At 37.8% G+C, this 144179-nt stretch overlaps 1 protein-coding gene and 1 pseudogene across 1 annotated transcript; both read right to left on the bottom strand.

Annotated features, from left to right (window-relative positions):
* Positions 1-16510: 16510 nt before the first annotated feature.
* On the bottom strand, positions 16511-16628 carry LOC114454606 (uncharacterized; annotated as a pseudogene).
* Positions 16629-44269: 27641 nt separating this feature from the next.
* On the bottom strand, positions 44270-88839 carry LOC114454148 (cadherin-10-like). Its single transcript, XM_028434384.1, has 12 exons — positions 88637-88839; positions 79265-79601; positions 69807-70101; positions 64660-64779; positions 62239-62406; positions 61977-62158; positions 61050-61303; positions 54712-54848; positions 54512-54633; positions 54196-54304; positions 49991-50242; positions 44270-45510 (listed from the first exon to the last, which is right to left on the bottom strand). The coding sequence occupies exons 2-12, from the start codon at positions 79466-79468 to the stop codon at positions 45020-45022; spliced, it is 2334 nt and encodes a 777-aa protein (XP_028290185.1). The 5' UTR covers positions 79469-79601; positions 88637-88839; the 3' UTR covers positions 44270-45019.
* Between the last annotated feature and the right edge of the window lie 55340 nt (positions 88840-144179).

Raw genomic sequence — 144179 nt, 5'->3', positions numbered from 1 at the left:
TGATATGCATAAATGCATGAATGGAGAATGATGTGACGCTGTAGTGAATGGAGTAAATAACATTGTGCCTAAGGGTGTTTGACTTATGTGCATAAATTTACATGTGAGTAAAATACTGTTTTATAAGAGAAAACTAAAAACTCCTGAAGGTTGATGTGTGATATCCCACATCACACAGTGATAACATTTGGTGTTTCTCGACAATAAAAGTCAGGACGTTTCACTTTTGGCACCTTGAGGAGCTTGGGTGAAGGCGCCACATCTGCTGCTTTCTGTGAGATTTCAGATTGGTCTCATCTTAGTTTTTGCTCTTCTGCCTGGAGCCGAATGCCGACGTTGACATTCAGTACCGTGGTAGCGTGGAAGTGAATGTTAAACAGATATGACATGAAGCTTTTATTGTAAATAATTTGGCTCGGGCTCCGGGGTCAGCCGACCGCAGAGCGTCCGCTTTCAACTCATATCGGAGCCGTCTGCTCCTCCAGCTGCTGAACGGCCTGTGTTTCAGACAGCTGTCATCACTGCTCTGTGGAACACCTTCAGTCTTAATGCAGTTAGCCCCCCCCCCCCTACTATGGGAGGCCGTCCATGGTTGGCACTTGCAGCTTTTAGCCACTACATTATCAGAGCACACCACAGAAGCTGTTATTAAGCCAGTGATACTCAACATGTGGCTCTTTATGTCCTATTTTTAAGTATTGTTCACCCAGAAAACCTTAAAAGGGGGAAACGTTTGAACCCGTTTTTACCTATTTCCACTTTGCAACTCCCTTTGTCAACATTTTGCGCCTTTTCAGACTATAACTACCTTTTACCAATAAATATCCCCTTTGTTTCCCGACTTTAATCCATTTTTGCAAGTTCTTTTTGATGCTTTTATCTCATTTTTTTGCCACTTTTCATCCAAATAAGCTACCTTTACCCAATAAATACCACTTGTTTCATTTTTCCCCACTTTTTGTTCCACGTTTGCCCTGATCTTCACTATTGTTTTCCACATTTTGCCCAATTAAGCCACTCTTTGCCACTACATACCACCTGCTTCCCCTTTATTTGCCCATTTTGTGGCCACTCTTGACTGGCCCAATTTTAGTCACTTTCCACACTTTTTTTTGCCACTTTTGGCCACATGTTACCATGTCTACCTCCACTCACTGGTCAAAAAAATATAGCAAACCGGACCGGCCCACTATTTGTCAACAGCCCACCACTGCCAGATCTCCAGTAGCTTTACCGTCTAGTTTCACAATGTCCGTTGATCATTTTAAAACAAAAAAAATAATAATTTACTCAGTAACGGTTGAACGTAGAAATGTAATAAATTACTTTACTTCTTTTAAAACAAACTTAACTGCAAAAAAAATTACTGATTTAGAAATACAGTATACTGAAAAAAGTACCCATAAAAGCAATTACAGTGATCTGTTACTTTCACCTCTGAGTTTTCATGAAACTATTGGTGAAACTTTGCTTCTGATATGTGATATCCTCTCTTTGGTCAAAGCCACTCAACTTTGATTTTACTCGTATCAACTGAACTAAGTCAATAAAAAACTCAATGTTAGAAAAATGCTTTTGTACATAATCAATAACCAGCCCAGATCGTGTATTGTCCCAAAGAAATAAGAGAAACCACAACATGAGAACAGGTTCTCCGGTGTTGTTTTGACATCTTAACAAGATGAAATTCTGGTAAACTTTAGAGATAAAAAAAGCACGCCATTAAAATAACATTTGGTCTGGCAATTGGAAGTATTATTTATTATTAGGATTTATTTTTAAAGATTTTAGTTCTGAGCGACTCAAAATAACACTATTAAAAAATAAAAAAAAAATCAACAAAAATACATAAAACTATTCCTGTCATGCATAAAAACTATAAAAAAACGACATAGACCAATCATCAATTAAAGTGATAAAAATGACAAGAATAGACACACAGACATTGTCTAAAAAACACACAAAATGACAATAAAACATAACAAAAATACACAAAATTACTCCTAAAACACACAAACTGACCGAAAAATACATAAAATCATTCCTGTACCAGTGTTGAGTAAATATGAATATGTTGATCTGTACATTCCTGAGTGTGATTGCAATGCTATGCTAATCTGTGTTTTTTTAAACTCTGCAGTGTGAATGTTTTGGACAGTGCTCAATAGGTTACTTCCAGATGAATAAGGACCTGTTGTTGATGGAATCAAAGCATGGGAATAACTCATGGGCAAACATCTGCTCACACATCTGTCCACAAAGTGACGAGGCTAGCTGCTTTGTTTTTGCTTTCAGAAACAATCTGAGAATGTGTCCCATACTGTGAAATATCTCTGTTTCAAAGGTAAACGATGACAGGTTGACAGAAAGTATGTTTCATTAATCAGTTTATTTATCGTCTGTATACACTGTGGACAGGAATCCAAGGGAAGCTCCATCTAATGGTGATCACTTTAGATTTAATCAAAAACAAATGGTTTATTTGGAGTAATGGGGGGACATGCTGTTAGCATTAGCACTGATGAGTGTAAAGACTCTTTTTCATGATATTGATTATCAGCTTCAGCAAGGAGGTAATATTTTCACTGGCGTTCGTTTACCAAACCAAATATATACTTTATGCCATGGAAGATTTCTTTACATTTTGGAAAAGGGTCAGAATCAAAATACTGATTCTAGATTAATTAAAGAATGGAATAATTCCAATCTCTTATCATTGGCAAAAAACAAAAAAAAAAAAAACATAAAGTTCGTGTAAAGCAGGAATAAATGCAAGTGAGTTTGTCACACCACAGAAACATGTGTCATTGACCACTGAGCCAAATTTGAAAGATGAAAAAAATTGCTAAGTATATAAAATTAGGTCTCAAAATCATGGAAATACAAGCACTTCTCTCTGCTCTGAGATGCTGGGGGTGTGTCAGTTAGAGGCACTGGAGCCACGCCCACGGGCAGGAAGGGCACCGCCTCCTTACTTTGTCTATGGGAGAGAGCAGTGTGAAAGCGACTTCCAAAAGCGATCGGATAGGAAACCAGGCGTCAGCGGAAAAGTCTGCTCCGCCCGAGTCTGAGTATGTGCATCTTTCCCGGGTAGAGTCAAAACTGCGCCCACTAGAGGCAAAAAAAATTACGGTGGATAAACGTGCTATTTTAATGGAAAATGTGGCACCAGCGGACGCGTTTTATTCCCCTGAGTCCGAATATGTGGTTTGTTTTCGGCTAGTGGCCGTTTGGTGTGCTTCAGCAGCACGGTCGTGTTTATGCTAATGATGGTCGCGTTACGTAACACAGCTATGATTTCTGACCCACCCATTAAATACTGAACACAGACAATGGAAATACAGTTTGTGAAGCCGAGCTCCAAAATGACTTTCTAAATGGTTGAATGGCTTTTTACATGTTTTAAAGAATACATTTATGACCTATTTAATATGTTTATAAATAAATGTAAATTTGCTTTACACAGTCTTTAACATCCAATCTTTGTAAAGTTTGTTAATTTCAAACTTAACAAAAAGTCCAGATCGGATCCAGATTGTTCATTCGATTACATTTTTTCTCAGAAAAAAACAATGATGGTTTCAATACATATTGGGAATAGAAATGTGTTCCAAGCCTTTAAAATGTGAATGATCATGGTTTTATGATCAGGATTATTGATCCAGATAACTGAAAATATCTGGCAAAGAGGAGATTTGGTGCTTCGTGGAGGTTTTTGTTCTGATCAGTTTTTTTCACCTTAATTCTTTCTTTCTCTTGCTGTTATTGTGTGTATTAACAACCCAATGCTTTTTATAAACATGGGGATTTATCAATGGTTATAAAATGTCCCAATGACTAAAACTTTCATTGTACGTGGGATGTTTTTTCCTCTAAGTTTTTGGGTCGTTTTTTGTTATCGGCAGAAAATCCAATTTAAAAGTGAGACTTCAAATCTTGATTTTCCAATTCATATAACTGTCAATTTCTGTTTATTCTGGTTGTTGTCTACTGGATTGTAAAATAAATACTAGTCTCAATGAGACTGGCTGTTGAATTAATGACTACATAAAATTAGTCCATAAATATCAAAGTAAATGTTTCTGGATGGTATGAACTCTCAGCATTGATGGATTAGAGGAAAATGGATTGATCAGAGGGGAAATTGCTCATTCGACTATTGACACTAAATGGAGAGATGGAATACTTGACATTAATAAAGTGATAAATTGCTTGAGGTTATGCCGTAATCCGAAATTACTAATGCACCTGAATTAGCTAAATCGTCAAAAAACAAATAAAATAAAGAGAGAGAGATAACCCAGTTAACATTATGCATCCAAAGCCACGACTTTTGTATACCTGCTGATAAGAATAGGTGAATAGATTACCTACCTAATATAGTCTTTCATTTTGGAAACAAAAGTACGTTGAGATTGAGTTTAACACTTTTCCCCCAAAAAAGTCACTTTCGATATATGCTCAAGAAGAGTTCCCCATGAGGGGAAAACACGTGTCTTTGTGGCCCCCGAGGGGGTTTGCTAAATGTGAAAAATGTCCTGCAGCTATTGTCAACAAGTTTGAGAAAACCCAGGGCTGTTGGTAAGAATGAAGCCAGCCAACTGCACCTCTGTAACTTTCCCTAACTCTGCTCAAGGCTTCTGCCTTCAGGCATCATTAGCTAACATCTACATTAGCATAACTCCAGAATCACCGTCGACCGCTATCATTTTAGACTACATGCATCACGAGCATAGAATACTATTGAGTCCGATGCAGTTGAAAGTCTTAAAAACTGTACAGGACAGAATAAATGTGGTTCCCCACACTGTGGACAGCACCCGGTCAACTATGACAGATTGCAGTCAAAAAGCTGCGTAGGTCGGATCATAAATATTACAGAAAGCAGAGACAGTGGCTCCCGGACCGGTCCGTTCCCTCCTTCCCCAAAGTCAGATAGGAACATGTGTTTTACAGTTAATTAAAACGAGGACTGGACCCGAGTTGCATGATTAATTACCTCATACCTCACAGTTACCCACAAACATTGACGACTCTCTGCTCGCGTGTCACGGCTAATACTTGCATCATTCATCACCTCTTGTAAGGTCAAGCTCAAAGCTACACAGCAGCGTGTAATTGCCAGTGCGTTGTTGCTCGCACCATGTTGTCTCATTGCTTTTGATTTTGAGGAATACATTTAGGACTGTGTCTCACCCCTGAAAGTCGATCCATGTTCACGCTACACCAAATCAATGTTAGCATCGGGCACAGATCTGTAGGTATGAATATGTAAACTCACATTCTTCTGATTCAGGGATTCTGAAGATTTTCAGAAAACTTTCATCTCTCTCTCACCCAATAATAAAATGACCTCAATGGCCACATTTACATGGGAGCTTTAATTCCTAAGGCTAATTTAATTCCGAATTAAACGTAGTTGCCAATTAGGTGGCTGGTTTATTCCGTTTTTATTTCCGAATTAAATAATTCCTCTTTCTTGAAAACAGTTAACAACAATTATTCCAGTCATTTTGCGCATATGTGACTTGCGGCGATGATGCATTTGGTAACTACATAATCCAACATGCCGGCCCAGAATAGAGCCGACACTATTTATTAAGAGCCTTAAAAGACATGGATATAATGAAAAAAGGGGATGGACGGAGGCATAAACATGCAGACATTCACGCTTTATTTAGCTCCTATCCCCCTTCCTATCTGTGGACCAAAGTGTGTTATTGTCGAGCTGCTGCTTCAAAACTACAATTTTGAAAACAGTCCTCATGTGGTCTTCTGTGTTACAGCCGACAATAAATGTTTGTTGTGTGTTTCTCCCGATAGATGTGATAGGTCACGTTCTCCCCCTGTCCAATCAGAGCCTTCTCCACCCCAGACCTAAAGCGGAATTAACTAAAGCGGAATAAAACGGCTTTCCGTGTAAACCTCAATTCGGGAATTACTATTTCCAAGTAAACACAAAGCAGAACACGTTCATTCCGAATGAATTAATTTGGACTAACTAATTCCAAAATAAATAAAAAAAAACATCATGTAACCGTGGCCACTATGTGCTCTTTAACTCGTTTCTTTTAATTTGCACAAGATCTGGGTATAACTTTGTTCGGCAGAAGTCTAAAGAAATCTGTTGTGGGAGTGGTTTATAATCTTCCTCGATGAGACTCCATTTCTGTTCTAGTTTGTTCCCAGTATTCCCAGCGATATCACCTCAATCCACCAAACATTCAATTTTAGTCGGATTTGGAACTTTCTGTGTAAACACCAAAATAAGTGTTAGCCTTTGTTTTGCTGCAACTTTCAGTGAAAAAACAAAAACATCAGAAATGCGTTTTGATTTTCACGGTTTTTAGGGAAAACACAAGAAATGACAAGAAGAATGAAGCAAAAACCTTGCTCTGATGAAATCCATGTTGGCTGAAACGTGAAGGACAACTTTTTAACGTTTCTGTTGCCCAAACTTTAATAAAAGCTTTTATAAGATTACCTCAGAAATCTTTGGAATGAAGTCAAAACACTTCTATGCATTAGTCTAAGGGATTCAACCGCCCACAATGCAATGCATCATACTTCTAAAAATTATAATAAACCGAGTGTTCAGAGTAGAGATCAAAACAAACTTTCAAGCTACAATTTGAACCTTTTATTCCTTTTACTTTTGGACGAAATACCGTAATCTTTGATTCATTGATTTGTGAGGCCTACATTCTGATTTTATCTGATAAATAATCATAGACGTAAAGAGTACTGACTTGTCCTATTCAATTAGAAGTGCTGTTACTTGATTTAAATTGTAGTCAGGTACAACTACAAGTCAGTCATATATAAAATACTCGAGTACAAGTAAAAAGTAGCTCAATTAAATAGTACTCAAAGTAAAAGTTACGAGTTACTTTCACCCCCCACGTTGATTTTTGGTAATAAATCTTGCCACGTTCCCTTGCATACAGTAAACATCTCATGTATAAACTTAAAAAGGAAGAGACCAAATATTGCACAATTGGAACCTAATTTAATTTCCACTAAGGCATCTGTATAAAATAAAAGGTTTGTCAAAATGTACAATTATTTTTATATTAAAAAACAATGAATTCAATTCAAAATAAGTATAGAAAAAGTATAATAATAATAATAATAATAATAATAAATTAACGACATTACATTTAATCTGGTTGGTCGGCTATGATGTGATGCATTTGATTGTTGTCTGATCATTTCATTTTTTTGTAGTTTCACAATGTCCGTTGATCATTTTCAAACAAAAAAATAATAATTTACTCAGTAACGGTTGGATGTAGAAATGTAATTCAAGATTGACTTCACTTTTTTCAAAAAACGTACTTAAGTACAAGTCAAGTTTACTGATTCAGAAATATACTCAAAGTACAAGTACCCATAAAAGCAACTCAATTAAACTAACATGAGTGCTTGTAATCAATTTCTTTCACCTTTGTAAATAATTATCGTTGCGAGCAGCTTTCATGCGAGGCTGCATGTACTGTAAGTTGTTCCACCTCTGCTTGTTCTTTTAAAACATATTTAACCTTTCAAAAGTGACTTCTTTTCTGCAGAAGCGACTGTATTTCAAGTCGAAATGTGAAATCAGGTAGAGACGGCGAGGAGCTCGTAGTGAAATTAACCGAGGAAGAAAGCGGGGGAAAACAAACCCAGAGAGCTTTTGATGAAAGTGCAGAGCTCCTGTTATTCATTCAAGTACCATTTGTTCAGAACTGAACAGACGTAAAATTAGAGGGAAGGGAATACAGATGAATGCTGTTGAGGTGAAACTAGATTCAGGATGTTATTGCGGGGGGGGGGTGGGGGCATCCGCGTCCCCTTTCGGCTTTGGAGAATACCACTGAGCAAACGTGCGTCTCCTGACACCTTGAGTTAACGATCAGCCCGGCTCCAGCACAACCAATGTATTTTGAGTCACCAGTGGAGCGCGACAATAACCTTTAACATTATCATTTACACACACATTATAGCACAGGACAGATTGTCCATCGGCCGCCTCGCTGCCATAAGTCACCCTCTGCTGATAGGGAGCTATTCTCATTCTCATTTTTTCACGTTCAGCTCTGTGACTTTGAGGCGGTTCTCCATTTCATTTTTTTATTTATTTTATTTTTTTCTGGTGTAGAAAGGGTAAACATTGTGATACGGCCTTAGGCGCCATGCCTGAGCTGAAAGTCAAGAAGGGAAATTAAATAAACTTAATTTTATCATCTGGCTTGTCAAACAACATCAGTTTATACACAGTTATGAATTACTGCCTGTTTCCTGACTGCAGGAGGGGGTAGGGGTAGGGGGATTGGGGGGTGGGGGGTTGCATTTTAAGGCCAAGTCGCTCTGCTACTGTGAGAGGGATGAAATATATTGGAGGAAATCCAGATTGACGGGGAGCGTGGGAATCAAAGCAGTAGGAGAACAATGATTTACCGTGAATCATACAGGAGAGATTAAGCACTACACAGATACAGAGTTGGCTGCCTTGGGATGATACTAACGTACTAACGGATGGAGGCTCAGTTTGAGAGTTTTTTTTAGGTGTTGTTCTGTATTGGCTGCTGTCCCTGCAGGGCTTTAGAGCATCGTGGTTTTCATGTTGCAACAACAGATTTTTCTGATGTCAAAGCAGAGTTTTTAACTGCATTGTTTTCTCATTTTCATAAAGGATGCCGGGAAATCCTAAAATCATATAAATAGTGAATAAAGCTACTGGAGACGACTTTTTGTGCCAGTTAAATCCGTAATATAGGCCGACAATGACTTTATTATCATAGTTTATTGACAATGTCAAACCGAGAGTGTTTACAGTGGAGATTAAAAAACGTTCAAGCAACAATTTCAACCTTTTACAGCAAATTGTCTTTGATTTATTGATCCATGAGGCCTAAACTGTCTTTATCTGATGAAAAAAAAATGTCTCCAGCAGCTTTAATGTTGTTTCAAATCTGCTGTTTCAACTCTACCTTAAAGTCTTTAACTATGTATGACTTTCCTAGCATTTCTGATCCAAGTACCCCCTTTGTGTGACTGTAACATTTTGCTTATTTAAAAACAACTTTACACCATAATGATAGAATTAATGAGCGATAACACACGTTCTGTAAATAAATGGAATGAAACAGTATTTTATATAGTTTTTAACATTACTGGTCATCTCCTTTCTAACCTTTGTATTTTCAGTTCATGTTCAAATGAAGATAATTTCTATCATAATTTTGTTTTTTTTGGTTTTTTTTGTGTCATTTTGTCTACTTTGTTGTTGTTTGTCTTTTTTTTATTATTCAGTATATTTTTTATCTTATTTTGTGTGTTTTTGTCGTCGTTTTTTTGTGTGTTAGTATTATTTAAATTGTTCAATCTCAGTGTGTGTGTTTTTGGTTGTTATATTTGTGTTTTTTGTAGTGATCTTGTGTTTTTTTCTCTCATTTCGTGCGCCTTTGTTGTCGTTTTGTGTGTTGCCGATAATGGTAAGTATTTTACTCTCTAAGTCCGTCCGTGTTTTTTGTGTTACTTTGCGTATTTTGTTGTTGTTTGTCTGTTCTTTTTAATTATTATTATTATTATTATTATTCTGTATGTTGTTGTTGTTTTATGAGTTGCTGGTTATATTTAGTAAAATTATCATTTTTAACTAAATATAAACATTATAAACCCCATATTTTTAATACTTTCATTTGTTAATTTTCCTCTCTCTATCTCTCCCTGTTTTTCAAGTACCCCCTGTTCACTACAGGGGGTACTTTTAAAAACAGAGGCCAGTGAGTCTGACTTTTATTTTGAAGCCTGAGGGTGTTTTATTTGACGACGTTTGGTTTGACAAGTGACCCCGTTTCATTTGACGCAGGTTTTGCTGAGACATTAGTGCATTTGGTCCGATAAATGACGGAGGTTTTCCTGGTATCTCACTCTGAGACATGACGATGTCCTAAAAAGGACACCGTACCAGCCAATTAGAAGCCAGAGTTAGAATAGAATCCTTTTATTGTCATTGCACAAAGTACAACAAAATAACACATGCCCCTCCCAACAACATTCAAGTACACTTCAGTACCACAGGTGACAGTCGCTCAGTGGTAAACTGGGTTGTCCAGTAACCCGAAGGGTTGGGCGTTCGAATCCCACTCTATCCAAGTCATTGTGGTTGTGTCCTTGGGCAAGTCACTTTACCCATATTGCCTCTTATGAATGGGTATGAATTGTGCATAAATGTTGATGGTGGTCAGAGGGGACGTAGGCGCAAAATTATTATTATTATTATTATTATTATTATTATTATTAATTCAAAGATTCAAGCCAAACAGACGCAGTTATCATAAAAACAACATAAGGTACGGTAAAAGTCTGTCGGAATAAAAGGTTCATCAGTATAAAAGTGTATGAGGTGCATAGATGAGGTATATAGTTAGTTAGACATGGTTGTTTTACTCAAATAAATGAAACATACTGAACAAAGGAATATATAGTGATGTGTGAGTGGATTATTTTCTGCTGTTCTGTATGAACATTGACTCTAATGCCACCACCTTTCCTCCCCCATTCAGACCCATCACCTATAATCACAGATTTACCCACTACACTCACAGTCTGTTGATGCACTTTAATGAAACCCTTTCCATCCAACACGCAGCGAATCCAGAGAAGTTTGTCTTTGTGCACGATTAACGACACGCTCCTCGATCAATGGCTCAGGTGGACAGGCTGGACAAGTTTTAGAAAAGCTACAAACTGCAACTATTGGACGACCTTCAGGCTCCTTTGGGGGCTCCATGGCTTGGCCTGCCGATTAGAGATAGGATCCATCACCCTCTATTGGCTTCAACAAATTAGAAAGCTTCATCAGATTACTAGAACATTCACAAAAAGACCCTGAACATGCGGTAGATCATTTCTTCCTCCCACTGTTATCATAAGAGCAGTGACTGACAAATATATTATCAGAGTAATGACTCCCCGTCTAGCCTTGCTAATAATGCTGTATCAAACTGAAGTGCTTGTGTTACCTTAATGGATTTGATTATTACACTACTGTCTTCCCAGAGGTGAAAGTAATTGATTATAATTACTCACATTACTGTAATTGAGTTGCTTTTAATGGGTACTTGTACTTTTTTGAGTATGTTTCTAAATCAGTAATTGTACTTGTACTTAAGTACAATTTAAAATGTTGTTATATTTCTACACCCAATGTATAGACAACAATGAAATGCATCACATCATAAGCAACCAAACAGATTAAACTCCATCAAGGTATTGATACCCTGATGCCACACACCGAATTTGGTTATTGTATTTTAAACGGTTTCTGAGAAAAGCTGTCCCCTTTGAAGATACCTTAAACAGAGTAAAAAAAAAAATGGAAAAAGGGCAATAACTTTGGAAAAAAATAATTATGCACTTCTAATTTTCAAACTCCATCAAGGTGCTGATACCCTGAAGCCACACACCAAATTTAGTTATCGTATCTTAAAGGGTTTCTGAGAAAAGCTGTGCCCTTTAACTCGGACGGAAGCACGCACGGACGGAGCTCAAACCTAAATCCCCCTTTTTCCACTTTGTTCACTTTGTGGCGGAGGATAATAATAAATGATTAGTTAGTTAGTCGACAACCAACTATCAAGTAAGCACCCAAACAAAAAGACTGACAAAATACTGACTCTTTCACTCTGTCATTTATTGCCAAAAATGTTTATTTCACACGAGGTTATCCATCGATACATGATACAGAGGTTTGCATACTTGCTGTAATACTAATGAGGCAGTTTAGTGGTAAACAAAAGCAACACCAGCCGCTTTATAATTGCATTTGTTCAATTTGCAAACAAAGTTAGAGAAAAAACGTCAACGTCTGATCTGTGGAAGTATTTAAAAGAGAGTGAGGGAAGCAGAAATCCTGCAGCACACTGAGGAGTAACCCGTGGGGACCAACACAGTCTCAGCTCTGGGTGACTTGCTATTGACTGATATTGGTAGCAAAAAAAGTTTGGAAAACTTCTCCTGGTGCTGAGATCCTAGCTGGTGACCATTTTATCTGGCAGCTTACTTCATTAGCATAGCGAGTAGACTGGGGCGTACGCATCCCTGTAACACAGTGTAGTGTGTGACGCGCCCCCCTGGTGGGGAATGGAGACATGACAGGTGGGACGCCACAAACAGGAGGATATTTTCAATTTCATGTGACTCCATTTTTCCCTCTTACTTCCTTGTGGCTAAATGTTGAGTTTTTTCCTTTTCTTCTCGGCGCCGTCAGCTGCTGATCCTCGGCACATCCTCCCGTCAATGAACAGATATCCTTGCACGCAGCTCTCATCACAGTTGCTCGCCATATTTGTGCACTTCAACACCTAACTACACAGCCTGTTACCCTGTTAATTAATTTTATATGTGCACTGAATTTCCTTTTTTTTTTTTTGCACATATTGCAAAAACTATTTTTGACTACTGCACTTTTAATTTTGTTTTCGTGCAGCAGATAACTTTTATTTCGTGCTTGATTTTCTATGAATTATGTTGCTACTTGTTCCCTGTAAATTTGAAAGTGTATTATTTAGCAGGATTTTTGGGGGTCAGTGCTCGCTGGTAGGGCTTGAAAGTTCACCTTTGTTCAAAGTGTGGAATACCCCAAAAGGTTTGAAAACCACTACTGTAAGGTATGAGACATAAAGAAAATGCTGTTTAGCAGATTGACATGAGCGTGTGTATCTAAATATACACACTGTACGAGCAGTGACAAACACATTTAACTAAAATAATAGAACAATGTGAAGAAGAATTGTCGATTTTCCAAACAGCAGCTGTATTTGCACCGAAGTTTGAGGTTTAAGGTCCAGTATGATGCTTTTTTTTCACCCATCTCCATTTGTTCTAAAAACCACAACAACATAGTATTTGAGTTTTTTTTTTTTTCCTCAAACTTGCCTGTTTTCTGGAGTTTTAGCCTCTGAAAAGCCACTTTCAGAGCAATTCTCAAAACATCTGTAGACGCTGACTCCACACAACAGCGATCACTCGCGATTATTTTTTGCTATGCACACACTCTCAAAGTAGTGCAGTTTGGGCGTTTCAGTAGTCGAGTTTGCATTTATATGTATGGGAAAAAAGTATAAAATATATTCTATATTGAACCGCAGTGTTTGTTTTAGCTTTTAGATGTTGGAGAGGGAGGAGCTTGCATTCTGGAGAGACGTGTATTATGTCCATGTTAGGAGGAGAGATGATTGTCAGAAGGAGGAGTTTCAGCGTGTGACGTCAACTGCTGGGCAAAATCGAACTTGCCCGTGTTGAGCTGACTTTTGACAAAATGTGGAATAACAAGGGAGGGAGGAAACTTAGGCCCTCTGAATGAGGCTGAAGGGATGTTTATCACTGAAGCAAAATCATTAGAAAGTTATTCTGTCATATACCTCCCCTTTTAACAGTTTACAAGCTGAGAAGCAGCTCCAATACTTTTTCTTAATCCAAAGAACAAAGATCGCAAAAGTGATGCTAAAGCTGTTTGTCTTCAATCTGCTGTTGGACGGACTGACATACAGACAGGATGGTGGCAGATATTAAGATACATTCCAATAAAATGATATGGAGGTGCATTGAGGTGTCACCTGCAGCCTTCATTTCTCTACAATAAGATATGCACTCCCTGTATTTTTCTGTTGCTCAAAGGTACACACACACACACACACACACACACATACACACACACTGTGAGTATGGCTGCACAGAACTGGGACACATTAAACTATTTCCCCTTCGCACAGACTGAAATCGCACAGGAAAAGTAAACATCAAGTTTGGTAAATATTGCAACCGAGGTGATGGATGTATCGACCGCTCTATAAATGTATTCCGGCATTTTAGCTTTTTTTCTGACAGGATGAGCTAAAACATCAACGATCTCGGACCGACTGAGTGCAGAAAAGATCCGATGAGACTTCCATTCTTAGAAGATTGTATGACCATATGTGTGCAGTAGTTCTATTGTGGGATGGACTAATCTCCAAACTGTGGATCTATTTAACTTAACTGTTTGCCTTCAGCTTGTTCATTGCAATCATGGTGAATCTTCATTGAGTTTAAGATTAGTGGTTCCGAAACAGTACATTGCAAGGGGGTACTCGGAAAGATTTAGCAATTATTTTAAAAATAGTTCCAGCGACTTAATTTTGTCTTCCTTTTGAACAGTGTTATGTTGAGGTTTTGTTTACTCAGACAAGGTTTTTTGGGAAATAGTTATCTCCTGACATGTTTTGTCTGTCAACTGCTAGTCTTCCTCAGAGGACTTCTGCTGATCACCTTTGAAGTTTCAATTGACTTCCATGTAATTGTTCCAGTAAGATTAATTTTGCTGCTTTTTGAACAGTGTGTTAATTTTAAGTTTTGTTTATTCAGACAAGGTTTTTTAGGAATTCTTTATCTCCCGAAATGTTTCGACTGTCAACTGCCAGTTTCTTCAGAGTTCTGCTGATCGCCTTTGATGTTTACTTTGAAGTTTCACTTTGAATTCCATGTAATAGTTCCAGCGAGAACATAGTTCTACTCGAAACATGTCGGGAGATAAAAAATTTCCTGAAAAACCTTGTCTATTTTAGAAATAATCAGGAAATGTTCCTAGAGGCCATTTTATCACACTTCTGACAATACGAGACATGAATTAGCTACATTATACAAAGGAGACTGTATTTACTACTGTTGAATAAATCACATAAAAGTTGTAATTTAACTAAATTCCACTTTAAATTCCACTCGTTGTTTTGAATTTGTAGATTAAGCCTCAGGGAACCAATTTTCAAGACACATTTAGGCCGCTGCTCTACAAATGAAAAAACATCTTAAATTATTGAGAGGCTACTTATGATATGAAAAGGGGGTAGAAATGATATCACAAGGGGTGAAAGGAGTACACAGGACTGATTTTGATGTTTCAGATGGTGTTTTGTTTCATCCAGGCAAGACGGGAATCCTGGAGTGATCACAACAAAACAATTACATGCATACAACTTTAAAGCATCAGAGAACCAGAACTATATGAAACATCAGAACTAGTATAGAAAAACAGATATTAGTCATTAGTCAATCGGCTCACGGGCCTCTACTCTACAGTTTCCTCTGACCTTCTCTAATACCACATTACTTTTCTTCTGACCTGATCTTCAATAATTCATCCAAGAGCACAAAACTGAGAAAAGAAAAGGTGCAACTTGGTAATTTGCTGCAGACATACTGAATATAGTTATTTAAGGATTCAATGTACTTTTATCTGAATAATTAAAAATATATGTTTTTGCATCAGATTTTGATGTAGAATTAGTGGATGAAGGACAAACCATTGTTGACGTACTGATCCCCTAAAGTGCTGATCGACATTAGGAGAACCTAGAAGTATTTTTGCATGGATGTAAGCAATTGAAATATAAACATTATACTTTACTTGTGTGCATGTCTCAAATGTAGTTATTTTCAATATTTTTGTGATATTCAGAGCCCAACTTCCACAGAAATACATGTAAAAATGCTGCCAATAAAAGCAAGGTTTGGCTGTCTTCTTCTTATCGAGGAAAAGCAGCAGCCCCTTGGATTTCAGCTTCGCCATACAAAATGTCAAAACTGCAAAAAGCCGCCACACTTTCTCCCACTTTTATCCAAAGTGCTTCACCATCTCCCTCCCATTGGCGCCGCCTCACCCGGTCTGGTGCGAGAGACGTCCTCCAAACTGCCCCACTCATCGCCGCCAGCAATTTCTCGTCGTGCAACGTACCAGAAAGCATTTTGACACATGAACAACAGGAAGGATGTGACCATCCAGCCTGTGATTACAGGATGACTCGCTTCCATTTAAACATTCCATTTGGTTGTCAAATACCCAAGCAAAGAAAAACGCTCTGACTGATTAATAAAACCATCACGTAGCCGGTTTTCCATGTTATTGCCACAGAAAGAATTAGACCCGCTGATCAACACGGGAGCCACAGAGCTGGGATCACCTTCAAATAAATGTCTAATTACTTACCGTCATGAGGGACGGCTGTTCCTACTGAATGCTCATCTCCACATGTTAAAGAAGGGTCAGCTTTTGTTTGAATCCAAAGTAGCATCTTTAAACTTACTATCAGAGCAATCTCTGTATATTACTCTATAAATCTGTATTTTTCTCGTAGAATCTTTACATTACTAGCTTTCTCTCCCTCTTCCTGAGATCCAAATAATCTCTTCCACTCTTTTACAAAAGCACTAATAATAACAATAATGCATCAATTTTATATCGCGCTTTATCATAGACGCTTTACAGAATTAAGGCATTATTCTTTCACTCCACACTTAGTGGTGGTAAACTACTATTGTAGCCACAGCTGCCCTGGGGCAGACTGACGGAAGCGAGGCTGCCATAGTGCGCCATCGGCCCCTCCGACCACCACCAACACTCACTCACACACTACATTCATACTAGGCAATGTAGGTGAAGTGCCTTGCCCAAGGGCACAATGACAGATACCACTGGGTGACTGCCACCCCACTGTGGCACCTGGAATTCTCAGTGGTCTCCCATCCAACTACTAACCAGGCCCAGACCTGCTTAGCTTCCAAGATCTAACGGGATCGGGCAATGACAGGCTGGTGTGGCCACATAATCATGTTGTAGCACACAAACTGTCATATATTACTTGTGTGACTTCTCTATAGTTGGGTTCAAAGGACTGACCAGTTAAACTCTAATGTTGTGGGAAGGCATAAAAATGGAGAAAGTTGCAAAGGATTGCTCAAAACTGTAAACTTCCCCTGCATCATGAATAACATTTAACACCTAAACTTTATTTTATGTCTGATGATTAAATATTGATTGCATCTTTAAAAAGGACAACTGCTTTGGAAACAAAACGTGCAATCGTTTCCAAAGGAGGTAAAACAAAATAATAAAAAAAATCTCACGAGCAAAATAAAAAGTAAAACAGGAAAACAAAAAAACCAAACAAAAAAAAAAAAAAAATAAATAAAAAATAAACAGCAACAAAGGGGCAAACTGTAGCTATTCCCACTCAACGTTCTTGAAGCCAAAATACTGGCACTTCCAACTTGCAAATTTGATTTGGAGCCAGAGTCTGCGCAGTCCAACAGGAGGAGCCCTGGTAACCTGCCCCGCCCATTTAGCATATTGCCCTGATGACTTCCGCAGCCCAGCTACGCCAAGAACATAAGTATTTTTCCCCCTGGAAATTCTACTACCAACGGCTTGTTCAGATTATAGAGGTTAGTACAAAACCACGATATACAGTAATCCCTCGTTTATTGCGGGGTTACGTTCTAAAAATAACCCGCAATAGGCAAAATTCGCGAAGTAGTCAGCTTTATTTTTTACAATTATTATACATGTTTTAAGGCTGTAAAACCCCTCACCACACACTTTATACACTTTTCTCAGACAAGAATTAACATTTCTCTCTTGTTTAAACTCTCAAAGTTTGAACATTTGTAGATTTTAAAACATAAACCTGTTTTCAAACATACAGCACTTCAGAGTCACACTGCTAGTGATCAGACATTGATGCCGAACGCAATCTGAGCCAAATCTCTCCCCCATTGCGCACATACACAGAATCCTAGAACCATAATCATGATAATCAATATAAACTAAAAAAAAACAAGATACAAATACAGTAAGTAGCCAGACTTAGTAGCCAATTTCATCATATGTGACCTGCAAAATATATACACAAAATGACACAAAAGTGAATCCAGACATACAAAATATGACAACACGAATACACAAAAAGACTACAAAACTGCACAAAACAACTCAAATCACTAAACGCACTAAATGGCAACAAAAACACACCTGACAGGGATACACACAAGATGACAAAAACACATCAAATTACACAAAATGATAAGCGTATTACACAAAATGTCAGCAAAAATTTGCAAAATGAGCCAAAAATAGAAAAAACATCTACAAAAGTGCTGAAAAAGACAAAACAACTCCTGAAACACAAAAACTGACAACAGAAAAAACACAAAATGAGAACTTAAACACACAAGATGACCACTAAAATGCACAAAACTATAAGAAAGACACAAAAACCACAACATTTTGTTCTTTTATCATTAATCTACGGATGTTTTCTGTTTTGCCAAAAAAAGAGCTTTGGTCTGAACCCTCTATTAGATAAAATGAAAAAGCTTGAGTATCAATACAATATTTATTTAACATGAAAAACAATAACTCTGTTTACTTCAAAATGTTGGAGCTAATTTGTTAGAAATGACTCCACTATTTTGCTGAAGTTATAAACGGACTTTCAGAAACACAAACCCTCAGTTCTTCTTTATTGGATTGAAAAAACTCTACATTATTGCTTTCCATTAGACAACTCATTTTAATTATGATGACTTTCTTTCATTGTGAGCCAATCCAATCAGAGCTTAGATATGTCGCTGGCTTTGTGGATGTTTTAAATCCATCAAATAATACGGTCGTTTTGGTGTTGTAGGAAATCCTAAATTAGCTTGCCTTATCTTTCCTGCAGCTGATGGTTGCCTCCATCATCTTCAATGGGATTCTGTCATGCAGCCAAACTCATATACAGTATATATATATATATATATATATATATATATATATATATATATATATATATATATATATATATATATATATACAGTATACTGTGACTTTAGCTTTGGCAGCATGGTTTATATCCGAGTATGAGAAAACTAATCTGTGATGTTGGGCTCTCGTAGAATTTGACAAACATTAAATGTGGTGTGGTTGCGACATCCTGCAGTTTCTCACAAACTCCTTATCATACATTAAGTTTCCCCTTTGTCTTTATTGAGCTGTGTAACTGTGTACCGGGTGTTATCTCATAAAACAAAGACATAAAGGCAGACTTTGACGCACTCGCACCTTTATTACTCCTGTTTGGTAGCCGATAATAAAAACAAATTATTCTCCCACGTCTGGCATCCCGCTGGGGGCAGCGCATATATCTACACATCAGTAGGTTCACAACAAAAGAGCTGCAGTCCCACAAGAGCTTTTCATTAGCATAATTACTATGTCTGTCCATCACACGCGGACTCCCATTAGGACATTATCTCATTTCTCTACAACTATGGAAGACAAAACTTTAGGAAACTGCACAGCATCATTTCAAACATGCGTCATGTTTTGTTGGGAATTCACTCGGCTGCAATTTATTCTTCACGCTGGTTTAGCTGATTGAGAAGGATGGTTTGGTGCTTGGACAGTAGGAGGTGAATGAATTTAAAAATACAATCAGAAACTTAATCATCCATTTTTTTTTTTACAGGAAATATCCAGGTTTTATATTGACCCTAAACAAAGAACATACTCCTTTAAAGCTGTTCAACGATTATTATCTGATGAATCCATAGTTTAGGCCTCATTGATTAATAAATTCATATCAAGATGTAAAAAGGTTCAAACTGCCGCTCGAAAAGTTTGTTTTCATCTCCACTTCGTTTATTGATATGTGAAATCCCGTAGACTGATGCAATCATGGAGAGGGTACATGATATGAAGAGGGGGTACACATGATTTGACAAAAATGCAAAGGGGGTACACGGCATAGGTGGAGTTTGAGATTCTTGCCTTATTAGAATTAACTATATATTCTCGAGGTTCGCACCAACAACAATGTGTGCAACATTTACAGTAATGCAAAAAAATATTAGTAACATTAGTAACATGATTAGAATTGTGCAACAGAAGAAAAACCAACCTAAAGTCTCAAAAGTTTTGAACCATTTCATTGAAAACGTATGCTACACACCTGAGGTAGAAGTAACATCTGTAACATCTGTGACATGAAACTGTCAGTAATATGTTATTAATTTAGGAAAATTAATAAAAATGTATGCCCCCCTGCTAACTCCGGTTATGGTACACGGGACAAAAACGATTGGGAACCACTGCATTATAGGAATGTTCCGAATTAAACTTTTGCCGATGATGTCCTACAATACATTTCCTCATCAATCGCTACCCATACACAATTTCCCTTTCCACCAACCTAATTTTAATTGACATTATATACATATCTCCATGTAAATAACAGGTTCAGCCTACTTTTAATGTGAGGCCCAAATATGTCTTTGCTGTATATAATGGCCATCAGGTGGTATGAACACCATGCATATTTAATGAGTAATTGTGGACATACACCACTGTAATTTATGCTCCTGCTCCACCTTAGATCTGGAAAAGCTAATTTTTTCCAAGTGCACTCCTTTGAATCGCACAAACAAACAAGACGGCTCTTATTTCACAGCAGTGCAATGACAGTGGTATCTCATCAATGAAGAGTAACCCCTTTCTCCTTGATGTGGTGGTCCAATTAATGGCAAGGATAATTAACCGAGTCCCATTTCATTGGACACAAAGTGCACGGCAGCAGCCCCCATTATCCTGTTGATAACTAAAGCGTCCTTCCTTTCATCTGCTCTCCTAATGCCATCAAATACCATTACTGATTGTCCAATTTATGGAGTGCTCTGGGATCGGCTGCTTATTGAGGCACGGAAGTGCATCACAAATAAGGTGCAGACTGACAGCAGCAGGCATCCTCCCTTTGTTATTCAGAGGTTAGATGTAGCAGAAAGCTCTTATATAGGGGCCGTGGCTGATATCACAGGGACTTTATCAGGTTTGAGCTGTGCAGCCATCCTCCAGGACCACATTAAAGTTCTTTAGTGTTTGGCCATTGATAACAATAGAGTTCAAGAATGTGAGGTCAGAGTGAAATAACCTCTGCGTTTCAGGTCAGTGAACCTGTAGCTTCCAGATAAACAACACACACACACACACACACACACACACACACGTATAGGAAGTCAGAACCCAAACTCAGCTACAAGTGCGTGTGTGTATTACTCTGACAGTAATAATAATGAATTGGTAAAATAATAATAATAATAACCATAATGACAAAAAAATACAATATTTAAAATATGGGTTTCCTTTCTTTCTTTCTTTCTTTCTTTCTTTCTTTCTTTCTTTCTTTCTTTCTTTCTTTCTTTCTTTCTTTCTTTCTTTCTTTCTTTCTTTCTTTCTTTCTTTCTTTCTTTCTTTCTTTCTTTCTTACAATTTGAAAACACAGAGCATTACTAAAGTACTGAAGACTGAAATTATGATTATGAATATAATACAGTGGGGCAAAAAAAGAAGTCTTTGGCAGCCACCGATAGTGCAAGTTGTGTCACTTAAAAAGATGTGACGTCTGCCATTTTCATCATAGGTTCAATTTTCGATTTCCCCAAACGTGTCCCACAAATTTGGCCTCTGGGTAAATACTTTTGTCTATTTAAAGTATTTTCTTTCTCTTTACACTAACTCTGTCTTTTGGAAGGAAATGAGCTTTTTTTTTTTTTTGCTTTAACTTTCTTTTTAGGCTCAACTTTTCCCTCCTGCAGCTGCATTTTAAACTTAAAATAGTACGTCACAGCAATAATTCTTAGTTGTTGTTTTTGGCAATGTCAATATGACTGATTGAATGTGTTTCCCTCCTGCACTTAGGAGCCACTTTTGTGTTTCTACTCCCTGCCAGGAAGGTTTGGTGACAGTTATCTGGGCCATTATGTGTGCAAATAGATCACCTCCTGCTATTCTTGGCAGATGAGCTTTCTTTCATTAAATATTCCAATATCCTTTCAGGGGGGCTCGACACATTCAATATTTTATCTCCTATGACCTGGAAAAACAAAGCAAAACAGAACAAATGGCTCCATAACTGTCGCTGAGAGAAAAATGTCAGACGTGGACTCATTTGAGTCCTGCAAAGTATAAGAGCAGAAGCAAAAGGTGCAGAAGTAAAGATTGGATTTGAGGCATTTCTTCTAGAATGAAACAGGAAGTAACGCGTTGCTGTTAATTGCCTGATTATGAACCAGCTGGATGAAATGCTTCTGAATGTCCAGGGAGCACTGGTTAGGGCAAGGGTGCCCTAATATGGTCAAAAATGAATCGCAGTGGAGGTCCGCGGGCCAAAACTAAACTTTTATGTTCCAGTACATGAAACTAAATATACCAATAACACAACTGAGCAAAATAAACACTCAGGGACAGATTCACTAAATCCTCACTTAAAGGGTGCTTCCCCAAATCCTTTAGTGATGCAGCAATGATTAGTGTACGTGTGTAAATGAGGGTTTTGTACATTTTGTGTTGAACATGGAGGGTGAACATGAGTGCATGGAAGTAAAAATAAAAATGTGAAGCAGCAGAATTGGAGGTGTAAGTAAAGGAAACAAATAAATACAATAGATGAATTACAAGCAGATAGATAGATAGATCATCTTTATTCCTCCCGCAGTGGAGAAATGTTTGTGGATGTGCCTACGCGCGGCTAATCGCACGCGTGTGTGTGTGTCCAGACGAACGCACATCCAGCTTTTTTTCTCTCTCACACAAACAACTGGAGCCTTTTTTTTTGTCCACATTTACTGCAGCAATGATCTCCACGTGTGTGTTTGCACCTTCTTCTCAGTCGTACTATTTTCTGGTACTAAAATTATCACCGCAAACAGTTTGAGATTTCATGAATCTTTCCTGTTTCCCTCCAGCTCCGACGACACGGCTCTATTACTGCACCATTTTTCCGAGGTACAGTACTGAAACACAGTATTGATTCTCATTTATAATCATCATTACTGGAGAACTAATTAAAGGTACTGCCTGGATGATAATTAAATTAGCCGATCCTACGCTAATTGTCCAGCGAGGAAGCAATTAGCATTGTTTCCTCACGACAAGAAATGCTCTTAGCGACTCTATAACCTTTAGCAACGGCAATAACGCAAAAAAAAAGCTCCTAGTTATTATTTGTTACTCAATTAAGTTTCTGAGTCACTCATTGAAAAAGATCTAATTTATTTGAGTCATCTGTGTCACTTAAATTAGTTTTAATTCTCAATATTTTCTAATATATTTTTACATTACATACTCTGTATTTTCTTGATATATTGAATTTATTATTAATTTTTCATTATTACTGTATACTGAATTATTTCTGTGACAATATCATTCAAAGGTGAAATTCAGCAAGTACATGTTTGAAGGCGGTGTGGTATTAATGTACAGTATGTGCTGATTGTAATCAGTCATTTTTATTGGTTGATTGTAAATGTATTCTTTACTCCACATTGACTGTGTTGTTGTGGAGACTCCTGATTGATTTCCTGTTTTGCAGGAACTTATGTATGGCTCCATGCTGCATGTTGAATTAAATAATGGCTCATGCTGTTTGGAAATGGTCACAATCAAGGTGATTAAAAAACAATCATTTTCAATGATTTATTGACGTATGATGCCGACACTATATGTACCTGATATAATAAAAAGATATTTCATATACTTTCACTTTGTAGTTAACAATAATAATAATGATAATGATAAAATGCAGTTGAAAAAAAATGCTGGCACAAATTTTCACTAATCCTGGCTACCCAGTATTTGGTCAATGATGTATACGAATTTAATCTTACGATATTTCATAAAACCGGGCAAGGTTTGCATGATTATTATGATGGAATTAAAAATAGAAATACTTTGAAATGGCATGCAGGACTATAATATAACTAAAATATGGCATATATTAATTTTAGTTGATTTAGAGTAATTTTAAAGTTTTTTTTTCAAAACAATATAATATTTTGACACTTTGAATAACAGAATAAATTACATAAATAATTTAGTAAGTAACATTAACAAAAAAAAAAAAAAGTCTAATTGAGCACATACTATGTTACTACATATTTGGTGTATTTTTATGAATTTAACCCTTTTTTAACTAAAATAAATATAGTTGGACAGAATGTTTAGGCGTCACAACATTGACCCAAGACAGTATAACCAACAAATACTGAGAAAAAATGTCTTTAGGGTCGCCAGAAAATCTTGATATAAAAACGGTGTCATAATTTAGCAGCCTTCGTGACACCTTATTAATGCTAATGACAGCGTAGCGTCACCCTTATGTGTAAAACATCAAGTAAAGTGTGACCAAGGGTTTTCAGGTAGAATAAACCATGTACATGTGGTTTGTTGTTGTTGTAAAAGCCAGCAACAGATTGATGGTTTCATCACTAAACACATACAACACATTACTGAGACTTTGACTGCAAGGCCATTAGCGTTCAATGGATACTGCTTCATCGTGGCTACATCTCATATTTATGAATATGAAGGTGAGCAGACTGAATACTGGAACTGATAAGCATGCGTTAAAGGAATACACTGAAACTCCACCAAGGTCACACATCAAACATAGAGCGCTAGGCAGCGTCAACATATAACCAACAAGCGATTGAAGGCGTGATGATGTATAGCATGTGCCAAAGAGCATCATTGCACGTATTTGCTGCACAACCTTTTCTATTCCGTTTCCAATAAATCTTCAATTGACACGTTCTTATCACGGCCGGCCCGACAGTCGGAGAGGCGTCGGATTAGAGGACGTTAGAAGACAAGGTGCTGCTTGTAAACACACGGAGGCAGGCGCGTCGCACCCGTGGGGGAGGCGACACCCGCACTTTCATGAAAACCAAAATGAATCCCCCTCATTTTTTACAAAGGGGTTCATTGTTGAAAACATATTGGTCCAGTTAGATTGAATCACATTCAGCCATTTGACGAAGAAGGTAAACAAAGAGTTAACAGTGAGTAAAGTAACAAAAAAAATGAGTAACAGGTCCAAAAGTGGCAAAAACTGGGCAAGAAAAGAATGAAAAATGACTAAAATGGGCTATAAGCAGTCAAGAATGGCAAAAAAATAAATAAATAAATATGATAAAAAGAAGAGGAAATAGATGGTATGAAATGGCTAAAGGTTGCTTTAATGAGCAAAATGTAAATAATAGTGACAAAGGGCCAAAATGTGGAACAAATATAGACAAAATGTATAGAAAAAAGGAAACAAGTGTTATTAAGTGGGCAAAAGGTAGCTTATTTGGATGAAAAGTTGCAAAAAAAATGGTAAAGCACTGACAAAAATTGGATAATAAAAAAAAATAAAATAAATAAAAGAGATATTTTTTGGCAAAGGGTAGCAAAAATAAAGTTTTTGGGAAAAGGGACAAAAAAGGGACAAAGGAAGTTGCAAAATGGCCAAATAAAAAGGTAAAATGGGGTTAAAAAGTTCTCCCATTTTAAGATTTTTTGGGGGAATAATAATTAAAATCAAGACACAAAGAGCCGCATGTTGAGTATCACTGACGTAATAACAGATTGATCATGGTTTTAGTAAATAATTGAATAAACTAAATTGGGAGTTGCCCTAACCTTAGAACACCCTCACTTTTAAAATCACTGCTCCACCCTTACGCGGCGGAACGGGCTCAGCCTCATGCTGTGCACGTGCATGTGCATGTGAAAAGGCTCGACGATTGCTTCCAAAGTGCTGATCCTGACATTACATTGACAGGTGCTGAGCCAGGAAAGGTGTGACACGGTAAGGTCATATTACCTTCCTGAGCAAAGAGCTAAATATAGCTCTGTTTCCTATACATGAGTCCAAATGTTGGCATGTTGATGATCAATAAGTTATGCACTTTAATGTTAGACATGCTAGAGGACAAGGAGGAGGGCTATCCAAACAATTAAAGGAATTGTACTTCTGCTAAGACGGGGAGGATTTGTTGCATCTAAATATAAGAAGCTCTAAAGTATAATGTAATATCGTATTGAAGTGTTGGGGAAAAATTCAATATGTCTTCTTTGCAGCATAAATAATGCAGTACTGGCTCTTAGGTAAAAAGGAGAGCAGGTTATAAATAAGAAACATATGAGTTGTATTGACACGGCCTAGCCAGGCTGGCACCCGTCACCATAGGAGCCCTTCACACTAAGAGCAGACAATAGTGTCCTCTATCAGCCCCAGCCTTTAGTTACCGCACACTGGACCTCTGCCAGACAACATGTGTCTGTAATTATTGTGTTGGTTGTTTGTTAATGTCCTAATGTGTCCAAAAACAACAGGGGAACAACCAACATCTGGCGCCCTAAAGCAACTGCACATAGTGACTCCACAAACACACACAAAACAAAAAAAAGACAAAAAATGACACAAAAAAGTCGAAAAACAAAAAAAAAAAAAAAAACCAAAAAAAAAAAAAAAAAAAAAAAAAGAAAAAAAAAAAAACTGCAGCAAATACACACAAAATGAAAAAGACACATTGACTCCAAAAACACACAAAACAACAACAAAAAACCCACAAAATTTGGACAGAACATGAAAAACACCAATGTACTAAAAAAACAGACAATTATGACAAAACATGAAAAAAACACAAAATGACTCTAAGAACGCACAAAACAGTTAATAAAAAACGCACAAAATTATTACTTAACACACACAAAACATGAAAAAGACACAAATTGAATCCAAAAACAAGCAAAACAGGAAACAAAAAAACAAAACAAACAACCACAAAACGGCAGCAAATACACACAAAATGACAAGAAAAACACAAAACGGCATCAAAAAATAAAACATGAAAAAGACACATTAACTCCAAAAACACACAAAACATGAAAAAAAACACAATTACTACAGAATACACACAAAACTTGAAAGACACAATTTGACTCCAAACAGGAACAAAAAAAATAAAAATAAATCACAAAAGAGCAGCAAATACACACAAATTGACTAGAAAAACACACAAAACTGTGACAAAAAACACAAAATTTCAAAAAATACACACAAAACATGAATAAACACACAAAGCAGCAAAAAAAACACAAAGCAGCAAAAAAACACAAAACAGATACAAACATGAAAAAGTCACAAATTGACAAATACACAAAAAAAGCAACAAATACACAACAGCAAAAAAAAAAAAAAAAAACATTCAAAACAACAAGACAAAGACAAAATACATTGAAACAAAACAAAAACACTGAAAATAACTGAAAAACAAACAAAAAAATGAAAAAATATGCAAAATGACTTCAGAACACACACAAAAATACACGAAACGGACCTGAAAAAACACATGGGGTGCCCATACATTGTGACCTACTCTATGGTTATTATAAGGCAAAAAAAATGTCTTCCAAGCCTTTACAGTGTGAATGATCACGGTACCAAGATAGGATCACTGGTATAACTGACAATATGTGGAAAGGTTAGGTGTTTGACGCAGGTTTTACGCTCTCGGAGTGCTTTTGTTGTATTTCTTTAAACTAGTTTGATCTTTTTTTTCATTTACACATAATTTGTCTCTGTATGTGGGGGCGACATGACCTACTTTACCTTCTGAAATGGAAATATCGATATGACACGGACTAAACCCTCACCCACATATCATACATATCCACCATATTATTCACTGTATAACAGGCAGTCTGATGTCGAGCTTGAACAAGTGTAGAAAACGACTGGATGTCAAATCTCAGCAAGTATAAATATGAAATTAATGGCAATAGTTCACTCCATTAAGCATGTTTAATAGCCTGTAATCACGTCTGATTAGGGAAAGAAGATGAGATGGAAACAAAACTAAATAGTGTAAACTAAAACTATACGACATTTATCATAACCCAATTGGCTGATGATTATGTCATGTATGTCAGTGACGACTGCAACAGGAAAGTATCACGAGAACCTCTGTGGTGCGTTCCAGGGTTGGCGTCAATTACATTTTCCAGTTACAATTACATTTTCTAATACCCATGTTCAATTACAATTCAATTACAGTTACAGTGACCGGCATTTTTCTCAATCACCATTAAATTACAATTATTATTTATTCTCAGAGAGTCAATTACGCAATTACGTTCTCAATTAATAAGGGTGAAATTGAAATAATTAACCTAATAAAAGTTAACCTTCCTGTTGTGTTAGCTTTCTGTTAGCATCTCCTACAGGTCCTAAATCAGCTGTAAAATACACTAAAAACATTTATCTATCATCTAATTTATTTTCTTTCTCTTGCGTACCTTGTTAGTCTTCCTAATCAATGAAAATTTAGTTTTAAATATTTTCGGTGTGGGCGTCTGAGGCTTTTTTCTGTCAGTGTACCTCTCAATTTCAATTTGGTTAAATGGTAAAATGTGGGAAAACTTGTTAAGAAACATATTTTATTAAATATTAACTACATATGTGTAGAAGTTGAACTGTACATTAAACTATAAACATGGTTCCCTTGTTTTGCGTAAAATTATAGTTGACAATTTTTATAGAATTTTCACGGCAATTACACAGTCCACAGTCAATTATTTAAACTCAATTACAATTTAAATCACGATTATGCCAGTAACAGACTTTTAAAATTACAGTTACAATTATAATTACGCCACAATTGTAATTAATTATCAAGTACGCACTTGCAATAATAATTCACCCCAACCCTGGTGTGTTCAGGTGACTTTTAAAAAAGAAGGAAATTGAATAAATGGCTACTTCTTTAATAACTTGACCCTGAATTGTTGCTAATGAGTATCTGTTTAACAGAATGAGGGATTTAGATATTTTGCAGAATTGGAAATGCGATTATTCTCTTTTTGGTTTATTCCCGTCAGGTCGAATCAACATTTACATAATCATTTATTTAGGTTAGCTAAATGTGAACCAAATCCCAACCAACTTTAACGAACAACTGGAATGTTAGCCCTGGGCTTTGTTTCTAAAAATGAATCAAGGCTTTGAGAATTATTTCCCCTTTTTTAAAATGCTTTAGATGAATAGCGTTTCGATGGCTTGCTCCCAGAAATACTATAGTCGTATGTGGAGTTTGCGGGGGAATGGTGAGCACTGCCCTCCCTAGTGGTCAAAAGTTTTCATTACACTTTTCACAGATTTATTTAAAAAAATATAGTTCTTAATATAATAAACACAATATACACGTATTTTAAGTGCCATAAAACACAGTGGTTTTTGGTGCTCGAGTCATGTGACTTGGTTCTTCTTCTGTTGCCCAATTCTTCTTCACTGGTGAAGCAACACTGCGCCCAGCAGTTCATGTATGGTACTGCAGCAAAAACGAAGTAGAAAGAGGTCGCCGGCCTGATTTTATCATAAATTTACAACATTAAACTAAAAATAATGATTTTTAATGACAGGGTCAGCCTGTCAGAGAGCTAAAAAAGTAAGAAGAAATCAGGGCGGAGCTGCTGTATTTATGTAAATAGGACGTCACATTTTATTTATTTTTTTTTACAGCATTTTTATTGCTTTCGACTAAATGCAAGTATTCGTTATATTTTTCATGTCTTAAGAAGATTTTGAAAAATGGCATTGCTTTAAAGGCGAGCGGTGCTGGCTCGTTTATGTTGCCATTTTTTTTTCCAAGTTTGACAAAATAATTGACTGTGTGTGCTGTGATGGGTGTGTCTTCTTCAAATGGTTTAAATGGTTAAAACACAAAAGATTCTAAACTTTCAAACGGTGTATGATACTTGTGACACGCTGCTGTATATTTGAGAAATATACGGAATGGTGGACGTTAAGGAGTTTTAAAACAACGCATATATTTGTAGTCAATGTTATCATGTTACTAATCTTTTTTTGCATTATTGTATATGTTACACACATTGTGGTTGGTACAAATCTCGAGATGGACCCCCCCCCCCGGCAACAATCCCAGTGTCCACCTATGACTTTATTTCCTCCTCACAGATTGCAACAAATGTGGAAACCTTAGAGTGTGTGATGGTAGTTAATGTGGATGGTCTTGGGGTGACCCAAAGAGCTTTTATCTTGATGTGCAAGCTGGCTGGATGGCGTCCTATTGGCATGTCGTGTTACTGACTGGCCACTTGGCTTCAGGCCCGGGCTGAGAAATCACCACTCGCCCACTAACTCTCCTCTTTAAGCCCCTCCCGCCCCACTCTGCACTCACTGGCCATTTGCCTAAGGACGACTGCGGTGCTTTGTGGCTCTCTTTATGGGGCTCTCATGGCCATGGCTGGTAAGACGACCGAGCCATGATAGCTACAATGAACCTCAGCGTTATAATGCAGTCAGTCCGTCACTGTAAGGTGGCTTTTTGCAATCCATGAGGTCCTATCAGCTGTGACTTCTCAAGGCACCGATGTAATTCAATTGTAGCGTTGGCCTTGGTGGGTGGGGGGGGGGTGGGGGGGGCATGCATACTCCAGCTTATTATCCCCTCCTCTAACTGTCTATCAAAATGATAGCTCACTCTTTTTGGCATCTCATTGACATTGTGTTGAATGTCCTGTGTCTGGCCTGCCTAATTGAACACAGAATTAGCCCATTTGGACATGCTTAGCCGAATGGAGCCGCACGTGGGAGGGAAATGAGAGATGAGATGGGAGCTGACCTCTGGAACCAAGTCCATACACAAAAGCTGCAGGCAGCAGTCAGAATTATTACGGGATGAATTTCATCATCTGTCACACAGTTGTGATGAGAAAATGTGAGGAAAACTAGAGCTGTAGCATCATCGAGACCATAAATATGAATTATAAAAACCATGACAAGGTTGAACACTTAGAGCTCTCTTTCTTTGCTTGTAGTCACAAGTTGTCTGCATCAAGCAAAATCCTTAGAATTTTTGAGTTTCAACATCTGATCTTCAAAGCATTCCAAATGTCTGAATATCTGAAAAACCTGAGCACCCGGTTCCTGTAGGAAGTAACAAGAGTGTTGCAAGAAGAGAAAGTCAGCCTTTGATTAATAAAAAAAAAAAAAAAAAGCAAATATGACCAGCAATGATGGCAATTTAGAATTTTTAGCCATAAAAACAAAACAATGTGATGTGCACGGATGTGTGACATCACACCAACAAACCCTAGAGCGTTAAAAACGCTGTTTAATTCATTTGCTTGGATAGTCCGCTTTGTTTGTTGGTGTGAACATGCAAACTAAGTCTAGAGCAGATCAAACAGGCGAATTCTGGAGCTATTGTTTCTGTCGGTCTCTGAGAGTTTCCAATCAAAATCTACAGCAATTAGCTAGGCTCACTTTGAACGCAAGCACGCTCGTTGCACGCTAAAAACATTAAGTATGAGTGGGTGGTCAGGAAAACTGGCAACAGCGCGAAACAGGGCATTAAAAACACCAAAAGCATGACAATTTGTTGTTGCTCCTTTGATGAATGTTGTCAAAGAACAAACAGAGAAAGAATAATTTTCTGCGCACACATAAAAGCTCTTTTTGACCCATAGGTGAGAGCCTCTTCTTCAGGTTTCTGATTTTCTGCCTAGAGAAGTCTCTATTCTAGTAACGCCCCCCTCAAGTGGTTAGTTCATTTAACTGCACCAGAGGCTGTTTGGAGCAGATCAGAAGTCGCGTTTTGAACGCAAACCAAGCCAAAGCAAGGTGATAATTTTTACCTATCCTGCGCCCATTTGGACCGAGTCTTGCACAAAACCGCTCTGAATACACACCGATTCTTTAAGAAGTCGGGCGAGAGTTTTTAGGTCTTTACCAAGTGAGAGCTCCGACATCAGGTGGCTGTTCCATGCACTTTTCCAAGTAGAAAGTTGGAAATCCCAAATAGTCTGGAATGCAGCAATTTTTCTGGTCTTCTTGTACCAGTGTGCACCACAAGGTGGTACAATGAGCCGACGATTGCATTTCTTGGTAGCGTGGTAGTACCTCCCAGTTAGAAGGCCTGGGTTTTTGGAGTTTGCATGTTCTCCCTGTACGAGCATGGGTTCTCTCCAGGTGCTTTCGTCTCACAAAACAAAACAAAAGATGTATTTTAGATTTATTTATATGTATGGACATGCATACACTTTGGAGAAATTGCTTTGCAGCTTTGTACCAGAAGGAGGTGTAGTGAGCAGATTAGAGCACACATGAGTGATTATGTTTGATATTTCAAACATAATAATTAGAAAACTTCCATCAGCTTCAAAGCAAACTTTTCTCCCGTCATTCAAACACTGGTCTCTCTCTCTTCTCTCTCTGTCATTATTTTGGCCACGACTTTGCAAAGCCTGGAGCTGTGGGGCAAAAACTGGATGAAACTAAAATGCAGTGTATCACTTTTCAGTCCAAGTGTACCTGACAAAGATCTATCATCCATTAAAGGAATGGGATACGTGCGGGTTTGCCCACTTGCAAAGAGAAAGATAATCAATAACACTTTCAAGTTTGCTCGCCAAAGGACTGTTAGCTTAGCTCAACAAAAAGGCAGCAATGGCCAATCGGCTTCGTTCCAAGCAAACAAAAAGCTGCATATGTGCACAATAAAAGTTGGCCAATGCACCTGTTAAATGTGGGCTGTTTTTTTCGGGTTTTACCCAGAATGTATTAAAAACAACAGCAACTAAAAAAAAAAAAAAAAAAAAAAAATGCATGTACAATTTAATGTATGGCATTATTTGAGCCCATCTCCGGTTGTTGGAAGTGCTGGTGTAAGCACATTAAATGTGTTCCCTAAACACATGAATGTGTGAAATGATCTGTGTGCTTTGCTTTGCTACATCAGAGATCAGCAACATTGGATCACAGTGTCCCCAGAAATTAGATCGTCTGACCCGAGGGCCACATTATCAACATTCATTTGATTCAACTTTATTTATATAGCACAACGTCAGCATTATGGATTTTTGTGTCATTTTATTATTTTTGTGAGTTTTTGTGCTATCTTTTTTTTTTTTGTGTGCGTGTTATTAATTTTTTTGTGTTATTTTTTTTGTATTTTGTGTATTTAATTGGTCTTTTAGGTGTTATTGTTGTCTTTTTGCGTGTTTTTGGATTGATTTTGTGTATTTCTCTGTCTTTTGTATGTTGTTACATTTATTTTGTGTAATTCTGTTGTCCTTTGGAGCATTTTTGGAGTTGTTTTGTGTATTTTACTTGTTGTTTTGTGTTTTTTCTCATATTTACTTTGTGTGTTTCTGCAACCATATCAGTGTGTGCTTTTTTTTAAATGTATTTTCTAATTTTGGTGTTTAAAATTGTGTAAAATATGTGTGTTTTTTATTTATTTTGTGTCATTTTGTTCTCTTTTGTGTGTTAATTTATGCATTTTGCAGTCGTGGATTTCTGACGTCCTGTTTTGTGTGTGTGTGTGTTTTTTTTGTTGTTGTTGTTTTTTTGTCATTTGGTGTATTCTTGACATTATATTCTCTATGTTTTTTCATTTAGTGTGTTTTTGAGTCATTTTGTATTTTTGTTGTCATTTTGCACATATTTTGTTTTTGTGTTGTCATTTGTTGTATTATTGAAGACAATTTGTCTATTTTTCCATCGATTTGTGTGTTTTGTTTTCTTTCTGCAAGTTCTTTGATTCATTTTGTCCAATTTTTTTTTTGTTTTCTTGTGTATTTTTTGGGTCAAATATGTATATTTTTATTGTACTTATGTCCATTTGGGCAACACATAATTACACATTTCCTATGTCAGGCTTGCATTAACAAGATGTGGCTCAAAACGTACTTTTTTTTGTTTTCATGTCAACGATTGTCAAAGTTTCTTATTTTGTGTTTTATTTAGATTTATAGCTGCAGTATCTGAGCTCATGCATGACACTTTTCTGCACTGATGCATTTTATAGATCTCTGCTGCCCTCTGCTGGCAAATTGCCTTCATATCGAGGTCAAACTATACTAACAAATTATCAGACAGAAAAGTGAACACTGAGGATCTCTTTACTGTTGCACTATTGTTTTTTGCACGCTTCAATCCAAGCATTTGTTAAACAATGATACTATTTTAAACCAGGGTAGATACTTTTAGCATTTGTGCACAAGATCTGCTGGAAAAACTAGTGTTCTGCATCTTTACTTAGATATGTGGCAGACAATGGTTTATATACAAGTACAAAAATAGAGATTGTGTCATTTTTAGTCCCCTGGCCGACATGCAGCTCCATAACGCACAGCAAATAGACATAAAAGCAGAGGGATATTTAAATATGAAGCCCAACAAAAACACACAAAACTAACTTTAAAAAACATACAGAATGACTGCAAAATGCATGAAAGGTCAACAAAAGTACACAAACTATCAACAAAACACACAAATATATCCTAGACGTTCACAAAATCTGCTCATAAAACCCACAAAAAGAAAACAGACTTTAAAACAGAGAATAGTTCCAAAAACTCACAAAACACCAACAAAATGATCCTCCACTGTTTTTACAAATGTGGCCTAAAACCTTTGAAATGTCTTTATTAGAATATCTATCTATAACAAAATGCATTATTTTGCTTCATCTTCGTTTTATTCACTTTTAAAACTGGGACTACTTTACCCTGTGCGCCGCCATGTTGAAATGACGTGATTGATGACGTGTTTAGCTCCTGTTAGCCCATTGAATCTATCGGAGTGAAGCATACATGATCATTAAGCAGCTTTCTCAGTCAAAATGACAACTTGTGCTGCTTTGGGTTGCTCTAAAAATCAGTAAAAGTTACTGTCACCCCATGTGGCCACAGATTTTTTTGGGCCACGGTTTTAATTTTTCATCTCTCAGTATACAAGAGGTTTACATTGAATTTTTTTTTTTTACTTTTTCTGAGTGTTAGAGCAACCCAAAGCAGCACAAGTTGTCATTTTGACTGGAAACACTGCTAAATGATCTTGTATGCTTCACTCCAATAGAACACAATAGGCTAACAGGGGCTAACCACGTCATCGATCATGTGATTTCAAGATGGCCGCGCACAGGTTGTAAAACGTTATAGTCCCATTTTTAAAAGTTAATCAAACAAATATGGTGCAAAAATAATGCATTTTGTTCGGCACAGATTTTTTAATAAGGACATTTCAAAGGTTTAACGCCACATTTGTAAAAACAGTGGAGAGTGTCCTTATTTTAATCTGGGTGTCTGTGTGCGGTGGACAGGGTTTGTACGGGGTGGATGTTTTATTTATTTTTTATCTTTGTAAAAGCACTTTGAGCTGTATTTTATTGTATAAAAAGTGCTTTTTATAAATAAAGATTGATTTGATTTGATAAAATGCTGACAAGAACACACAAAATAATCACAAAAAACACACATGACTCAGAACAAAATACACAAAATCACTCTAAACACACACAAAAGAACTAAAAATCATGAAATATTTTTTGATTTGAGAAAAAAAAAACGAGTATAGCCAGGATGCTAAGACAGATCAGTGCATTATCAAATTAATTAATTCATTTTTAAATGCAAAATCTGGCAAGCAGAATTAATTTGAAATGGGTTTTGCAAATAAGTGTTGGATAATAGACTTCCTGTGAAGGTTTTAACCACCCAAACATTGCTTATCGAAGCACCTCCTGCTTTAACTTATTGTTAAATAAATAAATAAATAAAATAAAAAAAAAATAAAAAACGTTATGGTCCATACATTGTGACCTAAAGTATGGTTATTAATAGGGTTACAAATCTCTTCCAAGCCTTTAAAGTATGAATGATCATGGCACCATGATCAGAAACAATGATCCAGAAAACTAACAATATCTGGAAAAGAGTTTTGGAGCTTGGTGGAGGTTTGCGCTCTCTGAGTGCTTTTGATTAAACTAATTTGCAGTATAAAGTCGTTTAAAACACATGTATTCCATAGAAGCTATATATTATTTTAATTCAATTCAACTTTATTTACATAGCGCAATTTACAACAAAGTCATCTCAAAGCGCTTAAGAAAAAAAAAAAAAAGGAATGTGTGTATTCATGTGGAATTGTTGCGTGTTGTTTTCTGAACAATTTTACATTTTGTGATGAGCGCTATGAGAAAACTATTATTGTCATTGGATAGATAAATATATAGATTGTTTGTTTTTTTTTGTCAATGGTTAAAAAAATGTCACACAAGGTTCAACTTTAGGCTTCTAAAATAAAAGCATAAAAAACACAGTAAAAAGGTATAAAAACACACATTTAAAACAGTGATAAAGTGCAGACGATTGTCTGGCGCCATTTGAATAAAGTTGAATGGAATTGTGTGTAATTTATCATTATTATGTTTATATATTTTTGGGGGTGAGATAAAAATTCCAGTATTTAGTTGATTGTAATTTGGTGTGCTAAATTTGATTAAAATGTATGTGAATATGGTGTAATTTTGTGAATTAAGTTCTCCAGCAGAGGGCGACAAACACCTACTTATAGGGTTTCATTCTCCAGCTAAAGGTTTTTCTCTGAGCTGTTATGGACAAGCATCATTATATATCAAACCTGACATGTTTCACGCACAGAGGAAATAGTGTGTGTGCGTGTGTGTTTGTGAGAGAGAGACAGAACAAAGACAACACCCCTTATTTCTGAACAGCAATTCCATTTCCCTGTAGAAAATCATCCAGATGGGTTTGAAATAAGCAACAATTTGTTTGGTCATTAGGATGTTTTTTTCAGAGCCTTAGCTTCTAATTACACCCAACCAGGCTGTCGTTGAATTTATTTTAATGTTTGACAACTGATGGCATCAGTAAGAGTCGTCCTTGTCTGCTGTATTTATTAGAGAAGTGTGTGTTTTTGTGCTTCAGATGAAGCAGGTGTGATATCACGGCCGGACGGCGGGAGTCAGCTAAGCTTCACAGAGCTCGGCCATGCTGTGGCGTCCCTGGCTCACAGAAATGTGACAGTCTGTCCTAAAAACTGGAAGTGTGTTCCTCAGATTTTCACCTTTTTTGAGCTCTCTGAATGAGAGTTTACACTGATGATTTCAACCAACATGAACCCACCTATTAACCTTGTGGTCAATTTGACCCCATTCATTGTTTAAATAGTAGTTGACTTTATTTTTTTATTTATTTTTCCTATTTTGATGGGTACAATTGATTAGGCATGAAATTATCACAGTGATATTTTTGTAATGTGCTGAACTCGTATTTCACGCATTGGTGTTTCTCTGGGGTCAGTTTGACCCCAAGCTGTTTTAGCTGTGCGTGACCCATGTGTGACTTTACGTCCCTACACCTGCAGGTGCAGAGTTAATACTTTTGAGTTGATATATGACATAAGTGGGGGCGGGGGCCAATATTCTCATAAGAACTTTTGCACACCATAGGCGTTGATGTGTGTGTGTGTATGTTTGACCTACTAGAACTGATATTTCCTGCACTGTTGAGGCTGGGCTATCCCCGCAAGAACATTGGTAGTTCATGCTAACTAAGGGGGGAGCAAACATATAAAAGCTTGCACGCTCTTTCTCTCTCTTAAAAATGTTCTCTCATATAAGGTTTACTGTAAATGAGGTTTTGGAACAGCTCTTTCACAGTGAAAGTGACATAGAGGAGAATGTTTCAGAGACAGAGGATTGTGTTGAGGTGGATTCATGTTACAAAAAGGAGATAAATAAAGGAAAAAACATAAATTTACAGAGGAAAGAGGGGTTACCAATATTAATGAATATGGTTCATTGTGTGGGAGTCCTGAATGTGCACCCCAAATTAGAAAATATTTGGATGAAAGATTTCCAAGATTCACTAACTCTAAAACTGAAAGTTAGGATTCATACTCTTGTGGTCATTACTGATGTCAGTAAATTCGAGAAGATGTGGATGAAAACTATTCAAGATACATTGATTCCAATTGAAAAGTTTAGCCTGATGGTGGCGCTATAGAACATGTCAATGTTTCATTATCAAGTCGTTATTTATGTATTCAACGAATAAATTAAGTACTTGACAAAAAACTTGGTCTTGGTCTGAAGGCAAAAATCCCTGGGGTCAGATTGACTCCAAGGGTAAAATGTGTATTAATGTGTAATATTTGAGGATAATAGGAGGGTTAAGGAAATCTAAACACAATCAGGGCTCAGGAATTATCTTCCCTATAGTTCATGCAGGAAACATAGTTTGGTTGTGGACACAAAGGAACAGTCGTCCTGCTGCTACTGTCACATCTCGTTTGCATCCCAATCTTTCACCTCTATTATTGATGTCAGTGCTTTGCATCCTTTAGTTTTTCTCTCAGCCTCAACAGTTGCGAAAAAAAAACATCATGCATTATGAATCGTGACACGAGGCCTGTTCTTAAGAAGTATATGGAATCATCCTGAAAATTGATGTTGTGCAGTCGCGGCATCAAGGATGTGAGGATAATGGCGAGAGCGACAACAAACAAACCGAGGAGGAGTGTCGGTGAGATGTTTTCACCTTGTACGGGCCTAGCCATTCTGCAATATGTTGTTGGTGTATTTATTTCAAAGACCAGAGTGCATTCCTGAGCACCAGGAGTTTATACTCCAGTGATGATGCTTCAATCAACGTCAGCTTTGGAGTGAGCAGAGATACATTTACACCAGGTTACCATTATATATCAGATTTGATCATGAAAAACAGACAAAACATATTTATTTACAGTCTTTAGTTGATGTACATGTGCTACTTTTGTTTTTTTGTCTCTTCTTGTGTATGAGTGCATGGATGGTGATAGAGCTCTTGTAAATGAGTAAAAATCCCACATTATTTCAACGCACAATTGTTGTGAAACGTGCATCGCACCAGAATCACGTAAAAATTCTGCTAATGATTTATTTTTTTCAAAAAAGGTAAATAAACCCCTGGTGTTGCTTTAGCATTTAAAAAAGAAACAATGGTGTTAATGTTGCAGAAATGTATACGTTTATTTTTATATTTTTATATGCAAGTTTCAAAAAGCTGCTCCAATGAAGACATGTATGCTATAGATAATAGGGGTGTGTATTGCAATGGATCTGACGATACGATACGATTCATAATTTGCGTGTCACAATGTCACAATATATCCCGATACTAAACATTTACAAAATACGTCACGATATATCACAATATCAATTGTTACAAATTTTACCTTTACAAGTAAGAAATGGTATGAAATCCAATCATTTGTTAACTTTTTTTTTTTAAACTTTAGAGAACAAGTAAATGTAAAAACAAACTGTACTCAAGAACCAATGTCAAAATCAAGTGGTATGTTTATCAAACTGTAAAATTACATTTTTCCAAAAAGTGTAACTTTTGCTCCTTCAACAGATTCTGATTCTGTTAAGTTCTTAAATTCTTATAAAAATTAAAAAAAAAAAAAAAAAAAACACATACATCTATAAAAGTTTTTTTTTTTTTTTGTTAAAAAAACATGATTTGGACATTTTTTGTTTGCGACGATAATTGCGCAGTGAAATATTGTGGTATATCGTCAAATAAGTTTTTTCTTACACATTTAATAAACATACAATATATAAAACTATTGATTTAAAGGTATGTTTAAGTAATTCAGCCATAAATAAAGCAACAAATAAATATAATCTGGGTATTTAAAGTGAATTTGTGCTTGAGTAGTGAGTAGTTTCTAGAAAAACAAACCATCCAACCTATCATTAGTCATTACATATTCTCGTCTCAGCTTCATGGATGAACATCAGTGGATCAATGAGATCATGGAAGGCTCTTTTTATCACTCTGGATTCAGGAACATATTCTCAAATCAGTGGTTTGGCAGGAGCCGTGCTTGGTTTCTACGTGAGAGGAAATCACTGCAGTGACTCTGGAGACGGAGCTGATGATTAAGGGATGAGAGCGAGGCGTCCTCACACGGGACGGAACAACAGTGTGATCTTTAGTCCCCAAAGCCACATTGTCTCACCGCAGCCTTTCACATTCACTGAGTACTGATACAAGCCACGTACCAGGGGATCAAGAGCATGAAATATATTTACACTATTTGTAGGATTCAGGATTATAGCTGATGCTCAGCAATGGTCTGGGCCAGGCAATTTTAGGCAAAATAAGGGAATTCTGAGCAACAGGCAGCATTTAGGAAAATAGAAAAAAAAGAATGATTAGGATGATTAGGAGGATGACCGTTCCCACTTAAGTATACTTTTATGTTTCCCAAGATGCATTTCAAACCTACAATGACAAAAACCTGAAGCACACTGAGGTTAAATATCTATGTTTATTCTCCCCCTTTGAAAGTTCTGAAAACATTTTAAGCAAGAAAGTGATCAAGTAGAATATCAACATGTGATCATTTGATCCACAAAACTTGCAGAAACACATTTTATACCACCATTGTGCTACTGGGAAAAACTTCTAGTTAACTTCAGAACAAGAGCCCTATTTACAAAAGTGATAAAAACTGATGGAGGAGAATAAGAGATGCTTTTGTTTTGAAAAGGGGATGTTTGACTTTTAGCTTGAAGCCGGTTCCAGGCCGATTTTACATTCTGCTTGTATGTCCATGGTGGTTTTATCATCCAAGAGAGTCTTCATTTTTAATTAAATCCACCGCTTTTTGGTCTTTTCTAATCTCTCTCTCTCTCTTTTCTCTTTTCCTCGTGTCAATTTCGTCAAAACAAAGCGGCATCTTTAATGATTGCGTCGCGTGTGTAAAATTACCGCAATTTACTGACAATGGCTATAAAGAGAAACTTCTTAGCTTTCATATCTTGCAAAATTTCTCTCAAATTTCAAATATTTTTCAAAATTTCAAATATTAGTGGAGTTATGGTCATTTGTATTACCGTGTTGGTGTTGTGTTTAGGGGCCCTGGGAAACCAAGTCTGTTCAAATAATTCAGCTTTGAAAACAGGACGTGTCCGGGTAAATCTGGACGTATAGTTACCCTACGCAACAGAAGATGTGAAATTAAAAGCATGTAATGCAACGACAACCTCAGAGTCACGTAATGCAATGCGTATGTCGTAAATGAACGTGATGACGTCTTTGTCTGTGGGACCCGGGTGGAACGAGTGGGGCTACCCTAATATTAAATTTATTTGGTGACCCAAATAAAATCTTGTGCGACCCACCTGTAGGTCGTGACCCAGTCTCTGGGAATCAGTGGTCTTAGTCACTGAGCTAATTAGCACATGGAAATGTCACCTGTCGATTCACTAATTAACTAAGCCAGTCGCCTGTGTGCAAAATAGCTGTCAAAAATTCAGTTATTATGGTAAAAATAAAAATAGCATAAGAGCAAAATACAAAACGCTGTAAAAAAAAAAAAAAAAAGATTGAATTTTTGAGATATTTTACAAACATCATCTACAATGACTGAAGCCATTTTTTTTGAACGATGAAAAATGGATATATCAAGAGCTTGCAAGTATGTTTACATTACTGTTTACAGTCAAACATTTGGATGCGCTGTCGGCTCAGTTTTTGGTAAATAAAAAAAATCTGTGTGGATGTTTTGTGTAGGACAGTCTAAAGTGCTGTAGCAAGTTGAGTGTAAATTCAGAAAAACGTGGGAGGAAAAAGATTTATTAAGTTTTACATTTTTTATTTATTTTTTCATAATTTAGAATAGGTTTAATAGTAGCAACGGTTCTTCAGTGTTAGGGCTACATTTTGGTGGAAGGTGCAAATCTGTTGCACATGTGATTGATTTGTTGTGAATTTTCAGATGTTGAACTTTAGAGGCTTGTCTAAGACCATCTATCACGGATGATTAAACAAGGATAGGTGATTGAATAGTTCCTCATGAATATTTTTCTACCCAAACTAAGTGTAAGTCAGACTGTAAACAGCTAAAACTGTGGGCTGAAAGTAAAGAAAGGACTCTCATCCATGGCCAACCTCTCCAGAGGCTCCGAGTTTTCCTAACTACATTAAACAAGCTTCGGTTTTGGACAATGAATTAAGGATAAAAAAATATTCTTTGTTAAAAAATACTAATATGGGGAAATATCAGCCTTCAAAACATCTTACAGATTGAAACAAGCTCAACAGAGCACAGGGCCTTTAACCTTTTAGTTTGAAAAGATTTCTGGTTCGTAAAATAGCTGGGAATTGTAAATTGTCAGAGAGGAAAAAAAAAATGTTATGTTCGCCTCGAAAATGAACATGCACAAATGTAACAAAAGGTTAAATCACTACTTTACACAGGGAGCAGTTCACAGCGAGTGAATCTGTGTGCAAGGACGCCGTGCAGTTTTTTACAAAGTTTGAGAAAATAAAGTTAGGAAAAATAAAATGAGATGAAAAGCGCAAGTGGAGCATCAAGACGACACATTGGCTGATGGTTTGTTCACACACAAACAAACATTCATATTGACATCAAAATGTACAGCTTCAAAGTTTTTCCCTGTCGTGAGAACAGGAACGTGTGTCACTTCTTTACTTTGATAAGGAGCAGCTTTGGTTAACGGTGAGATGTGACGACCGCTGCTATGAATCACCTCACAGCTGCACAGTGCACAGCAACGTGTTCATTTGATTAGCACAGCATTTGCACACAGGTGGGAGAGCAATCATGTGGCAGTTTGTCCTGATCAGTTTATGTAATCCAGCAGCTATTTTTCATCCTGGAGCCACATTCTGTGTGTCTCCAAACTGTCTTTCTATTAAGTCCAAATCATCTCAGATACACTGATTATCCACAACATTTACCAAACTAATGTAATGTACGGCAGTTCTTTATTATGGTGAAGGGATGGACATCAGTTGAATAGCAGCATCTTATCCCCTTACACGTTCTCTTCAAGAGCATCTCTTGAACCCAAAGCCTCCGACTCTCAGCTGAGAGGTGAAACTCTCATGTTTACGCACAACGGCTGCAGACGTAAATCAGTGACCGTCACCATGACCGTTGACGAAGCACAGAGAGAGGCTAGAGCGTGCCCGCCTTTGCCCCTGACTGCACCGCATCAACAAGAAACAAGAAAATTTAATCTGCGAACCGGCACAAAGGACGGGCACAGTGCGGGCATTGTTTAGGGTGGTAGAAGCTGTTTTTGTAATTGATTTGATGTGACCGCTGCTGAATGTCAGATCTGAGTCCATCAGAACACCAAGGTTTGTGACTCGGTCTTTAGCTTTTAAAGATGGAGACGGAAAGTCCTGTTTTTCCTTGTTACCAAAGACAATCACCACCATGATTTAGTTAAAGGAAGTTTTCACTCATTCAGTTTACCTTTTCGAAGCAGTCACACAACACCTCTATGCGACCATAGTCATCTGGGTTCACTCATCGATATAGTTGAAGCTCTGATAATCAACCTTACAGTTCTGTTGACCGCTTCCATTCTATCGCTTCCTTCAGACAGGTTTATCTCACTGAATCATGGCCCTGAATAATGAGGACATTGTAATCCAGCTGAATATAGTGGGCCTTTCTTCAGGGAGGACACACCTTCTGTCCACACCTTTGAGCCGTGCTCGAAATAGGGTGGATTCACACCGAGGGTTAAAATGTTCTAGGATTTGTTTGCTCAGATACTCCGCCTCCTTTGGGTGGTGTGAACATGCAAACGGAGTATTGAGCGGATCAAACAGGCAAAGCCTAGAGCGATTGTTTCTGTCGGTCCGGAGTGTTTCCAATCTAAGCCGAGAGTGAGTAGGTGTGCTGTGAAGGCAAGCGTGCTCATAGCAGACTAAAAACAGGAAGTTTATTGGAAAAGACTGGGGGCAGATCAGGAGAACCGGTGACAGGGCGAAAGAGGGAATTAAAACCACCAAAAGCCCGGCAGCTTGTTGCTGCTCCATTGTTGAATGTTGTGAAAGAACAAACGGAGACGGTAGAAGGTTCTGAGCACTCTTAAGCACTTGTTTTGACCTATAGATGAGAGCCTCTTCTTCATGTTTCTGTTTTTGTATTTAAAAAGTCTCTACTCCAGTAACTCAAGATGTTAGCTCATGTTACTGCACCAGTGGTTGTTGGGAGCGGATCAGAAGTTACGCTCTGAACTCAAACTAATCCCAACCAAGGTGGTGAAATTAGCTATTCTCAGACTGCAGACTAATGAGGCCCAAATGCGACCTGTGTCCGATCTGTTTAAGACAGTTGCGATAAACGTCACAATTCTGTGTCCCAGGAGGAGCGGCAGAAAGAAAAAAAAATGTAAATCTTCTTAAAATCATTTGACTAGTATGCTACTTTATCAGTGCCACACACACGGCGATATGCCTCCATATTTCCTCCCGCAAACATGGTGCGTGCCTGCGTTGTCACGGATGATCTCATGCAGGTCACATTCAGTTCATCCTCTAAACTAAAACAATTTGTAAAATTACGAGTACGCACAAAAAAAATGGATACTATCTGAATTGTGCATCTTACAGACCTGCTGTTTGAACGTAGACATAGTGTCTACCTCATAGATTTATAAATTCAAATATGATTTACTCAAAAAAAAATGCAGAATGTTTATTGACTCCACCATTAACAATTAGTTTGCTGACAAATGGTCGTGTGACTTAAACTTTGGAAAAGTTGCGCACATTTTATTGTGGGATTCGGAACCCCGTAGAAGAATAAAAAAAAGTTTTTTTGCTGGAGACGGAAAAAAAGTGAACCGCTTGATGGCATTTTTGTTCAACTTATTGTACCCACAAACTGATCACATGATTCCCCCAAACATCCCCCAGATCGCAGAAAATGCACATAAAAGATTAGGGACTATTCTTTTCCACATGATTTTATTAAGAAAATAAGTATAAAAATATAAATATAAAACAATATGACGCAGCATTCGAAAAGCATGAACTCCAGTGTATGACAATCTCTACAACATACACTTTCCATTACATGTTACACCTATAGGATGAGATGAATTCACAGTTTGACAAATAAACTGCACCAACCGTCCACACCAACACTGCTCGTCAAACAAAGATAGCAAATAGTACATAGGTTGTCCATCGGTTAAAAACACTTTTTACAGTATTGAAGGAAGTTGGCTGGAAAAGCAGGTTGACTTCTCCTCCTCTTTCCCTGCCCTGCCACGCCCAAACCCTGTCCAGTACCGTTAAAACACTGATAGTATACAATACTACTATCTGTCAGGTCATTACAAAACACACTGTCCACATCATTGTTCACAAAAAGTCCTAAAATTCAAAGGCATCTTCACTGATTATGACCAAAAACAGGAGTAGAGAGTTGTAGTTCAAGTCTTTGTTCAGCATCCACAAGTGGACATAGTTTGTCAGAGTGCACGTGTGTTTGTGCATGTGCATGACGATCTGATAGACAAGTAGTTGACTAGCACGTTAGCTAGCAAACCAGACAAATGAACAAAGAACTTGATCGATAGGCAGACAGATGGTCAACTAGCTGGCTAGCTAACTGACTGGACAACGAGGCATCTGGCTATCAAGCTAGATAAAGATAAACAGACATTTAAAAAATGGACGGGAAAGAAGGAGAGACCGTCATGGCTTCGTCTAGGTCTCTCTGTCGGGGCTCTTTCCTATGTACATCTCTGCCAACTTTTTAAAATGCGGTCCCCAGTTGCTGAGGTATTCAAAGTCCTGGTCGCCCTCAGTGGCGGCAGACTCCAGAGAACTGAGCGACTCGGCCAGTGAGCCGCTGCCCTCGTATGCGTATGTAGCCAGAGAGTCATACGGGGGCGCCGTGGGATCCGAGTCGTTCTCATGAAGCCTCCCGTTAATGAAGTCTCGGACGTCAGTGTTATCCTTTATCGGTGACGTCCTCCGAAAGGGAAACAGCATTTCAGGTATGATGTCCCTGCGTAGCTTGTTAGCATCCATCACCTCTGGGTTGCGCAACGTGCCGATATCAAAGGCCTGGGTGTCCTCCTCTCCGCCGCCTTCGTCGTTGTAGCTGACGACATTGTCTCTGACATCCTCTTTGGAGATGATCAGAGGTTCCTTCTTCCTCTGCCTCCTCAGGGCAGCGAACAGCACCACAATCACTGCACACACAAACAGGGAGGAGAAAGCGCAGCGTAAGACGACTGCTTCCTTACATGTGTCATGCATTAAAGAGCACAGGAATGCCGAGGCGCAGAGGGGAGAAACATTTGCTACCAGTGACAAATTCTCATCGCTGCCTCAGGCGATCACTTCCTATTATTAAACATTCAGTGGAGAAGCTTTTTCTGTCATTTTCCCCTTGAACGCGACATTCACTGTATAAAATGTTACAGGAGCTTTTTTTCAGAGGACATCCATCACACATCTTTTTTTTTTTTTTTATCAGAGGTGAAAGACAGACAGATTGTAGGGTGAGGAGTTTTTTCGTTGTAATAAAGCCACACAATAAAAATAAATCCTCAGGACAGGCAGACACGCTGCTTCACCTGTGCTTCACCTTCTCCTTCCTCTCCTGTCCTCACAGCAGGATCCATAGTGGCCCACTCGCCTCCCACCTGGGTGTTAATTACAACGCCTTCTACAAAGGCGAGGGGGGGGGTGGCTTTTTTAAAACACTTCTTTACAAACACGTGCAAACGCTCGCCGTCACGTTTCTAGACACGGAGCCGGAAGAACGGCGTGGACCAGCCGTTCTTGCCCAGCGCTCGCCAATCAGAGTCAAGCAGAGGTGAATGAAAGGCTCCGTCGTGGGGCTGTGAGCGTGAAAAGTGTCAGATAATGAGCAGATGTCATGATATTTTGCTCAAAGGGTGACGGGAGCGTTTAACCTTCAGTGTGCGGCATGTATGTCAGAGGAGATCTGAAGTGTGATGAGCAGATGGTTGGAAAAGTCACACTAAAGTATCACGGATTGGGAAGCAAACCAAACTAAGAATAAAGTATATAAAAATCCAACGTTAAGTGTGTAAGATGTCAGTTGAATCAGTGGTTGGGAGCATTTGTTACCGAGCCGTGACGAAAGAATAACATTTTTGAAACTGTGATGTTTTATTTTGAAGGATCCCATCTTGAAGCTTCATTTGATACAATGCATTTGATACAATGTGAGCACAGTCAGTGCAGCACTAGGTTGTACAAGGTTGGGGACCACTGACTTAACTTGGTTAATAATGACAATTTTGATGTATGTGTGTAGTTATATGTGCAAAATTTTTTTAAAAAATGCCCGGAACCGCTACTTTTTAACATTGTTTTGAGTTTTTTGTAATCCAGGTTCGATTGATGATTTTCACCACTTTTCCTTTCCACTTCGTTATCATTAACCATGTCCATGGAAACCTTACAACAACTTTTTGATGTCAATTTTTAAAAAGCCAATGCAGGACATTAGGTATTGCAACAGAAACCAGTGAATTGTACCTCAGTGTATGATGGCTGAGTGACCAACTTTCATGTTTATGTCCATTCCACTGCATTACCGCAAAAAGGTAACGGAGTGGAAAGACCAAATGAAAATGTTGCTTATATAAACAAGAGAGATGATAGGTCTTCCGGTTCTTAGGCCTTCTATATTTCCACTCCCAAAGAAGGTAGGGGTGGAAAAAATAGGAAAAGTTAATTGATTATTCACAATTTTATCATTGTTAAATATTCATCCATATTTAAATTCCCATAATTGATTATTTACATTTTTCAAATTCTAACACAAAGCAGGTGCGTCTTCCTCATTTGGATTGTTTAATCACATTAAACAATACTGAAGGTGCTGTGAGGTGTTTCTCATCATGGAAGTGAAAAAAATACTGTAATTTCTACTGCTTTTTTCTCACTCTTTCAACCCTGTGGCTTAAACGGTGACGCAGCTAAATTGTGGATTTTTCCCAGTTTTAAAAGCTTCATGCCACCACAAAATTGAGCTCCGTCACATTAAACCAGGTGGAACAATGAAATTGTTAACATTAAATCGTTGCTTGCACTGAATCATTCTGAGCAGTCATTTTGTCATGATGCACACTGCCTCCTAGGATACAGGCTGTCCGTCAGTTTGTAACAGTCAGTTTGTAATAGTAGCATAACAGCATGAAGTTGCCAAATCACCACGTTGGATTTGTTCAGAAGTGATCGTGTCCGTATTCTGACTCAGAGTCCGCGGTAGTTCACAGTAAGAAGAGTGGATGAAGCGGTGTATCAGTCCGGTTTCAGTAAAAAGTGACCATAAAAAGCTGTAAATGGACTGATATGTAGACGTGGGGCTGTGAGGAGGTGACTTCATGTAATAAAGGAAACTTATCAGTTGAAACACGAACATTTCCGTAAAACCTAACTTGAGTACAGCAGCCCGCCTACCTGCCGGTTCTGATTGGTTGAGTTGTCTGATGGGCACCCCCATCAGCCAATAGAGTGTGGCCAGGTTAGGATGTGGCATTTGTGTGGATTTTTCTTAGAAAATTGCTAAATTATTGTAATACGGCCAATAAAACAGTGCGCTTTATAGCCCGGAAATTATGTAATCCAATCGAGACTTTAATAATCGGAATTGAATCCAGGAGAAATAAGGAAATAAGTCTGATATACCAACCCTAATAGAGGGTCTGTGGTGAAATCTAACTTTAATCTGACATTTTAGTGCTTAGTTTGGTGTCATCCATCCGTTATTCCTAAGAAGTCGAGCAACTTTACGGTGTATGAATTTAAACTCAATCAAAGCTACGCATGCTTCCAGAGAAAAGTCTTTCAGCTAAATTGTCTTTATCATTTGGATTGAGAATCCCTTTTACTTCACTATGTACATCGTGTTCTATGTTTTCTGCTCTGCATAATCAGGAAAGCTAAAGTTACGCCTTCATACATCGAGATAGAATAATTGACCTACTTTCTCTGCGCCCAGGCTGTTTTGTTGAGTGTTTGCTAATGAAGAGGGCAGAGAAAAGCTCACAGCTTGGACAGAAATAGGCTCGAACACAGAACGGATCTTTAAAGGCTACAGGTTGTATCAGCATCTGTTCAGTTTGTCACGTCTACATCAACCGTTGGTTCATCTGTAAAAGTTGTCCCTCTGTATTTTTTAAATGTGCTCATTTGTGCAATGAACTGTTTGCATCCTTGACTTGCATCGGGATGAGTGGGTGAGTACTTTGTTCTCTTCCAGCCTTAGGTTGGTGAAGTCATTGGAGGAAAGACTTTGCAAAAGCATAAATTATAAGTGATATGAGTCATAATGTAGGGCTGCGATGCGTGCACACACTGTGTGGATGGCATTTGACATGTACAAAACCCTTCACTTCTTCATAAATCACCTGTTTCCTGTGTTTGAATGCACCTTTTCTTGAAGTCATTCACTCACATCTTACTTTGGATTTGTGGCTCTGCACTTCACCATTTCTTGGATCCGTTATAATGCAAAAATAATGCAAGATGCAAACTTTTATAGCAGATTTAGTAAAAAACTATTAAGGTAAAAGTAATTGTGTTGACGTACTAACTTGCCTCTACAAGTCTTTATAAAACCAAACTTAAGCTCCATGAAGGTTTTCAGTCATTTGGGTAAACTTGATAAAAACGTCAAGAACTTCTTGGAGAATGACTTGAAGAAAGCTCTCGTCTTATCCGTTAGGGTTTCTATAGCTCAGAAATGGACTTGTCGGGATTTGAAGGGTATTTTGTCGTGAATTTGAACTCTGAGCTTTATAACAAGTTTGGTCGCAATCTCCATCGTGTCTCGTATGTAAACAGTGCAGCCGACTGCCTGCTGTGGCTGCTCCAATGCACAACACAAGCTCACAATAATTGTCAGTAAGGAAAAAAAAAAACACATGATAGAAAATGTGAAGAAATGCTCTGTAAAAACCTAAATAAAGAGGAAAATCAGAGAAATCAGGTGGAACTTAATGTACGGTATATTATTTCCAAGGTCAGGGAATAGAAATGATGGTCTGCTTTGTTCCCTTCGGTTGCCGGCCTGCCACCTATGGATCATTTGGGGGCCTATGGGCCGGGTTGAGATGCAGTCGAATTTTGTTTGTTTTTTTGTATTTTCCAATTGCTTCTTTTCATTTTATTTATTATTATTATTATTATTATTATTATTATTATTATTATTATTATTATTATTATTATTATTGCTAATATTGTATTGTTTTTTAGTTTTTAATGTTTTTTTCCTCTCTCGATCTCTTCCTTCCCTACCCCCCCCCCCACACACACACACACACACACACACACATACACACACACTGTTGTATTGTAATTGTTAAATTTGTATTTCCGTATTGTTTTGTTTTATTGTTTGCCATATGGATCTGACATAAAATATAAAAAAAATAAAAATAAAAATAATAAATGATGGTTTGAGAGATAATTTTTAGGGTTATGATGTTTTAGTTTATCATGTTCAAAATATACAGGATCAGATGCTTTTCTATACTTGTGTGTGAATTAAATGTAACAATGCTTGAACTGTCATCTCTTACTTAGTTACTTTTATTAGCAATAAACGGAAAGCAAAGTGGTTGTGTGGGATGAATCCCCTCCTGTCCCAGTTGGACAGGAGGGGATTGACACCAGGGTGCAGACACTCACTGAGCAGAATGATGACACAGAGCAGTATGGCCACCAGAGCTCCAGTGGTGAGACCATCTGAGAAGGGCAGGACCTCGGGGTTACAGGACTGCATGTTTCCACGGCTGTCGCAGGCACACACGCGTACGATCAGCGTGCTGGTGCTGCTCTGGACTGGGTAGTCGTTGTCAGAGATCACGATGGGCAGGAAGTATAAGCTCATCTCACGCCGGCTGAACCCGCCCCTCTGTGTCAGGATGTTGGCAGTGTTGTCTGAGGAGAGAGACACAGTGGAAAAGCTTGTCAGGGATGTGGTAATCAGACAGTAATATTATTAGTATTTATGTATTATTTACAATTCCTACACATGTGGTTTCTTTAATATAGAATATATTTAATTATATTTTATATTTATTATAACTGTTTCTTGATACTTATTGGTGTGTCCTTGGGTGTCAAGAACATTGCTTGTATTCAAATAAAATGTATAATAATAATAATAATAATAATAATAATAATAATAATAATAATAATAATAATATCCAATAGTAAGTGAAATCACTTATCATATTGAAGGCACTCAATTATGATATCAATTATATTATTCGTAATTGTCTATTAAATCTATCAGATAGTTTTATATGGTCAAGAACTACAGAAAATATCTGTTAACTATGGTTTCCGTACTGAATATTAAGTTCCATTTTTTTTTTTCATAATCAATAAATGTGTACATTTTTTTTTTTTTAATTCTGTTTCTCACAATTGAAGTGTACCTATGATAGACAAGTTCGGATGAACTATGGCCGGGCCCGCGTAACCTCTCCACGCTGAATAGCACGGACCACGTTCCCGAGAATTCAGTCAAAAACCTTGGTTCCACCGAGTAAAACAAATGAAATTGTGCAATGCAAAATCATAATTTATGTTAAATTGCCTTTGAAACGATATATCACACGACTATGTTCCCATAAACTTAGAATTTGCCGGAAAAGGGGGTGGGTCTCCGGGTTCCGAATCAAATTGTGCGAGGCATGATCATAATCTACGTTGAATTGCCTTTGAAACGATATATCACACGACTTTGTTCACATAAATGTAGAAATTGCCGGAAAAGGGGGGTAATTCAAAAAAGGGCTCCCAGAGTCTCATCATATTCCTTCATAGAGTATTCATACCAAACTGCATTCCGATCTAACGGGAACTAACGGAGGAGTCGCCATTGGAATAATGACACGTACGGGGTAATGGGCCCCATTTATATATTGGTATGTCAAACAATATGCAACAAGCAGAAAAAGTGAACCATGAAAGTTAACATGAAAAAAGAAAGGCAAGGCAAGGCAAGGCAAGGCAAATTTATTTATATAGCGCATTTCATACTCAAGGCAACTCAATGTGCTTTACATGATAAAACATTCAATTGTTTAAAATCAATAAGAACATTTAAATCAATAAGAACATTTAAAATCATCAGTAAAATCAATTAAAATCATCAGTAAAATCATCATTACATCAACAACATGACAAAAAATCTCTCTCTCAATCATATGCAGTAGAGAAAAAAAGTGCCTTTAACTTTGATTTAAAAATGTTCACATTGGATGCTGACTTCAGCTCTGCTGGCAGTTTGTTCCACTTCTTTGCAGCATAACAACTAAAAGCAGCATCACCATGTTTACTGTGAACTCTGGGCTCCACTATCTGATCTGTGTCCATAGATCTGAGAGACCTGCTGGGTTCATACCTGACTAACATGTCACTGATATATTCTGGACCAAACCCATTCACAGATTTATACACCAGCAGCAGAACTTTAAAGTCTATTCTGAGGCTGACTGGGAGCCAGTGTAAAGACTTTAAAACTGGAGTAATGTGTTCTGACCTCTTTGTTCTGGTTAAGACCCGAGCTGCAGCGTTCTGAACCAGCTGTAGCTGTTTGATGCTCTTTTGGGGGATTCCTGTCAGAAGACCATTACAATAGTCCAGTCTGCTGGAGATAAAAGCATGGACCAGTTTCTCCTGATCTTTCTGAGTCATTAAACCTTTCACTCTGGCGATGTTCTTTAGGTGGTAGAAAGAAACAACCACAGATTAATTGTACAGAATAATCTAAATAAAACAGCCATATTGTGCGTGTGTGTGTGTGCGCGTGCGTGTTCCTGCTTTAGGTGCATTGAAAACAAAGGCATGTCAGGGGTGATCAAGTCTGTTACAAACGAGCATATTTTTTAATGTCTACCTGCTTCACCACACCTGACTGAAAGGTCACTCGTTATCAGGCCTTCTCCAGAGCTGCATGATGATTAATTGATTAGATTCAGGTGTGATAGAGCACGGTGGCATCCAGGACCAGGACTGGAGTCGACTAGAGGCTGGATGAACGTGGACTGGGTGGTAAGTTGAGATTCAGAAACGTTTTCTCTTCAGTTCATGTTTGAATTAAATAGTTTTGAACCATAGTTTGAGCTAAAGTTCCAGAAGGTTGGCTTAGTTTAACAGATAAAGACAATCAAAACAACTCCATATGTGGAAGATTTTTAATCATCTGGTTAAACACAAAACTAATAGTTTTTAGTTGTTTTGTGTCAAATTCAAATGTTGGATTGCACAGGCTTAAAAAGCTGTGAAAACCAATTATTATTATATATTTTCACATGAATATTTCTTCTGGAAAGCTGCTTATTAGTTTGTCAGAAATGACGACAACTTCAGAACTTCTCCATACAAACGTAAATTGAAATGAAATGAAATGCTAAATTAAAGGATCTGTCAGAAAAACACAATATTCAAAAGTTGTACAGAAAAGGTTGGCAGAACTCGGTAAAACTAGTTCTTATATTAGCTAAGTTGTTTCCATTACCCTTCTAAATGCGCAAAATCTAAATAGCGCAATTAAAAACTTGTAACGGAAACACCTGAAATTCGTAAAAACACTCTTGCTAAAAGGTTTTTCCGCTTTCATGAGGTTTTTCAGATGTTTTGATATTGAGTTGTATCGCAAAAGAACAATGGAAACACTTTTCCCACAATTACACGTTACTGGACGTGACGTACCTGGTCACATGACCACTTCTGTCAGAGTAAACATGGCGCGATACGTGTGGACAGAAGTAGAGACGAGACATTTCGTACCCGGTGTTACCACTGGATACGTCTCTGCTGCGCCAAAGCTTCGATCCGGTTTTGCTCCGCCCTCCGGCAACCCCCACCGGTTGCGTTTTTGAGTGCGCCACGGTGCAGTCTGGTTGACGTCACGCGAACGAGGATATTTACATAATCCCGTAAGAACGCAGTTTAAGGAAGTGTTATAATTTTCTTTTCTTTTTTTTTTTAAGTAGTGAATTACAATGACATATGTAATAATAAAGTGCAGCAATATTCACAAACAAGTACAGATACAGACGGGCATTTATGTGGTTAATAGAGTCAGGGAGATAGATTGAATGACATACTGTATATAATTAGAAAAAAAATTAAGAGAGAGAAAGGAGGAAACATAAATAAATTAATAAAGATAAATAAATAATGATAAAGGGGTGACAGGTACATACTGGATATGTATCTATTACATTATTTAGTTTCACAGCTTGTTTTGTTTATTAAATTTTTAGGTATTAGAATATAAAGTTACCTTTTGTTGTTGTTTGTTGTCCGAGCCACATTTTTTAGCCACAGCCAACAAAGAAGCGATAATATGATGAAATGTAATCTGAAAAGTCATATTTTGAAAAGTAACCGGATGTTTTAATGTTTAGTAAGTGCTTAACTCCCTGTTTCACTGTGTTTGCTCTGTGCTGAGTTGTTTTGCGTCATGCATCCACCACAAATAGAAGTCTTGCGTATCTCTGGGCTCCGGACTGTCGCAGCGCACCGGACCCAGTGGAAATTAACAAGAATGAATGAATTAAAATTGAATAGAACCCCATCAGCTCTGCTGCCATGGCGGAGATGTAACGCAGCGGACCCGCATCCAGTGGAATCTGGGGGTGAGCATTATGGGTATACAGGTATAGACAGCAACAACAAAGGAAAGTGGAGCGTAATAAGGTTTGGAACGTCCAACTTCCAGCAGCAAAGTCTCGCTGGATGAGATTTTGAGTTAAGAGCCTAAAACAACCTTCAATGGAAACGTGTTCAAAGCGCAATTATGCTTCTTCGACGTTTAGAAAAATCACTCTTGAATGTGAAAAACTATAAGAGAAACACGGCTATTAATATCTTACCTTCTCTATCGATGATGGTGAAGTTTGGGTTGGTTGGATTTATACTGAAGACAAACTTGTGTCCAACGAGCGGTTCGTCTGTGTCCACGGCGCTAATCGTCTGAATTAGCTGCAAAAACCAAAACAGAAGCAGGATAGTGTTGGAAATCTTTAACCTCTCAAGCTCTCTCCAATCTTACATTTGCACAGCACACGTTATTATAACTCGCTCATAAAGAGGGAGATTATGATGTTAGATTCTTCTGGCTTTCAAAAAAAAAAACTCAAGGAGCCCTTCTTGACATATCGAACAGATGAGACGATGAATTTTAATCACCTGTCCCGCTTTGACATTTTCACAGACAAACGTGTCGTAGGACATTGCGAACTCCGGGGCGTTGTCATTGACATCCAATACCTTGATGAACACAGGCACTCGAGTAGTCTGGCGGGGATTATCTAAAGCAAGAAAGAAGTTGGAAAAAGTGGTCAGATAAGGTCACGGAATTAATTGTTTTCCAGTGAAAGGTGACTTACTTATTTCATTGGCCACCACGGAGATGTTGTGCCACTTGGACATTTCTCTGTCCAACGCTTTTAGCGTCGTTATCGTTCCATTCACAGAGTCTATGTTGAACAGCCTCTCCAGATCTGTGTGTCTATCAATTGAGTATCTGCAGAACATATAATATGAATATATTACTAAAAATGCAACTGCATTTATTCAGACAGGCATATTCGGGGAAAACTACAAATTGGCCCTACTTATAACAAAAGTGATGGAATCGATGCTTGTAGCTCCATTAGAATTATATTAAAAGCATCTGTAAAAATGAACACGCTCCAAGATTAGGAATAATGGTAATAGAATTTCAAAGAATACATTTGTGACTTGCAGCTGTGGCTCCACTTAAATCTGTATATTCTGCATTAGGGCTGCAGCTATTGAATATTTTGGTAATCAAGTATTCAGTCAAATATTCAAGTAATCAGATAAAATGTACTAAATTGAAGAGAATATCTTTGCATTTAAAACAAAATTGAAATGCCATCCCCTTAATGCAGGGGTGTCAAACTCATTTTAGTTGAGGGTACAGATATGGAGCAGTTCTGGGCCACAGACTTTTTGCAGGAAAAAGAGTAATTTCAACATTTGTGTGCCCTAGTTTGCACTTCTACCTATACATAAATTACAAAATATGTTAGAAACCGACCATATCCAAGCAATAGGAGTGTGACGATATCGCGATACGGCAATAAATCACAATATTTTTCCGCACAATTGATTATCGATATGCTTGCATTTTTTTTTTTTTTTTTACTTGTCTGCACATGCTGTCAAAGGTCAACACCACAGGAAGTGCAATCATTATGAGACAGCAATGCATATTTTGTTATTGCAATAAAATACATTGATTTATTGTATTGCTTAATTGTGACCATTACCAGCCCTCCCTAAGGAAGGGTAAGAAATCTTTTATTATAGGGAGGATATAAAAAGGGAGAGCAGTGTTACACCTAACTGGGGGGGAGGGGGAAGGGGAGGGGAAAGGGAGCAGGACAGACTCAAGGCAGGAAATAGAAAAGGTGGGGAAGAATAGACTGTTTTGCAGTGAGGGTGAGATGTGATGTTGTAGAGTAAATTGTGCTTATTATGTTGTGTAATCCAGCCAGTATGGTGACAAGTGTGAAGCTTAGCTATAATGGTGGTGGCTGTGGACAGGGGGAATGAATGAATGGTAGTACCTAAAGCAGGTATTTGGGATTAACGTGTCTAAGGTTAAGCCCAGTATGAGTTTTATCCCACATCCCAAGGCGTGCCAGTGCATCGTATACCAGTATATGTGCAAAAAAAAAAAAAAAAACGCAACAGCAAACCCAGGAGCTGCCCTGGGCCCGCAGATGCAGCCAGGCCAGCAGAAAGATCGGGGGCCAGGGAGCCCCAGGCATTCCCCCCGCGGCCGAGCAATGCCACCACGATCCCAGGCCGAGAGGCAGCCACCGCCCCCCACACACACAACCGAGGAAGCCCCAAACAGCCGAGCACCCAGCGCATCCCCCCACCAACCCCAACCCCCAACCCCAAGGCCCCCCGCTAGCATCCAGCCCCCCCCACCCACCCACACCCAAGCACCCAACCCCCCGAGGGAAGGGCCCAGAGAGCCCCCTGCCCGAGACCCCAGCAGAGGAGCCAAGGCCCCCGCCCCAGCAGACGGCCAGAGCCGTGCGGAACGGGCAGCCGGTGCCCGCCGGTGGGCCCAGAGCCAGCAGGGTCCGGACCCCAGGCCAGAAGGACCCGGAACGGAAGCAGCACCGAGAGCAGTGCCCCCAGGGACGACAACCACGCCCATAGTCGCTGAGGGCACCAAGGGGATGCTGCATAGGTAGGTCCCCCAGCCAGGCACCGCAACCCCACATCAATGTCGCCAGCAGAGCCCCCCCCACCCACGGAGACCACCCCAATCACCCCCACGCCGACATGAGACAGTATTGATTTTTAAAAAAAAAAAAAAAAAATTATACACACATACAGTATATACAGTGAAGAAAATAAGTATTTGAACACCCTGCTATTTTGCAAGTTCTCCCACTTAGAAATCATGGAGGGGTCTGGAATTTTCATGGAAGGTGCATGTCCACTGTATGAGAGACAACCTAAAAAGAAAAATCCAGAAATCACAATCTATGATTTTTTAACAATTTATTCGTGTGATACAGCTGAAAATAAGTATTTGAACACCTGTCTATCAGCTAGAATTTTGACCCTCAAAGACCTGTTGGTCCACACAGAGCCATCACATTGTGTTATTGCCCAACCCTCATATCACTTGTGTTTTTTTTTTTTTTTTAAACTGTAGTCATTGCTGTTAAATGTATTTGTTCTTGTTTTCAGTGACTTGTACTGTTTCCAGGGTAGGAACTGTCCCCAAAAAATAAGGCAGAGGTCACTGTATATCTTTTTTTTAGAAAAACCAAACAAAAATAATGAAGGTGCCTATTTGTTCCCACTACCTGTGCTGCAGTCAGAGTAGGCAGTGCCTACCCAAGGGTGAATTGATATTTTGATTGTTTGTTTTAATTATAATATAACTATAAATTATTGATTTTTCAATTTCTGGTAGCCTACAGTACCTACAGTATAAGTTTGAAAGTGTCAGCATTTTGTGCTTTTCATAGCCCAAATCGCTAAACATCGCCTTTTCCTACCACACCCCTTCTCAAAAGCACATTGCTGCTCTGCCTCTGTTCCCATAGCGTGTTTTATGTGTTTCCACATGTGCGTTAAGTTCCCCAAGATGATAACCATTTATGTAAAACGGCAGCTCTCTACGCTGCCTTTGGACGTAACCACGCTATGCTAAATGATATATGTAAGTTCACAGTACATTTGTGAATTGATATCACGTGACCGCTGCTGCTACGTTCTCTAGCTAGTGGGCGGGATAACACTACAGTCAGGATGACAGCGCTAGACACGATAAAGAAACTTTTTTTTGAGGAAAATCGACAGCTTAAGATGGGAGACCAACACCTGAGCTACCAGACCTTCAGCAAAGGTAAGGTCAGAAAATTGTTTGTATTTTCTACAGTGAATGGTACAAAAAGAAGGATTGGCTTTGTGGATGCTCCTCACTGAGGCTGTTCTGTGTTGTTGTTGTTGTCATTTTCTCCGTGTTTCTGTTTTTCCAACACAAACAACAGATGCGCTGCTGTGTCATGAGATATATCTTGTTGGGAGAGTATGGAGGCTATATTAAATAATTGTTCATGTTTCTTTAATGGTGTTTTACGATGTTGATTTTGTTGGGTTTTTTCTTTATTATGAATTATGTATTTTGATATTAGCATCGAGATGACTTTGTTGTAAATTGCGCTATACAAATAAAGTTGAATTGAATTAACACTTGCCAGCAGAAACATATGAAATTGACATTGGTGGTCTTGATTTGGAACGCCCTGCCTACCCTACCCTAGTGCTCACGGCACGTCACTGCTGTGTTGTCAACCTGAGTTGGAAAAAATATAGATAGAAAAAAATGATTTTTTTTTTTTTCTTATTGAATCTTTTGTTTGTTTTCATTCGAGGTACTGTTGCAGCACTATTCTGCATACTGCCAGAAATGACTCCGGGCATTAATGGTGTTGAATAAAATGCAAAACATTCCGTGACTGCATGTTTTCCTTGAGCAGATTGACCACATTGGCAGAAGTAATTTTTAGGGATTGTGTCTTTGCCCATGATTATTTATACCTTTTTATATTTAGCTTTGGATGCTGCAATACCATACACTCCACTAATGAAGACCCCACCATATGTTTAAACTCATTGGCAATCTGAAGATATGACAGAAATGTCCTTTTGTCACAGGCTGAGAGTTTTGCATGCACACCATATGTGGGCAATGGTGACGCGAGGCAGTGCAATCAATACAGCAAATTAGGCTCCTTCACTCTGTCCCAGTGTAATACAGAGCTTACATAACACTGGGAAATAAACAGCGTCGGTATTCACACACCGCCGCCACTTTCCGTGGGGAAATCACAAGGAGAGACCCGTGAATAATGTTTCCCCAGCCCTCCGACACACTCCTTCTCAAACATTGACACATGGCTTGGCTGATAGATTTGATTTGGCCAAGTGGGCACATTTCCTCTTCACTCTATTAAAACAACTGATGAGAGAGGACTTTGTGTTTCAAACATGTTTGGCTTGTTTTAGCGTCGTTTCATAGCAGCGTAATTAAAAATGGGAACAGAGTGTTCGACAATCAGACGACAACTTGATTGTTGAGGAAATCTTTGCTGAGCAGACATTGATCCTTTTTAAATGTACTAAGTAGGGAACACTTAATTCCCCAAACGGAGGCTTTGTGTTGTGTCAGACACAATTGTTTCCGTCTTAGCTGACGCATTTTAAGTTTAGCCGCTTCCTATGTTAATAAATCGAGTACATCAGTAGCACTACCTTGCACTTGTTTCTTTCATGGTTTCCGTTGCTGTAATTTACTGCACCAAATCTTAGTATATTAAGTTTGCTGTTCAGTGTAAAGACCACAATTATTTTTAGTAAATAGTTTGAACTTAAAATCAATATAAAAGTTAAGTTTTCTAAAATCTAGGTAGAAATTTTGTAAAAGCAAACCTATAAACGATAAATTACATCAAATTGCAAGAGTCCAGGTAGCTCAGAATGGTGAGCCAATGAACAAACTTTACTTGTTCCAGTCTCATATTGAAAAATATGCAAAAAAGACAACAAAGATAACAGAAATATGCTACCTTTGGGCTAGTTTTGTGTAGCCCCCAAAGTAAAAAATATTGAAAATTATGCGAAAAAAAAGTCCACAAAAATAAACGGATTACAAGTACAAAAATCCACAAAGGTGACTCCAAAAACACAGAACAAAAGTGCCCAAAATTATAACAAAATGAAGCAAAACAACAACAAAAAATGTAGAATACTACAACAGCTACTCAAAAGTCGCACAAAATGGGGAACAAAAACGCACAAAAGCTTTTTTTTTTCCTGTTAAAGATGAAATTGATCATTATTCCAAATGCTTCCATGAATAATGGTAATGTGCCCATCTCTGATCCATGGCTTTGAACAGCCACTTATCCCCACAGTGATTTGGCAAGTCTAAAATCCTTTATTTTAGCACACAAAACACTTGACGACACTATAACAACACAGTTCAAAAATGCCAACGTCTCAAATCAAGCTAAGATTGCAGCACCTCCATCCCTCCCATGAGCATTTCATGGCTACCAAAACAACTACAGGACACACTAGCTACACATAACTACACACACTTCACTATAACTACACACTCCAAAAAACAACAAAAAAAAAACAAAAAAAAAACTAATGTTTCAAATCAAGCTAATCCACAACAGTACACACTACACTACACTTCTACACACTCTGAACAAGCTAATCACACTTACTGTCCCAGCTCCCTCCCACAATCGTTTACTACCTCACAACACACACTAAACAAAAATGATATCCTCTAAACAAGCTAACATCTCAAACCAAGCTAATTGTGTCACCCAAAACTTACTTAATTATTGATCTGGAGAGACTGGATTGCCAGAAATCAACATATTTTATGACTAAGTGTAAGGTGACCATACGTCTGGTTTTACGTGGACATGTCCTCTTTTCACATTTTGTCTGGAGATATTTTACAAATTCATGAAATTGTCCAGATTACCCAGGGACCTTGAACGCATCTCGGGCAACATTAATTTAAAAGACCGTAACGCTGCTAATATCTGCGAAATTCCACCAGTTTCTGAAAGCTAATGATGAGTTGCTCTTTAAAGCTACCATGGTTAATTACAGTAATTTTACTCACAGGTGAGAAAATCATTAAAGTTGCCGCTTTGCTTTGACAAAATTGTCACACATGAGGAAAAGAGAAGATGGAAGTCTGAGAGAGAGAAATTATTAAGTGATTTTCATTGTTTTAATTTCCAGGAGGAGATGTTTTTCATTGTTTCAATAATTACAAGATGTTAAGAAAAGAGATTTTTAGAAGCCCACATTGTTAAAGTGCATAGTAAAGGTTATTGACTTTGAGTCACCACTGATTTCAGATTTGTTTTTAAAGTCTTTGTTAAAAAGAGAGAACTTCATTTTCAAACCGTATTGGCAATAACTACGTATTGATTTTTTTCTTTTGCCCTTACATGCTATATTCAAGAAAATGTTGAGTACTTTGCTGAGGTCGGTCCATGTGTCATCAAACTAAGGTCACTCTAACTAAGTATGTAGTTCAGTTGATAATGTCTGCATGAATATCTAGCAGGGATCCATAAACACAAGTGAAATAAAGATGAACATGGGAGAGATGAAGAATGTGGCGTACTTGACAAGCTTGCTTTCAGCATCGGGGTCTCTGGCCGACACCACGCCTACAAAGCTGCCAGCAGCCGTGTCCTCGTGCACCTCGATGATATAAGGGTTCCTTGTGAAGACGGGTGGCTCATCCACATCCTCAACCGTCACCTTGACCGTTGCGTAGTCTTTGAACTGCAAACCGTGTATGAACCTTGCATCCAAGTAGGTGTTTTTCACCTCCACTCTGAACTCATAGTCCCGCTTAGTTTCGTAATCCAGTGCCTGGAGAGGAAAAAGCGTCAGAAGTCAGGCTTCAGACTCCTCCATGAAAACAGCCCGCCTGCAGGCTTTGGATAACTGATTTATTGCCTTTCATTCGTCTGCCTTTATCTCAATTCTAAGTTACAAATCCGAGTGAGATATACTGACCCTGAAGATCTGAAAGTGAGCATTAAAATAACTCTTACATATACTTTTACATTTTTTCTGTTTTTCAAGCTTCATGAATCTGATTTTACAGCCAAGTGAAAAAGTTCTGTCACGTTTATCTAACATGGATCAACATTATTGGAGGATGTTTCTAATCTGAGACTGTGTTATTTCGTCCTCCCGACAGATTTTCCATATCTGGTTGAGATGAAAAGGCAGCAAAAGTTGGATGTGAATTAAAACATACACAAAGTTTGTATTTTTATCAGAACTTTAAATTGCATTTAAATTAGGGATTAAAACACCCTTTGAGTCCAAACTGCATAAAATCAGAGTAAAACATTGGTTTTTCCTTGCTATAGACGTGACTAGAGTGAAATTTTGAAGAGAACGAGTGCTTGTAGAAAAGTTGTGAACAAATCACTTATCAACAACATATTTTGTCTGATTACGCTGCCAGGAACAGGAAATGTGACACGACTGCTAATGGTGCTGAGAAGCAGAACAAGCTCTGAGCTGAAAGTACCTTTTTGATTATGATGACGCCCTCCTGCGTTGTTTGGTCGGTGATGATGTTGAAAGCGTCATTGCCGCCCATGATGCTGTAAGCCATCTCGGCATTGCGACCCAAGTCTGGGTCATCAGCCTTGATGCGGCCGATCGCACCTCCGATCACCGTAGACTCTGCGGCTGTCAAGCGGAAGGAATCTAAAACAAAACAAGGAAAGGAACTCAGAACTCAAATTAGATTTGTTCATTTCATTTGATGGTAAAAAGTCTTGTCTCACGGTTGGCAAAGCGTGGCGGACTGTCGTTCACATCGGAGAGCATTATACAGACTGTGGTCGTCCCTGAAAGGCCACCCATCTGCCCGGCCATGTCTTTGGCCTGGATCACGACCTGGTAGTTTTCTTTCACCTCTCTATCCATTCCTGGTAAGGCTGTTTTAATTGTTCCTGGGAGGAAAAACTGCATCGTCAGAGACTGGACAATAAATCCAATTCTCAGTAACAATATTCCCTCAGTCCAACAAACCAGGCAGCTGGGAATCCAATTTGATTTCATTTGTCTGATATGTTTATAGGAGGAATGTCATTTCTCCCTGTATTAGTCTTTCTTTACAGTATGGTTGTATATGTAAAACATTTTCATTCAAATGTTGGGTCCAAATCCATGTTTTTGAAGTAATTTATAAGAACTTTTAGTATCAAACACACGCAATATCCCTTTGTATGTGGAGGTCGCCATTTTTTAAATTAACAGATGATACTAACTGAGCACCAGAAAAGTTTGCTCGATTTGCCACAAGTCATGTTTTGAAGAAAAGTTACTAGTGGGGTCTAAAAGTCAACTATACTGACAAAGCTGCTGAGTTGGCAACACTTTTTCGAAGGTGTGCAACATTTAAACGTTACTTTTGGTTCTAAAATGTATGTCCAGTGGTGCTTTAAGTAAGTTATCATTAGTTTGATTAGTCAGTGAAGTACGGTGTGTATAAACTCAAGTCCCATTGGATCTCAGTTGGGCTTTTGTGTTTTTCACCAAATGGTTCGCTTTTTAGGTTGTTTGTAAGGGTGTCCCAATACTGATTTAAAACCGAGCATCAGATTCTATTGGCCTTGATCTAAATTCTCTACGATAACATATTTTTTTAAAATTTAGGTTTTTTTTAAGTTTCTGTTGCTGACTATTCTCAGTTTGAGTACTTGATCAAGCCTTTTCTAAGATTCCACACTAGTAAATGAGTAACAAAAGTATGTATAATTAGTGCTGATATCCTATTAGATCAATATCTGTATCGGCCAATATGCAAGGCTTAAAGTCCAGTGTAAAGCAGAAATACATTTGTGTAATGAGTTTGTCACACCACAGAAACGTGTCATTGACCACTTAGCCAAATTTGAAAGATGAAAAAATTGCTAAGAATATAGAATTTGTTCTCAAAATCATGGAATAACAAGCACTTCTCTCTGCTCTTAAACGCTGGGGGCATGTCAGTTAGAGACGGGAAGGGTGCTGCTTTCGTGTATTAACCCTAACCCTATGGGAGAGAGCAGTGTGAAAGATTTGGCCAAACGAGATGTCAGCGGAAAGTGTTTCTCTGCCTGAGTCCGAATATGTGCATCCCTCCCGGGTAGAGTCAGAACTGCGCCCACTACAGGCGAAAAAACAAAATTGCAGTGCAAAAAAAGTGCTAATTTCATTGAAAATATGGCACCAGTGAACACTTTCTATTCCCCCTAAGTCTGAATGTGGTTTGTTTTTGGCTAGGGGCCGAGCTGCGCCCGCTGGAGGCCGCGGATATTTGGTGTGCTTCAGCAGCAGGGTCAGGTTTATGCTAATGATGGCTTCGTTACGTAACGCGGCTATGATTTTTCATCTGACCACCCGCCCATTAAATCCTGAACACACATTATCAGTTTTACATGTTTTAAGGAATACATTTATGATGTATTTAATGGAAGAAAATGGCTGAATTTGCTTTACAGACTTTACATGTTGGAATTGTACTGGATTCACTGGTTGGTTGTGTGTTAGTTCTAGTCGTCTTTTTCTGTCAGTAATAGATTCCGTTTGTTTCTACACACCCTGTCCCGGGTGTGGACACCTCCGCCTTGTATCCACTCAGGTGTGTATAGTCTCCTGATTACGCGTGTGCACTACCTAAGATGTACTTGACCACATGTGGAAGGTTTGTTTCTTTATTTTGTTGGATTCTCTTGAGTTTATGTTGGACAATGTTTGACTTAGTGTTGAGTTTCATTAAATGGACACTTTTATAACGCTACTTCTCCTTTCCTGCCTCTTATCTACCTGCAACTAAGCAACTCTGCACCCTCTCACTCACCTTAAAGACCAGAGAGGAGTTGTATACTTTGTATTGAACGCTTTAAAAGGAAAATAACTTGAATCAGCTAAGCTGTTCATAAGTTGGCAGCCAGTGTGAGTGCTAATTTTAGTAATAGTAGAAGGCGTAGCTCAAGAGGGATTTAAATTAGTCAGACATAAATGAGCAAGACATAAAAAGCAGTTTAGGAAGAAAGTGGTTCTAATTTTCAATTTGCACTCTTAGAACTTTTTTTTTTTTGGTTTGCTTTAAACTTTTTGAACTATTTCTCAACCGATGTATGAAGTCATTGTTTGGCTCATAGGCTGCACACAGACATTTCAAACTTTCAAAGCCCACCCTCCCATTGGATTCAGCTCACCATTTTCTGAATCCACAGAGAAATAAGGTTGCCCCTGTAGAATGCTGTACACCAGCTTGGCGCTGTTCCCGTACGTTTGATCATCGGCATCATCGGCTGTTATGGTGACAACAGACGTACCTGCAGAAAGAACAGCCAGAGGTAAACTGAGGGCAAGGAGCCTTCAAGGAACTGAGTCGACCACTGAGTCGAGGAGGGAAAGGAACAAACTGTCACCAATACAAGATCTCGTACTGATGAGTTTTAGCACCAGCCTCGCCTCTTAACACTCATCTTTTCTCAGCTTTACCAGAGAGCACTGACTCATCTCTAACACAAGGACTTTGATCAAATAACATTTGAAAACGTGACAAGAAAAAAAAAAAAAAAAACACAGAAATATTAAAGTAAGGTGACAAATAATGAATCCTTAACAATCGACTCTCAGTAGGAGTTTGTGAATTGAAAAATGATCTTTTAAATGATCAGATCAAATTTAAAGTAATGCCTCACAGGTATAGTTGTTACTGTTTGGGTGCTAATACAGCCAAATCCTCATTACCAGGCTGTTTTCACCTCTGATTCTGTCACTGCCCAGAGGTGTTGGTCAGCAGAGCTGTGCCGTCTCAACACGACTATTTGGCTAAATTAGCAGGAGCGAGATCGAGTGCTTTCAACATCAGCACTAAACACTATGCTAACAATCAATGCTAAAACGGACTGAAATCTGCATTGTGTGCAACTTGTCTAAGTTGCAGCTTTCAGCGCCAGGTGACAATGAGCAGCGTTGCCAGATACAGATGGATTAATTACCACAATAAATCCTGCAGCCAAAGCCGGCCATTAAAGGTTATTACAAAGTTATTCATTTATAGCAGAGATGGGCACAAAAATGTGATCCGAGGGCCACCTAAACAACATTCATATCAGCATTTAAATAATGACCAATCTGAGAAATAATATAGGAAAGAACAAAGTGTTTGTGTGCTTTTGTTCTCATTTTTTGTCGATTTTGTATGTGTTTTTTCTGTATATTTATAGTTGTATTGTGTATTTTTGGAGTAAATTGTTGTATTTTTCTTGTCCTTTTGGGATTTTGGAACAATTTTGTGCATTTTTTCAGTTATTTTTGTGTATATTGGTAATTGTATTGAAAGTTTTTGGAATACATTTTTGTATAAAGATTGAAATTAGTAAGGGAAATGTCATTGACTTATGTTTTGTTGTGTTTTTTTTGCAATATTTAATACTGTTTTCTCTTAATTTGAGCCACCCAAGCAAGAAAAGTGTAAAAAATGACAAAACAATGATAACGGATACTTGGTGGTTAAATATATAAATTGTAAGCATTTAAAAACACACACACACCAAAAACATACGCCAATATTCTTATATCCTAGATTTACTTATGACCGTGATAGGATGATCCAAAACCGCTTAACATTTTACTGTGAAAAGCTCCAATAAGAACAGCTATGGATGCTATATACTTCAATGTTGCTTGACTGCAGCATTTTCTAGCATTACATCATAATGTGAGAAGCAAAAATCTCATTTAACTTGTTAATTTCAATCCCCAAGTTGTGAATTTCATCTTGTAAATAATTGACAAGTGTGAGGCAGCACATATGCGCGTACTTGCCCAAACATACGGTGAGTGGAGAGGTGTTAGAAAGTCGGGACAAAGAACTATACCTCTACTCAGACGCTGGAGTGGATTAATAAATGTCATTTAAGTGCCAAAAAGTGAGTGTTCTAAACCTCAGTTTGTCTTGTGATTCTTGTCATTGAGGTAACTTCCAAATCCAGCCGAGCGTGTCAGTAAAACACCGTCCTTGGCATTCAGGAGACCTCTGCCGTGTCCTGTTTGGGTCCGACTGTGTGGCTGCATACTAATGAGCCCTGGAACATCTGTCCCACTTAGTCTCAGTGCTGATGCTATAAAAGCAGACTGCTGATTTATTTTTATTTTTTTTTCATGACCTGGTTAACCCTCATGTTTGGTTTGAACACATATTATTAATCCGTAGATGTGCAGTGGTGACCCCGACATGCACTTCCCAAAATCCCTTCAACTAGATTTAAAACTAGATTACGAATTTGAAATTGTGCATTTTAGTTATTTAGCATTTTAATTCACACTTGATTGTTGTTGTGTATCAATTTGTGGATGCATAATGGAGCATGCATTGTTTTCCTATGCTTTGTTTGTATGCTCGCCGCCTGCTTTATCTTTGCCTTATTATGTGTATGAAATGAAGTGCAGTGCATTGAAGCGTGTCCTTAATTGGAAAGACTCCCACAATATAAACCTTTTATTATCCTATTGCCTATTAAAATAGCTAATGGTATTACATGGGATGAATTATTAATAAGATGGACACAATACAAAAGTAAGACTACAGACAGTAAATAGAAAACAGACTGTGGTCTATACATACATATATAATTCCATCCACAATTACACTATTTTCCTGACCGAAATAGATTAAATATGATTTTAAGATGTCCAGATGGCTCTGTAACTGACTTTAGGTTTTAGTCCTTTATTAAACCTTACATTTTCTGAGACTTAATGGTTCCGTTCATGTGTTGGGTATGAAATGCTGCCTCTTCCAGGTCAAACAGTGAAAAAGGCTGCATGTTCTCACCTATAATAGAACTACAAACCAAGTATTTTGATCATTCATCGTCTAAATTTGTGTTCCGTTACGTATCTGGTATCTTAAGACTAAACAACACGATAACTTGTGCTATCATTTTTGTGCGACGACTATATTTACTGTATATATACTCGAACCCTGTCCCCTAAAGGGATACCGGCAGGGGGCGGACTGGGACATAAATTCATACCTGGCCTTTTCTGTCCAGACCAGCCCACTACATTATCAGCGGACACCACGTAGAAACCGTTATTTATAAGTGATGCTCAACATTTAGCATTTAATGTCATTAATACCAAATTCCTTTGGCCATTTTGCAACTTCCTTCACCTCATTTTTGCCCCATTATTCAAAAATTTCTGACACTTTTCAGACTTTAACTACTTGCCAATAAATACCCCTTTTCCTTATTTTTTGGCCATTTTTGCACATTCTTTTTGACATTTTCATCCAATTCTTTTCTTTTCTTTAATTGTTTTTGGCCACTTTTTATCACAATGAGCTAACTTTTGCCCAATAAAAAACACTTGTTTCCACATTTTTGCCCCTTTTTTTTTTTACAATTAAATTTCCATTTTTTTGCCTGTTTAAGCTACCTTTTGCCAATGCATATTACGTAGTTTTCTTTTTATTTGCCCATTTTTTTTTACCACTTGTGACTGCTCTTGGCCCATTTTAGTCACTTTACACTCTTTTCTTGCCAATTTTGGACCATTTTTTTTTTCCCACCTGTTACCATGTCAGCATCCACTCGCTCGTAAAAAAAACAAAAAAAAAAACATAGCGGACAGGACCAGCCCACTCCGGGTCAACGGCCTACCTGGACGATGTCCGAGATGCCAGATGGCCAGTTCTCCCCTGGATACCGGTAGTGAATTTCAATAGCAAGTTCTATCAAGAGATCATAATTAATACTAGAGATAAACAAACCTGCCATTTGCAGGCTAACTGCCATGTTGCCCATCAGTCATATAAAATTCTGCGTCTAACCACCTCCTACGCAGGGGCGGGGCTTCAAGGGGTGCCAAAGGGGTCCGGATAGAAGCTAGCACTTAAGGGAGCCGGGCCTCTACCACGGCTCAGAGGAGCTGGTATAAGTATAGGCATAGTCTGTTTAACACCACCCATCATGCAGATTTATAGAGACCCACTTCATGTGACGTATGCATACTAAATTAGGTGCATGCTCGGTGCAAAACAACAGAAGCTATCTTGTCAACGTAATCACTACTGTAAGACAGTGAGGAGACCTAATGTAGAGATGGAAACTTATCAGTTGAAACTGATCAGAATACACAGAAATACACGGAAACCTTTGTTAACAGGAGTACAGCAGCCCGCCTACCTGCCTATAACAAGTAGTTGTAGGCATCTAGAGACCTAATGCTTTTCGGTTTTTTTTTGTATATATACTGGGTTTTTCTGTATATGCGCGCACGTCAGTCACGTGTCTCATGTTTGTCCACATTGAAACGGGTCTATAGGTTGCCCCGCTCATTCTCCAAGTTAAAACTCATTAAAAACCAGTTGAGGAGCACAGTGGGACAGGAGAGACTGAGTGGACTTGCCATGTTGTCCATAGAGAATGAGAGAGCAAAGGAAATAAACATACAGAGCATCGTGGACGAGTTCACGGAGCGCAAGGCTTGTCGTATGCCCTTCAAATAGTGGTGAGTAGGTCTATAGTACTTCATAATGAAATAGTGTTTGTGAACATGTGGGCCGCTGTGTCAGTTTTACTAAACTTTATAGTTAATGATTCAGGCTCTGAGTTGAAATGGTTAAAGTGTGTCAAAATAAAGCGCTCGCTATCCATGGTGCTGAACTGCTTTGAACGCGTGGTGTTTTATTATTAGTGACCATGAAGCCTAATGTTTTTGTTGTTCTCTTGTTTTGTTATACTTCATGTCCATTTGATGGACTTCAAAATGACAGTCGCTCTCCGTGGGCCGAAGCTTGTAAGCCCCACTGTTGTAAAATGATGTTATCATGAGCTTTATTATTTGGGTTTAAAGGTCCCGGTCATTTGCCCTGCAGGGGGCGGGGCAAATATTTTTTTTTTCCGCTAGTCTAGTGCTTAGTCGTATTGGGTGTTGTGGCGTATTCTGTAGCCCAAAAAAAATGCTGGTTCCAGTTGTTTCGATGGTTAAAGGCTGAATTTACTCATGAACTTTAGCCACTTTGTGTTAGCCACCATCAGCCAATGGGGCGGGCGGCTGATGGTGGCTCCGCCTAAATGACCAGAACCACCATTTTGTGGGGGAACGGAATATGTCCCAACACCACATACAAATCTGACATGTAACATGGCACATGAGTTGATTAATTCTTGGCTGCTCCAAAATGACTTTTAAAAGAAAAACCCAACAAAACCTCCAGTATCATGTTTGAATTTGAAATTAAAATCCACTTCAGGTACCCTTTAAAGATGAAACCTGAGAGCACATCAATTCTGGAGATAGTGTAAGGTTTGAGAAAGATTAACAATTGTCAAGCAAACCTTACCGACTTCAGACATTTCTGGCACGCTGGCGAAGAAAACCTCCTTTGAGAATTTCGGCGGGTTGTCGTTGATGTCGTGAATTTTGATGTTGAACTCGGTGTCGGGCTCCAGTTCCTCGTTGGTGAACCGGTTCAACACTTTGGCATGTAGCGTGTACATGGCCTGTTCTTCTCTGTCCAGCCTCTTGGTGGCGTGAATGTCCCCAGACTTTTCATCGATCAGGAACAAGGTTCCGGCCCCTTCTCCGGTCAGAACGTACTTCACCGTACCGTCGTCTTTGTCCATGTTGGAGTGAAGCTGAAACATTACACAGTGTTTACCATTGGACACCAACTTTAATATTCATAGAGATGTCATTACTTTCTAGACAAGCAAACAGTATTACATTTCAATGACTTTCTTAAAGACGTTAACGGTCAATGCATGGCTTAAGTGCTTAGATGTTAAATTTGTTTAAAGAAGCTCTAAAAACCTGCATTTTATCACATCAAACAAAGAGAAAGCCTTTTTCCTTCTGTTGACCTATTGACAGCATCAGCCCTGTTTTAGTATTAATTGAGGGGTTTTACGCAAGGATTTCAAACCCATCCTCAAAGAGTAATTGAACTTAATCGCCCTGCTTCTCTGCAATTTCGTTGTTTAAGCCCCTGCTGCCAATTTTCACTCTCTCTCCTTATTCTGTTTCTCTCTCGCTCAGCTTCTAAAAAATCCTCCGAGATGCACCTTTTTTCCAAATGCATGACATGTTTAGCACCCAACAGTGCATTGAATGAGACTGTACAAAGTGTTTTTGTTGATTTTGTGTGTAATTGTTGTTGTTTTGGGAGCCATCTTGGGTATTTCTATTGTCATTTTGTGCGTTTTGGAGTCAATATTTGTAATTTCTACCCTCTAATTTTGTTTATATGTCATTTGGTGCTTTTTGTTGCTCTTTTTTGTGCCTGAAATCATTTTGTGCATTTTTCTGTCATTTCGTGTGTTCTCTTCTGGTAATTTTTGCTGATTTTTCAAGTGATTTTATTTTATTTTGTGTATTTTTAGAGACAATATGTGTATTTTTGTCATCAATTTGTGTTTTTTCATTGTCTTTCTGTGGTCTTTGGTGTTTTGTCTTGACCCTAAACATCAGTCATTTCAATTATTACCTTTTATTTTGAAATTGGCGCTTTTTTCCTTAATAGGGCTTCAAGAGTTAAACAAATTTGTGTATTATCTACACCTCGGGTTTAGTGTTTGACTTGATAGAAATAGTCATACGTTTCTTATTAACTTTAATTAAGGCCTTGTTTTGTGCGTTTCCGCTGCAGAATATCCACGTTATTATTACTTCACTGTATGTGAAATTCACTAATGAAACAAAACATTTACACGGGACTCTAAAATAGGAACTAACAGTTCATAGGATTTTAATTTTGACAAATTGAGCATGCACAAGGTCTAATGTCAGTGCACTGCAGCAAGACTCTGCTTATTATCATCAACTTTGAACAGTCTGCTCTAAAAACGGCTGTATTATTAGTAATAAAATAGAAACTAAAAATAAAGATCAGTCACGTTCAGAGCTCCTTTAACTCCTGCCTTAGAGGCTGTCTGCTTATCCAAACAAAAAACAAAAAAAAAAGAGAAGAGCGATATCACAGCTCATCAGTGTGCTGAGGTGTGATCAACGTTGGCTTCGCACCACCATCAAATCCCAGCCTGCTGCCACTCGATATATTTAACTTTATGCAATCTTCTTTTCAAGCTACAGAGCGGCCAGTGGAGGCTTTCTGTTGCTTATCTGACTTCACACTTCGTCTGGGTGTATAGACGCTGTAACATGTGAACGCAGAATGGCAACAGTGCAAAGCCACTGAGAAATCACTTTTCCATCACATTTCTGAGCAGTGTTTCATGAACGTTGACTTTATATTTTTTTGCTTTATATTTCATGACTTTTACTAATTTGAGGGTTACACTTTTCTCAATGTGCTGAATGCATATTGCACGCGTTGGTGCTGTTTCAGCTGTGTAAATCTGTGTGTGGCCCATGTGTAACCTTACATCCGGTGTGTATTGCAATCTACTCACTTTGTAGTGAATAATCCCAAATATGTTACAAAAAAAGACATAAAAATAAATAAGTATGTCTATGAGAAGAAAGGGGGGTCACCAACATAAATCAATATGACTTATTCTGTGCACACAGATTTAGATGAAAACTATTTAAGTAAATTTTAGTTTGAAAGTTTGTGCTGATGGTGGCGCTATAGAACAGGACAAGGTTTCATCATCAAAGGGTTATTTTTTTATTCAACAAATGAACAACGCAAAAATTTTCTGCAAACCATTTTCTGGAGGCAAATATTCCTGAGGTCAGATTGACCCCATGGGTGAAATGTATAGGAGAGTTTATATCATTACAACTGGTCAACTTAAGAGTTAGAAATATGTCAAAGTGAAATGACATTACTTTTCCCATCACAGACATCATAAATGTCATTTGGACTAGACAAAGGGAAAGGTCAAGATATTGATTTTGTAATTCTGCCTTATCAAATCATTACTTTTGATATCCAAAACAAACATAATAGCTATTTTTTTAATTGAGGAGAGTTTACAATATCTTCAACAGAAGTTTTGAAGAGAAATCAATGATAATTCTACCTATTGAAAATGGCTGAAGGAACCATGTATCAACATTTATTTACATCAAACATGTCATAATCTAGAGCATTGATAGAGCAAATCTGAGCATTAATACAGAAAGAAACTGAAAGTTTAATGTGTTTTTATTGTTATTTTTCTCTCATTTTGTATGTTTTTCTTGATGTGATTTTGGAGTCTTTTTATATATTTAGCTTTTTTGTATTGGTCAATTTGTTTTTGTTTGCTTTTGCTCTCTTTTTTGCTATTTTTTTTTTAATTTTTGCATTTTTGTTGTTCAGACATTTCATATGGTTCTTTCTGCCTTTTTGTATAATTTTCTTATTTTTGTGTATTCTTGGTGTCGTACATGTGATTTTGTTGTATCGTTTTTTGTCAGTTTTGCACATTTTTTTTTTTTTTTTGCGTACATTTCTTCGAAATTATGATTTTTGATTTGTTGTTTTTATGTGTCTTTGGAGTCTTATGTATTTCTTGCTGTCTTATATATTTGTCTCTCGTCTTTCCTTTTTTTTTTTTGTCTTTAAGTATTTTCCACATTTTTTGTACATTTATTTGTTGTTTCCGTATTTCTGTTGTTGTCTTGTGTTTTTGTGTATGTGCTTTGTCCTTTTGTGTATTTGTATGTACTTTGCAATGCCCTATACAATCATTTTCTTCATTTCTTCTGTCAATTTGTTTATTTTTGCAGTAATTTCGTACATTTACTTTGGGGGCTGCACAAAGTGAGACCAAGGGTCGCATGTGGGCCATGGACCCCCTGTTTCTTATGCCTGCCTTAGACATTAATTGGAAATGTGTTTCTAGGCAGAATGGCATTGTAGAGGTCAACATTGTTGGTTGTTTAGTGTAGATATATCTGTTAAAAGTCCAGGAATTGATGGACATTAAAACGTGTTACTTTCTCTATTTGTCCACTTCAAATAAGCCTTTGTCTTCCAAAACGTGTTGGATCCAAAGACGTACCCACGGCAACAACTGCTAAAATTAGTCACCTATGACCGATCCATCACCTTGGCAGCTCACTGAGTGCCATGTGATGAGCAATGGTGACACTTGATTCAAGCTCATTACAGGACGGGATCTGTCAGCTGATATATATAGAGCTCCATCTCTAGGGTTCACATTCTAAATGACAAGTAGTTGGGGACAAAGTGAACGCAGGTATCTTATTAATATTAATGTCCGCACGCTGTGAGGAAACTAATTATTTTTTCCCCCTGCAGTTGGAAGGAATGATGTCAACAGAACAACTTTGGATGGGAATCAGAAATGGGATGCAGAAGCTATTCTCAGGCAGAACGCACGGAAAAAGAAAGAGAGGCGCGTGTGAAAACAAGACGCCATCAAGTTCAAAAGAACAATGTAGGGAGTCGTCGTCTTCGTCAGGCGCCGCGTTTGGAAATAATATTTTTATGCAGATGAACTCCATTATCCAAAGTCTATTAGGGAGGACGATCACTCAGCTCGAGTTTTTCACATTTTGTGCCGAGAGACAGTCGATTCATTGTTTGCGGGGATGAATTCTCCTCTGAGCTGCAGGCCACTGAACCAAGGATTTAAGACGAGTCGTGGATGTGAAGGCAGCTCCGGCTATTGGCTGTGAGTGACGGGCTGATGTTGGCAAGCGGCGGAGTGTTTGTATGAATTTATTGCGTTCGCATCAGAGCCGCGCGCCATTATTCTCTTTAAAAGCTTATATCAGGAGTGAATAATCCTCCAGTCATCCTCTCTCAGCTTTAAAAGTGGCTGTGAGCTGTGGCAGGCGTTGCTTCCTGAACTCTACGACACAAGCACACATCTCAGGATGGATGTTCAACTCTGCTTCTGTGCTAATGCTGCAATAATTAGGCGCCTGTTTAAAGTTAGCATCTGATTTTTACAGCATAACTCAGTTTTTATTGAAAAAAAAAGCCAACAACAACATCAAAGGAGTGTATAACAATGCAGCCATGCTGTCAACAAGATAATAGGCTTTTTACGTCCCTCATATATTTCCCCTCAGTCTGCCTTGCTAATCATATGGGTGGATAACATTCTCCTCCAAGGACTGTATGGATTTCTGTCGGAGTGCTACAGCAAATAACGAGGGGTTCAGCGCCGGTGCACAATTCCATCATGTCATCTAAAAATAATCGAGGTCCTCTTCATCTGTGTCAATCTATGTCAGCGAGCCTTGGTGCCAGGAACCTCCCCCTTAGGTTTACCATTTGATTTCCTACTAGGATGTCCCAGAGATGCTCCATTATTATGTGTTTACCCCAAAAGTGCAGGAAAAACAAGCCAAAGGACTTTTAACGACATGTGCCAGAGCGAAGCCTCGCGTCGATGTCGATGCTCTGGAGAGCATGCGGCGCAGTGTTTCACCACAAAAACCCCGAACCAAATCAAATGTTAGCACGGCCGCGCTCGTTGTTTGCACGGACTCACTGGCTCTCCTTTCAAGGCCTCGAGCACAAACACAGCCTTTTCAAGGCCTTACAACGCAAGCACAGAGGAGAGCCTTGATGAGTGAAATTGCCTTGCACAAACACTGAGGAATTGTCAGAAAAAAGCAGCAAAAATCATTGGCAATTCTTGTCAGGTCTCTGCTAAGCATTGCTCTGTGCTGCAAGGAGGAGATAGCAAAAAAAAAAAAAAAAAAAAGAGCACACAACGGTTACAGAATAATTACTCTCCCACCTCGCTTCAGCTGTCTTCTAGCAAAGAAACACTTTGCTACTGAAGTACTGCACTATCCTACACAATGAGCACGTTAAAGGTGCTGCTTATGGTTTTGGTTTCTTCACTGTGGGAAATATTTAACAGAATCCTCAGGATATGTCAGAATATTAGCAAGTAATTCACCTCCAGTGGTTCCCTTTAGGGGAACATGTTTGTTTACAAGCTGCAAGACAACAGAAATCGTCTAATAAGCTTTAGCCGACTTCAAACATCAGCGCTAATGCAGCACAATCCAAAGTTTGGGCTTGTATTGCTCAGCGTTGCAAGTGTTCGACACTTCACAGCTCGGCTTAAGAAGTAGGGCACCACAGCTGCGCACGCACCCACTCATTAACGGCCCCGTGGAAGTCGGTTCAAATGAGATTTAGGCTTTTTTAACGCCTCAATACAGCATGCTGTAAAAAAAAACACAACACTTCCAGATTTGCAAAGGAATTTAAATGCTGTTGTTAACAATGAAGCCCTTGGTTTCTGTCACATTCACTCACTACTTTTTCATTTTGGCATTTTGACTTAACATCCTCTTTGATGACCACAGGGGACTTTTGAAGGAATTAAAACTTGTTTCATCCACTAAATCCTCCAGTGGGCAGATATGGGCACAACTTCCTGTTCATAACTGGGTTATCCTTTCATAAAAATAATTAATGGACATTCATGCATCTTTAATTTAAATAAAATAGGACTCAAGTTGATTTAAACGTTACCTGTTCAACTCTAGTGTAAAGCTGTGTTTCTCAAATGGGGTTATGTGTACCCATAGGGGTACACAATGGCACAACAAGGGGTACTTGAGAGAGAGAGAGAGAAAGTGGAATATTAACAAATGAAAGCATTAATAGTCTTGGTTCCACACAGGTGGGAGATGTCTATTCAGGAGGCACTAAACACTGTTTCATTCCATTTATTTACAAAGTTAAACTCTTTAAAAGGTGTGTTATCAGGTTTTCATAGTATTCTAAGCAAAATGTTGTCGTCGGACTAAAGGGGAGACTTGGATTCAGAAACAAGAAAAAGGTGGGGGGTACTTGGACCAAAACATTTTTCTATAACCTGGGCTCTTACTGTGAAAGAGTAAAAGTAGGTGTGTACACAGCATGCAATTATGTGTGCAATGATTAAAAAGTCAAACCCTGACGAAGCCTTTGTATTTATGTATTCAGTATTTGTGTAATTCAGGAAGTTGCACCCGTAACCAGGAAGTAGCGATGGTGATCTGTGATAGTTTTGCCTTCATAAAAAGAAATCCTTTGATCACTTCTGAATTTGGCAGCTCACGTTATTGGTTTTATGATCACTCCATTGGCGTCCTCAAAATGATTTTAAGCTCCCTTTAGTCATCTTATCAGTCTCGGCCATCATGTTTATCTGGTATTTTAGTTAAACTAACGGCGAGGCGGTTTTTCCTCTTGACGCTGTTGACCCTCGATGCTCTTTTCAAATCTGGCTTTTAACTACGGCTCCAGGTGGAAGTGTTTCCTCTTTAGTTCCTCTGTACTCAACCTTCTGTTGACCTTGCTGTGCTGGGGATTGGGCGTAGGAGTCAAGTGTAACTCTTAAGAGCTCATGTGGAGTAAATGTTAAAGCTGAACATTTTTTATCAGATAAAGAAACAGTGTAGGCCTCATTGATGATCAGTAAACCGAGGATTTGGTAAAAAAAAAAAAAAAAGTTTGTTAATCACCACTGCAAACATATTATCAGAATAGTGTCTAGCATTGCATTGTGTGCAGTGATTTTACTTCATTTTTACTGTGATTTCGTGTATTTGCCCCAAAAACTCTGCCAAAGTCACTTTTCATCACATTTCTGGTGTTTTCAGCGACTGAAAATTGTGGCACATCTTTTGGAGCCAATAAACAAAAAAGATCCAAGATACAGCCAAAATGAAATAGTGAGGTGATATCACATAGAACTCCAGGAAGAAACAAGAACAAAAATAGAGTCCAGCCAATCACTGTCCTTTTTTTTTTTTTTTTTTGACAAGAAACACAAGAAATCACAGTAATAATGAAGGAAAAAAACTTCTATGCATCCGTCTACGGCAGTGTTTCTCAAATGGGGGTAGGTGTACCTCTAGGGGTACAGGGTAACAAATAAAGTGTCAGTCTTGGTCCCACCCCAGGCGTGATATGACTAGAAATGATAAAAACTATAGAAATAAATATATTCGGGAGCCACCAAATCTGTTTTTCAACCTTGGGGTCGGGACCCCATATGGGGTCACCTGATTTTAAATTATTGTTTTTTTAAAAAGAGCCAACTGTATTTCTGTACTTTCACTTCGTGAGATACCTGAGCTCTAACAGGATCAAAGAATTGTCTTTGCGGTCATCAGAAAATCTTCATCAAAATGGGGTCACGATCCAAAAAAGGTGGGAACCAGTGCACTAAAGACTTTCTTTCCACTTATTTACAGAATAGGTTTCTTTAAAATGTATGTTATCACTCACTTATTCCATCATTATGCTCTGTAGTTGTTTTTAAATAGCTGTCTCAGCAAAATGTTGTAATTGGATTCAGAAATAAGAGAAAGGAGGTACTTGATCTACAGGACTTCTCATCCCGCAATGCAATGCAGGACACTTTTTTTTCAACTGTTAGAGTATTTGCTGTGGAGATCAAAACAAACTTTAAAGTGGCAACTTATCTTTGAGTTATTGATCTATGCGGTCTTTATCTGATGAAAAATGATGTCTCCAGCAGCTTTAAGCCATCCAGACAAAGTGAACATGCATTCCACTTATAAAATATAAAACTGAATGCAAAAGGAGCCTGGCAAAGCATCTTCAGTGAATAAAACTGTTCAAGACTTCAAGCTGACACTGAAACTAAAGAATCTACAACTAAATATAGAAAACGACCGTTTAAATCCATCATTATGATTTATAACGTTATCAACGTTCTCTTTCTTTCTTTCTCTTTTCATGGTATCCCAATCAGGCCTATCCACAGACGACCTGTTTCCCAGTTTGACTTGACGACACAAACACAAGTTAAATTCCACCTTTTCTGAAATTTAATAACCCGTTAAGTTTCATCTCCATTGAATGACTTTTTTCCTTTTTTTTTTTTTTCACTTGTTTTATTTTTCACTTTCTGCCTCTCGTCGCCCCATCATCATGATGGTTTCTGCAAAAGGAAGTTGTCATCACCAGCGCGCGCACACACACACAGCCTCTCACCACACACTTGTTTACTCCAGAGAATGAGGTGTGTGATGAAAGCCAGCCTCCTCAGAGAAAATTGGCTGTCGACAGTCACCTCATTTTCCTCCCTGGAGTTGATAACTGTAGCGTTTTCCCATCACACCTGTCTTTACGGCGCGCGCCAAAGGGAGCCGACAGCAACCTCTCTGATCTGGATGGGTGGGGAGGAGCGATATTGTCCCAAAACACTTTGGGGTGGAAAAATATAGAGTGAGAAGTGTGTTTCTGTGTGTGTGTGTGTGTGTGTTTCCTGGAATCAGCGCTTTCCAATGTCTGTTTTTGAGACGGCTTTGACTCGATATTGATTATCAAAAAAACTACCTTTACTGCCTGTTTGTGTTCCTCAAACCATGCGTGAAATTGAAGTCTGTGTTAAGCTTCCAGCCAGACTTGGGGAAATGTGCCCACAGATACATACAAATGGCACTTTGTCTGTGGGAACGTGGAGGAGCTCCCAGTACTGAGCAGTAGGTGTCACTGTTGGCGTGTGCCATCAGTCGTCACGTCGAAGCGAGAGGAAATGGGCTTTTTAAAGTGCAATATTAGACTTTCTGACAGAATCAAGGATGGATTTTGATGCTTTCCTGACAGATGTGACAAACACTTCCTGCTGGGAGCGGAGCAGAGTTCATTTCATGAAAGGATTTGTGACATTCCTTTGATATTCTCTTCATTTCACACAATGATAAGAGTTTTTCCTTTTTGCATTTAGTGTGTTTATGTGAGCAGTAAGCACGTTAGTGTGGATTCAGTTAACTGTGTGTGTGAGTGCCCAGTTTGTGGCGTTTCCATTCATCTTCAGCCAATTACATCAAGCGTTTCCGCGAGCGAGCTAAACCATCAACAATCAGCCCCGCAGATCAAGTGATGGGATGCACTACCTTGCCGACGTATTGATGGTCGTTGCCCGTGTACTCCTCCAGCAGAAAGAATTGATTCCACATCCATCCTCGTTTGGAACGCTGCAGAAGCTTCCCGTCGCTCTCCGAAGCCCCAAACAGATTCCCAATATTCCCAGGCATGAAAGGAAGGGCCGTGCTGGGCCACAGGACGGTCAGGATGAGCAGGAGCTGACAGGGTATCATGGTGTCTGCACTGCTGGGGAATGTCCACGATAAGTTTGGGATTAGGGTGATAAGCTGGAGAGCAGGTGAGCACTGGAATGTAGAATGATCCGACCAGACATTGTACTCCGTTCACTGATGTCCTTCAAGATTCCTGCAAAGAGAAGAGAAGTCAGTTGAAAGTTCACCAGAACAGAACTAAGACACTATGTAAGATACGCCATTAAATGCTCCACAAACCACTAACAACAAGTACAGTTTACAATGGAAACAGGTTACAGTTATTACAAGCTCTTTTTTTGAAATTAAATGTCAAGCATTCAAGTCAAATACCGGTAAGAAGAGGTGAAGTACTCACGTTAATATACTGTAATGTTCTTAGGTACGTTTTAAAATCAGTAATTAGTTAAATTTGTACTCCAAACCACTACTGAGTGAATTATTTCATGGTCTCTTCATAAACTCATTTCTGATCAACGCCCAGCCACTTTCTTGGGTTCAGGTTGGGGTTTCTATCTATTATGTTTTTACCTACAAGGCCCATTTGGCATGGTAATAAAATCAATAAATGTAGCTACACTTAGATTTTTTTTTTATTTATTTTGTATTGAATTTATTGGTGATATTTTATTTGAAAAACATTTTTTTGATAAAACTTTTCATTTTATATAGATTCCTTTGTGGAAAATAAATTAAGTTCCAATTGTGCAAGATTTGGTCTCTTCCTTTATAAGTTTATACATGAGATGTTTACTGTACGCAAGGGAACCGTGGCAAGATTTAATACCAAAAATAAACGTGTGGGGTGAAAGTAACTAGTAACTTTTACTTTGAGTACTATTTAATTGAGATACTTTTTACTTGTACTTGAGTATAATTTCAATCAAGTACCAGTACTTCTACTTGAGTAGAATCTATCAGTACTCTTTACACCTCTGTTGGTAATTGTTGAAAATGAGAAAACACTCCAAAGATTCTGATTAAACTTCCTTTTTTTCTTAAATCCTACATTTATTTTAAACATACTAAGGATAAAGAAGTTGTATTATGTTTCATTTTCTTCTGGAAAGTCTTAGGGTTCACCTCCATGGTCCCCCAGTGGCGTGTAGGGCCTTATGCAATTGTATAGTCTGCTGCAAATAGCCAGAAACGGTTCTATGAAATATTAGATAAGTCTAAACCAAAGTGGGCTGAAGTAGAAAAATTCAAGCATTTGGTTCTTAACGTCAGGACCTAAAAGATCCTTCCATTGCAAAAAATAATATAGGAGCTTTTTAAAACCACATTATTTACTGATTTCAGCGAAATAGTTAAAAGAAGGAATAAAAGGTTATTTTAGGGGAAGAAAATGTATTTTCTGAGAGTCAAACTGCAGATTTATTATAAAATAAAAGTGAGTGTTTTATTATTTTTCTTGGTTTGAAGCTTCGAAGACAAAGTCAGACCAGTTGACAAATCGCTCAAATGATCCAGCGAGTGTTTCCAATCAATGTTAGACATTCATTTTCCCAAACACCATCACAACGATTCCAGGATTCACAACATTGTAGGTTGTGTGCAAGTAAAGCTGTTACACAGAGTAGAAAAGCATTCAGTCAGACATTTGGACCTAAAGTACTTTGTGATCCATGTTTTTTTAAATGTATTTATTCATTAATTTGTTTCTTTGTCTGACCTAATTTGGATTATTTTAATTTATTTCATCATTAGATGAAAAAAGAAAACATATAAACCCTGTATAATTGTTGTTGCAAGAGACATTTTAAAACCACTAGAAAATATACAGATATGCATTTCAATAAATAGAAAAATAATCTGTCTTTCACCATTTCAGGTAAAAACAAGCCTTTATCCTAAAAGCTGTCATGTTTATTAAGAAAAGTTACAAAATACTCTGCATTTTGGAGTAAAGGGTCTTTCTTACTAAGCCAAAGAGATGGAAGTCAGGCATGGCCACAGATTTTCTGTGATTGCGTAAAACGGACGGAAGTTACAGGATTAATTTCCTGAAATGGAAATAGCTATGAAACAGATTCCCCACCTACACATTTTAGCAGAATATCACACATTTTCACCATATTTTTCCATTAAACGGGTGCCAAAATGTGAAGCAATTGTTTGAATGAGATAAACACATGGACTTGTTGCGAATTAAGCGTACCATTCCGACTTTTGGGGATTCATTTTTTACCTTAGTTAATCCTTTCTGGCATGATTGTGTGACATTTAGTTTGTCAGTAATAAGGAAAAGTTGGTCAAACAGAAATGGCTACACTAAAACGGAATTTTGGAGAATACTAAACAGGAGAATGGAGACCCAAGTCTGGGTGGGTCATGGGATGACACACTTTATTATAGTAGCATAACTTCTACGAAGAATGTGACTATCGTTCTTACAGCCTACGATTTCAAACTCCTTCGCATAAACTTCCTTTGCTTAAAGTTGCTGGAGATGATGCATTTTACTCCGATAAAGACAGTGTAGACCGGACCTCATAGATCAATAAATCAATGACCATTTACTCAAATGTCAAAGGTTAAAATTGCTGCTCAAAGGTTTGTTTTGATCTCCACTGTAAACACTTGGTAATGTTTTGTGATGGATGCTTACAACTGTTTTTCCTTCATTATCACCATGATTCTCTGCCAAAGTGACTTCCCAACACATTTCTGGTTTTTTCATGGCCTGAAAGTCATGGCAAAACAATGGTTAATGTTTATTTTGTGGTTTACATGAAAGATCTGAATGCGGCCAAAATGTAGTGTCCGGTGTAGTGAGGTGATATCACGGAGAATACTGGCATCATACTAAAGTTAAAATGGTGTCCAGCCAATCACTGTCCTCCTTGTCTGGAGAAGATACACAATGAATCACAGTAAGAATGAAGGAAAAACACTTGCATCTGTCCACAGGACTCAACGTCCCACAATGCAATGCACGGAACTTTTCCGACAATGTCAATGAACCGAAACACGAAAAAATTATCTTGGATTTGATCTCTGAGGCCTACTGCTTTAAGACTTACTTTATGGAAGAATATAATTAAGAATAAGGATGCATTCACGCCGCTTTTGTCCAGGACTTGAGAACAGCTGATCAATTTATTACCTTGGTCTGGTTCGGTTTGCGTTCAGAGCACAACTTCTGATCTGCTTCAAACAGCCTCTGGTACAGTATCATGAGCTAACCACTTGAGGACGCCATTACTGGAGTAGAGACTTCTCTAAGCAGAGAAAAGAATCCTGAAGAAGAGGCTCTCATCTATGGGTCAAAGCGAGCACTTACGAGTGTGCAGAAACTTCTAACTTCTTTGTTTGTTCTTTGCCGTGGGCTTGTCATTTCTGGTACTTCCTGTTCTTAGTTCGCACAGAGCGCGGTTGTGTTCACAGCGCACCTAATCGCTATAGATTTTGATTGTAAACTCTCTGAGACTGGCAGAAACAATAGCTCTAAAATGTTCCTGTTTGATCCGCTCTAGACTTTTGTCAACGCCGCCCAAACAAGGATCACTATCCAAGCAAACACGTCTTAGTGCGTTTTAGAAGCTCTAGGTGTGAACACACCCATAGAATCTCTTTTTCAAGACAGTCCTGGAAGCATTTAGGGTCAAGGGACTTGCTCAAAATCCAACAGTCAAGGCCCACAGTGGATTCAAACCGACAACCCTCCGATTATGAGCTTGCTTCATTAACCATCAAGCCACCACTGCCCACACAATGAAAACTATGCAGTGCTAATTGAGTCAACAGAAGTGTGGAATATTCCAGAGTGAAAGTCAGCTTGCGTCTCTTCCTGACTGGCCATGTTCCAGCTCATTCCACATGCAGTCTGTGTTCAGTCCCTGACCCTAACGTCCTATCAGTTCAGTTCCCTCCATTCTTTTCAAGCTTCCTCCAGTCTATCAGTGCATGAGTGCACTTCATGGAAGCTCATCACTCTAATTTGGTAAATCCAGTGGAATTCCCAATCAAACCTACTTGCATCTCTCTCCCTGCCTGCATTAGAAGAGCCCGAGCAGCCCTTCACTAATTATTAGTTGCATTACTGATGATATGCAAACACCGATGATGTGCTTCAAAGCCGAAAAACACGTCTGAGCGGCCTAATATGGTTTCTGTATGACGCCACCTCACTACAGTCTCTTTGGAAATTCACTTTTATTTCCGTACTCGGCTTCACACCCCGTTAGGGGGCGAGAAACGTGCACCTTCATTGCAAAGAGAAGTGTGTCTTTTATCTACGTCATCCAGAGCTTCCCTCTCCTCCCCATCTTCCTACTGGATCAGCCTCCATTTTATCAGTTTTTATTCCTGGTTTAATGATGCGATGCACTCTGAAATGCCAGCAGCCACACAGACAGTTGGTTAAATGTCTCAAATAGCCAAAACGTGCACCTCGAGGTCGTCTTTTGAGAGTTTACTGACCACTTCTCATGGAGGCCGAGTGCCCAAACTACACATGGATTATATTGTGGATGTTAATTCTAATACATGCACCCTACATTTTCTTGAGTTCTTGCACAGAAAGCTGCAGTACACAAGTTATTCTGTCGAGCTTTAACATGAACACCCCGGGGAACGCTGTGTTAAAGAAGCTACATGTGAGGTCCACAATTCCCCAGCTTTGTTCTCTTTAAAAAGGAGCTACGCTACAAAAGACTCTGCTTCTGTCAATGAGCAAATTAGCATTATGTTCGTACTGATTGGAAGTGAAGTGCAAAATAAATGAATGTAATCCTCACAAAGGGAAAGAAAACATGTGGCTAATGAGATTTCACTGTATTATTGTTGCTTTGTTGGCTTATTTAGCTAAGCCTTAAGTTTTCCATGCTGCCATTCCAATGTTAGAGAGCCTTCTGCACACGTTTCTTTCTCCCAGTAAGTTTTTCCTGCACCGTGTTTATGAAAATGAAGACTTAGTGCCTCCCATGTTCATCACTCTTATCTTTAACAGCATTTGGATTTTGACAGACCACAAAACCGTCATTCATGTTGCTTTTTTTTTTAGACTTCTGCAGAACATTACACATTATTTCTGGTCCAATTACCAAAAAGCAGACGCATAGTGAAGCTTTATATTCTATGCAAATTGTTAAATTCTGCCCCTTCTTGTTTGAGTCAAAATATTCTTGCATAACAAGGGGGGTCAAATCCTGCACCCAAAAAGGGCCTGTGGGCCAAATTCGGCCACACCTGAAACGTCCCATGTCAGGGCTTTAGCACACTTTTGTGTTTCAAATCTTGTATTGTTAAATTAAAGTTTAGGGTCAAAATTAACTTTTCCCTACTGAAACAAAATCGTAATTTTTGTTTTTTTTTTTCCTTTTTTTTTCCCAAGCAAAATAAAGTTGAAATTACAATATGACAGAATATAAACTTCCTTTTGTAGAAAAACATTACGCATTTCATGCGACAAAATCCCACAAATTAAAAAAAAAAACTTCTGAAAAGTAAATGGCGATAATCACGCAAAAAAATATGCTCACTCGCATGTTTTGGGACAAGGTCGCATATTTCCATCATATTTTCCCAGTGAAACCGTTGGCGTGATGTTTACCAAGCTAGGCAAAAACAGAAGGGCAACTCAAATCTCCTGCAATGTCTTGCGTTACGAATACTTGCATTACGTTATCTCGCACTACGTGATCTCGCGTTGCATATTCTTGCACTACGTAATCTTGCGGTACGTTATCTCGCGTAATAAAAACTTGCGTTACAGCATTATGTAAACTTGCGTTACGTAATTTTCTTTGTTTTTTACGATGTACTTTGAATTTTAAGCGGACTGAGATGACTTTGTTGTACAGTAATTTACGCCATATAAATAAAGTTGAATTTAATTAATTTTGCTTAATTCCTGCACTTGCTTTTGTCACACGTCTGCAGTAAAAAAATTATGGTAATAATAATTAACTCAATTAACGCTAATGCTAAGCAAGTTTGGCATGAATTCATGAAGTTTAAAGCCAGTAATGACATTGATTTTGGGAAAGTTGATGAAACTGAAAATGCAATCGAATTTGGTTGAAAATAAATTGGGATAATAAGATAGGTTTAAGTATTTTTGAGACATACTTAAGTTCAAATTGCAGGGCTCCAAAGCGTGATATGACATTAGCCAAAATGATTGACAGGTGCAAGTTGTTCAGCGGTTCATGGACCATCTAATGCACTGATTCTCAAACTGTGGTACGCGGGCTTCATCTAGTGATACGCCAAATTAATTTCAATTGATATATTATTTAAATACAATGTTTTATTTTCTTATATTTATACACAATGTTCAAACTGTGTAATGTTACATTGGCCAACAATATTAAATATACTTGTTGTGAATAAAAACTTAGGCCTGCTACGCTACTTTATTTAATCTTGGTCATTACGGTGATACTTGGAGACTCTAGTATTTTCTGAGGTGGAACTTGGTGAAAAAAGTTTGAGAACCACGGATCTAATAGATCAGGAACATCTGTAACTACACAGCCTGTGACCCCCTCAGACATCATCTTGCATAGGGCCTCCACTAAACTAGAAATGGCTCTGGCAGTTGTCATAAAGGGGAAGGGTTGAAATGAGGGCCCAAAAGTGTTGAATTTACATATTTTACAGTACAGAGAAAGGAAACTATTGGTTGTCATTGATTTATGAAAATACTAAACAATCAGAAAAGGTTGTGAATATTTAATTGCTTCAGGCTAATGCTATGTTAGCTAAAATTAAAACTTCTGGAAGATCTGACATTGGTTATTTAATGGTGGCAACAAACTAGTTCATTGTCACAGTTTTTATTTTATTTTTTTATTTTAACAAATGTTTAGTATTTTAGCCTGCTGGATACAAATGATATAAAAGTTCTTCTTCTTGTTCTCCTTCTCATACCCTGACGAGAGTGCGACACGTCCGTAGTTGAAACCTCACAATTAATCCAGCCTGATGTTGTGATTGCATTTTCTAATTATCATCCCAGCCTGTCCTTGAGTTTTAATAGCATTCTGGATATTAATCTTTGATGCTTGGCGCTTATCGAGCGTTCGGCCAATTCTTCCAAATACTCCATTAAAGGACGAGCTGAGTCCGCGCCAAAGCCTATGGACTACTCTGCATTACCATCACTAATTCAGCCACTTAAAAAAGTTGTTTATGATTAGATTATGTAGTCTACAGTTAATGTGGCTTGGCAATGAGAGTGCATGGACGCGAGAAGACAATTTATCTGTGCTTTTAAGGCTTGTCAAAGGCTGTTTTTTCCCCCTAATCTCGGCTGGAACTCGGCTCTGCTTCACTTCTGTAATCTGCACATTATACATTCTTGTTTTGCTGAACGGGAAAATCTCTGATCAGATAGAAAGTATCGGTTCATCAGGATGTGCTTCCTAGAAAAAGCACATCCTTGCTTATTAGCTAAAATAAAAATATGCACATGACTTCACAAAGCTCTGCAACTAAGCTCTTTTTTAGTGGATTCCCTGACTTTATTAGGACAACAATTATGCACAAAAAGCAGCAGTGTTCAGGCCGGAAAACCTCTGAACGAGGTCTCTCATGAATAATAAATCCATGATCCTTCATAAATGGCAGGATGTTAACTGGAGAGTTGTCAGTTTCTTCCCTAAAATGGTGCAAAGCTTCTCTTCATTAAAACTCCTTGTGCAGGATTCATGCAGTGATTCTGTGAAAGCTGCTTTTCCAAGGACACAAAATGTAATCCTGCATGTATTTCTGCCTTGTTCTTCCTGAAAATGAACACACGAGTGCAGCCTGAAATGCACAGATGCTGTGCATGTTACATGAAATATCCCCATATCTGCATTTAAACCCTTGAGTTTGACTCTGACTCCCTTGATTTGAATGAAATCCGCTGACAGAGGTGTGGTCAGTGGAGCGGATGAAGATGGAGAGACGAAAAGGAAAAGGTTGCAAAGGTCAACCAACTTGCATCCGTGGCCACGCAGACACACGCGCCGTGATTGGTGGTTGCTTTGGATGCAGTGTTTTCAGCCAACACAAAGCACACATTTCACTGCGTGATTGGCACTTTAAGTGGCTCCACTGATTGCTGGGCTGCTATTGATGGAGCAGAGAGGGCAGGAGGAGGCATAAATACAAACTCACACTGGTGTGAGCCTCCACTTGGTGGAGCCCTAGTCCTTCACCAGTGGCGGCGCCATGACCAGCTGCAGCCGTTGGCAAAAAAACCTGGGCGAGCTTTACTCATGTTTTAAAAATCCTCAAAGCAGTTTAGGGGATACACTGCACACTTCTGTGTGGAGAGGGAGAGAAACAGCGGGTGTGGTTGGACCAAACCAGGTTTGTTATTCATGAAAAGTGAGTACAGACATTAAAAAAGGGGCTACAAAGTGCTTTATTTCTCCTTATCATTATGCTGTAAGGCATTTTAACAAAGGCTGTATTAAAATCAGTTATTTCTTCTGAATGTGTACATCCTTGTGCATCCTCTCCAAACGCTGAAAGGTCATGCCATACCTCAGTTATCTACGAGAGCTCGTCATTGGGCAATTTGCTCTAAACAGCGAGCATGTTAACGCACAAACAGGTGCCAAGTGCTAATGAATGGATGCACATGCAGGAGAAATACTGGAAAGTGTGTGTGTTCATGTGCATAGATTGTGTGTGTGTGTGTGTGTGTGTGTGTGTGAGGGAGTCAGAGTTGGATTAAGTTGCTACTGTGAAGGATACACGCGTATATCCAAACACTGCAGCGGTGATATGAACGGTACAGCAGCTCTCCATCAAATCACCAACAGGATGATTCAGCCTGGCTGCGTCCAACACACACACGCACACACACACACTCTTCAGCTCAGACATGTGAACAGGTGCTGTAGGTAATGTACGTGCACTGAGACATCTGGAAGGACAGCAAAGTTAGAACAAGTGCAAAACAGGATTTCAAGCATCCACCTAGAGAGCATGCATATATACACACTTATCCAACAGCACATCTGTCACCCACACACATCCAAGAGAATGTGAGAAATTGACAGATTCTATAACCTAGACTATTACAATTTTCCTCTCCGTCTCTGTTGATTTGTCAGTTTTTCCTTCTCTCTGAAGTTCCCTGGCAGCTCCATCCCTCTCGCCGTGTCAGATCATCTCCAACAATCTCAGCCTCAGCAGTAATTCAGGCACTAAGAAGGTTTTAGAGAAGAAAAAGAAAGCCCTTACCTTTAGTGTTCACAGCTTAGCATCCATGTGAGTGCTCGGCGCAGGAGATCCTGACTCCTCACGGCACTGCTTACATTCCAAGACTGACAACAGCACAGCTGGTGTATCAGAGTGAGAGAGAGAGAGATAGTGTGTGTGTGTGTGTGTGTGTGTGTGCAGGAGGAGGAGAAGAGGGTGAGGCTGTGCGTGTGTCTCCTGCTTGCTTCCCTTCCTCTCTCTCCGATTCCCTCCTTCCTGCACTTTCCTTCCACCATCTCTCTCTCTCTCTCTCTCTGTTCCTACCCTCCCTCTCTTTTTCTAGCAGTGCATCACTTCTGGCGGTGGATGTCACTGAGGCTGAAGCCGAGGCGACTCAGCCTCTGATTGGCTGCCATTCACAAGTTACTGATAAAGAAAAGAGAGAAGAGAAGAAAGAGGAGAAGAAAGAAAGAAAGAGGCAGGCAAAGGGAGGGGTGGGGTGGTGGTGGGGGGGTTTAGTGCCCTCACATCCCAGTGAGCGTCAGCTGACTGTAAAATAAAGACGGGGGAGGTTAGAGGGTGGACTCACTGAGACACATGCACTTTCTGCCTCCCAGTGAATGCATTTAGAAGCCTCCGTGCACACACACACACACGTCTCTCCATGTTTGATGTGTGACGCAATCGGCTGCATCTAATCTTCCTCCAATGACGGCAGTTTGAAGGAGAAAAAGGCCATAACTTGTAAATCAGCTTCATCTTTGTGCATGTGTGTCACCATCTCTCCTCCTGTGTGCTGACCAACCAGGATGTACCAGGTGGTCTGGTTACATGCTCCATGTATTGGATGCATATCAATCCATCTCCATACTATATGTGCTGTTCAGGCGAATCGTACATCGTGGATGTGTTTAACAATGACAGATGGTTGTGGTGCATTTTTATTTGCTGGTATTCGTCTCCAACGTGATCTTTGAGCAGATAAATGGTCAGAGGACAGGACTTTGAAACGCACGGCGTGTCATGAGGAGCTGCTCCGTCGATGAATAATTTTCAAAAGGCAGCAGTTTTTCTGTCCGAGCGCGAGTTTTATCTCCTGATATCAGTGTGAATAGATTATCAGGCTCAAACACCCGCGCAGCAGATAAATAAAAATGCAAACAGGCCAAAGTAATTAACATCCAAACGAGCGTCGAGGTAGCTTTGTTTCAACTCCAAGCCAAGTCTTCACACTTCCTAATGGCTTCCCTCGCCGCGGTTACAAGACGGAGGGATTAAGGAGAGGAAGGTGTGTGTTTGGAGTGCGGCTCATTTTGTCGACTAAAAATTTGTAGAATGAACTTTTTATTTAATGGCAATAACAAGGCCCTGTTTACGATAACGTTTCGCTTTGTTTTTTGTTTTTGTTTTCACATTCACATGGCAACGTTTACATGAGACGGGGAAAGTATCAAAACAGTTGTAGTAAACATGCCAGGCCAATAGATGGCGGTGTGATTTAGCAACGAACCAAAATAAGCGCATGCGCAGCGTTGCTCCCTCCAGGAAATACACGGGACCCAAGTTGCCGTCACAGACGAATTCATTACGTTCTTCACCAATCCACTTACTGTATCTCCAACGGCAAATTCACTGTCAAACTATTGCACAGAATAACGCTGAATTAACTTAAGTCACAAACAGTAAATATACATAATAGAATGGACGTAAATGTAAAAAAAACACACATACATCGCTGGCTGTATAAAACCAAGAGAATATTGCACAAAAACGATGTAACGTTCCAGGTATTTCAGGTACTTAAACACTTTAAACTTGTACTTGTTCAAAAAGGCAGAAGGAAAACCACCGCCGAACAAAACAACACGGGGACATCCTTTCAACCTGATTTCCATTCCTGAGTGTTACATTGTGTGTCCCTGTGCAGGTACAGGTGCGAGTAAAGTCAACACAGTTAAATCCATACTCATGAAATCAAATCTCTTAAACAATATGTGTGAACAAACAAATTAAATCACAACATAAATTACATTTATGGCAGTTAAACGCAGAGACACTTCCTCCAAACACAAGTAATCAGAATCAGAATCAGAATTTTTTTATTAATCCCAGGGGAAAATTGCTTTAGTTACAGCCACAGATCACATCACAAATAAAAGAATAAAAAAGTTAACAAAGACAAAAGAAACAATAAATAAGTGTATAATTAAGTAATAGGCTGTTAAAAATAGGGATCAGAAACACACACATTACAGTAGTAGTAATAATAATTCTAATAGTAATAATAATAATAATATACAAATATATACCAATAATAATAATATACCAAGTAAGCGTAGAGCTTTAATCAGACATAAAAAGTTAGACCCGAATATGGCTCGATCTCTCCTTAAGCCTAAACCCATTTCAACCCCAACACTATTCGCATCCGTACGCACGTGCACGTGTGGAATGATCCAAGGCGAGATTATATAATAACTCAGCTTTATTTATTAGTCACTTGTTCTGCAAACAATATGACAAGCAGCTACATGATACGTAGGGTTTACTTCTAATTATTGTAAGTTCATTATGCCTTCTTTTTTTTTAAATATATGTTAAGGTTTTGTTTATTCAGACAATGTTTTTCAGGAAATGATATCTCCTGACATGTTTCGACTGTCAACTGCTCGTCTTCCCCAGAGGTGATATGCCTTGATGTGTCCCTATCAGTTCTCTTATGAGGAAAGCATCCTCCCATTGCTTGCAACATACAGTGTAGGGTTTACTTCTGCTGTAAAGAATGTTGTAACACTGCTGTAACACACACAACTCAGAGCTGCTCTCTACATGACAGCACACAGCTCCACGACGAGTCAAGAACAAGACATTTATGCATTTTTTTTTTTTCTTCACATCATTTATTCATGTACCAGAGGGACAGCCATCCATTCACCTCCTTAGCATCCATTTGTGCGTCTTTCTCGCGCTAATCGAAACGCATCACCTGACCGTTTAATTACCGTGCATGCAGCGTCTGAGCAGAGTCCAAAATTGAAAATAGAGAATTTAAGCCAGAACCCGTGTTCAGGCAAATATTTAAAGCTCTGAGCAACGTGAGTGTCGTCAGAATCTGGTGCAGGCATGAAATACGTCTCCACTGATCTATGTGATGGTGAAATAAATCAACATTTTGATGGAAAAGTACAGTTAAATTCCAAAGAGTGAGGCACACAAGCTTTAAAAAAAAAAAAAAAAAAAAAAAAAAAAAAACTTCTACCCAGGAGCTTGTTTTTAAAAAGTTCTGTTTTCAAGCACCAAAACGCAGTTGACATGTAAACGGAACCAAAACGCAACAAAACTTTGTGTATTTTCACTTGTAAATGGGGGCCTGGAACTGACTAATTAAAAAAAAAAAAAATCTATGCGTATGAAAACTAAATTAAACAATTTCAGTTTTTGTCAAATAATAAAAAACTTAACTATAAATTCATCATATGAAAAGAGATCCAATCAGAACTCATGCCATCATGTGATCTTACACATTTATTACATTATTAATTCCATCCAATAGGTTGATCAATGGTAATTGAATCTTTAAAAAAATGCCATTGTTGTTCATTTCATCATATATTTAAAATATGTATTGAGCTATTTATTGAAACTGAATTATACATTTTGAGTAAGGTGAATTATAAAGTTTTATGATTTATTTATTTTTTTGTTTTTTTGCTGTTTTCGAATGGGACTTTTTTATTGTACAATTGTGGATAGATTTTGTTTTTAGATTGACTTTTAAAACAAAATAACCATTTGGCTAACTCTGCTACATTTACTGTAATATTTATGAATGTACAATACATTGTCCCTGTCATATAAACAAAAAATTATTAAAAAAAATGCTTTGAAAAAAAAAAATTACAATTTTAGTCAACTAAATGTCATTTAGTTGACTAAAACTAAACTGTATTGAATATAGTCCTAATTACTAAATATTAACTAAAACTAAAATGCATTTTAGTCAAAAGAATCAGAACCAGAATCAGAATCAGAAATGTTTTTAATGGCCATGTACAGTTTTAAAGACAGTACAAGGAATTTGTCTTGGTAGTTGGTGCACAAAACAAACAACAAAAAAAATAAATAAATAAAGAAAAAATAAAGAAAAAAAAAACAAAGAACAACCCAGCAACAATAATAATAATAATAATAATGATAAATATAAAGGATGAGGGATAAATGAAGGATAGATAGAGAATAAAGGATAAATAGGATAAATATATATACAGTGCAGCAGATAATGTTATCATGGAGGTGGTGATCAGGTGGGGGGGGGTTCAGTGGGTGACTTGGGGTGTGTTCATGTGGATGGTGGCAGAGGGAAAGAAGCTGTTTTTGTGTCTGGAGGTTCTGGTCCTGATGGACCGAAACCTTCTTCCAGAAGGGAGAGATTGAAACAGTTTATGACCGGGGTGGGAGGGGTTGGCCACAATCTTTCCGGCACGCCTCAAAATCCTGGAGGCGTACAGGTCCTGGAGGGAGGGCAGATTGCAGCCGATGACCTTCTCTGCAGAGTGGATGATACGCTGCAGTCTGGCCTTGTCCTTGGCCGTAGCTGCAGCGTACCAGATGGTGATGGAGGAGCAGAGGATGGACTGGATGATGGAGCTGTAGAAGTTCACCATCATCTTTGTTGGCAGACTGAACTTCTTCAGCTGCCGCAGGAAGTACATCCTCTGCTGAGCTTTTTTGATAAGGGAGCTGATGTTCAGCTCCTACTTGAGGTCCTGAGTGATGATGGTCCCCAGGAAGCAGAAGTACTCCACAGAGCTCACTGTAGAGTCTCCCAGGGTGAGGGGGGTGAGGGGGGCTGGGTTCTTCCTGAAGTCTGCTATCATCTCCACTGTCTTTAAAGCGTTGAGCTCCAGGTTGTTCTGGCTGCACCAGGACACCAGCCAGTCTGTCTCCCACCTGTAGTCAGACTCGTCTCCATCAGAGATGAGACCGATGATGGTCGTGTTGTCTGCAAACTTCAGGAGTTTGACCGACTGGTGAGAGGAGGTGCAGCTGTTGGTGTACAGGGAGAAGAGCAGAGGAGAAAGAACACAGCCATGAGGAGATCCAGTGCTGATAGTCTGGGGAGCAGAGATGGTTTTTCCCAGCTTCACGTGCTGCTTCCTGTCAGACAGGAAGTCTGTGATCCACTTGCAGGTGGAGTCTGGCACGTTCAGCTGGGAAAGCTTGTCCTGAAGGAGAGCTGGGATTATAGTGTTGAAAGCAGAGCTGAAGTCCACAAACAGGATCCTGGCGTAGGAGCCTGGGGAGAACTCGCAGAGAACTGATGTTGTAGCTTCTCTGAGTACAAACGTTTGGCTTTTCTCACCTCCTTTCCAAATGTGTACTTCGACTCTCTGTACCTGGCTCTGTCTCCACTCCTGAAAGCGACCTCTTTGTCTGCCCTCAGCCCTCTGAGCTTAGCTGTGAACCAGGGTTTGTCATTGTTATAACTCACCCTGGTCTTTGATGGAATGCTGCTGTCCTCACAGAAGCTGATGTAGGACGTCACAGCGTCTGTAAACTCATCCAGAGAACTGTTCGCAGACCTGAAAACATCCCAGTCAGTACAGTCCAAACACTCCTGGAGTTTCTCTACTGCTTCACTGGTCCACTGTTTAGATTCCTTCACCACAGGTTTACAGAGCTTCAGCCTCTGTCTGTATGAAGGAATCAGGTGGACCATCACATGGTCCGATAGGCCCAGTGCAGCACGGGAAACGGCGTGATAAGCACTGCTTAATGTGGTGTAAAAGGCTATGATTAAAACTGAGCCAATATTAACTCCAGTTTTGAGTTATAACCAAAGGTTTGTGGCGTGTTTGTGTAACGAAGTCGCTAAAGAAGGATAGTTATTTTGTAGCCTCTGAATAGCATTAGCATTAGTATTAATCTACTTCCTATTCAAACCTCTGGGAGGGTAATTAAGCTGTTTGAAAACGCAGCCCAAACAACTTGACACACATCGGAGAACAAGAGCGTGTGTAACCAACTGTTCCTGGGAATATACAAACACGTTCCCAGTTCCCACAGATGTGGCTCCCTGATTTCTATCAAAACACACTGCACAAGCACAATCTGCAATCGTCTCACTTTCATTTCACAAGCAATTTACCAAACTCTCAGTGTTCCCTCTGCGTCTCTTTCTCTCTCTGCCTGATGAGGACTCCATTATGTTAAATCAAACTTTTCCAGGATGAGGAAGCGACTTCCTTAACTAAGGGTGTCTCCTGATCCTCTCCCAATCCTCGATGTCGGCTCCCATCAGCGTCACCGGCTTGTTGCTCCGCTCTGCGAGCTACTGCTGATTAGCTCTCTGATTTCCCTGGGCTTCCCAAAGGAACGCTCAACTGCGGATGTCTACCCACTGTTTGCTGTGCTGGCATAACAGCAGCAGCTGCCGATTGGTTATTGATACGGCTCTCTGAACGGCAATGACGAGGCGGCGTTAGCTGAGGACGAGCCGCTCTGATTGCATCCTTTTAAAGGTCATTGGGCTCATAGGTGCAATGTTCTCTACACAGAGTATCCTTAAACGCTAAAAACAAAGAGTAAGCAGGTCTTTGAGGTGCTGGCTCACTTCCAGTGTTTGTTGATGAGAAAAAACAACATGGCTGCTATGAAACCTGCATTTAACTCGGACGTGTGGATGGTTGACAGAGGTCTCTTTCACACACAATGAGAGCCAGGACTGAGCTACACATTGCACTTACATCACTGAACCTGTAACGACCTTCATTATAGCAACAAGCCATGCTAATCGTCTGCTTTTGAAGCCAAATGTATCCACGAGTATGTGGTGCCTAATGTAAAAACTCTGTCACTTTTTCGTAGCCGACATATTTTGAAAATTTAGCTCACTTTCCTCACATGTAGCTCATTTTTCTTTCATTTGAGACAAAAATTCACGTGAAAAAGCATGTCTTATAATCTATATGATTGTTAAAAATGTGTGCACATGAACAATAAATCTAAATGTAAATGTTAAATGTAAATCTAAATCTGTTAAATCGGTCACCAAGTCTAAAGCTAAATGTTTAGAAATTAAACAAAGTGGGCACGTCTGTGCCTGTCGATCACGAAGCCCCTCCCACACTCCACACACCGCACCACTTACTGAGCCGCAGCTGGTGGTGTGGGCGTGGCCTCATGATCCACAGGCGATGATTTAACATTTACATTTAACATTTACATTTAACATTTACATTTAACATTTACATTTAACATTTACATTTAACATTTACATTTAACATTTACATTTGGATTTACATTTACATTTAGATTTATTAGATTTATTTTTCATGTTTACACATTTTATTAATTAGCAAAATGTGAGGAGGGTTGTTACATTGACACCCCGTACATGAGAGAACGTCATATTGTCACTGTATAATTGGTGCTGAGAATTGCTGCTGGTTGGAGTTTAGTTACTTTAATGGACAATGACACGCTAACTGCTATTGTTGCTTGTACATAGAGCACCAGCTGGTGTCTTTTAAAAATTAATCTTGTGTGATTTCAAACAAAATAAGAGCATTTAACGCGATATCTACTTCGGCCTATATAATCTGCTAAGCAAAAATGCTCCAAAAAAACATTTTAGATTTAAGACTATAAGAATATATCAACTGTTAAGTGTTTTTCAGAAACAGAAAACAAAAATGTATTTATTTCAGTGGGGTTATTAGAATAATAAATATACACAACAAATGCAGTTCAAAACAACACTGTTTGATTTGGCAATATGACTAGTTCAGCATGTTAGCCAAACATGTACATTTCAATTTGAATACAAATCTAGCACAATAACATACAAAAAATGATGCAACCCTCCCCCTCCCAAAAAAAACAAACTGTAAAATGAATAAAAATTATTATTATTATTTTTGTTTTTAATCTCCAACTTCCAGATGAATTTATCAGTAAGTAATTTTAAAGAGAGAAAAAAAAGATACATGAAGTTTTTAAAATCAACCTTAAAAGTTTTTAAATAATAAAAATAGTTTTGGGAAGAAAATAATCAAAATTGGTTTTTATATTTATTTATTTTTGTCCCGATCCACATGAAAACCTCAATTGGAAGGTTTTAATCAGTTTTTTTTTCTGCCAATATTTAATAACAAATTTAAATCTGCTGTTCTTTGCTCTTTTCTTCACCCTGCTGTGGGTTTTTTTTCTGATGCTGTCGCTCAAAAAAAAAAAAGCAACTTGAAACAACCGCTTTTTTTTTTTTTCTTCTTCTTCACACGTGTGAGTTAAATTACTGTAACTGCCTCTAATATAGTGGCTGGAAAGAGCAAAATCTTAACTTTCTGAAACTGTTTGCTTTTTTCCAATAGGGCATCTCCGACAATCTCCATCTCCATCTCCGACAATAGTATTGTCTGTGGGAGACCTGGTTATTTTTGTGTTCAAATACTGGGAGATTCAATTTTTTAGGGACATTTGGCAACCCTCAGTCTCTGTCTGATGTAGCATTAGTTAAATATAAAATACTAACAGTATACAAATCCCACAGTGGAGGTGTTTATTTCAAAGTAGTGAGCTAGCAGGTGTGCAAACATTCATTTCCGTTTCTGAGCAGGCTATGTTAGCTTTCCATTTGTAGATGGAGTTATTTTGTAGATTTTCTGTGGTTTCTACCTTCATATGAACCAAACAAATCAATGTAGCTGGGTGTTTTTTGTTTGCTCTGATACTAAAAAGCACTATTTAAAGGTGCTTTTTGTTCCTTTGGGATTTTGCGATGGCAGCCATTTCTCCTCAGTGATGTCGCCAGAAGGGCTTAAGGTTGGCTTCACTGCAGATTGAATGACAGACTGAAACACAATTAGTATGCTGCACTCTGTCACACGGGTTATATTTAGGAGCGTATGTGTAAATCGTGCAGCGCTGGGGTTGGTTGTGCGCTCTGTTACAGTGAGATGTTTTTCTTTTTTGTGAATAATTTTTTTGATTCTAGAACAGCAAGTTGCATGCTTTTTTTTTTTTTTTTTTTATGGTGGAAACTTCCAGCACCGGTGGGCATAGATCCTTTCTAATGTACAGTGACATGAGTGTGAAGCGTTGCTGTGTGTGGGAAGGAGAGCCGGATGAAAGTTTCACAGGAAAAGCCCTGAGGATGCTCCAGTCGCAGCCAAAGTGATGACACTTCACTCAGTCCGTGAACACTTACTTATGGAAGAGCTCAGTGGGTGATACATCTGCTTTTATTGACTAAATTGGCACAATCATAAAAATTTCACAGTCTTCCTTTCCCCTGTGGGTTGTTTTTTTTTTTTTTTTACTTGATTTTGCAATGCAGACTTCAGCTTGGGAAATTCATTTATTGCAGGGCAAATAATTATACCGAGTGTCCCTTTGAGAAATCAGTCTCCAGATTAGTGCGGGTTTTTTCATTGTTTTGTTATTGCACGTGTTTTTGAAAAAAACTAACCAAAGGTCGAGAAATGGAAAGTATATGTAATTAAAATTCCAAAAAACCACCACGGAAAATTAAAGACATTATTCCCATGTGGATACTTTACAATGGCAGTGACAACAACAGAGAAATTATCTTAATTTCTACCCACAGCAGAATATGTCAGCCTTTCAAAACCTCAATTAGTAACAAATTTGTCTTAATACAAAATTAGCCCTATTTTTATCAAAAAACACATACAATCTTGTTTGAAACATAAATCTATGTATTTTAATATGCAACATGCATTTGACAGCATGCCCGTCAAAAGAAAATTTTAAGTTAATAATTCATTTTTTTTTTTGATTTAACACTTTTTGGTGTTGGGTTTTTTTTTTTTGGGGGAGGGTGGGGGGGGTGGATTGAAGTTAACATTTTGTTCATTGAAAAAGTTTTTAAGTGAAGTCATATTTTTTTTTGATTTGCGCCAAATCAAAAATAAAAATAAAAAAAGGTGTTGAAATGCAATTATTTGGGTCTACTTTTTTTTCCTACTTTTTTTTCTGTGCATTTGAACACTTTTTTTTTTTCTTTAAATATATTCATTTTTAATTAAAGTGAACTTTTTGATGATTGAAAAAGTTTTTTTTTTTTTTTTTTTTAATTAAAGTTTTTTTTTTTAGCTTTTTTTTTATTGAATAATAAGACAAAAACCTCCAAGTACTAATTTTTATAAAAATGCGCTGCAAAAAGTTAGCGCTATGGTTTGCATCTAGGTACGAGTTCAGTTACAAGACACAACAAAGTGTTAAGGATGTAGTTTTTTGGCCTGAGCGTGACATTCTTCCCTCTGACTCACTCATTAGTTTTAATGCAGATTGAACAAGTTGAATAAATGTCCTAAAGTCCAATAGTAAGTGGATTTTAAAATGCATGTAAACAGGTTAGCTTGGCTGGAATCGAACAGAGCTTGATTAACACACCCATGGTAATAATGAGCTGTCGTGCATGTGGGCACATTGATAGGAATTAGACACGGCTACATGGCATAAATAAGCCCAACTCATTCATGCATTGCTGAGATTCTCAGAGACAGGCTATATTTCACAATAATACAATAATACAGGGCTGTCAAACTCATTTTATTTCAGGGACACATAAGTTTGATCTGTAGTGGGCCTCAGAGGTTGGGAATCAAACAATTTCCAAGTATATATGTAAATTGACTAAGGCAAAGACAATATCCTAGCAATAGATGACAGGGAGTGACTTTATTTATTTATTTTGGGGACATTTTGTCAAATAATTTTAGGATTGAGCAGAATTTAGGAAAAATGAAGTTTCTTCTAACAATTTGAGTGTAAAAATGACTCCTGTTGTGTTATCCACGCATGGGAAAACTGTGAACCCCTGCATTCCTTCATTGACACAACTTATGAAACTCCACTTGAATAATTGTAAACTTCTACTTCCAAATAAAATTGTTCAAATAATATTGTTTTTGAAGTGTATTATTTTGGATGTCAATATGTATGTTTGGATGCAATACTGTGATTTAAAATTATGCCCAATTTCTGCTTCATTTCAATAAGTCATTCTTATGGAAAGTTTACATTTTTTGAATATTGCTAAAAAATCATGAGCTTATGTTACAGTGGAAGCTTTCAGATAATTTACACCCCTTTGCAACCCAACCCAAAAATTAACCCACAAAATAACACAATTATTTTTTATTTTTTTAAATATATTTCCCCTGAGGGCCGATTTGAATGTTTTAAAGGGCTGCATTTGGGCCCTGGGCCTTGAGTTGGACACGTGTGCAATCATAGATGAAGTATCAAGTGCAGGAGAGCATTGTCATAAAACGTCCACCATGTAAATGCATTGAGACATGTTGGTGTAATTGTGATAAAATCACCTCTAAGTTGATTTGCAATTTAAATGACTGCTTTTTTTGAAAGGGGAGTCAAAGACAACTTCTTTTCTGTTTTCTCATAAACGTAATTCTTTGTACTATTAGATGATCCATGACCATTAACAATACAACCACTTTGCGATGTCTCTTTGGTGGGATGTGTTGGTTTGTCAAGTGGTTTCTCCTCAGACTAGTATTAATGTCACACAGCCTCCTTCCTTATGATGGTTTTATCTACAGCACCGTTTCCCAATACATGCATTGAATCCAAGAAGTGCTTGGATGTGGGATTTCCATAGACCAGGCATGTTTCCAACCTCTCCCTCTTTTATGTTTGGCTGTCTTCCATTTGGCACGAGCGTGTAACCTCAAATGAAGTCAGCCAGGTGAGACGTTTACTGACATGGCGGTAAACAGCTAAGTCAACGTGTTGTTTTGTGTAGTGACAGGAGGATATGACAACTGAATTTAATGTCTAAATAGAAATAGATAACTTTAAAAACCAGTCTAAATGGCATTGCTTGTGGTGGTAAAAGAAAGTCCATCCCGAGTAAAGGCTAGTATACGTTCTTGTGTGTTAATCTGAATCATTACTATATTTAAAGGCTTGTTCATGTACAGAATTCTTATATTTGTTTCCTGCATACTGCTGTCCTTAGCCTCTTTAACCCCAACAGACAGCCTTCGATAATGATTATTGGCTTTATATTTGATGTAAATCTCTAGTTTTTTCAGGCGGACTACAGATTTCTGTATTTAAAACATGAATTGTCACTCAGTATCATATATTTCAAAAATTTCACATCATCTGTAACCACTAAGGGTCCTACCTCTTTAAACCTTGTCACTATATCATAAGTAGGATTTTTCTGTGTTTGGTGGAGCATCTCCTTGGTGGTGATTGTCTCTTCATGGCCTGCTAGTCACGTAGTGCTGGGCAGATTTGTAGATACTACAGTCGTCAAGTCAAGTCGGTGGCCAATCATGAACCTAAACACTTGGGGAAAATGTAAAGCTATAGAAACATATTCTCTGCAAGAGTTCCGTCAATCCACAACACAGTTTCTTTCATGAAAACATCTTAGGAAAGTCAACCGTTTTGTGGAACATTGATGACATAACTCAAGCTGTCACAGATGTGATGCACTTAAGAACTGTTCCCTTTAAGAAGAAGAAGAAAAAAAATCCATATGATTTTCTTCTCTTTTCGACTGATGTCTTTAGCAGTGGATTTCTAAAAGTGAACAGCAGAAACCAAATTGGTACAAAGTGGAGTGGTCTTTTTGTTCGTAAGAGTACTCTGGTGATTTGTTAATGCACTTTCATAAAAAATTGTGGCCGGTTTATAATAAAGTGGGGAGAATAAAAGCAGCGGTGACTGGGATTTTTGGAGGCCTTCTTTTATTTCCTATGAGGATTCAGACTCCAAATGTGCTGAATCCTTCATTTCCCCACGGGTACATGCACAATCCCATAAAAACCTTTTTTATTCAGACACGTCATGCTTTCAGTTGCGTTTTTAAAAAGGTTTAGAGGTATAAACATAGACCATGATTCATCAATATTATTAACAAAATCCCACACAAAGCCACAACAGCCTTTACCAGTCAAGGAAATTAGTATTCCGCTGCATCGTTTAAGCAGTTTGAATGGTCAATGAGGCATAATGTGAGCTGTAAAACTGCTTTTTTTTCCTATAAAGATGTTGGTGACTAGTGAGAAAAGTTGGCACATGGTCACCTGCCAAGCGGCCAAACTTTGCTCGGTTAGCAGCGCCAGGTTTCCGTGGCTCCTTGCCCTTTCGTCATTATTGAGTTTTCATGTGTATCGGCTTGTGGATCTCCGGAGAGCAATAATAAACAAATGAGTTGTCCTTTCCCAGCGTCCTTTCTAATCATCTCTGTGATTTTTGTATTTCTCACTCCGTCTAGGAGGTTTTCTGCACTGTAAAGGCAATAGCGCTTATCTCGAGTGTGAATATTCACTGGTCTTAAAGGGAATGCTAAGCACTCCAAGTGGGATATGTTGTGCACAAGTGGCCAGCTGTTGGAGCAAAGACTACTTGAACACCCTCAGGGCTGCGAGCTAATAACTCTTAAAAAGAGATCTTAAAGAGAGTGACAAAGGCACAATTCTGCTTTAGTCAAATGCCATCAATCATGTGCTTGTTTACCTTTCCATTGTAAGAAGTAAATGTCTCCTTATTGATGTTGATAAAACAGTAAATAAATGTCATGTTACAGAGCCAGGAGAAGGACACTTTCATTACAATATGCTCAAAGATAATTATGGATTTTTGACCAAATGATGTCCAAAAATAGTTACAAATTGTAGCTTTAAGTGAGCATATTTCGAAATATATGAAAGACATACCGGTAAGTCCCATTTTACTAGTATTTAGATATGTGGCTGGGTTACGGTTTGAGAAAGATATTTCTACACACAGGGACTGCTGATCATCATTCATTTGTTCTTATGACTCATACAATCCATCATTTCATGGAGTCTGTGAAGGTAAAAACCACATGGTTGAAGTGGTTAGACATTTACTCTATGTCCAAAAAAACATTTTTTACTCTTGAAAGTGAATTTAGTCAATCATAATTTTCATTAAAATTATTTTTAGAGCAAAACGGATGATTTTAAACTTGTTTTATACCTCAATTGTGGTATCTATGAGCTACAACATGAGGTAATAAACCTAGCATAAAAATGTACCATTTTAGTTATGGGGACTAATAAATGGTAGCTCTGGGGTAAGTTGAGTCATTTGGCGAGGGGTAAGTTGAGCCGGTGGGCCACCAGCTCATCTGTGCACTTAATAAAGTATTTTGACCGTAGCCTATATGTCTTAAATATTATATCAATATTCTGCATTTGTATGATTACAGAATGAACAAAAACAAGCAGGGGAGCCACCCTAATGTTCTTGAAAGAGTCACCAGTGAAGTGAAAGAAGGGAAGTCTATTAAAGCAGCAGCAAAGGATGCCAAAATAGACAGAATGACATTGAAAAGGGACATTGACAAACAAGAAAATGCACGTATGATTTGTGGATAGATCACAGATCAGTGCTAAAGGTTGCTATTTGGTTGTTATTTTTTAAAGGCATTATATTCATCGGTAACCAAGCAAATTTTCTCTGACTTAACATTTTAAATCATGCATGGATTAGAAATGACATGGCTAAATAAGCTAAGTAGGTTTTAGGCTTTAATGCTGTTGAAATATTCAGGTTTGCAGGGAGCTGTAGAGCTTTTATTCTTAAAATACTTTTTAGCTGAACAGTCCAAATGATGAGGAGTGTCCAAAAGGAAAGAGGAGCTGCCAAAGGCTCAGAACACACGGCATGGATTATAGCGTATATCCCCTTTAGGCTCCGAGGATCTTCTGAAAAGTCTGGGCGGTGTGGGTGGCTAGGTTTGGTAATCACCTGGATAAGGACAGAGAAGTGTAAAAGCAACAGAACCCCAACGCATGTGTGGTACTTCTCAAACTTGCCAAGTCATTGGGATATTTCTTTGAAGGAGGTAGTCTACGTTCTTATCAAGTAACTCACGCTAACCTACTTGTTCCATTATACAATGGGAACAACCCCAGCTGCAGAAATTGACTATGCTTATAGAAAGAAATAGACAAACTGTTGGTTCTGTCGCAGCATATACGGCATTATTGTTTGGTCACTAGTCATGTAGTACTCGAGATTGGCCTTGATTCTAAAAATTACAATTTAACTGCTGGATCTTGTCAATTTTTCTAAAAATGTATTTTGTCAAATTGGTCTTGACTTGTCTTGGTCTTGACTCGGTGCATTTTGGTCTTTGGCAAGTCTTGTTCTTGTACAGTGTGGTCTTGAGTACAACACTGTTGGTCACACATTTGTCACATCTAAAGGCCCTCATGTCACTGAGTGTCAGATGTCTTCATAGTATTGCTTCATTACTAAAACAGATAATCTTGATTTTCCAACAAGTATTCTTATTACGACACAATGCAGTAAATTGTACTTAACCATTTTTGACATGAAGCTTCTGGTTATGAAGTGCCGCTATGTAGAATTGACTCCTGTATTGTCATTGGTTGTTTTTAGTAAGTTTTGATTAATTCAATTTAAGTACATTTAAGCACAGATTGCAATATGATGCAGAATATACATCTTATCAGTTCCATAAGGACTGGACAGTATTGTGTTCAGATACTGGACAATTCTGTTTTCTATTCCTCTTAACCTTGTGTTAGGTTGATCTAGCCTGCTCTGTAGCATAATTATCCTCCCACTATACATGCATATCTATTAATATGTTTTTTAGCTGAAGAATGAGGCACCACTTGCGTAGACAATGCCTAAAGCAACAAAGCAGCACTTATGGAGGACTCTCATGATGGAAATATGAGCTGTAGCATGTTGGTGTTCTATTTGTGCCCTTTGATCCTCCACGTAACTCTGTTTGATCAGAGGACGCTAAGGTTGTTGTGGTCTGTATTTCTGTATTTCTTTCCTGTTTGCTTTGTGACCTACATCACTTTTTATCACTTAGTGGATTTTATATTCTGTTACTTCCATTTGCGAAGAAGAAATCTACTCTGTGCAGCATGGAGCGACTGCCCAGGCAGTCCTTTTAATAAAACAACCACTGATGTTTTTTTTTTGTGCTTATTCTCAGCAAAAGCCTTTTCTGTCTGCGTATATTGGCATTATCTATGTTGCGTTTATTTTACAGTTGCTCTTACAGCAGCCCCAGATACGTAAATTAAATACAATGACCTCAACTTTGATGTACAACACGGGTTTTCCCTCCTTACATATTGTTCTAATTAATCTCTCCCTCCAGCCAGAGGGATTAACGACATACGCCGGTGATATAAGAGACTATTCAGTACCACACAATGGCATTATGAGGAGCTGCAATGTGAAGTTACAGTTTTGGGGGCGGGGGATTTATGGTATTTCCATGGCTCAGTGTGTAACTTTTATGGCATTCAAATAATATTAAACCTCCAGGGTTTAAAGGAAAACAAACAGATGCAATTAAAAAATGTCTGACTCGAAAAATGAAATGTAAAAGGGCAACAGGCAGGTTAATTTACCAAATACTGAGAACTTAATGTGAGATCGGTCAAGCATAGTGTGAATAATGGAAGGAGATTCCTGCACTTACCTTATTATTCGATGTCTAGAGATTCCGGACGAGCCCCCAAATTGTTAAAGCAGTTTTGGATTAATGAGCAGAGATGGAGTCCAGCTTTAGGGTTTTTGGTTAGATAGCTGATAGCGGTGGTTAAAACATGCTTAAGTCTGTGCAGAGACCTTGGTGTACGTCATCAGTGATCAATGTGCTGTTGCTTTGTATCTGTTCTGCATAAGGCACTCTTGACAGGATATTACCAGGAGAGAGTGTTCTGTAATTTAACTCCCCTAAATATATCCAACAAGTAACCCAACCATTAGACTTTTGTATTCAATACAATAGTCTCCACTGTTCTATTTATACACTCATTTCATCGCTGCATAATCATTATAAATGCTTTCTAGAGAAGCCCTGTGCCACAAAATCAAACTTGATCTATTTACGAGGATTTACACTAACCCTTTTCTGCTAGCTTCATCTGAGTAAATATTCGTCTTTGTAGTTTAGTCAGGTCTGCACACTTTAGTCTGGATGCGGTGTGAGATCTCCATTACAGCCCACTTCATTTATCGCTGCCGTAAAAAAAAAACATTTGCAAGCAGAGGGTTTTTACGTGTTTACATTTAACACAGGCAGCTTTATTGTCATAGTGTAAGATTCTACAATGCAATTTGTGGTGCTACCACCATTGTAAATAAATTAATAAACAATTTTATAATAAGCAAAGACATTTATTTTATTTTTTAAGTGGGAAAATTTGCCAAATGTGGCCAGCTAAATTATAAATTCCAGACTTCCTGAATTTAGGCTGTAGGTTCAAATTTCATTTTTGCTAGTCACGGTCCACTGCATATACTGTACCTACTGAATGCCATCCAGTTAGTTCAAACCAGTGGAACGTTACAAACTCTAGATGGTGCTAACGAGTCCAGAAATTGCATCAAAAAATTAAATTTTTCACCAACTTATACTGTCCTGCCAAATTTCATGAAATTTAACCTCTGGGAAAGTCCTCAAAAATCCAAGTTAAGTGTCAGAAAATGAATAAAAAGAAATAATAATAGGGCCTTAGCACCACTATTGGTGCTTGGGCTTTAAAAATGGTTGGTCCAGACCTTCGACTGTTTTTTTCCAACACCCAATGGCATCGTACAGCATCGTGGATGACTAATTTCTTACCAGCTTGGCATTAACAGGCATCTTAACAATTCTAAGCAATCCTACTAATCTGTTTGTCTCAAAGCGTTGCCTCGTCTGACCCATGGTAACACTAAAACAATGATTATGTATGTATTGTAAAATATTCTGCCAATGCGTTTAATCCCCCAAAGGAACGACACTGCTTGGTATGCTTGGCGTGTCAGGATCTGCGTACGGGAAGTTCTATTTCTGCATTTAAAAAGCAAAATGCATAAGGAAACCCTGGAACCAACACAATAGTGAGATTAACATTTTAAGCAGATCTTTTTTTTTATGCTGTGAAATTGTTTTTTTGTATTCAATCACACATCTTACAGCAAAACACATTTGTCATCGACAACGCTGGAAGGAAAAGTCTTGTTTTCAACAATGTCATTGTCAGAAAAAAAAGACCGCAACAGTCACGATTATAGATTTTCATGATTAATTAAGAATAACTTTCTCATAAAGTGTCATCCACAGAGACCTCTGTCTAGGTGCTCATTAAAACTGTTTGTAGGTTTTGACCTGTTGGAGGCTTCAAAACCAATCAAACATGGGCTTTCATAATTTTTGAAGCTGTAAAAGTGAATGTATTTTTCTGGATTTGAAGCAACAAGCAGCAGCACTGATCAACTTAAAGGCAAAGAGTTGTGTTCCCAGTGTCTGCAGTCCAACCAGTATTGGTCCATTTGGATGCCTCACATGCTGCTGTCTCCACTCAACAGTTCCTCATTCCCTGATTACCTTCCCTTCATTACTTAAAGCTGCTGGACACAACACATTTTTAGCAGAAAAATACTTAGCGTAGGCCTCATAGATCAATAAAATGTATATTATATGACCCAAAATGATCCTTTGTAAACACTCAATTTATTGACATTTTCAGAAAAGTTTCTTGCATTGCATTGTGGAATGTGGAGTCCCGTAGACAGATTCATGAAAGTATTTTTACTTCATTCTTACTGTGATTTTTTTTTTTTTTTTTCTGCCCCCCGAAGAAACTCTGCCAAAGTGTCACTTACAGCAGCCACACGGAGGCTGCTGGGCGCACATAGACACAAGCATTACAGAGTTCTAGTGTAAATTACAAATCAAACATAATGTAAATCAAGCAGCAGTAATTACCTTTCAAGCAGAGAAGTAGAAAAGTTCTACAATTCTATCTTCTACTCCTCCACACCATACACTGTAAAAAAGATGGCGCTCTAGTTCCGGGAAAGGGGCGGGGCCTGTGAGCAACAGCTGTCAGACAGCCCATCAAACACAATTCAGGCTCTGATTGGTTGTTTTTGCTCGGTTGCGGTGCATTCTGGCAAGGGGGGACTCAATGAGCCTGTTTTTTTTTGTTTTTTATTTCACACAAACTACTAGCTTCATGTAAAGCTGTCCTTACATAGTGACAGCTTTAAAAAATATGACAAAAAGTCAATTTTATGAGTTGCAGACTGCACCTTTAATAGCTGTGTTTCTCAATTTTTTTTTGGGTAAACCCCAATTGTCCACCCTAGGGCTTGAACCCAGGACCTTCTTGCTGTGAGGCAGGCGTCGTGCTAACCACTTATCCACGGTGCACCCTTCATAATAAATCAAAAACAAAATTATCTGTCGCAAAAAACAACATACAGTCAGTCGGGCCAGCCTCCCTTGTGTTTTGGTTGTGTATGCAGACAGTAGTTGACCCGTATCTTTGGGATAGGGATTGGCTCTAAGGCTGGGTCTAAGGCCGCCCTCCTCTCCCCAACACCGGAGGCCCAGCGCTCGGCCGGCTCAGTTTTCAAATTTTTGCTTGCCTCGGTCATGACCAGGAGTTGAATAGGTGGAAAAATGCTAGTAAAAGCCTTAACCCAATGAGTATATTCGAGCCTGTTGTCAGGCTGCCGGAAAGTGATGTTTTCCAGGCATTCTCCAGGTCACATGACCTAGTCCATTTCTCCAAACTAACATGGGCGTTATTTCAAGAGGGAAGCCCCGCTCGGAGCATTGGCACTGTTGAGCGCTGTATATTGGCCTGAGGAATCATTTAAAATAACTCATATGGTTCAACTCTTTAGGTCACAAAGTCTGCAGTGTGCCTTTAAGAAAACAAAAAAAAGAAATACATTTTTAAGTCAACTATTGAAAGTTTGTTTATTATTCCGACCAATGTGAAGTACATTGTGACGTACATTATTATTCTTGCACTTTAGTTCCACACAGAAGCACTAATTAATGGAAATATTAAATCCTAATTAGTCATTAGTCGAGTTACTTAAAAAGTGTAGTGGACAAAACTATGACGAAAATCTTTTGTCAACAAAATTAACACCAGATGTTATGATGTGCCGAATTTGGCCCCCAGGCCTTGAGTTTCATACATGCTTTAAAAGATAAGATATACATCTGGATTGGATTTGAAATTGCACACTTCGATCATCCCCAATGGATAATTATGTTGGCTTCTTGATGAGAAACGTCATGGGGATGAATGTGTGTGAGACCGCAATGGGAGATATAGATGGAACAAGATCCAGAAAGAAAGACTTTGCACTCATAACGATACTGCTCTGGATTGAAAGGATGTAAAAATATCATCGAGACACAAAGCAATTTCCTTCAAACGCAGCATCACTGCTGTCCCTTCCTTTTGTCCCTGTATTAAAGCTAACACGTCCACCTTTAACACTCGTGTAGTCTTACCTTCTCAGCAGGACTCAAGGAAAAGCACTTAACCTACAGAGATGGCCTGCTTTGCAGAAGTTTACACCAATACAAAAGTTTCTCAGTTCATGATGTGTTGTCTGGGCCTGGTCGGCTCTGTGTACTGACGGCAACAAAAACTACTGCTGAGAAACATTTAATTGTCGTCCAACACCCCACCGCCGCTCGGTTCTCTCACTTTACCAGCAGCAGGGGGGCCAGTGGTCGACTTCCTTTATTGAACGGCCTCCTTCCATGAGCATGGATTCGACAGCCCGGTGGCATGTAAAACTGCTCACTGAACAACTCCGACTCCGCCGCATACCTGAACTCCTTTTTCTGACAGGCAGTGACATGGTAACTGGCAATCTCTTCCTCCCCCATCATAAAGGTTTCACATTTCTCTCCGCCGAGCTGCCAGAATCCTCGCCGTCTTAGCATTTCTCTTTGAAAACTTGCCATACTCAAAGAAATCAAACCATGACGCATCGTACAGTGCTGCTCTCAAACACCGGCTTGCCTGACAGCCCTGCAGACAACTGTGGATGTATGGTATCAGGTAGAGCTATGAGTAACTGGGTGTGCGTGCAATGAGCACAAAAAAAGGTCATTTTAATCAGCGAGTGTGCATTGAATCTACTGAAATACTGATGGCTTTATTTGTTTCTCACCGTGGGAAATGAGGATGGAAATTGTATTTAGAATCCCTGGAATAACTTTCCTGCAACTATTGCATAAATGGATAAAAAATGTTTTACTAGAATAAAATGTTTGTCAGAAATTTATACCAAGCAATTATATTCAGATTATTTTATGAGCTACTTCTTTAAGGTTTTCAAGGTAAAATATTAATATTAGTGTTAAAGTAATTGCCAGAACATGCACATTTTCATGAGAACTCTCTCAATGTGGGAAGAATATTTTGTTCTGTTTCAAATTTGTTTAGCTGCTTTAACGGTGCATTATCTTAAGTTTGAGTTTTTGGGTTAGGGTGGCAGTAAAGATCGTGTTTTCAAGTCCAGTTGGGACATTTTTCCTTTGAGGTTATTTTATTTCCTGATTTAGTTTGTAATTATAGTCTGCTTTAGGTTCACACGCTCTGTCCTTGGGTTTTAACCTCCTATTTGTTCACAGAACACTCACACAGAGTATGCACTTCTTTTCCCTCTTGTTCCCACTCAGGTGTGTCTCGTCTCCTGAATACCTCCGTCAGCTGCTTAAAGAGGCGACCGGTTTGATGAGGTTGAAGGTAGCATAGACTTCCTGTTTTAAGTTGTCTTCCTTTGTTCAGCTGAAGGCATGTGTGGATCTGTAGTAAGAAGGAATGATAGTGGCGTCCAAATGCTGCAAAGTCCCATTTCTTCTTTCCTGGTAACTGCAATTAAAAAATGTGTCCATCATAATGTTCCTGATCTTTAGGATTGACGTTAGGATTGTGACAATATGTCGATATGGCGACATATCGCAATATTTCTTCGCACGATCGATTATCGATTTGCTCGCGCTGTCGATTTTTTTTTTTTTTTTTTTTTTGATTTAAGATTTGTTTTATTGATTTCAAAACATTTTCTGCTTTTTCACTAAAATGTGCAGGTAGGTCTTCAACGAAATGTTGTCACTCTATGTTGAAAGAACCAATAATTATATTGCACTATAATGGTGTCACTGGTAAGAAACATAGCGTCACTGTTCATAGGACACTTTTTCAATTGATAGTCTTTCAGATATATGAAATAAAAAATACATTTTTTCACTTAATCTTTTTTTTTCTTATGTCATAGATTGATTTCTGACCAATATATTGATAATCACAGTATTGTCATATTGTGAGTTATCATGAGCTTTGTATCGTGTATCGTGAGGTACCCAAAGGTTCCCACCCCTAATCAACGTCATTACGACACCAAACTAAGCACTAAAATGTCCAATTCAAACTTTATTTAACTTTATTAAAGTTATTTAACTCTTTGTGAGAGCAGAAATACGCCAAGTAGTCCTAACGTAGTCTCTAAAATGGTGACGGCAACATATAAAGGGATATTACATGTGATTAAAAATATATTTACACAATTTTAGTGACTATTATCTGAAGGACGTTCATGTAATGGGTTATGTATCACTTTGAAGAGCAATATTTTTTCTTCAGTGTCATCATCTTCTGGTTTGCCTGTGTCCAGCCTTTATGGTTAGTTTATCCATTCTGGTTATTATTTATTTGTTTGTCTGTTAGCAGGATTACATCAAAAGTATTTAACGGCTTTTGACAAAATTTCAACTAAAGATAGACATTAGGCCATGGAAGATTCCATTGCATTTTGTAGGGGATCCAGATCAATGTACTGGTTCTGGAGCATTTTTAAAAGTCCAAAAATATCTCATTATCAGCAAAATTTCAAATATTCATATCTTGGTTCATATTTGACCACTCTTTATGAAATTTGACTCAGTTATGTTGTTTGTTGTCAGTTTAATCTGGATTGTTCAATTTTTGCAATATTTCAATATCTTGCAAAGAGAAGATCTGTCGCTTGGTGAAGATTTCTTGTTTTCTTTAATTATGACGATTTAAGATTTGCTCTTTTCCCGGTTGACTTTGTCTATTTGTTATTGGGAGTTTTGACACCCAATACAATGGATGTATTACTTGTCATTACGCCTCCTGGCTAACTCAAATCTCTACATTTGTGACCTCTAACGCCTCATCTCCAATTATTAAAACATCAATCTAATATTTCAAAAGAGAAGTTATTGTAACTGCCTTTTATAACAACCAAAAGGAGGTCATTTGCTTTTGTTCGGGCCTGGAACGTTCCAGGTGCTATGTAAAGGAAGTCCATCCCTGACTCCTGCACAGCCCTCAGAGACCTAAAGTGACAGTAGCTGCAGGACAGAATTAAAGTTCCCAGCGTTCTGGTATTCCTGCATTGGATGCTCCGAAGGAAACGATTACAAGTCACTTTATCTTTAGTGCTTTCTGTTGGGAAACTGGCAATTCTCACAGGGACTGTGCTGGTACCACCATCCCTGCTGATTCAGAACATGTTATGGGAATGGTGGGAGAGTTATTTTGGAAAATGTATTCATAGTGTTGTTGGGGGGGGATGTCATGAGATAAAAAGAAAGATGTAACTTTAAAAAGCACATTGAGGAGTCTAAAGTGACAAAAACGTTGACAAGTAGAAAAAAGAAAAGAAGCATTAGATGAAAGATAACAGTAAAGTGTATCACAGACTCAGATAGAAGTTCTGTTTCTCCTTTCTTTCAATAATCAGGGCAGCACTGATAATCACGTTTAAATTTGTGTCAAATGTAGGGTTTGGTTCAATTATAATTGTAATCACGTGATTGATAATTAATTACAATTATGGCGTAATTAGTAAGGATGCAGGAGGCATCCTCACTATTGTTCTCCGTTTTTTTTTTTTCTTCTTCCGTCATCGCTGACTCCGATTTTGACAAATTTTTTTCCCATTTTTTATTGGAAATGTCTGCTTTTTCAACTTTCAATCCCTCCCTCCCCAGCCATTCTCCAACTGATTTCAACTTTTTTTAACCTTATTGCCAATGTTCAGCTTTTGCAATGTTAATTGTTAGCTAATGCTAGGATAATGACAAACTAGGCTAATGCTAGGTTTTTGCTGTTGCTAAACTGATGCTAATGCTAGGTTAGTGTAATGCGAGGTTAATGGCTAGCTACTGCTAGGATAATGACAAACTAGGCTAATGCTAGGTTTTTGCTGTTGCTAAACTGATGCTAATGCTAGGTTAGTGTAATGCGAGGTTAATGGCTAGCTACTGCTAGGATAATGACAAACTAGGCTAATGCTAGGTTTATGCTGTTGCTAAACTGATGCTAATGCTAGGTTAGTGTAATGCGAGGTTAATGGCTAGCTAATGCTAGGATAATGACAAACTCGGCTAATGCTAGGTTTATGCTATTGCTAAACTGATGCTAATGCTAGGTTAGTGTAATGCGAGGTTAATGGCTAGCTAATGCTAGGATAATGACAAACTCGGCTAATGCTAGGTTTATGCTATTGCTAAACTGATGCTAATGCTAGGTTAGTGTAATGCGAGGTTAATGTTAGTGCTAGTTAATGTTAATACTAGCTAACGCTAATGCATGCTAACACTAATCCTAATAATAATCCTAATGCTGATGTAAAGTATGCTAATGCTAACTACTGCTAAAGTTAACTAATGCCAATGCTGAGCTAATGCAAATATTGTAATTGTAATTTTTCAAAAATCTGTTGCTGCTGTAATTGAAATGTAATTGAATTTAGATAATTGACTTCGTAATTGTAATTGCTATAAAAAATCTATACAAATTGTCAATTATAATTTAATGCAAAACTGGGGAAACATTTTACAGCTCTATGTGCAATTCTACACATATGTAATTAACAACTATTCAAATACATTTCATATCAAGCTTTCCACATTTGACCATGTGAAATACATTTAAATTGAAGAGAAAACTGATCCAAAAAAGGCTCAGATGCTCAGACCAAAAATAATAAAATCTTTTTTTTACATTATTTAGGAAGCCTAACCAATGGAAAAGAAATAAAATAGATTTTATATATTTGCTTTTACTGTATTTTAATTCAATTCAACTTTATTTATCATAATCCGAATGAGAAGTACTTCATTCATCCTAGTGGAAAATTTGTTTTGTTACAGAGGCACAAGAAATATTACAAACAAAAATAATAAAGAAAGAAAGAAAGAAAGAAAGAAAGAAAGAAAGAAAGAAAGAAAGAAAAAATGTTAATTAAATAAGGATTAAAAACAATTGCACACATTACAGTACAAAAAAATAAGATAAGATTAACAAATGTACAAATATAATGAAGATTTATGTAGCGCAAATTACAATAGTCATCTTGAAGCGCTCAGTAATTGTAATAGAACTTCAATTGAAAACGTAACTGTAATTGGAAAAAATGCTGGTCAATGTAATCATAATTGAATTGTAATTGAACATGGGTAATTGAAAACGTAATTCTAACAGAAAATATTGACGTCCACCATTATCGTATGTTCCCGACTCTCTTCATAAATAATAAATCCCCCCAAAAAATAAAGAAGTGAAACTATTACTGCTCAATGTAAGATTTTATTACATTAAAACTAATAAAGTATGAGCTGTAATGAAGGCAATTAGAGGGAATGACTTGAGGCAATGAGCTGCAAAGATCATCCCATATGCATATCATATTACAGCAGGACACGCTATGCATACAAAAGGCTGTCATAGGTTATTAGTTAGCTTAGCAAACACCAGCCAAGAGCTCCTGCGATGGTTAATAGCGTCGAGAGTTGATGTGGACTCACAAACCCACAGGTGACATCTTTGGGCGCCAAAGTCAGGGAAATGATTCATAGCGTTAAATGGGAAAATATGAATTCTGCGTCGCACCCTGAATAAAACTTTCATACTCATGCATTGGTAATGGTCAGGTCAAAATGTTAGAGCTGGGATTGATCATGCACGTAAGTGAAAGAAGTCAGAAATCAAAAGTGAAAAGAAACGGTGTGGCATTAATAAGTGGGCGGATTTGGTTAATAAGACTTGAATCATGATTACAAGGACTTAAAAAGGAGTCGGTGTGGGTAACACAGGTTTGCACAAAGGAGAACATCCACAGCACAGTCGGCGTGTGATGGAGCAGTCCCGGGTGAATAGGACAACTTCAGAAATGGTGAGGCTAGCATTTAAAAACCTGGACTCATGCCGACCCGCTTTAGAGCAAAGGCAGCTCCAGGAGCTCAGCACTCTGTTGGATAACAATAGCAACTTTATACACTTCTTCTTTCCCAGAGTTATAGCTTCCAATAATCCCGTCACCTTAAAAGAGTTTAATAAAACATGGTATGTCTTTTGCTTTGACTTCAGGCTACACTGTTGTGACGTAATATAACAGTCAGCAGCAGGAACGGAGGCCAGACATGAGCAAAAGCACGAAATGACTTAAAAAGATGAAAAAATAACAAACGAATAAATAATTACAGTAAAATACACAAAATGATCACAAAATTACAGCAAATACAGAAAAGGACAACACAAATTAACAAAATGACTCCAAAACACACAAAATGACATATGACAACAAAAACACATAACATGATCATGAATATACATTACATTTAAGTGGAAATACACAAAAAATTAAGAAAAAATACTGCAAAAACACACAAAACAACAACAAAATGACATATGACAACAAAAAAAACATAAAATGACCTTGAGTATACTGTACATACAATTAGTTCAATCCAATCCACTTTATTTATATAACATATTTAAACAATAAAACGTTTCCAAAGTGCTGCACATGAGATCATTAGCAGTAAAACCAAAACAATAAAAATGAGCTTCACCACTAAATGAGTATGAAACAATAAATAGACATAAAAACATTGCAAAAACATACAAAAAAGCATGAAAACAAAACACACCAGGCAAATATACATCAAATTTACATAGAAATGCACAAAAAGACAATGTAAACTAACAAAATGACTCCAAAAACACACAAAATGACAAATGACAACAAAAACACATAAAATGACCATGAATATCATAGAATTTACATAGGAATACAACATAAATCAACAAAACGAGTGCAAAAACAAACAATTACATCAAAAATGCACAGAAAACCTCTAAGAAGACACAAAATAACAACACAATGACATATGGCAACAAAAACACACTAAATTACCATGAACACAGACAAAACGACATAAAAATACACAACAGGACAGCTCACAAATATCTACACAATACTGTACATTTGTGGTCTTTCGTAGTTATACGCGACATTTGTAGTTATACAAAAATGGACCAATAACACACAAAATGACAGGAATAATACACAGAGTGACATGTTACGCATTTTCACAGTCTTTACTTCAGCATTAGGAATATAATATGTGCAGTTCTATTAAACTGCACTCAACGTGTGGAGGTAAAAGCACAAATGGAATAAAAGAACTGCTACAATGACCCAGTTTTCACAAAGGTAGAGGGTTACTGCTCCATATCCAATTACTCATTATTTGAGAATTAGTTTGGAGACCCGACCCTCGCTGAGTGACACTTGTGGGCGTATTCAAGGTTATCCATTGAGATTACGCAGCACTGAGCCCTCATGATATAATGAAGAGGTCAAAGCAATCAGATATACGAGAGAAAAGACGAGGCTAGCTATTGAAAAAGGGGTTTGAATCACCTTTTATTTTCCTCCGCTTTTTATTTATTCACGCTCTGGAAATGAGATGTTGAGGAAGGTCAGAGACGTGTGGGCAGTGTGGTTTGAATATGAAGCAAAGCCTGATTATTGTTGATTGCAAAACGCAACGTCAACTGTTGCTGTTAAATCAACTGGACGATTAATAGAATCTTCATTTTGAAGGTTTTGTAGTGAATGTGTTTTATTTTACCAGTGAAACACGTTTTGGAAACATTGGATCACAACAATGGACAATTCAGAGCAAAGGTTTGTGAGAGACGAATCAAAAAGATGTTCAAAGATCTCACGATAACTTTTTTTCTTCTTCAGAAAAACCTTCAAAATGTGTCAAAACTACAAAAAGACAAAAGCAAAATATACATTTTATAGACCAGGAAGACAACTACGATCATCAGCTACTCTGCAGGGATCATTTAGGCTTTCAAGGACGAGGCGTTGACCCCCCTATCCCGTTTGACCACATTGGTTTTGCCCAACCATCCATCATGTTCTGCAAACTCTCACGTGTCGGACACAAGGTCGGTTTTCATCAAAGAGAGACGTGAACATTTCGTATCGAAAGGTTCTGGCCCCAAAACAAACACACAACAATGAAAATGATTAAAAATGAGAAGGAAAATTCACAAAGCGTCAGCGAAAACATACAAAACAACCCAAAAATGCACAAAAACAAAGGACTCCAAATCTTACCAAAATTACACATTTAACATACAATTAAAACAAAAATGACTTTAAAATGAGACTAAAAAAATCCACAAACAACAATACACTGACTTGTATTGAAATATTGTTGCCCGAAAGCAGACACACAAAATGAGAAGGACAATACACAAAGCGTGAGTGAGAACCTACAAAACGACCCAGAAAACATGCAAAATGAGAAACAAATCCTTTAAAAAATTACTTAAATTAAAAAAATAAAAACACACACACAAGATGATTAAAAAATTATGCATTTAACATACAAATAAAACATGAATAATTACTTTAAAGTGACACAAAATCCACAGAAAATAAAACAAAAAACAAAACAAAAAACCTAAAAACATACAAAAATTCACAACAAAAATACTTAAAGTAACTAAACCACAAAATGTATTTGGTATAAAGTAGTGTTATTGTTGGATTCGTATGTCCAATATGGATATTTTGGCAAAAGCATTTAAATTTTGCATATTTTGCTGTAAAAATGTAAAAGTGACTGCTCTCTATGAGTTGAAACCACAATCGCATTTTCCTATTGGCTGAGAGCTATGGTTGGTGATTATTATTTTTTTTATTTATTTATTATGGATCCTATTTAGCTTCTGCATCGCGAGAACCTATTCTTCCTGAGGTCCGCTGTTTTCCATTGTGACAATACATTTTACACAATGATATTCTTTTCACATTATGCAAAACATATTCCATAACATATCATATTGACAATAATTACAAAAACATTTACATAACCAAAGAAACAAACAATCACAAAGGCTCCGTCTGATTTTCAGCATCTACAAAAATAAACGAGGTTACATTAAAAAAAAGGCCCATAGTCCTATCAGTACTGACTTAAGTTTTTCTGAGATATTGTTCATTAAAGCCCTATTCGCACGGGATTAGTTTTACCTAGGGGACCACCTGTAACAGATAAATTACCCCCCAACGTCTGCTTTTTATGTGGCGCATTCGCACGGGATAACCTAAGCCTGAGATTTTGCTGAAATTACGAACATCTGAAAACGTTAAACTGTGTGAGTTGATGTTAAAACAACTTTGCAGGCTTTTGACCATGGCTCGGTGCTGCGTTACTGCTAGCGTGATCTACCATGTGCTTCTGATATTGCTCATTCTCTTTTTGTTGCCGTACGTTAAGGGACAATAAGGTTTTGCTGGCCCGCGTGCACACTACCAGAAAATGAATTTTTGCTAAAAAAAAAAAAAGTTTATTTTTGTTTTCAAAGTGAACGGACACATGTTTTATTAGTTTATTGGAATAGGTTAAGGTTAGGGTTGCATGTGCGGATATATGCTCATAATCAATCTCAGTACGAGGTAAACACAGACACCGGAAACAAAACGACGTGTAATCAGTTCATGCATCAGATCCCGCCCATTTCTGTCCAAATCACAGTATTAATATTATCACAGAACCTCGGAGTTCAGCAAAATATAGTAGGTAATTTGCGGAGGAATTTTTACTTTACAAACTACTGACATGGCCGATTCGCACGGGATTAACATCACAGACGTTCTCCGCAATTATTACAAATCCCATGTGGTCCCTATTTAAAAATGCAAATTGGGCTTAAGTCTGTTTTTTGAAGCTGTATACAGTGCTTTGGTGTTTAACCTGACTTGGGGGGGAGTTCCATTCCAACGTGGCTCTGTATGTTAGTGAGCGTTGAGATGCTGATGTCCTTGATTTAGAAAGAATAAAACAACCTCCCACAGCATGCCTTGTTGGATAATGGTGTGTGTCGGTACTGAAGGATAAAAATCTTCTATATAAGTTAAAAGCAGTTTTTGTTCTTATTACGTTCCGTAAGAAAACCATCAGTGGATACGCAAATCTATTTTTAACCTCAAACCAACCGAGGCCTTCATGCATTTTAATGACGTTTGATCTTAACTAGAGAGAGCTACTCGTGCAGCATTGTTTTGGACCAGTTACAATGATATTATATTACTTACTTAAACACTTGACCAGACCACAGAGCAGTAATCCAGGTATGCTTGAATTACTTGTTTGTTTGTTGTGTCAAGTATTTCCCCATTTTGTCACATTTATTCGACTTGTTTTATTACTGTCTGAGTGGCTTTATACGACACTGTTGGCCACGCCCCTTCTATAAAAACTATCACCTGTGTGGAATCTACAATCTGTGGGAGCTGGTTGGGTTAAGAGAACTGTGAATAGAGGTATAGTGAGTATTGAGTAGCTAGCTAGCATAAATAGCATAAATTGTTCTTTGGAGACTTTATAGTAGATAGTGGGCGTTTCTAAACTGCTCCAGGAGCCCCACCCATAATCAAGGCTTTTTAAAATGATTTACAGCCTAGACTTAGTGTTTAGTTAGAGGCCATTTATTTTGTATAAGATTCTTGAAATAGACGTGTTTAGAGTCTCCAGTGATCCTTAACCTTAACCTAAAGGCATAAGAAAAACACAAATTAAAAAGCACATATTTATTGTTTGTTCTTTGGTCGGATACATCAATAGACAACTCTTTGAAATCAATATGCAATTAATCACATGAATGCATTTTAAAGCTGAATAATAAAACTTTGACTAAACTTGAAGTTTTATACATAAAGGACACCTTATTAATGCCAATGACAGCGTCATGTCAGCCTTACGTATAAAATTTCAAGTAAAGTGTTCCCGAAATATCTCTGGAGGCATTTAATATTTCTTCCTTTATGATGGAGATTTCAGCCAATCAGAGTTTACGTCACATATTAACGCTGTGTCAGGCTTTCTCTTTGTATTTCCACTGCAATAGAGAGTGTGGTGAAATGCTAAAGAGTACACAATATACAGTAATGTGATAACGTCACTAGTCATCGAGCGTATGCGTGGTATCGTGATCGGGTCGGGGAGGTCGGTTTATTCTTATACCCCTAAATTGAAAAGGTCGTTATTGTAAATGTTTAACCCAGTGATAACGGTTGACCATGTGTAATAAAGAACGTTGCAAATCTGGGACAAAAGGATGGAGAAGAGGTACTGTGGTCCACATTCTGGCCCTTGATCTTCAAACTCATAACATAATAATCAACAAATTAGTGAAAAGTCAAGGTTTTTACAGTTGTATTACATAAGAAAACATTGACGCATTTATATCTGAGCCTGTAGGCAAAGCTATGCCTTAGAAGTCACCCTAGCAAAGCATCCAAAATGACTGCTATCATGCATTAACCAGATAGTGAAAGCTTCCACGCTCTGCTTACATGTGTTTTAGTCACAGTTTGAAATTCCCCACTATGAATAAATTAATGATTTGCAGCAACTACTTCACTTTTTTTCCCCCATTTTCAAGTAATTTAAATTGAATATTTTATGACTTTTTTACCTGAGTAATCAGCTTTAACACCCAGCAATTGCCAAGTAATTAACTGATTAATCCTTTTGGATGAATTAGCGAATTTATCAAAATTAATTAACAAACGCGCCCTACGTTGTCACCGCAGCCTTTTCTGTTTCATCCCCATATTGAATTCCACATGCCGAGAGCTCCTTAGCGTGTTGTAAATCTTTCTTTGAGTCTAAATTATATTGCAATGAGCTCCACGCAGACTCCAAGAACAAGAGGACTCTTGAATAATTCAGCTGGGACCTTTGGGACTGAGAGTAAAGACAATTCCTGTGCCTGTCGCTGGCAATTTTCGCTATTTCTTGTAAAGATATTTAAGCACAGGGAACTCTGAGAGGGCTGAGAAAGAGCTTCGGTATGTATATGCAAAGGCACTAATGAATAAATCAACAAGTGAAGTGCACCAGCTAATCAACTCCTCAGTAGTCAGGGCACACGTCATTTAATCAGATGTAAGAAGTCAGTTGGAAGAGTCAATAGGAATATACCATATTCCAAGATACAAATGCTCTTATCTGATCCAATTACAGGGGTTACTAATTGAATAAGCTGTTGTGATATCACTGGATTAAACTGTTCAAGGCGTTAATAATTGGAAAATGCATCGATTCAGTGTTGTGACAGTCTGCAAGCCAGCACAACAATAATAAACAATAATAAAATGTCAACGATGTTCATATCATTGTGAAACACTGCCTGATTATCTACATCCCTACAGACAGCAAAACAGCCTCGATTCTTTAGTTACATTTTTCAGTTACTATTATATTTTCAATTACCCACGTTCAATTACAATTTAATAATGATTACGGTGACCAGAATTTTCTTTTCCAATTACAATTAAATTACAATAATTATTTTTTTATCCTTAGAAAGTCAATTAGATAGCATTTTATAATACAGCCTGTGTTTTACCGGGTAACTCCTGTTGTATTGCAGTGAAACTACTAACAAGGGGGTTTCCTGGTAGTGGTGGCTGGTGCATTTTTCTCCAGGGGGTTACAACTCCAAAATACACCAGGGTTTTGTGTAGCTATGAACAAACAAGTAAAGACAATCACAGTTACAGAACTGCTTTCAAACTAACCACATGTATTTCCACAGAACCCATAAACAAGCAAGAACATATGAAGTTTATACCAGTGGTTATCAACATTTTTTGGCTAAAGTAACCCCTTCCTCTCATATCTGAATCTAAGTACCCTCTTATGTACAACTACAACATTTTGCTCAGAATACTGTAAAAAAAAACAAACAAAAAAACAACAACTATAGATCACAATTATGGAAGTAATGATTGATAACACACATTTTAAAGAATCTCATTTAGTAAATGAGTGTAAAGAAACTTATTTAATGCCTCATGAATAGATTTATTTCTATTAATTTGAGAAACTCTGGTATATACAATAGTGCGTGAGTGTGTGTCAGGGTTATTATACTTCATGACTTTTCATTTGTTTTGTATTTTTTTTAATTTTGTTTTTCAGATTTTACCGATTTTCTTTTTTTTTTTTTTTAGATTCAGTTAGTCTAACAAGTAATTAAATACAAACGGGGGTGACAAAGGTACGAATATACATAATTTAAGACCTGGGGGTGTTGTTGTGTAAATGATCTGGCTGCATTCGTCTCTGCACAGCCGCAGAATGTACCTGGGCGCATGTAAGCTGTGCCCAGAGACACTCCATTGACTCGTAGTGAGGAGGAGTTACTGCTCATGTACAACTTTTAACGAGTGGACGGTAAAGATTTTTGCGTCCCAGGGAGGAAACACGTCACCAATCAGACACAGATGAACAGAACAACTTTACACATCATCATTATATATATATATATATATATATATATATATATATATATATATATATATATATATATATGAAAGTCTGAATATATATGAAAAACCCTGTACACCATCTTTGCAGTCATTTGTCGTTCGAGACAGAAGAGGTAAAGACGGGCAGACACAATTTTTTCAATCGTTGTGTCAGCTCCAGCTCAAACTAATGTTTTGATAAATGGGCAAAAGTTGTAGACAGAGGCTTCACCTCGTTTTGTCAATTCGACGTTGCACACCCTGGGACCAAGCAGCAGCCATGTTGAAACTCTCAGCTCTGTCTGTCCCTGAACCGCAGAGATATTTTAACCACAGACAGACAGACAGACAGACAGACAGATATATAGATATATAGATGCTGACATGAATGCTGGTCATGTTTGTGACCTTGTTGTGATAAAGCTTTCCATTTCTGAAGCAGAACGTCTTTTTGTCAGATTTCTGTCAGTCGGAGAAACTCTTTTTTTTTTTTATTTCTGTTATTCAAAGAAACGTTTTGCAGCTCCATCAGAAATGCACAGACAATCAAACACATGTTGTGGCTTTCCTTCCTCTGGCCAACAGTATGTAATTATCAGCCTGTCAGAAACTGCCACAGCGCACAATAACTGTTTTTTTCTGCCCACACTAAACAAATGTGTGCTTTGTTTTCGGGGCAGGGACAGATCCAGGATGACGGTTTGTTTTCCCTGTCACTGCTGTGCTCATCAGAGGTCACAGGAAGTCACATTTGAAGACGACGACATGAAGCAAATCTTTCTTCTTTGCTCTTTTTACACAAATTTCTCTCCTCTTCCAACCCTTCTGTCAGCCTGATCCAATCAAACAAATGTCAATATATTTGAATGCACAAAAGGAACAAAACCACTTGAAGGCCTTGTTGTAGAAGTTAAAGCCCACTTACAACTTAATCCACATTAGCAGTGGCATCTTAACAGATTGTTTTAACAAGCGCGATGGGAAATTAAAGACATGTTGGTTTATTCTGATTAGCTGCATTCCAACCTTGACGGTAATCCATTTAAATCAGCATCACAGATTCAGACTGCAAGCAATGTGAGGAGTTGTTGAAGACGTTTGTTTAGTTTATCCAAGTTACAACCTACAACTCAATTATATTTTTGTTGTCAATTTTTTTTCATCAATTTTTTTTTTTATTTTCTGTCATTTTGTCTAGTTTTGTTGGCCTTTTGCATGTCTGGTTGCAGTTTTTTGTAACTCAATTTAATTTTGTATATTCTTGGAGTTGTGTAGTTTTTTTGTTGTCATTGGGAGATTTTTTTTTCTACTTTTGAGGCATTTTTGTTGTTTTGATGTGTTTTTGTTATGTATTTTTTGTGGCTTTGTGTATTTTTGTTGTCATTCTATATATTTCTTTGTTGACATTTTTGTGTTTTATGTTGTTTTGTTATTTTCTGTGGTTTTGTTCTTATTTGGTTTGTTTCTCTTCTTATTTTGAGAGTTCCTTTTGTTTTTTTATTATGTTTATTTTTGCAGTTTTATTTTAATTATTTGAGGTACTTTTTGTAGTTTTGTATTACTGAAGTTGTTTAATGTATCATTTTGTTGATATCTGTTTTTCTTTGTGTTGTTGGGAAAAAAGAGGAATTTTAAATTGTCCCACATCTGAACAATGCATTAAACAGTATCCAACCAATAAGTTACTGTTATTACAACTTCAAGGATTTTGCGACCAATGATTTGTCTTTGTTAGTATTATCCAGTGAATAGCTGCGGTTCACACACACACACATATATATATATATATAATCGTCTTATTCATGGTTGTGGTTACTATTCCTAGTGGTTTTTTTTTGTTTAATTCTTGGTGTTGTACAGTTGTACTCACTGTAATTACGGCACTGGTAACAGTTCCATGTTTGGAGCAAAACATTTATATTTGGTGTTTGAAGTAATGATCATATTTGGTCAGAGAGTAAAAAAAAAAAAAAAAAAACATTCATCACAGCAATCACAGGTTATAGACAGTTTACAGCCTGAGCAAGCCATAATTGGCTGCGGCCCTCAGGTAGGTTTGCTTACGAGCACATACAAATGGCACTCATCAATCACTGGGAGTCAGTCACGGAGATTGGCATATCCATCCTCATTCAGCGTGTCTGTGCCCATTAGTGAGCCAAAATCTGCAGAGGCGCTAATGTGTTTACTGCACATTTGGTTCTTTTTTCTTTGCTTTGCAGCAGATTTTAGAATAAACATGTCTTTTTTTTTCCCCTTCACCTGTCAATAAGGCCCATAAAAGTCATGCACGTTAAACTGAATATTGGCTCATTAAAAAGACTGTTTCCCATGATCATTGTGCATCATTTAAATGGTCCACATCAGTGCAATTGGTAGAAGCTGCTATCAGGGAAAGAATCAGGGTGGATTTCTACCCAAACAGTGAAAAGATGTGAACAAACTGCATCACAAATTGCTTCCGTTAAAAGATGCAGAACTTGGGTAAGAGATGGGCAGCTGGAGGTCTGCAGCGCACACAAAACAAACACGGAAAAATGACGAGGAAGAGCAAAACACACAGAACGACAACAAAAAATGACAAAAATATAAGCAGAAAATAAATCACAAAACACATTAAAAAAAACACAAAATGTAAGAAAATCATCACAAAAATACACAATGTCAAAAAACAAACACAAAACATCAACAAAATAGATAACTAACTTAAACAAAATGTTAACAACATAAATGCACGTACTTTGGCCAATCGGTAATGGAGAAAATGGATAAAGGTGTTCGTTTTCCTTTTTGTTTTCTGTACCGAAGCAAAACAGCTTGAATTTGAAAAACAAGGCGTTTGATTTTTTTTTTTTTAATTTTGGAAACAAATATCAAATAATGAGTGTTTTTTTTTTTTTTTTTCGTTTTCCATGTTTTTGTTACATAATGAAAAACGAATGAACGAATGACACACAGATTTCTAACCAGCATAGGTTGTATTTCTATTAGTTTAGCAGAGGACAGTAGTTATAGTGTGTGTGGGATCACAGAGAACAGGATCTGCATAAACAAGGTTTCATTTTAGGGTTATTGTTCTTATTGCACTCTTCAATCCTCCAGTGATAATCCAATCCTTTTATCTCCAGGAGCTAAAACCCTTTAAAAACAAAAAAACAAAAAAAAAAAAACACTGCTTCATCTTTAATCTTCTCATCTACTCAAGATTGATCATGATTCGCTCTTATTATTTCTGTTTTTTACTTGGTGGCAGATGGGCAGAAAAACCAAATAAGAGCTAGATTTATTGATATGTAAAATATTTATACAGGTGCTGTTAGAGAAAGCAGGAAAGCTGCAACATTTTTGCACAAAACTCTATTCATTTTGTTTGAGTGTCACCAGAATGAGACTAATCCATAACGACAAGCAGCAAACACCACGCGGGGAAGAGGAATGTACAAATATGTCTTTAAGTCTTTGTATTTTCCCTCCTCGTGCAGGCAGGAGTGTCGATAATGAAACATAAGAACGGGCTCATCGAAGCATCCATCTCCCTTTGCACTCTGTCACAATATCGGATCCAGGTGAGGAGAACTGGCCACCAGACCTCCTCGTGTGTTTCTCATCATAGAAAACTTCAATAATCTAAAGAGCAGCTGTCAGGGAAAGTAATGCAGTGTCCGCTTCCATTTGTGTGTAGCGTAACGCTTCCAGTACGCAGGCACTGCTTCCTGTGAATACACAAAGATTGGAGCGCTAAAGTGTAGCTACAACTCTTAGAAACAAAGATATTAAACAGTGACATTCAGCTGACAGTAACTGAGGATATTTGGATTGATCGCCCGTGGGAGCCAAACTTTAGGATTTACTCCAGATTGACCAGGGAGATTATTGCCTCACGGTTGCCTATGGCTCAGGTGGTAGAGGGGCCGTCCTCTGATTGAGAGGCTGGAAGTTCGATCCCGGTCTATACCAGTCTATGTGTTGAAGTGTCCTTGGGCAAGACATTGAACCCAATGTCGCTCCCAGTGGTTGACTAGCGCCTTGCATGGCAGCTCTGTCCCACTGGTGTGTAAAGGTGAGTGTGAATGAGTTGATATGTGAAGCACTTTGTGACCTCTGTCTGTGAACGGTGCTATAACGATAAACATTACTTACTTACAAAATTCCAAAAAACTCCAAAAATAGCAGAAATGCAAACAAAAAATGAAAAAAAGGTAAAATATGACAAAAAACAGAGAAAATTAGTTGTTTTGTGTTTTTTATTTCTGTAAATCAGTTTATTTTCATGTCCCTTTGTGTGTGTGTGCTTTATAATTTTTTGTATTTATGGTATTTTATGTACTTTTGTTCTTTTGTGTATTTTATTTATTTTCAGTCAAATTTGAGTATTATTGTCATCCTGGTGGTTTTTGCTCTGTCTTTGCTGTTTAGCTCTGTTGTCCCTTTGTGTGTTTCGTTTTTTGAATCTATTACTGTTATGATGTCCATTTATTTTTCCTGCACTTGTGTTTTTTGAGTATAGTTTTTTTTTGTTCTTTTGTTGTCTTTTTGTAGGGTTTTTGAGTCATTGTTGTCATTTTGTGTACATCTTTTTGTATATTTCTGATGTCATGTATTGATTTTTGACTCTGTGTATATTGTTGATGTTTTGCTATGTATTTTAGAGACCTCCCTCCCCCTCTGTCCTCTCACAGGTGAAGCCCATCTTCCTGATTGCCCTCATTAATGCAGCTGTGCTTTAACTCTGTGTGTTCGCTGAAGGATCGTCATGGACTCTCATGTCTCCTGACCCTTGTTTGCTCCTCATGTAACTCTGTGAGTACTTTTGGTTTTATTCGTTAGGGATGTTGAGTTTTAAATAATGGACTTTACATTACAAACTAGAACAAAATTGAATTTCAAATCTATTTTGCATGTGAAGTAATGTGTTTTTTGTCAATTGAACTTATTTCAACTTTAGAACTTTAGAGCCCAAACTTTGGAACTGTATAACTTTAGGTCTTTAACTTGAGAACTTTATCACTCAAATTTTAGAGTTTTAGAAATTTGGAAACTTTTTAGGTTTAATTTTAGAACTCAAACTTTAGTTTTGATGCTTTAACTAGAACTTTGGTAATTTGGAAAATTTAGAAAAATGTCAAAATTCAGTAATTTAACTATAGAAATTTAGAACTTTAACCCTTGTGTATACTCGCTCCCCTTGTCCCAAGGGTAAAAAAAAAAAGAAAGTGTTTATTTGTACGGACAACCCCCGGTGCTAATGGTACGGTTACCGAAGTCCATGTACGTAGCGTGTTAGGTTTAGGTTATAACCCAGTATTGCAACAATTTTTAGGTTTAGGGTGAGGTTTAGTCGTTGCCACACGACCTAAACTGGCCAATGACTGACCTATCACGTGACATAAACTGGCTAAATTGGGGCACTGCGTACGGATAGAATGTCGGTATATTGAACCGGCCTCCGTACTGCCGACAAAAAAATTACCCATCTTCACTGAACCCCCAAATATAAACGTGTTGCGGAATGAGGGAATACTAGGAATAGACTGGCACAAAAATGGAGTCAAGCCAATCATTTTCCCCCCTGTCTGTAGAGGAAACGCAAGAAATCACAGTAAAAATTATATAAAAACTCTTTTAAAAACCATTTTATTCAAAAGTGCCTTTCAAAACACCCAAGGACACTGTACAATGGAGTCATGAAGCAATAAAAACAGGAGCAACAGAACAAAACAGAGTATGGCATTGAGATGGCTTCTATGCATCCATCTACTGGACTCCACATCCCACAATGCAACGCTTAATACTTTTCAGACAATCTCCATCTGTGAGGCCTTCCCTACGTCTGTATTTGATACATTTTGAACATCCCCTGAATGAACTTTGGTTTCATCAGTGCCTTCAGGCTCTCGCTCTTTGAGATCTGACGATACATATGTTTTCTAAAGCAGCAGCACAACAGATAATATCACAACTAAATGCTTCTTCCTTCTTTCTTCTTCCTGGTAATTGGTATTAGCCTTTGGAGCAGTTATCAAACTAATTAAAGCAGAAACAACTGAGGTCATTCCTAACCATCTATTAATAATCTAGTCTTCCTTTACCAACATTCAATATGGAAAACGTCCAAAAGTTTGAAACGATGTGGAGGGAAATTATCTGTTATAGATTGATGAATCCTTCCGTAATTTAAATCTATTGAGTCGTGAGACAATGCATTAAATAAATGTAATGAGCTGAAGAAAGCAAGAGCATAATTAAACCCTCATCCTGAAGAATCAGTGGGGAAATACACAGCAAAGCCACAACATTAGGAACAAGTTGGTGAGAATCTACAGAATAGAATTATACCTTTAATATACTTGACTTTGATTAAGTCAAAATGTTAAATATTTTGACCAGAGATGGGAAAACTTTGACAGTTGGGCCACAAAAAGTTGTTTTGTTATCCTTGTGTGTTCTTGAGGTTATTTTGTATATTTTTGTTGCCCTTTTGTCGGTATTTTGGAGTTATTTTTGTGTTTTTAGAGACTTTTGTGTATATGATTTGTTCTTTTGTAGGTTGTTAAGCTAATTTTGTAAATTTGTCTATTTGTATGGTTTTGATTACCTGTTTTTGTGCTGTGTTTTGAGACATTTTGTGTAAGTTTGTTGTCCTTTTGTATGTTTTCTGTCGCTTTTTCATTTTAATTTACAGTTTGTTAGTTTTTGTTGCTTTTTTAAGTTTTTGTTGTTTTTTTTTTTTTTTTTTTTTTTTTTGTGTTTAGTACTTGTCTGTTGTGTTTTTAGAGACATTTTGTGTAGTCTCGTCCTTTTGTCTTTCTGTAATTTAAACATTTTCCTTTTCAGTTTCTTAGTTTTGCTGACCTTTTGTGTTTTTGTTATTTTGTATATCTGGAGGGTATTTCATTAAAGTGTTCTTAATAGAGCCAGACCTACAGTTTAAACCTGGTTTAACCAAGCTGTCCATGACCATGCTGGCTTTTACCATTCCATCAAACTCTTCTCAGGTTGGAGCTCTCCAGCTAAGCCAAGCCAGCTGACAGTGTTTAGCTTAAGTGCATGTCTTTATAAGACTTATGAGATCAATCACAGATTTAATGATTAGAGAATAAGGGTGCATGAATAAGCAGCCAATAGAAACCATTGCTGAGACCAACAGGATGTGACGTCATCTGTTGCTGAACATTTTTACCATACTTTAAACGGAGTTGATGACTACGCACACGTCCTTATTACTGATGGTTTAAACACATGGAGACTGTGATCATCTTATAAAAAAAAATGGTATACATTAAACACGTAACAATGATTCTATCGTCATTTTGATCTAAAATCATATTAAAACATTTACCATGATATTCTGTTTCATTACCTTTTAAAATACTGTATCAAAGTGGTATTTAAAAAAGTATAACAGAAGTCTCTTTGACAATTTTTTCCTTTTGTAGATCTTTGAGTGTTTTAAAGCATCACTTTAATAATGATGAGAGGGAGTCAGCAGCTTAAATCTGGTCGGGAGCAGGTTTGCGTCACGGACTGTGTTACTATGGTAACCATGGTGTTTTCTCTTTGATGAAACGGCCGTTCCAGTTAGAACCCGGCTTAACGAAGCCCGACTCTCAGGTTAAACCTGGACTTAACCCTGAGCTGGGTTTGATGAAATATCCCTCTGGAGTCTTTTTTGTGTTTTCTTGATCTCATTTGTGTATATTTCTGTCTTTTTGTATAGTTTTGATGTTCTGTTGTGTTTTAGTTTTTAGTTTTTGTTGCGCTTTTTTTTTTTTTTTTTTTCTTTTGTATGTCAGGAGTCTTTTTTTGTCCTGTATTTTTCGATACGTTTAGTTTTTGTTTCCCTTTTATATATATTTTATTATTTTTTTAAGTTTTGTCTTTTTTTTTTTTGTATTTTTGTAGACATTTTGTCTATTTTTGAAAATTTGGACGTATTTGTCCTGTTTTTTTTTATGTCATTTTACGTGTTTTTGCTACTATTTTGTACATGTTGAGTCTCTTGAAATTTTGCTATGATTTTCTGTGTTTTTAGAGCCGTTTTGTGTGTTCTGTTGTCCACCAGTTGCTGGTGTCTGTTTTAGATTTTTGTGTATTATTACCAGGCCATTAGTGTGGGGCTGTTATGGGACATTTATGATTGAAACACAAGTCATTGATTGGTGTCATCGACTAGGTCTGAATGATACTCGGAAGAATAATTGACAGAATACTTTCAGCATCTCCTTCTTTGCTCAATACTTAAACAAGCGCCATCGACGGAGAAGGCCAACAGAAAATCGACAGCGTGCAAACCAAAATAGCATGATGTACTGGTAGAAATGATGGGTACGAAAACCCATTACACAGCCACCATTAACAGTGCATCATCTCTGAAATCAGCTGCTCAGCACTTTTAGGAGATAGAGCAGCCGTTTCTTTAAATGGATGACCGTCTGCGGTCATTATCCTCAGATCAATATGACATTAAGGTACTATGAACTCCAAATATGAATAGAGAAAGCAAAAATTAACGTACTGTTTTGCTTAATCTACCCACAGAGGTTTGACTGTGCACTAAAATTCAAATATTGAGCTGATGTCGGCATTGTTTAAGTACAATGTGGTTGGCTCCAGTGTTTGACATGTTCTACCATTGAAATATTGTATCAGCTATCATCAGTACGCTTAGAAAATGCTCATTTTCAGATAATAAGATGACACGAGTGGGATTCCTGTATACTTTAAACCTGCAAACCTCAGCCAGAGATCAACCAGGGTCTGATTTTGCTCACAAAATGCACAAATTGACTCGGAAAATACACAAAATGATGACAAAAACAGCAAAAATGTGAGAAAAATATACAAAATAACAAAAACACATTGAATGACAACAAAAACATAGAAAATGTGAAAAAGACTACAGAAACCATAACACACAAAGGGACAACTAAAGCACAAAAAATAAGAAAAAATTACAACAAAAAACATCACAAATGTGCAAAACTGCATAAATAAAACTTGTGGAAATCTACACAATAGGACAAAAGAAACACAAAAAAATAGGTGAAATATAAAAACAAATGCATGAAACAACATGGAAAACATATAAAATAAGAGAACATTTTCAAAATAATGACAAAAATATAGTAAATTCGGGAAACCTGCAAAAAATGACAATAATACACAGAATTAGAGTAAAGTACACCAAATAACAAAAAAAAAACAAAAAAAGCAAAAACCAGAACACACAAAAGGATGATTAAAACACACAAGATATTTAGAAAACTCAAATACACAAATAATGAAGAAAACTTGCAGAAATCTATACAAAAAGATAAAAAGCACAAAAAAATGGTGTTTTGAAAAATATCACTTAAAATAAGAAAAAAAAAACACAAAAATGCAAAATAAAATGAAGATGCTCACAAATTGGCTCCAAAATGCATAAAATGACAACAAAACATAGAAAATGTGAGAAAAATATACAAAATAGCAACAAAACATAGAAAATGTGAGAAAATTATACAAAATGGCAACAAAATCACAAGAAAAACATAGAAAATGACAGACAAATTCATAAAATAAGAGAAAAATATTCAAAAAATTATACAAAATGACTCCAATAATGAACCAAAGCCTTTGTTCTAATCCAACTTGGAGACAAGAAATGGTGTGAAATAATGTGTTTTTAAACAGTAGAGAGAAGTTGAGACACAACCTATCAAACGTCTAGAGTGTTTGGTGTGCTATTAATGAGCCTCGGAAAAGGCTAATCAAATGATAAATATCACATTTTATACCACACATGTATTCTCAAACTACGCACATGAGCAGAATTAGCCTGGGATTGAACCGACAACTTTTTGCTGTGCCAGCTGAGCCACTGCTCCACAGCATCAGTTGGCACAATCCTCCAGGGTGAGTGGTGGAAACATCTCCAAACCAAACACCAATCTACCTCCAGTCAGATAATCAGCGTAATGAATGTTTATCAGGACAGAAAAATGGTCAAATTTGATAAATTGGTCTTTTTTTTTTTTTTTAGCCCAGTGTGATGGTTAAATATGGTTTTGGCATTTGTGGAGCACCAGTTAAACCAAAGCAGATTTGTATCTCAGTGAGAACTGGAGCTCCCCTGATCCCTGAACAACCTGAGCTGTATCCGATCGCGGCCAGCCGCGCTCACAGCAACACAATCATCCATATAATCTCTCATCATTAGCTTTGGACTGCCTCCATTACGCCATTTACGACTCTGACCACAATGTGCTCCACAAACACAGCGTAATATAACAGCAGTAAAGCATTAGGCCTTTTCTCTATTCAACCCAAATGTACCATCATAAAACACTGAGGACCTGATGCTGCGATGTTGGACAGTGGGATGATCATTAGCTGTGCTTGCTTTAAAGTAAACTTCAAACTCATTTTAGTTCAGGGTCCAAATCCAGACCAGTTTGACCTTCAGTTGGCCACAGATTTTTGGTGGAAAAAAAAGTAAATTCAACATTAACACATTTAGTGCCAGCCATTTTCAGATTTTCTATCCCCCTCTGTGCCAGCTGTTTTTGAGTATTTTGACTGATTTTAAAGACCCACAGAATATTTTCTACTATGACTATCTGACACCAAATTCTGAAAGGTTGAAGCCTCTACTTTCATCACAAACAAATAATTTGTTTCTGGCTTCTTTCTTTTGTAATCAGCTGTTGAATAGAGTGAGTTTTACACAAATCTTCAGTTTCAGAGCAAAAAGCTGAGAAAACAATGTTTTTCTAAAAATAAAAAAAAAAAACCTGTCTGACTTTAAAGCAATTTCTTCTTTTGCTTTAGTGACAACTCTAACATCTGAACATTGTTTCCTTACATAAAAAAAAACAAAAAAAAAAAAACACTGAGACCAGGCTTTTTATGGCAAAATTATTATTTTGCTACAGTCTGCACACACGCAACTTCCTCTTCCTCCCGCACATGCAGAGTGTCACTGCGTTCCCTGTTTTTTTAATTGTTTTATCTCACCATCACCACACTATCCATGAGTTTCACACATGCTCTGGTAGAGTATGCGCTGCTGGGAACGTCCAGTCTCGTATGTAGCGCCATTCTCTGTCTCATAAACGCCTTTCCTCCTCTCCCTCTTAGCTCTGCTGAGCATGGATGATCTCTCATCCAAAGGTGCGCTGCTACCTTCTACATGTCACCTAATATTTTGCTATCTGACTCACAGGCTGGGGGTATTTTGTCCCTCCCCTCCTCCCGACACGCAGCAATGACCCGTTTGGCCCGGTCAGTTGATGGTTTTCAATCAATCAATCAATCTTTATTTGTATAGCGCCAAATCATAACCAATGGTATCTCAAGGCACTTTACAGTAGAGCAGTCTTAAGGACGGACTCTTCATTTTATGGATTTATCTCACCATTGCAACATTATCAATGATCCACTCAGGTCCACACACGTTCTGTGTTAATTTGTGGAGCTGTGAGCTGCTGGATACGTCACAAAATCACTCCGTAGCACCATAATCTCACACGTTCCTGCTTCTTCCTCCTTTGCTCATGGTAGCATCAGTGGCTAAATTCTCATCTAAAGGTGCACTGCTGCCATCTTCAGGGCACAGTTGGTCACTACAACACCCCACAGCTTAGATGTTGGTGAGGGACCTCCGCCATGGTGTTTTCTAGTAATCCCCGTAGAAAAAACACAAATGACGAGTTATCTCGTCAATGGCACTGAGTGTTTGGATTTGAAATGATGTTATCTCGTCAGGGCACTGAATGAGTTAATGTGCCCTGGTTTGCACTTTTATGTATAAATTATATACACAAAACATATGCAAGTATACATATTCCTGCAGGATCTTCACTTAAATTCCCCTGATTTGGGGAATTTGGGAAAATTTGCTAGATTTTTGAAAAATTTAGTTCTTTCAACAACTGCCATCATTTGATATAAGAACTGGAAAACTGAGCTGTGCGAATATTGTGGAATTTAATATAGTTTTTGTATTTGGAGGGACAGAGATATTTACAACTGAATTAGTTAGTAATTTACAAAATTTCATGTTTCTTTTTTCTATCATTTTTACTTTCTCGAGCGGGCCGAATTTGATTCAGTAAAGGGCCAGATTGTGGCCTCGAGTTTGACGCATGTGCTTTAAAGTGTCTGCTGCCGCCACGCCAAGTCCTCCATCAAAGGAGAACCTTTCATCAATTCTATGCAAATCACATACCATCCATTAGTTTTGACGAGAATAATTTTGGATTATTAAAGAAAACACTTTGTCCTCTATCACAGGCATTCCCACGGTGTGGAAATATGTGAGGTTTCCACTCAGAGATGATGTTTTTCATTTACATTTCTTGACGTGTTTTAATCAGAATGGTTTTCATGTTTTAAGGCAGCGATGGGTGACTTTTATCAGAGACAAAATGATGTTTGTCATGTTTGATCTGAGGGTCACATTATTAACATTCATTTAAAATAATAATAATCAATCTGAGCAATAACATGAAATATCAAAGGATTTGGTCTTTTTCTGCCATTGTCAGTAATCTTTAAATAGCATTTTCTATGTTTCCTGTATATTTTTGATACATTTTGTGTTTTCATGTTCTATTTTTGTTTATTTTTCTGAGTATAGTAAATTTGAGGTATTGTGTACTTTTGGCAAAATGTGTTTATGTGTTTTTTTTTTTTTTGTTCTCGTTCTGTGTGATTTTTTTTGAGGGTTAATTTAAAAAAAAAAAAATTTGTACATTCAGCTTTTTTTTTTTTTGTTTTATTTTGCATTTTGGACGTCCTTTTGTGTATTTTTAATTGTTTTTTTTTTGTGCAGTTTTGTTTCTGTAAAATAAATTAGAGTCTTTCGTTGTTTGGTGCTTTTGGGGGAATTATGTTATTGTTTTTCTTTTTTTGTATTTGGCTTTGTGCCTTTTGTTTTGTGTGGTTTTTGTTGTGTTTTTCAATTGTTTTCCATGATAGATAGTGTTGTGTTTTTTCGAGAATTTGTGTTTTGAAGATGTTTTGGCTTGTTTTTTGTATTGTTGTGAGTCATTTTGTATTCTTTGCTGTTTGTGTCTTGATTTGTGTAAATTTTTTTTTTTTTTTCTTCTTTTTTGTGTATTTTATTTTGTGCATTTAATTTAGTGTGTTTGTGTGTATTATTTTTTTGTCATGGAGTTTCTTAGAGGGATTTTTTTTTTAATATTTTGTGTATATTTGTTATTTTTTTTATAATTATTTATTTATTTTTTTAACTAAAGTACATTTTGAATTGTTAAACACTCTTCAGGAAGTAAAGTTCACTCACACAAACGAATCAAAAACCAACATCAATTTGTTCAGAGGCAGTCAGTGTCACATGATTTTGTTTTGGGAATAGCACCAAATTAAAAAAAATATATGTATATATCTTTATGTTATGGAACAGAAGGAAAATGTCTCTGGCTGGTGTGAGAAACCTGTTCTTACAACATACACTGGCCACTGCAAACACAATCGTGGATGTTAATGGCAGCGTGCAGATGCATTTGGTTCAAATCTTGTTCCAGTGCTAATGTTTTGCTTTTGTTACAAATGAAGGCTACTTGGGATGAAAGCATGAGTGAGAGTAATGGCTTTAGAGGCGTCGCATCTCGCCTAATTAAATGAAGGCGAGCGAACAGATGAGAGGAAGGTTTCAATTTTTCAAAGGTGACACGCAGCCGGGAAGATTATGTGCCAGGTAAAAGGAGCGTCAGCTGACAGGGTTTCTAATGAAGGGCTGGAACACGGCGACGTTTTCTCCCATCTGCTGTCAGATCATCCAGCCAAACATGTCAGAGCGTGCACCTCACCACTCTTGTCCTTTTTTTAATCAATGTGTGCCTTCAACATTGTGTCAGTACATGGAGGCCTTTCTCTGCTCAACTCTGGCTTCAATTACCAAATTACAAAGATGATTATTTGACAAACGTGTTAGTTTATTATTAGCCTTTTCCTTTGTACCAGAGTCAGAGATGGACAATACAGGAAACAAAGCGCTTTGTTTTTTTGTGCTGTTTTGTGTTTTACCATCATTTTAGTATGTGTGTTTCTATTGGAATTGTGTGTGTGTTTGTCATTTTGTGGTTCATGTTCTCTGTTTTGTCATTTTTTTGTGCGTTTCTGTTACAGTTTTGTTTGTTTTTTGGAATCATTTTCTGTTGCATTTGTGTATTTTTTTGAGTCATGAAGTTTTTTTGTTTTGTATTTTTATTTTTTGTTGTATAATTTTTTGATTTTTTTTTTTTTTTTTGGGAGTTTTTTTTTTTTAGTTCTTGTTGCAGTTTTGTGTCTAGTCATTTTGTGTATTTGTAATTTTTTTGTGCCATTTCATGGAGTTTTGTGTGTTCTGTTGCAACTGTGTTTTTTGGAGTCATTTTGTGTATTTTTGCTGCAGTTTGTGTTTTTAGAGTCATTTAGAGATTTTTTTTTACTTGGCACATTCAGGCACAACAACTGTTGTGCTGGTTTTTATTCCCGACCACAAAGTGGAAAGGGGAAATTGTTTTGGGCTCCGTGCGTCTGTCCGTCTGAGTTAAAGAGGACAGCTTTTCTCAGAAAACTGCTTAAGATCAGATAACCACATTGGTGTGTGGCTTCAGGGCATCAATACCTTGATGGAGTTTGAATGTTTTTCCGGAGTTATTGCCCTTGTTCTGTTTTTTTTTTACTCTGGGTGAGTTTGTGTGTTTTGACCTACCACTGTTGCCGTAGTAGTCAGAAGTCGCCATCTTGAAAGCCTATGGCATACTAGTCTCTACTAAGTTATTGTATTTTTGGCTTGAAAAACATGTGCTTGTGAGTATGTTTAAGTGTACTGTTTGATCACACTTCTTAGACTGTTTGTGAAAGTTAGGCATAAACGGTGTTATATAAATCACTGCCGATCGCAATAAATGTTAGCATGATCATATACATGGGTTTTCCCATAGACGTTAGCATGAAGCTAGCAGACTTTTTGTATGGTGGTATTTTTTTTATCCCCTGCCACAAAGTGTGGAAGGGGAATATAGGTTTGAGCTCCGTCTTTCCATCCGTCCGAGTACAGAGTTCGAAAATGAGAAGTGAGAAGGAATTTATCTGGAGTTATTGCCGTTGTTTCCTTTTTTTTTTTTTTTTTTTTAGCGGTGGATGTTGATGACTGTCTTCTTGTTCTCCTTGCATCAGTTAGGGTTAAAGTCCCTTGTTGCGGATTGCACCCCTTGTTCTGTTGTGTAGATTTCCCTCCCTTTGTTCCCTTACAGGTGAAGCCCATCTCTTTGATTCCCCTAACTACTGTATTTAAGCAGTGCTTGATTGCTGTGTGGCTCCAGGTGCCTTGTCTTGTATTGGAGCTTTTGTAATCCACAAGTTCTTGTTAGCTAAAGATGGTAGACCTAATACTGTAAACATCCTTTAAATAACATGAGATCTTATTTTATTTCCAGATATTTATGAGATGACGACAGCGTAACAATCATCATTTCATACTGTTTACTGTGCTGTTGTAACTCAATACAGCTGACTGGCATCAGTATCCCATTCCTCCACATAATTATAGATCACATGGCCCTAAAATATCCACTTTAAGCACATGAACAGCCTGATATGTAACACATATGAACCTCAAAAGTACAGATCATGTTTATTATCACCATTACAAAAGCTTACTAAGTGCTCTGACTTGAAAAGAAGCCAATACTTACATTAGCGAAGCTAAATGTGCGCCTTTGAAAGCAGCACTGGTATAAATGTTCAGTCTGTGCGCTCAAATAAATCAAATGAGCTGCTTTTTAGGTTAAGGTTTTCAGTATTACCGAGGTTTGAGAAACTCAAGCACGGCAACGTCTAGATGATAATGTATTTAGCTATCAGCAATAAAACACTTCCATAAATGTTTGGTTTGTTTAATATTTTCAAGAACGTCTGGTGCTTCATGGTTAGGCAATGTAACATTGATTCTAGAGCAAATGCATGGCGCTGTGAGAAAGTTGAGAAATATGGAACTCATTTATAAACCATGGGGTTGCATGTGTTTTGTCTTGTTTGAGAAGAAGCTGCTTGAGAAAACAAACATGTCGATGAATAATTGAACGTCCTTAAAGCAGCCATTATGCAAATTAAAGATCTCAATCAGAATCAAAGCATTTATGTATGTGTTATCCAAGTTATTGATCCTCCTTTTATCATGTATAGGGATCCCCACGTCGACGTAATGGAGAGGCGGCAACGAGATGGAACAGAGGCCCGGGCTTTTCTGAGTGAGTTTGCATGTTCTCCTTAAAAAGAATGTACATTAATGTGGCGAGATTTCATTAAATTAAAGCTTTTTTTCAGATAAAGACAGTGTTAGTCTCATAGATAAATAAATTTTGGATCATTTACTCAAAAAGTAGTTTTTCTACAACTTTCAATGAAATTTTGGGGTAAACACAAGAAATCATAGTAAGAATGAAGTAAATAACACTTCTATGCATCCGTCTAGTGGACTTCAAATCCCACAATGCAATGTGCCAAAGTTTTCCGATAATGTCAAGAAACTGAGTGTTAACAGTGGAGATGAAAATCAACTTTTGAGGAAATTTCAACCTTTTAAATATATTCTTTTGTTCTCTCAAGCTTATTATATTCTATTTATTAATCTATGAGGCCTACACTGTCTTTATCTGATAAAAAATAAACATCAGCGGCAGGTAACATATACAGTACATCGCACAGTGTGAGGATCACTACACATTCTTACGACTGAAGAGAACAGTGGGAAGAAGGCAGTTTTTAAAACCAATGCAGTACATTCATTTACTGTATGTTAATACACAATTTTACAAATTAATACAGTTGCCCTGTGGTAAAGATAAATCTCAAAGTTTTTATTGTTTGTCATTTGGAAGCCTTTATAACGGCCACTTTGTTTTGTGACAGCGGAAAACACAGTAATATAGATCTTGTATTCAAACCTATTTCTTCTGCTTACTTACCTACTATACTGTATGTATATTACATCAGAAGTTTCTCAGCAAAGAATAATAATTAATAATAGTTCCATTTAATATCCCACCTATGTTGTCTTTTTTTAACTTGGACATTTTATTTAATTCATATATATTTAGACGATTAAAAACTACACATTCTTTTGGTCATAAATCAGTAAAATAAGTGTTTACTGGGATAACGATGCGACTATTCCTTATTTCCTGTAGCCCAGTTTTGATATTATTTATCTCATTTATGAACTGTGCCATATTTTCATTTATTGGTGTTTCAGTTGAACGTTTGGCTCATGTATGGATTTTCAGTGTTTTCGGGCAGGGGTGGACTGGCAATCTGGCCCACCGGGCATCAAAGTTTGCCGGTCCGGTCCACTACCTTTTTTTTTTTTTTTTTTTTTTGAGATTGAGTGGAGGTAAACATGGTAACTTTTCAAAAACATATGAAAAGTGATTAAAATGGGCCAAAAGCAGTCAAGAGTAGCCAAAAAATTGGCAAATAGAGGAACCAGGTAGTATGTAATGGCAAAAGGCAGCTTTAATCAGCAAAATATAGCAAACAATAGTGAAAAAGCACAAAAATAGAGGTAAAATGTAAGGAAAAAAGGAAACAAATGGTACTTATTGGGCAAAGGTTAGCTCATTGGGATAAAAAGGGGCCAAAAAAATTAAAGGACAAAAATTGAATAACTGACAAAAAAGGGGTATTTATTGGCAAATAGTGTTTAAAGTCTGAAAAAAGTGTCAGAACCTTTTGAAAAAAGGCAAAAATTGGACAAAGGAAATAGGTAAAAAGGGGTTAAAAAAAGTCCCCTTTTTAAGTTTTTCTAGAGTAATAATTAAAATTAAGACATAAAAAGCTCCATGTTGAGCATTACTGATTCAATAATGGCTCCAACATTGTGTCTGATGATATAGTGGGCAAGTTTGGATAGAAAATACCAGGGATTGATTTTTGTCCCAGTCGACCCATGTGTTTGGGTAAAACATTGAACCCAAAGTTGCTCCCGTTGGTAGACTGGCTCACTGTCACACATTACTGTGTGAATGTGCTGATATTATAGGTTTGATTTAGTTTAGTTTTATTTATGCATGCTTATGCATTTCTAAACACATAACTGATGTGGTGTCCTTAAGTAACAGCCAATCGCGGCTCCGTTCCTCCACAGCCACTGACACCACAAAGAACAAAAGCACCGTTTCTTTTTATAGCATGCACGGTAGACGGCTCCAAGTAATCATAGTTGTCCGCGCGACGTTTCAACGCTTTCCTGCAGCAGCTTATCCATTCTCTTTGGGCCGAGGCAAAAGAAATAACCAAGCTGTTATTTTTCAGCCTGAGTTATCTGTGCTGCTGGGTGCTCGGTGCCGCCGAGATGATTCATTTTAAAAATTTCAATTTTGCAGTTTAAACACTTTCTGAGTGTAATGGGGACAGGAGTATTAAACATTTGCAAATTAAAACTATCCATAACACTGATTAAAAGGAGCCCGATGAACATGAACACACACGCACACACACAAGGGGGCTAAAGATTTGTTTCCATTGTGTGGAGCTGACGTGTTGGTTCTGTGAGGATCACAAAGCCACAGCCATCAGAGAATAGACCATAAAGACACACACACACAGTGTTTAATGCTGCAGTCGAGGCCTCGCTTTTCTTACTTTATTCACAAGTTTTTCTCAGCCTGTGTCCGCTGTTGCAGGAATGGAATGCATTTTATTTTTGTGTAGGTTTGGTTATTTTATTTTGAAAAAATTCCTCCCAGGTGTTAGAAACATGCACAGGTGCACCCGCCACTGCGAGGCGACTCAAAATGTAATCACTTGTTTTTGCCAAGCTTTTGTCTGAGCTCAAACCTAAAACATAAGTTATATTGTGCTTTTATTTTGAAGGAGAAAAATCTGTGTAAAAATAGCTGACTGTAGACCCCTTAATGGCCCACGTCGCTGGAGACAAAAACAGGAAACGCTGCTGGCTAAAGCATAGATATATATATAAACACAAGATGACGCAAGCGAAATTCGCCAGCGTAGCTCAACGGCGGCCATGTTACCTCAGACAACGGACATTCTGACGCGCTCTATGGTAGCTATTGGTAGGTGAATGATCAGCTTAAACAAAATACCCTTATCTCGATGAAATATTTACAGATTTACAAAAGGTTTGCCTTATTACAAACCATATATGTAGATATGACATTGGACTCTTGTATATGATGAAATTGCCGCTTGCCATTTGGAAATTGGTTGAAAATTGAGCAAGTTAAAGGTATTGTGGACGATGTTTAAAAAAGAAACGCCCTCTCCACATTTTGAAAAAAAAACGCACATGCGCAACACGCCTACATGTGCGGGAGAGCGTGCACGAGCCCCGTTTTCCTCGTGCACAGCTCTGTTTACAAGTTGGTGTGGACATCGGTCATACAAGCTTACCTTACAAAAGAAGATTTGCACTTTTCCCACTATGTCAGACTCTCCACGGTTAAGTGAAAATCCATTTTCAAAGGACGCGGTGCGCACCGAGCACGTATGACGGCCTTTCGTGAACATGATTGACAATTAGGAGGACCAATTGTCTTGATGATCCACCCGGAAGCTAAACATCGTCTACAATACCTTTAAGGTTATTTAAATAATACATGCAGCTCAGATGTCTGAGGTAAGATGGCCGCCACATTGCTACGTCACTCCCATTGTAAGTCATCTAGTGTTTACAGTATATTATATCTATGGTGGTTTGCCTCCAGGCTAAGCCCCGCCCAACAAAATACATCACAATGTTTACAAACAATCAAAGGGTCTATGCACAAGTATAGATATACTTAATTTTTCATTATCCTAATTTCTGGTTATGTTTTATGCACTTTTGCGACAGAAAACCGCAAATGTAAAAATGTGTTTGATCATCAGAATTAAAGCTATTCATTGAAAGAAGAGAATAACAAGAAAGTGACTCGGACTATAATTGCCTTTTATTGTTTTCAAAGCTGTGTAGTTGCCAAATAAGTCCTTTACTTTGTAGAGAACTCAAACAGCCAATAATAATGTGTTGGACTTGTCGTTGACTGCCATAATTAACTTTAAAAATCAATTCCCGATGCCTGAGACATCCAGAATATGTTGCACGGTTATAGTGTAGATGGCATAAAGATAACAATGAAGTCTTACTGACTTATATTTTAAAAATAGACATTTATTTATTATCTAGTAACTTTTATTCATATACTGTGTTTTACTTTTGGTATCAATACAACATGTGATGAAAAATAATTGATTAAGAACAGTAACATGATAATTGTATCAACTGGATTTAAATTGTGCTTCATATCTGCTGAATTAATGGTGCAAATGACATAGCAGAATGTTAAAATTCATATTCACACAGTGGGCCATCAAAATATAGCTGAGATAAGACAGAATATAACAGCAAGGCAGTGGGAAATAACAAATATTCATGACAAAAACCCAATGAAAGTAAAGAAAATGTGCACTAATCAAATTCCAAATAAAATTTTAAAAAAGTATGAATGCCCTGTTTTGCATCGTCGGTGGATCTTCTGGCCACCCACAATGCTGTGCGCTCTGTCATCTCCGATACTTCCTGTTTTTAGTCTGCGCCGAGCGTGCCTGTGTTCACAACGAACCTAATCGCTTTAGGCTTTTATTGGAACACTCTTTGAGACTGGCAGAAACAATCACTGAAAAATAAATCCGCTCTAGACTTCTTTTGCATGTTCACACTGCCCAAACAAAGTGGACTATCCAAGGAAACAAATCCTAGAGCATGAACGCTCCAAGGTCTGTCAGTGTGAACACACGCTAAGAAACCCACATATTAGGATTCAGAAATAAGAAAAAGGGGATACTTGAGCCACACACGTTTGAGAACCACTGGGCTAAACCACTAATAATGTGCAGTAATAACCTTCAACTGAAGTCAATGTTCTTCTATTAATCTGGTGTTAAACATCCAACTAAACCAGCATAACTGAACTGACTTCCACTCATTGTATTTACAGTACGAGTGTGTTGATGAAGCAGAGCCGCTGATGGCAAACAAGACTCGCAATTATACTTCTAATCACATCTTTCTCTATTAACTCTATTACTTGTGTTAATCTGAGTGGTTGTTTTCATGTGTGGCAGCATTTACAAAGCGACTCCAGAAATGAGTGAATAAATCATCCCCGTGCACGGCCCATTGAGCAGATCTTTGGCAACAAGAAAAACCAGTCGCTCTGCGATTGTTTGCTGACTTTGATACATTTCTGCTACATCAAGCAGCTGTAATTCAAACGGACGTGTTACAGATGCAGTTTTTTTGAGTCGCTGTGTTAATGTGTTACTTAGCACAGGGTAGAATCTAAATGATTGTTTTATGGTCAAACGGAATGGCTGGAGTTGTTATTCGACCTGGATTGTCTGTCGTGGCTTTAATGAACATGTCTGCGCTCTTGCTGTTAGGCAGCTTCTTACACAACATTAGGTTCATTGGGATAATTAGCAGTGGAAGATGGATGCATTAAAAGAAAATCTTTGAAATTGCACAAAGATTGACCCAAGCTGGAATTTTAAGTAATGTTTCCTCAACATGAGGCATTAATGAAACGATCAAATCGAAGCATCGGTTTCTTGTTCCCCTGATGACATTCTAGCCAATGTTTAGTTGGACCTTGACAAGAACCAGCTGCTGCCACAATGAATAACAAAGATACCAAATGAATGGTCGTGTTTTTGCTCACTGATGCAATGTCAAAAAATGCTCAAGGCTGAGGCTAGTTTGCAAATATAAGTCACATTTCAAAACAAAAGCCATCCTGCTCCTTCTATCTGGTCTTTAGACCATTTAGTGGTTCAAAAATTACATTAATTTAACACGGTCTCAATTTGACAACAATTATATCTTCGACATAAAATAAATGAATACCAGTAACCAAAATCTTGCATGGACCAGGTTTTCATCTTTCTCCCAAGAAAAGATGAAGCCTCTTTGACAAAAGAAAGTTCAATCAGTTGAAAAAGCATTGGCAGCTTTGATAAGATTGGACATCTTGTTAGCTTCACCTGGCTTTGAATTTACATTATTTAGCAGTTTTTTTTTTTTTTAAACGTAAGA

The sequence above is a fragment of the Gouania willdenowi genome, chromosome 20, assembly GCF_900634775.1.
Source record: "Gouania willdenowi chromosome 20, fGouWil2.1, whole genome shotgun sequence".
In the NCBI taxonomy this organism is placed as follows: Eukaryota; Metazoa; Chordata; class Actinopteri; order Blenniiformes; family Gobiesocidae; genus Gouania; species Gouania willdenowi.
This window is presented reverse-complemented; position numbering and strand designations above follow the sequence as displayed.

Coding starts and splice junctions, on each gene's coding strand:
- LOC114454148 (XM_028434384.1), bottom strand. CDS start 79,468: ATGATACCCTGTCAGCTCCTGCTCATCCTGACCGTCCTGTGGCCCAGC. Junction 70,102..79,264: donor ACCATCAATACGTCGGCAAG/GTAGTGCATCCC, acceptor GTAATGTTTCAG/CTTCACTCCAACATGGACAA. Junction 54,849..61,049: donor GCTGAAAGCAAGCTTGTCAA/GTACGCCACATT, acceptor TATGTTCTGCAG/ATACTCAATTGATAGACACA.